This window comes from Ochotona princeps, chromosome 1, assembly GCF_030435755.1.
Source record: "Ochotona princeps isolate mOchPri1 chromosome 1, mOchPri1.hap1, whole genome shotgun sequence".
Lineage (NCBI taxonomy): Eukaryota > Metazoa > Chordata > Mammalia > Lagomorpha > Ochotonidae > Ochotona > Ochotona princeps.
This window is the reverse complement of record NC_080832.1, coordinates 99,122,108-99,266,286: the sequence shown is the minus strand read 5'-3', so window position 1 is coordinate 99,266,286 and position 144,179 is coordinate 99,122,108. Positions and strand designations below refer to the sequence as shown.

The 144,179-nt window shown below is 39.1% G+C and overlaps 1 protein-coding gene across 1 annotated transcript; it reads left to right on the top strand.

The window, feature by feature from the left end:
* The first annotated feature begins 63,786 nt into the window (after positions 1–63,786).
* On the top strand, positions 63,787–123,733 carry TFAP2D (transcription factor AP-2 delta). The gene is made up of 7 exons (XM_036494065.2): positions 63,787–64,335; positions 67,788–67,848; positions 81,789–81,954; positions 82,104–82,222; positions 96,547–96,688; positions 103,093–103,206; positions 123,514–123,733. Exons 1-7 carry the CDS (start codon positions 63,787–63,789, stop codon positions 123,731–123,733), a joined length of 1,371 nt encoding a protein of 456 aa, XP_036349958.1.
* Positions 123,734–144,179: the final 20,446 nt, after the last annotated feature.

Below are 144,179 nucleotides of genomic sequence, written 5' to 3'. Positions count from 1 at the left end.
AATGTAAAATAATTTGATGACTTTTTCCTTTCTCAGAAAATGATCCATTGAGTAGTAACAATTTTATATTAAAAGATATCCATATTTGGGGACTCAGAAAAGTAGCAGAAAATAATGGAGGAAAAAGATCAAAGCAAAGTCACCTGAATAGAGACCAAACGTTTGCCTGTTCATAGACAAAAGGAAACCACAGGTTAAGACGGATGCTGTTAGAGAGAAAAAGGATAATTAAAGGGAAATGTTTTATGCTTTGTTTATGTTTACTGCTCTTCTCCTACTGACTCAAAACTAACCTCACTGTAGAGTTCAGCAGAGAGGGACAAATAACATGTAGAGAAAACTAAACTACTGATAAATGGTGATTCAGTCAAGTTTCCTTCGGGTTTGTAATAAACATTTCAGATCCGCTGTGCATAACATGGAATATTAATTCCTCTCTCTTCTGTAACTTAGTCACGGTTATGTGACATGCTTTAACCAATGAAAGGTGAACAATGTAACAGAAGTGTTAAGAATCTATACATGATTCACCCCATTATCTTCCCCTGCCACAGAAAACTGAGATCCATGTCACAATTCAGGACTTAAATAGACAATTTTAGTTTAGTCTTCTTTCTAAAATATTGAATGATTGGCATAAATAAATAAATCTTCAGTATGTTAAGCCATTGAGTGGGTTTGTTTGTTACTACAACATATCCAAATCTATCCTGATTGACATAATAGCCATTTGATTTCACTTTTTTTATCAGCAAGATGGATAACCTTAGTTTTCTTTTACATTTTAAAGCTAAATGACACATATAAGGAAATATTACTTGATATGAATAGTATATGATTATCATGGGGTTAGCAGGGAAAGGTATTGAAATTTTAGAATCTCAAAATCTACAATAGACACAACTTTAAAGCCACTGGAGTAAATAATCTCTAAACTACCTTCAAAATCTGACAAGGTAATGGAAAAATTATTTAGGCACAGTGTGGATGTTCAAAGATTTAAAAAATGTATGACCTGAAAAAGCAGTATGTAATATCCACAGAGAAATCTATAAGGTAAGGCATAAAAAGTTTTAATACACAAGATTTTTCAAATATGAAGATGGCATCAATGATGCAGAAAGTTCAACTACCACTTCACAGTGCTACATCCCATGTGGACATGCTGGTTCATGTCCCAGCTCCTCTCCTTCTGATCCAGCTGCCTGGCAGCAGATGATAGCATCAGTACCTAGGCACCCACCACTCATGTGTTACACCTGTATGGAACTCTGTCAGGCCCAGTTGTCGCACATACTTGGGGAGGGAGCCCGAGGATATAATCTCCCTCTCCCTCCTTTTCTCCCTGACTCTCTCTCTCTCTCTCTCTCTCTCTTTCAATCTCTCTCTCTCTCTCTCAAAATCTCTCTCTTTTAATCTCTCTCTTTCAATCTCTCCCTTTCAATCTCTCTCTCTCTCAATCTGTCTCTCTCTCTCTCTGTGTATAAATACATATTATCTATAGCCTCCTTTCTCGGTTTTTGAGAAAAAGAAATAATTTAAAAAATTTAACCAAGTATATTTTATCACAAAAAGCATCTTATTGTATTAAGTTGATATGATTTTTAGTAAAGGTCAAAATGGTCTTACAGTCCGATTTATTGCCGCAAGAAAAAAATCACAGTGTGATTTGCTGTTTTTATAGGTCAGAACCACGAAAAATAACTAATAGATTCATTATCTTTGTTATTATGAATTTATTATTAGATACAAACAACATAAATTTCATTAGTAGCATTGAGTATGCTACAATTGTTCAGCATGATATGCAATTCAGAATAGTAATTATCAAATGGACCACATGTGCTAAGCACAGGTTCATTGGGAGTTGTTGTCTGTGCATATCTGTGATGCATTAATAGAATGTCAGTAACCATGGGGAAACTCTCACATATCATGTAATCACTTTGGAAACATTCAGTAAATACTGGATTGGCACAAAATGCCTAAGGGAAAATTGCTGCTCCAAATTACACAGCATTTACACAGTATTCTTTGTTTTGTATCTCTTTTAAAAAAATGTGTGTGTGCCTGTGTGTGTGTGTGTAGTTCAGGAGAGAAAAATGCATCACTAGTAGGCCCAACTCGATGACTCCGTGACTAAATCCTCATTTTTCAAGCTCCAGAATCTCATACGGGTATTGTTCATGTCCCGGCTGCTCCAGTTCCAACCCAGCTCTCTGCTTATGGCCTGGGAAAGCAATAAAAGATGGCCTGAGTCCTATGCCCCTTCATGGGAGACCCAGAACAGGCTCCTGGATTGGGTGCAGCTCAGCTGCAGCCATTGCAGCCATTTGAGAAGTGAACTAGGGGATGGAAGATCTTTCTCTGTTTCTCTCTCTGTAAATCTAATCTGGTTTTATAATAATAAGTCACAGATATGTGTATATATATATATATATCACTAGCACTCAAGTGTTTCTTGTGTTTGTGAAACATTGCCATAGTACATACACACATATGCGTATACAATGCATACATATGTGTGTACATATATGTAGATATGGATTATATGTGGATTAAAAAGAAGAAGAGATAAGGGTGAAAGACTAGCATTAGCAATAATGTTGATATAAACTTAGAACATATAAAATAGAGCAATAAGATTTAAATAGCATAAAGCAATCTGTGCTTTAGCATTGAAAGTTATCAAGGCCCAAATCAAAGGTTGGGATTCATTTCAGATATTTTTTCTTATGTATTTGAACAGAAGAAAAAGAGAGAATAAAGACCAACAGTCATAAGCATTGTGAGACACTGGTTCACTGTAAAATGTTGGCAATAGCCAGAACTGGGCTCTGTTTTAGTTGAAAGCTGGGAAATATGTCTCTCACATGGGTGGCAACTACCCAGCTTCTTCAATCATTGCTGAAGCCTCTCAGGGCCTGAATTTGCAGGAAACTGGAGTCAAGAATCTCTCGCAGTCTCTCCACTGTGGAATGAGGGCTGCTTCACCACTGACACATCCACCCCTTGACCTCTTTCAGAGGCAATGAAAAGACATTAATCGTATGGTTTAACCTGTCCAGGCTCTGCTCACACTTGAAAAACAGAAGGTCTTCAGCAGACAAGAGTGCCTTGATTCTGGTCCCAACTAGAAAACCGGTGAGCAGCAAGTCATACCTGTCAACAGTAAGGTTTGAATTATCAATCTTCCTGACTTGAAAGAAAAGCCTAATTGCTCATTATGAATATATGCTACCCCTCTCTGAGTTGATTTCCAGGCAAAGGCTGCACTTCTTAGCTATTACATCAAATTTGGACACAGCACAGATGTTCACAAATGAGATGTTAGCTAAAATGAGCTTTGTCACTTCTGTCAAGACTGTTGAAACAATAATTTATTAAGTAAAGCTCTTCCACGCTCCACAACTGAAAAATCAAAGGCCTTGTAGAATCTAAAGGAAAACAGAACAAGGTTTAGGAACCTTGGGTTGCCCAAGAACCTGAAACAGAATGTCCTCTGCACACTACTCATCAACACCCACATGGGCCCAGCGCAGTAGCCCAGTGGCTTTAAAGTCATCACCTTGTACACAGATCCCATATGGGTGCCAGTTAAAATCCCAGCAGACCTGCTTTCCATCCAGCGCCTTGTCTGTGGCCTGGAAAACAGTCGAAGATGGCCCAATGCCTTGGGACCGTACACCCAGGTGGGAGACCCAGAAGAGGCTCCAGGCTCCTGGCTTCAGATCGGTTCGTCTTTGCCTTTGTAGCCACTTGGGGAGTGAATCAGCACACAGAAGATCTTCTTCTCTGTCTCTCCTCCTCTCTGTACATCTGTCTTTACAATAAAAATAAATTAATATTTAAAAAAGGAAAGAATGCCCATGAGACATTTACAGAGGAGATAATGCACTTGTACATTGAGTCAGTAAAATGCTTCAAGACTGACTTGAGTTTGCCTTAGTTACTATAGAAATTAGCCCAGGAAGCAAGGCGTGACAAACAAAAGTCTAGTTACATTTTGCAGTGGATTATTAGAAGACCATCCAGTCAGAAAATTAATAGCAGATACTCAGAGGAAAGTATCTGTGTCATGTGGTGGCAGAATACTTCACAAAACTTGCCTGTGATAACAAAGGATACAGCCAAGTCAATTGCAAGAATGTGAAAGCAAGCATTACAAAATGAGAGACATTAAAGTCCTCCATGATTTACTCTTCATCATTTTTTTCCATACAAACCTGTTTTTTATGTGGAGGATACATTCCAAGACCTCCAGTGCACGCCTTCAGCAACCAATAGTGCTGAACACACTGGCACTGACAGATTATTTTCCTAACTTTCATTCCTTAAATAATACCCTTCACTCATTAGGTGTTGTCCTCTTTATCCGTTGTTAGTTCAATTTGCTAAAATGCTGCTTAGAAATCTTGCATTTATGTTCTTGAGAAACATTTGTAAGCCTTTTCTTATTTGCAAGTTCTTCGCCTAGTTTCAAAGGTAGGCAATACCGGCCTATCTCCCTTTTAAATCCATAGAATTGACATAGAATTGGTACTAACAATTGGGTAATATACACCAGAAAGGCCATCTGAGCCTAGAGTGCCCCTGAAGGAAAAGTGTGTTTTTTTGTGGAGGAAATATATTTTATACACATACAAATACACACAAGAAAATACTTCAGAAAGTGTTGGGAAACTACAGAGAATCTACCCAAAGGAAACAAAATCAGTATATGAAAGAGTAATTTGTTCATTGCAATGTTAATTACAGCTCAAGGCACAATATCTAATATATGGAATCCATTTAAATGCCCACCACTGATGATTGGATTCAGAAAATACTATATATATATGTAAATTACACACACACGGGAATATTATTCAGCTGTAAAAAATGAAAACCTGTATTCTGCAACTAAATGGATGTGCAGCTGGAAACTGTTATGCTCAATGAAACAAGCTAGTCTCAAAATGATAAATATATCCCATGCATTTTCTCTGACATGTGGCACTTAGTATTGAATATTTTAAAAGTATATAAATGGATTAGACATTTTAGAATATGACAGTCATTTTTAGCCCTTGATTAAACTCCTATTTAAGAGTGGACTTCCTGCTTTTAGCTTGCTGAATATGATAGCTAGTGGCAAATTAAACCTGTGAATATATAGGAGATTGAAATTTTGTCTTTGCAGAAACTGATGAAGAGGAGGAGGGAGGGGGAGAGAGGAGAGCAAGGGGTAAGGAAAATGTGGTTATCTTCTCAGAACACAAAATTTTTTCTCTTTATATTAATAGAAAGTCTTTCAACATGGAGAAAATAAAATTAAAAGGTATGCTTATTTGGTTGCAAAATACTAAAAGATTCATACATAAAACGAATTTTAAAAAGTTTATGGAAAATACATATTATGGAAAAACTGTGGATGAATTTTAGGCTTTTTTGTACTAAAGTAAACTTATTTTTTTAATTTCACTTTCAGTAACTTTCTGAAGTATGTATCCCCACATATCAAGGGGGAGAGGATGACTTGACCTGTATGTCAAAAATAGTAAATCAGGCTAATTAGCAAAAAAAAAAAAACAAAAAAAAAACTTAAAGCTACAATAAAATCTACTAAAATTGGGGTTGCTGCCTTTTCTTTTTCCTCTTGTGCCAGCAATTCCAAATATCAGTAATAAAATATTCCTGCCCATCAGCATAGGTTCCTACCACACGTCACTTCTCCTTTGTTTTCAACTGGACCATCAGATGAAACAAAATAAAAAATGGAGTTATAGTGAGGAAGTGTGGGATGATTCAGGATGCTGGAAAGACAGCCTTTTCAATTATTCCAAGTCCCCTACAGGGGATATTAACTCATTCCATAAAACTTCAGATATTCACAGAGCTAAGCCTTCTCACAAAATCTTTCTTTAAAAAGCTCCCTATCCACAAACAAAACAAGAGCGAAAATAAATACTAATCATAATAGCAAGCGTCTGTGTAGTTACCGAAGTAAATTGAAACTGGCAATATCAGACTCGCTGTTGTTCTTTTCCGTCACGAACCACACCCAAAGGCAGAAGCAGATCTCACAGACCAGCCTTCCCTGCAGCCTAGAGGATCGCTTGACACCTGGATAAGGAGACAGAAACCATTGAGTCCACGGTGTTTTCAAATTATACAAACTGATGAATAGCAAAATCATTGGCCGGGAATTAAGAAAAAAAAAGTGGAAAGCAGGTGATCTTTATTGATCCAATTTATATTCTGTGATCACTGGGATGATGGTACAGAGACAAAGCCAGCATTGACAAACCATATTTTATAGATTTTGCTAGCTAGTTGCATAGGGATGTGTGTGGGCTTAATTGCTTTTTAATATAGTTTTAATCCACCCCTCTGGAACCATGTGGGTAGACAGGTGTTTGGGTTAAAAATTCATATGGTATGTGATAGGATTTTGGTGAGGAAATGGAGCAGAAGGGATGGACATTTTAACAGCTTGTAGAGTTTCAGAAGTAAAAAAAAGGGAGGGGGAAGAAGTATTTTGCCTATTAAAAATCATTAAAATATATAATTGTGTATAATGAGGAATGAAAATTGTTTAGTTCTAGCTACCTAACAAATGAGAAGTCAGAAATATTTTATAAGAATAAACAACTATGGAAAATGGAGGTGTCTTTTTCTTCATGGAATTTTCGATTAGCCCATGGACACATGAATCCTGCTATTCAGTAAATCAATGTGGGGCAGAGAAGAAAAGAAGGAAATAGGTTCCTGTTGTATTTCCATTTTCTTAAGATACTGTTTGGATCAACAAGCAATTCCTATGCTCTGGATAAGTGCCCAAAATCCTGTTAAGAACTGGTGAGTATGCACAGGTTTTTTTGAGTTAATTATATCCTATTTAATTTATAAGTTGGACACAATGTTTTTGTAATAATGAAATACTTAGAGTTTTCATAGTCTCACTACATGTCAGGAAGTTGGTAACAGTTTTGCCTCAATGACCTGCAATGCAAAAAAAAAATTAGCAAGGTATAATATTTTAAATTTCTGTTATATAGGAAATTGAGGCTGAGAAAGATCACAGAATGTAGAAGTCTTATATACTAAAATCACAATTTGAGTACAAATTTTACACTTTATTGTTTGCAAAATACGCAAAATCACATGTCAGAAGCAATACCTCATGCACAAAACAGTTTGAAAAGCCTTTTAAGTCTAAATTTTATATCTAAAAATGAAAGCCTCTGGAAGAAAACATGAAGATATATTCATAATATTGAGATAGTTGAAGTTCACTTTTACAATAACACAAACGTGAAAGCCACAAAAGATTGATAAATCAGGGCTAGAGTGATGATTCCCTGGCTACCCTCCTCCAACAAATGCTGGCATCCCATGTACGTGCTGGCTCATGTCCCGACCGCTCCACTTTCAATCCAACCCTTTGCTCATTGCCTAGGAAAGTGGTGGGGGGAGATTATTCAAAGCCTTGGAACTCTGTACCCACATGGGAGACCCAGAAGAAGCTCCTTGCGCCTGCGTCGTCAGATCAACTCATCCCTCACCATTGTGGCCATTCGGGGAATGAACCAACAGATGGAAGTTTTTTCTTTCTCTGTTTTTCATTCTCTTTGTAAATCTGCCTTTCCAATAAAATAAGTCTTTAAAAACTGATAAAAATAAATCTTTAAAAGATTTTGTTATAATGAAGAAACTTTTCGAAAAAATACAGCCAAATGGCAAATCCTGGACTGAGAGAAAATATATGAGATTGATAAGGAAAATAAATTGATGTCGTAACTGTGTAGTGAGTGCATTCATTCATTAGTTCATTCATTAGTTATACAATCCCCTACTAATGGGCATTTTTCCCACTGTCTTTCACTATTACAAATCATGCTAACAGCAAATTGTTCATGCACAATTTCTTTCTTTTTTGCTCATTTGCTTGTTTGGCTAGTGTTTCTGTTGGATTCCCTTTTGTAAGTAGTTTGTTCTCCAGAGAGTTATTGCATATGTTCTTTTGTATTCCTTCCAATAATAAATAAAGTATCTGTTTCCCCACTTCTTTCCAACATGGCAAATTCTCAAACATGGATACAACTCATTGTGAATCAACTATTTTTTTTCTTATAATAAAACTAAGTTAATTTTCATATACTTGAGGTCATTTGCACTTTTATGACTTTTCTGTTTAGTCCATTTTTTCTGTGTTGTTATGCTCAATTTTTTTCCTTCTATTTTATTTTTAATTTTAATTTTATGATACTATTCCATACACTCTGAGATTTCTCTTACCCCTTTCCCTATATGCCCTCCCTGAAACTTATTTCTTCCATATTATTACAATATTATAGTCCTTCATAAGCTGTCATGAGTCCATTATTCTGCTATTTAAATATATTCTGACATTGAGAGTACAGACACTGGCAGAGAATCCAGCATTCTATTGTGAAGATATATCCAACACTTTCATTTAGAGTCCATCTTTGGGGCTTCTCAATTTTTATCAGCTTTTTTTTTTTTAGATACATTTTTTTATTTTGAATTTTTGAATTATGTGTTACAATTTAAGATAGACTGGGATTTCCCCCCAAACTCCCATCAGCTTTTTTTAAAAGATTTTTTTTATTGGAAAGGCAAATTTACAGAGAGAAGGGGAGGTAGAAAGATTATCCATCTGCTGGTTTACTATCCAAGTGGTCCCAACAGCCAGAACTGAGTTAATCCAAACCAGGAGCCAGGAACCAGAAATTACTTCCAGTTCTTCCACATGGGTACAGGATTCCAAGGATGTATTACCTCTTCCGCTGCTTTCTCAGGCTATAACCAGAGAGCTCGATCGGAAGTGGAGTATCCAGAACTCAAACCAATGCCCATCTAGGATGCCAGCACTCGCAAGGTGGAGAATTAACCAGTTGAATCATTGTGCCAGCCCCTTTGTAAGCAATTGTTTGCAAATGGGATAATTGTCCTTTGTCTGCAGTATAAGATGTAGGTATTTATGCTTTGATTTTGCTGCGATTTTTAAAAATATTTGCAATGGAAATTATTTTTATATGTATGCACACAACTTTGTGAGGATATTCCTTATTCTGGATTTCGGCTCATCAGTAGAAAAGCTTTGTCTGATCCTCAGCGAATCACCTATTTCCTTTCGCAGCTTGTATGTATTAATTTAGCATCTTTCTGACTATGATACCTTTAGAATTTGTCTTCGTTTGCAGTATGAAGAATTTAACTAATTTCAACTTTTCCCAGATGCTTATCCAGCTGGCCCAGCAAGATTTACCTGAGATCCTACAGATTATCATTCCCTATCCATGTGCACCTGTGTCAACTCTTCTATCCTCTTCTAATTGTTCTATCAAGCACCAAGCATGTCTCCATTACTGGGATTGTTTTTAATGTCTGATTTCTGATAAGTGTGGTGCTGCTCCCAGTTTGGTGCTTTCTCGATTTTTATGAAATAATCTTTTCTGTTTATTCTCCCAAGTAAAACATAATTCATTTGTCTACTAAAACTCATGGTAACAACAACATTGATATCATTTGAGGGTTAGGTGCTCTTTATATTTATAAACTTTAAAAAAAATGATGTCTTAAATTTTCTTATCCAAAAGGAATGCTTACCTTTCCATTCCTCCAAACTTACTGTTTAAGGCTTTATAGGAGTGTCTTATAGTTCCCCATGATAGCTCTTAACAATTATTTGTTCAACTCCTGCGTGTATATTTTCCTTTTGCCACTATAAATGCATCATTTCACCATCTAACAATTCTTCTGATTATTGTTTGTATTTGTAGGAATTACCAATTTCTAATGATATTTTAAATTATGTTATCATTTTTAAAATTTTATATATTCATTCATTTTTTGCTCTTCCAGCTAAGTCATCATATTCATCTATATAGTTTTAGTTTTTCTGTTAACATTTTTATTTCAATTATCTTACCTAACCTTTTCATTGCAATTATTTTATTTTGATAATATTTACATAGTTGATTAGGGCACAAAGGGTCAAGGGCTACAGGAAAGTGGGTAAGACCATTGTTTCCACCTTATTGTTTTTGTTTTTTCCTGTATCTGGAGAAATGGGAGAGATAAAGGAAGAAGCCCCACCCTAATCTTATTGGTATTTTGTGCTCGTTTCGGCAGCACATATACTAATCTTACTGGTATTTTATTAAGTAGAGTGTCATGAAACGACTGGTCTTTTTGCTGGCTTTGTAAACAGAAGGGATCTACTGTTTGCCCATTGTAAATAACCCACTAGCTCTTCTGAGCTGTTGTGTATGTTTATGCCAAGGAATGTAAATTTAGCTGGATGTATAATAAATTGAGGATAATTGTTGTATTGTGTTAAATTTATTTTTGTCAGGCAAAGAACAGTGTTAAGCGGGCAAGAGAAATAGGCAAAATCCTGAAACTCAATGTTAAGAGATCTAGATATGGCAAAACACTGTTTGCTATGCTTATTCCCTCAACTAAAGCAATTGATTCTTTACCCGTTGCCCTATTCTCAACAACCACATCTACTAAGAGTGACAGGCAAAATTGGTGCAGCTTTTACAATAGGAATCTTGTTCCATTCACAGAAATTGAGGTCATGGAAAGTAATTAACAATTTGAGCATCCTGTTGGGATCACCAAGAGATTATTTCCTCTCCCAAGGCAGATTCCTGTTCTCCCTGGCCAAAAGAATGTTAGAAAGAGCATTTCAGATGTAATTTGTTTATTGCCCAACCTTGCGAAGCCAGCTCTGAACACAACCTGAGCAAATACATTGAGGGTAGACAAAGCAACTACAAGGAACTCCCATTGTAATGCATACTTTTGGACATGAAAAGGTGCTTAAAAACATAAACCTCAAAAAATACATAAGCAATTATATGTATGTCCACATATGAAAGTGATTAGGAGATGATCATATCAAATATGGTACACATTATTTTATCCTTTCGGTGAATCTTCTAGCCTACAAACATCCTCTTTTTCCATTGGAGGGTTTATCATATATTGCTCAAACTCAACCCTTTCTTTTCCCTAACCCAGTTCTAGGATGTGGATACACTACAGTAAAGAAAACAATATGCCTGAACCCTCAGCACTCTCATTCTACTTATCAAAAGACATACAAGAGAAAAAAAAAATTAAAATAAGCCCCAACCAATGCATGCTTAAAAACAAAGCATTCCAGGAAATACTATATCATTTTACAAACAAAAACATTTGGAAGACATGAGTTACCCAGTTTCACTCACAATATAATAAAGAAATTGTTTTAAAATGCAGAGAAACACAGAAGCGTACAATCACCCTTGAGTAACTTCAAAATGTGTTACCTCCTTCTTTATCAAGAAAGTTATTAAAGTTTTCCCCTACATATAAGATTTATTTAAACAATTACTAAAAAATACTGAGGCTGATTTAACATAAGGTCCACAACATGCTTTTCATATCGTTCATGAGCTATTGAATGGACTTACAAATATTCCAAAAACTCACTCTTCTTTGTGTGGAGCTGTCAAGCAGAACCCATGGCTTTTTAAGTATCTTAAATTCATCTTTGCAAACTATTTTTACTTTTTCAGAAATATACCATTAATGCACAATCAAGCTTCAAACCATGTGCAAAGGAAACAATGGAATGAAATGACTTTCTTGTAATAATTCTTAAAGAACGTGTTTTAGACCATATTCACAAAAATTCATGAAGTTTTAAAAAGAAAAAAAAATTGTATGTCATCAGCTTAGCCATACCAAATAAGAAAACTCATGCATTAAACATCGCAGGAGGAAGTAATACAGCTTTAGTTCAATCTGTAATTTGTGAGCTATCACAGAGATTCCAGCTTGGCACCACTCAGAAATGTTCGCTGAATGTCATTTTAAAGGTTTGAGAGGACTCTCCAAGGACCAATTAAAGGAATGGAGAACTAGGGAAGATTGCTCACTGCTAAGAAAAAGCAAGAAGAATGGCAAAAGATGGATGTGATTTTTCATTTTTAAAAATTTTAGATGCGGATAGAAAAACACAAGCCAATGATAAATAATAATAGTAATAATAATGATAATAATATAATAATAAACACCACATCCAATTCTTTGTAGTCATTAAAAAGACTTTTGTGATTTTTTTGTACTCCATTCTGATGGTCCCGTTCTCTCTAAATCTCAGTAGTTCTCTACCCTGAAATAGTTAACTAGTCATTGACTATATTTTTCCAGCTCCCTTGTCCTATTTATACACACACACACCCCTTTTTGACGTGCTCATTTCACATCGTTACCAATGTCTGACTGAGAAGATAGAAGTCAGATTCCTGTTCAGCTAAGCAAGCAAAAAATTTTATTTAAGAATTTTTAAACTTAAACTATCACCCCTTAACATTTATGTCTTATGAATTATAAATTATGCATGGGTTATTGATATGTACAGCCTAGCTCTTAACTTCAGAAATATAATAGAAATTTAATTATTGATTCACTAATTAGTTAACTAATCAAGTAATTGGACTGGTTAGACTGTGTTCTTACTGCATCTTTCAGTAAAGAAAGTCTCTCCACATTTCTGTCTGTGCTGTTTACTAAAGCCTAGCTATCAATGATATTTTCAGAGATTGCAGGAGAAAGTTACTGATTAAATTCACTCAATGAGTTTTTGCAAATCTACACTGATGAGAACAGAAAAAGAGAGAGGGAAGGAGTTTTGGTTTCTCTGATTATGCCATGTGTTTTAATATTCCCCAAAGCTAAATTTTCTTTCCAACATCAGTATTCTACACAATGTTGCCAAATAACAAATATCCATTGCTCACTTCTTACGCTAAGAACAAAATGTATAAAAGAATCCTAAAAACACTATAGTGATTTTATTCTTAATCACTTGCTACTTTCATGTTTAGTTTACCTTGTTTTCATTTTTTCATTGATGTTAGCTCTTCTCAGATTTAACCTCTGAAATAAATCAGAGTGATTCCTGTTCTCAAGTCAGGTCTTAAAAAATAAAAAAGTCCAGTCCTGAATCTTTTGAGAATTGGGGAAAAGAACCTCCTTATAGACTTGGAGCTGAGTGAAGTCCTGTCTTCATCCAGAAAATTGGGGAAGTAGACAAGGTCCCAAATTGACTTTAAACCATTTGTTTTTCATTTCTGAAACCCAGCTTCTTCATTTGTAGCATTAAAGGGTTGAATAATATGTTTCATATCAGCCTTGATTTCCTCTAACAATTTCCTTAATGATCATACTTCACAAGCATTTTTTAAATGCCATCCATATGTTTTACACTGATTTGCCAAATACCAAAGTGAATAAACCATTAGCTGATGATCTTTCTATTATATTCTGTTTAGTCACTGATTTGATTTTTTACTTTGCTATGTCCAATTGGTATATAAAAAGACTGAGTTCCATTCAAGGTAGAGTAAATCATAAACAAACCACTCCACTACTATATAAATAATCAAAGTAATGTAATAGTTTTGTGAGTCCTTCAGATTCAGTAGACTATTAGCTTTTCCAGGAAAGTATTATTTTGTCTGTGTGTTTTAGGATTTATTTTGTTTATTTGAACATCAGAGCTACAGAGAGAGATCGAGAGATCTTCTATGCATCGGTTTACTTCCCAATGGCCACAATGGCTAGGATTGAGTTAGGCTAAGCAGTGGTAGCCTCCAGCGTTCTAGTATTGGATTTTTTCTTATGTCTGTCTCCATAGTCTTAGATATGTCCTGGTTTTGAAATATCAACATGCTTTTATTGGTTTCGTGAGCCCTAGAGAAGATGTGGCAATGCCTAGCCTGGGTCCTTGGATGCACCAGCAGGAACATATCCTACTTAATGAAAAAGGTGGAGCAGTAGACACAAGCCCTATTGTAAAAAGATAATATGGCAGCTCATTTGGTGCTGTTGCAGAAGAAGAACAGAACTAAAAGGACAACTACCCCTAACAAACGATGACAGCAAAAAATCTCAGTGAACAGAGCCAATGGACATTGGGAGGGTGACATCATTGGATCCGTGAAACTGGCAGCATTTCAGACCTATCCAAACCACTTGGACAGAACCCTTAGAATATGTACATAGTGTGACTTTGTGTTGAAATGAAGTGGTCGGGCCCGGTGCGTGGCCTAGCAGCTAAAGTCCTCGCTTTGAATGCCCCGGGATCCCATATGGGCGCTGGTTCTAATCCCAACAGCTCCACTTCCCATCCAGCTCCCTGCTTGTGGCCTGGGAAAGCAGTCGAGGATGACCCAAAGCCTTGGGACCCTGCACCCGTGTAGGAGACCTGAAAGAGGTTCCTGGTTCCCGGCTTCAGATTGTTGCAGCACTGGCCGTTGCGCTCACTTGAGAGTGAATCATCAGACAGAAGATCTTCCTCTTTGTCTCTCCTCCTCTCTGTATATCTGACTTTGTAATAAAAGTAAAATAAATCTTTTAAAAAAATAAAAAGAAATGAAGTGGTGGTTCCTGATCCCTGGGTACTGGGATGTATGGAAAGCCATTAGTGGTTTCCACCTTTTCCTCTCCTTTTCCTGTAGAAACAACAAGAAATACCAAATTTGGAGGCAATGAGTACACCCAGTTTTCCTTAAACCTCGATCCTTCCCACCCTGATCCACCATGTAATAACTATAAAAAATAAAATTTACAAAATAAAAAATAATAATTGCCAAATTTATACTAAATGTATACCTTGACATCCAGCCTATATTACAATGTTATTATAACGAAAATTTCCCTGTTCTCCCTATATAAAAGTCACATCTCTGCCATTAATCTCAAACACTCTCTAAATTTTCTTCCACTGTAATCTGGAACCCAGTAAGTTCTTATTAAATGACTGACCTAAAAAGGAGAATATCACTTAGACACTCTGCCAAAATAGTATTTTTAGAAATGAAATTCACTGTCAAATGTCTCAGGCAGATATATGAAGCATTGTCTAAGAGAACCCTCCAAAGACATAAATTATTGCACAAGAGTTATTTGTACTTAGCATGTAAGGCTCTTAGAAAAAAGGCTGGATTCTATTAATGTACTTAAAATAGGTTTTTTATTATTTTTTTAATAATCTTACTTAGTTGATTAGGGTACAAAGGGTCAAGGGCTACAGGGTGAAAGTGGGTAACACCATTGTTTCCACACTAATATTATTTTTTCCCTGTATCTGGGGTTAGGGGAGAAACAAAGGGAAAAGCCCCACCCAGCCTACCATCCACCCCAGATCCCCAGTGTGAGGCGCGCTCTGAGGGTCCTGCTCAAGCAGTTTTGATAGTTCAACAGTTCTGAATTGCTGCCAATCTCGCCGTTCCAATCGCGATGAAACCTACTCAGAATCCACTGGCTGACATAATCTCTTCATGGTTGGGGTTCTGAAATCAGCAGTTCAGTTGGAGGGATCTTCAAAGAAACTTCATCTGAGATGATCCCAGACCTGATTCTTGTGTGAGTTTGCTAGTACAGAGTCCGACACTGTCCGTCACACCAATCAGCTTATGCACATGCTGGTCGTTGCTATTGCTGGGTCAGTTCTGTTTACAGCCCTGTCTTCCTCATGAACCAACGGGTGTTGTAGTCCAGCTAGATCCTGCCTACTTCATACTCAGTCCTCATGCAAACCAGTGGGAGCTGCAGCCTAGTTGGGGCGACTCCCCATAACCCCCACCGGTTCTGACCCCTACCCTGGTTCCCATTCTTGCCAGTATATACCGCAGGCTTGTCCAGTCTGTCCCACATTCCATTTAGCTCTCGTACATGTCAATGGGCATTGAAGCCTAGTTCAACCCAACAAACCTACTATCCAGCCCACACACATATCCAAGGCCTGAACCCCTTCCAAACTAGCCCAGGCACAAGATCTTAGCAGCAGGGCAGCGCTAGGATTTTAATCATGTTCCCAAGTTCCCTCATGGGGTACTTACCCTGAGGGAAGAACTCTCTTGGGTCCTGGGGGAAGCAGAGGACTCATTCACTGCCTTCCGGCAGTGTCTTTGGCTTGAGTCCCCAGCATTGGGTCCGACCCAGCAGGGCACACCCCCCACAGCCGCCACACTGCAGGGAGCTGCAGTTGCCCCCAACCCCAAGGCCTGAACCCCTCCCAAAATCACCCAGCCACAAGATCTTCAATGTACTTAAAATAGTTTTAAAAACTATTATAAGAAATACAGATGAAAATTTCACAAAATCAATCGTTCATCTTCATTACAAACCTAATCTTTAATGTGTTCTTTTCTATCCAAAAAGGCTAGAAATTAAAGTATTTTAAGTTTAATTTTAATCAACTACAAATGAAAACTTAAGTAACACAACCAGATATATAGTCTATGTGTTCCGCATTCACAGTAGGTACATTATAACTATGATTTATTTATAAAATATTATCCTATTTTATTATCTAATCTAGTTGTCATATCACAAGTATTTTCTGAATGGCCAGGCACGATAGCCTAATGGTTAAGGTCTTCGCCTTGAATGCGCCGCAGGATCCCATATGGACATCGGTTCTAATCCCGGCAGCTCCACTTCCCATCCAGCTCCCTGCCTGTGGCCTGGGAAAGCAGTCAAGGATGGCCCAAAGCTTTGGGACCCTTCACCTGCGTGGGAGACCTGGGAGAAGCTACTGGCTTCAGATTAGCTCAGCTCCAGCCCATGGCGCTCGCTTGGGGAGTGAACCATCAATGGAAGATCTTCCCCTCTGTCTCCCCTCTCTGTAGATCCCCTTTGCAATAAAAAATAAATAAATCTTTTTTTAAAAAAGTATTTTCTGAACAATTTAAGTTATTTTTCAATTCCACAATTTTGTTTCAATGAAAATATTTGGTCCCTAAATAGAATAAAACATAAAACTTGCTTTAAACCTAATGTACTATTTCTTAGAGAACAATATTTATCTTCATGAGTTATTTTTAATATTGCGTGGTTAACACTTCAAATATGGAATATCTAGGAAAATCCCAAACTAAATAACAGATGAATTAAAATTTTAAACTACGCCCCAGATACTAAATAGGGAGACATAGTAACTCAGTTATTAACTTATCAGATATTATAAGGAAGCACTAAACAAAAAGAAATACCATCAATATTGTTTGAGGGGAGATGTGTGGCCATTCTCAGTTGATTTCTTAGCCTGGAGGGAAACTTCAGAATATAAACTGCTAGAAAAACAATAGAGAAATCAAGTTCAACTGAGCCTGGAGAGATTCAGGAAAACAAAGAGTGTTTTAAGAGAAGGGAAAAAAAACACATGAAATTAGTTCCTAATCCAGAGAGCCAAACTCTCCTGGTTTCAAATGAACTATTGAACTACAGTTAAGCTGCTCAACATGGAGGCTGCTGATTGAAATTTAGAAGAATCCAAACAACTCGCCCTTCCATCAGACATTACATTATTGTCTTGATGGACTGTGCCGGGCCCTGTGCTTGCTAGAACATGTAAGAATCTAGTCTGGGAATACCTCAAAGTATCTTTGGAGATCTCCCCAGTCGAATTGCTGGACTCAGAACTCTAACCAAGAAAAGACAGAAGACAGAACGGGACAGTCATTCATCTCAGCTATATGTTGGCAGCGAAATTATGGGGCAAACGGAGACTTTATGATGGACCATGTCAATCAGTGGACGACCTCATCGAGCGAAACTGGCAGCGATTCATAACTGGAGAACTATTAGCACCACTTGGGCACATATCTCGGAGCATGCCCCACATCCGGGACTTGGGGTGGGCGGGAAACCGGGTGGGGCTTCTCCCTCAATGTCCCCCTTTACCTCAGATGCATGATGGAAACAATATGGACATAATGGCATTGCCCACTTTCCTATCCCCCTGAACCTTTTTTCTTTTTTTCTTTTTTTTTTTTTTCTTCTTTTCCTTTAACTGTAATTAACTATGTAAAGATTGTCAACAACAATACAATAAAAAAAAAATGCTGCTGGATATGTTGTTTACTTGACTATTTTTCACTTACCCATCAAAGCATCTTCCTTCCTTCCTTCTTTTCATAGTATTATCCAGGTAGATAAAAAAAGAAGAAGAAAATCATTGATTTTCACAAGCAGAAATTAGTTACAGTTAGAAAAGGTAGTAGATATCCAACAATTTTAACTTTCTTCTCTTGGAAAATTTCATTGAAAAGATGGGAAGAGGGAAAATCAGCTCCACTAGTTCCTACAGAGTTTTCTTGTCCAGTTAGCCATAAACCTGAGTAATGGAGAAAATATATTTCAGAGCCTGGCACAATGGCTCAATGGCTAAATCCTGATCTTGCAAGCACCATGATCCCCCCATATGGGTGCTGGTTCATGTCTCTGTTCCTTCATTTTCCAATCCAGCTCCCCACTTGTGGCCTGGGAATGTAGTCAAGCCTGGCTTGTGGGAGACCTGGAGAAGCTCCTGGCTTCTGACTTAGGATCAGCTTAGATTCGGCAGTTGCGGCCATCTGGGCAGTGAGCCAGAGGATGAAAACTCTTTGTCTTTTCTCTCTAAGAATATGAACTGCCTTTTCAATAAAAAATAAATAAAACTTAAAAATGAAGGTAAAGTGAAATATATTCTAAGGCCTGATTCTCCTAGGAAAAAAATAAGAAGTAAGCTATCAAACATTACACAAACCCAATATGTATGTAACTCCCACCCACACCAAGTCCCAACATAGTTGATTACACCATGAAGAGTCATACTGAGGCATTTCTCCCACTTCTGCAGTGTCATCATTTCTGGATGGAAGGACTATAAGTTATACACTCTTTAATTTTTTATTGTTATTTTAATGTTGTTTACATAGTTGAGAGGGATGTTTGCCCATGAGTATCTCCAATTAGGGTGGAGTTAGTGGAGATACGAAAGAAAGTGAGTGGGACAAATATTCAAGTTATTTTTTCCTTCTGTGTCCACCAGGGGTGAGGGAGGGAAAGGGGCTTTCCTTGCTGTCAAACTGCAACACTACCCAGGGATGGAGTATGCCTTAAAATCCCTCTTGTGAGGAAAATGTTCCCAGAGTATTACTTGAGGAGTTTGGATAGTTTTGAGACATTGTCAACTTCATTACACCACAGTATATTGGTTGACCAGGAAGAGGTTGCAAAGCTTGGCCGGGAGAGTGGACCAACCAGTTCTACTTTTCATCCTCTAACAAGCCATTTAACATCCTTTCCTAGGCTAACATGTCCTAGAAGCACATCTGGGTGTGTTCTCCAGTGCACAAGCATTGGCAGCTGAGGAGACTCAGTCCTGATACATGCACTCCAAGGTGGGACCATGTAGCTTGTGATTTACCTGTAGCTGGGATTTGAGCCCAGCCATCTAGTGACAGTGGCTGTCATGTCATGGTATGCTCTCCAGTGCACAAGCATTGTCAGCTCAGTCCTGATACATGCACTCCAAGGTGGGACCATGTAGCTTGTGATTTTGCCTGTAGCTGCGATCTGAGCCCAGCCATCTAGTGACAGAGTCCTCCAAGAAATCTCTCTTGGGATGGCCTCATACTTGACTCATGTGCATCAGCTAGTGCAGTGTCAGGTTTAGTCCATCACCTGCACCAGCCAATACACATACAGGTGGATGTAACTGCCTGGTCAGTTCTGTCCGTTTCTCACACCTATGGTGGCCAACAGGTGGCTTGGCCCAATCAGAATGATCCACACTCCCTCACCAGGTCCACCTCCAGGCCTGGTTTTTGTGAGTGTTAGGAAGCGCTGCAGCCTACTTTGGTCCCACCCATATCCCATCCGACTCTTGTGCATATACATGGGTGCTATAGCTTAGCTCAGCCCAACCAACACCTCAACCTGGCCCACATGCATGTTGGTTGATACCACTACCTTGTCCAACCTGAGATGCCCCCATCTGTGACTTTTGTGGTCACTAGCAGGAGTTGCAGTATAGCAGGGGAGTGCCCTATTTCACCTACTAGGCGCTCACCCAGTCCGGATATTGCACTTGCCAGGGTGTACTGTGGTGCAAGCTAACATGACTCATACCCAATCCCAACACTTACCAGTGGATGCTCTGGCATGCCTTAGCAAACCTGAACCTATGGGGACTAGCCCAGCCCTGCCGTTCCAGATTCAGCCCACATGAAGACCATCAAATGCTGCAGCTATGACCCACCTGAACTGCCTCCATTCCCAGCTCTCACACTCACCAGTGGAAACAGTGGCGTAACAGGGGAGACCCTGAAGTTTACCTACCAGACTCTCAGCTTTTGGTGATGTGCATGTTGGTGTGTTCTGCCTGACATGGTTCACCCTAAGTCTAGGTATCCACTGGCAGGTACTCAACTTAGGCCTGGCCCATCCCCAGCCAAGACCCTCATATGCACTGGTAGGTGTTGCTGCCTAACCCAGGCTTCTACCCTGTCCTGACCCTCACTCTGTGGAATGGCCCAGCATGGCCCACTCCTAGACCTAGCCCAGATGTATGCTAACAGGTATTGAAGTCCATCTTAGACAGGCCTGCCCCAAACCCCAGTTCTCATACTCACAAACAGGATTTAGAGCACAAAAGTGAAGTCCCAAAGGTTCCCCTACCAGGCTCACTCCCAGGCCTGGATCTCAGATATCATATATACTAGCAGATATCATATGTGCTGTGGCCCAACCTGGCATGGCCAGCCTTCAGTCTCAGGACTAACTGGCAGGCACTGCAGCCTAGCCTGGCTAGCTCACACCCATTCCAGATCTCACTGGTGGCTGCTACAGCCTACATCAACATGGCCCACCTCACAGAACCAGGTCTTACACAAACCATTGGGTTCTGTGGCCTAATCCAGACCATCCCACACCCATTTTTTTTCTTAAGAGTGCCAGTAAATGCTGTGACCTAGCCAAGTCTGGTCTGATCTTAGACCCAGCCCACAAGCATGCTGGCAGGTGTTGCAACTTTTCCCAGCCCATTCCATCTCTATCCCCAACTCTTGTGCTCACCAGTGGGAACTGCACCCTAATAGAGGAGTAACATAGTTTCCTACCAGGCCTACCCTCAGCTCTAGATCTTGCATGTGCAAGCCGGTGCTTTGATACAGCCTAGCATGGCCTGACCCTCGTCCTGGCCTTTGCATGTGCCAGCAAATGCTTCAGCCTAGCCCATCCAGCCCCACTCCAAGACAAAGCTCCCATGAGTGTTGATGAGTTCCAGAAAATCTACTTTGGTTTAGCGTGTCACCATCCTCAGCTCTTGTGCAAACTGGCAGGTGCTGCAGTCCCGCAGGGGTCAGCCCAGAAATCCCTTACAGAATCTGCCCTCATATCTGGTCCTCTCACTTTCTGGTGGGGGCTGTGAGCCAGCATAACATGGCCCACCCCTTTCCCAACACTTGTGGGTAGATACTACAGCCTATCCCTGCCAGACTTGCCCCTTAGCCCACCTTTGTATGTGCCAATGGGCAACAGATGATGCTACTTAGCCCAGGCCAGGTCAGATTTCCCCTAAGGGTGGGTGTCTTTGCCTAACCCAGTCATGCCCTCCAGGTTCTCCTTTCTAAACCACCCTATTTTAGCTCCTTGCTTACCTGTGAAAGTAGTGGTCTGGGAAGTGTAGTGCCCTGCAGCAACACTGAGAAGTCATCCCTCACCAGTCAAACATGCCTTTTAATATGATTTCTGAACCCCTTATCGGGACAGTCTTCAGCATCCACCCTGCCCACCATACATTAGCACTTGATACGCCTGACAGCCAGAGTGGCGCACCCCTCATGCAGTGTTCATCACATATCTTTAAAAATAAAAAAAAGAGGGCCCGGCGCCATGGCCTAGCAGCTAAAGTCCTCGTCTTGAATGCCCCAGGATCCCATATGGGTGCCGGTTCTAATCCCAACAGCTCCACTTCCCATCCAGCTCCCTGCTTGTGGCCTGGGAAAGCAGTCGAGGACAGCCCAAAGATTTGGGACCCTGCACCCGCGTGGGAGACCCGGAAGAAGCTCCAGGTTCCCAGCTTCAGATCAGCGCAGCACCGGCCGTTGCGATCACTTGGGGAGTGACTCATCAGATGGAAGATCTTCCTCTCTGTCTCTCCTCCTATCTCTGTATATCTGACTTTGTAATAAAAATAAATAAATCTTTAAAAAAAAAAAGAAAATAAATAAAAAACAGAATAGGCAACTATGCCAGCATACTGGTATAGCTAACACAGAGCTGGCATTAACTAGGTCCAGAATGCCCTCCAGCTATTGGCTGCTTTTCTCCCAGCAGTGTTGCACTTACCAAGTACAAGGCAACCTAAGCAGTTGCCTACAGCTGGAATCCAATCTTTCTTTTGGTTACTTACCTCTATATTTGCATTTATGAATGGAGCAAAGCCTTAAATCAATATACTAACATTGATCCATGACAAAATTATGTATAATGGCTGTTATTTCTTTTCTATTGTCATATATTGCTGTAAGTAGTTGCTAAAGACATAAAATATTAAATGTAAAACTTTTATTTGCTTTTAGCAGAAATTGAAACATATTTCTCTTATTTAATAAATGTATTTAGTTTACATTTATGGCAAACTAGGAAAGGAGATAAAAGCAAATATATACATATATATGTATATACATACATGTATATATATAAAGTATAACTTGGACTGACTGTAAGATTTTAGATTCCAAGTGATCAGCTTGAGAACACTTGTATCAAATGAATAAACATTTGTAGTAATATTCTAGTTAACAGGAAAGAAAAGACAAGTGTAAATATGGGTATTTTTGTGTCCATTCGTGTGTGTGTGTGTGTTATGTATGTGTGTGTGTGTTGCTACTTTCTATTCACAGACTACTATGTAAAGTAATGGAAAGTAGAACAAATTCTAGTTCACTGATCTTGTCCTAAACTCAATTTCATTCCCCAGTTCAATCTATACACAATGTTTCACTGTGCTTTAGACTGTATATAATTACTTTTTTCTTAAGTGAAAGTGAATCCCACCTGATTCATATCATGAAATACCCTTTCTTCTTATGTTTATGTTGTGGATAAAAGCAAAGATGATAGCAAAGCAGAAGCTCAAAACATGTTTACTGCCACTCTGCAATTCAGTACCATCACTATCTACCCAATACCAGCCTATCACCAACAGCATAATCACAATTAGCACCACTAACACTGCCACCACCATCATTACAGCTTCACAATACCACTGCCACCAAGCATACATGCCAGCAGCATCACATTTATAACACTCTTGGTACATGTATTTGTCAATGTAGATGGTCCTTCAATATTTACATCATTAAGCCAATAAATCCTTGTTGCAACATGGATTTGCTTATCAGAAATATAGCCTTAGAAATAATTCAATATAGTTTCATAAGAAACTTAATTAGAAAAATAGACTAACATTGGTGAACTATTAAGTCCTGTTTTCTACTCACTCTATTGATTGCTGTTTTAGAAGACCACCTGTCTCAACAAGGAGGCTGTGGTCAAGACCACTACCATAGATTCTGAAAAATCACTAAAATCTTCCAGAAAGAGAATTTCAAACAAAAGTAAAATGTTCTGTGTTACTCTGGTGTAAACTAAGGACTAGTCTTTGCAGGAAGTGTTTGGAGAAAACTCTAAAGATATTAGTTTTCTCTACCTCCTTGCCAGCAATTACCACTTGCTTTTCTGTTGGTTTTTTTTTTTTTGAGAATACCTATTTTTCTGTAGTCTTGTATTATTTTATTTGTATGCTTTTTCATGTATTAATAAATAGAAAACAGATTTTATAACTTCATAAATACAATTCCAATAATAAAATGATACACTCCTGCCTTTTCCCCTCATTTTTCTTTTTATTTTTTGAGATATCATACTTCTGATTTGCTTTATAATAACAGGTCCAATGCTCCTCCAAACAAATAGCTTTGCAAGTAAGATTAAACGGTAATAAACCACTGTTCCACAGAAGTATAGACCAACAAGAATGAGGTGATATCTCAATGTGGTTCTTTTTTTAATTTCTTTAATGGCTATTGCCCTTCAGCATTTTTTAATGTATTGGTTGATCATTTTTATGTCTCCCGTTGAAAAGCTCCTATCCATGTCCTCTTACCATTTCTGAACAGCATTAGTTGGGTTTTTGTCTTTCAGGTTTTTAAATTTTGACGTATTTCATATATTTGTCCTTTGTCAGATAAGAAGCTAGAAAATATTTCTTCCCTTTCTGTTGGATGTCCATTCAGTCTATTGATTGTTTACTCTTCTTTGTAGAACCGTCTGAGTTTGATATAATATTGTTCGCTTAGTTTTGCTTTTGTGTTGAGAACGTAAATTAGTACAGCCACTATAGAAAGTTTGTTGATTCCTTTAGAGAGTAGAAACAGGGCTGCCATATGATTAAATAATCAAATAATATTATACTAAAAAGATAATACCTTAACTATCTTCATCATGGAGCTGTTTACAAGAGCCAAAAATGAAATCAACCAAGATGTTCATCACCAGGTTAATTAATAAGCAATGGTGCGTATACATGATGAAGTATTATTTACTAATGAAGAATGAGATCCCATCATTTGAAGCAAAATGAATTGAATTTGCAGGACATCATGTTAATTGAGACAAACCAGACACAGAAAAACAAATACTACATATTTTTTCTTATATGCAAAAAAAATCCTCAATCTGAACACTGAATAATCATTACTAGATACCAGTAGAATCAAGGGAGAATAGGGGAAACTGGTATAATGTGTGTCAAATCAGACTTAATTCAAAAGAATGAGACTGTAGTGTGATAGTGTCATAAAAGAATGTAGTTGACAATAACCAGTTATATATCTTATGAGTGTCTGAAAGAGGGGAGATCCATGGAAATAACCACAATGCCCAGCAAGAGGAAATGTTAACCACACTGATTTGATCAGTACACATTGTATGTATGTATTTAAATGTCTCACCATAGAATATAAATACAAGCAGCTATTCTTTTTAAATGCTTGAATTTTTACAGGGCAAATATTTGAAAGAGTACTGAAGTGTGCTCTGGACACCTGCATCTAGCAGCAGAGTGCTGGAGTCCCAGCTGTTCCATGCACAAGCAGCTTCCAGATGATGACCCAAGTACCTGGATCCCTGCTACCGCCTGAGAGACCTAGATAGAATCCTAGGACCCCTAATCCATATGGCTCAACCTTAGGCAACTGCTCTGCACGTTTAAGAAATGGAAGATTCTCTCTCTCATTCGCTCTCTCTCTCTCTCTCCTCTCCTCTCCTCAACTTTCAGAAGTAACAAGAAAATAATTATGCCAAAATTTAAAACACTTTACATAAACACAGGAGTACAATTTCTGAATGACTGAAATGAAGTGCATCAGAGATGGTTAAAAAGAGCTAAATGTTCAAAAGGGTGGGTAGTATTTCTCATACCAACAGATTGATAGTCTTTGTTTTGAGAATTTACTACAGGTAGGTTCAGAAACAATCACAACTGAAGTAACAATGAAGTTGAAGGAACCCAGAATAAGAAAATCTGAGAAAATATCAAGACAGTTTCTGTGCATTTGTTCCTTTATTCTAAAGTAGTAATAACTCACCCTACCTCTGAGAGATATTGTGAAGGTTAAATGAGACATTCTATGTGAAACTTTTACAGAGTACAGGATACATAGTCATTGCCCAAGCTGTTGTATAAAGATGAAGTAATATAGGACCCAGCACGGTGGCATAGAGGCTAAAGTCCTTGCCTTGAACACGCCAAGATCCCATATGGGTGCTGGGTCTAATCCCAGTGGCCCTGCTTCCCATCCAGCTCCCTGCTTGTGGCCTGGGAAAGCAGTTGAGGACAGCCCAAAGCCTTGGGACCCTGCACCCACATGGGAGACCTGAAAGAGGTTCCTGGCTCCTGACTTCAGATCAGCACAGCACTGGCCGTTGAGGTCACTTGGGGAGTGAATCATTGAACAGAAGATCTTCCTCTCTGTCTCTCATCCTCCTCTCTGTATATCTGACTTTGTAATAAAAATAAATAAATCTTTAAAAAAAGAGGAAGCAATATAAGCAACTTATCTAAATTGAATTAATTAATAGGTCAAACATCTTCATAACACCCAATTAGACTAGAAAATTCTTTTTCTTTGTCTTGATGTATATAGAATGCTAGGCCAATTATTTCACTAATTTATATATCCAACTATTGTCAAAATAATTCTGTATAACAAATATCCTCATTATTGTGGTGGCTTAGGTCAACAAATGCCTATTTTTCTCACTTTAGACTTCTGAGATTTTGGTTTGCTTTGGTTCTATGGCAATGGCTGTGTTAGTCCTGCTCCATACTCTCCCCCTTAGATTAAGCTGAAGAAACAGCAGCCATCAAGGGCAAAGTCTCATGGGGATGACAGAAGTTCAAAAACAAATCAAATCTATAAAAACATAGATTAGGTCTCTATCCATGAGCCAAAACAAATCATACCATTGCGGCCCATGTTAAATAAAGTGGTAAAGTATACTCTACCCTTGGAGGAGGGAAAGGGAAGTGAGTATATGCTGAGCAATAATCCTATTTTATCAGCTGATTTCAAAGGTGAGCAGAATCTTCTTTCAGAAGAGGCATTATGTAAAAGACTTTCAATGAAAAGAAGATAGCTATAAATTATACACAAAAATCAATTTTTCACTTTAAAAGAAACAGTCAAATTTGACATATATAGGCGAAATATATAATAGGAAACTACGCAATGCTTTTTAAAAATATTTATTTCTTTTTATTTGAAAGGTGTACTTAAAGAGAGAAGGAAAGACAGAGAGAGATTTTCCATCCTTTGGTTCCCTCCTCAAATGGTCACAACAGCTGGAACTTAGTTGATCTGAAGACAAAAGCCAGGAGCTTCTTCCTGGTGTCTCACAAGTGTACAGGTAGACATCCTCTGATGCTTTCCCGGGCTTCAAGTAGGGAGCTAAATCAGAAGTGGAGCAACCAGGACTTGAACCAGGACCCATAAGGGATGTAGTCACTGAAAGTGGAGGCTTTACCATGCTAAGCCACAGTGCCAGCCCCATATCACACCATTTTTAAAAACATTCAATGGCAACCTTTTTACAGAAGATCATATGCACAGAGCAGTGGGGGACCCCAGAGCGGAGCAGGTGGACAGGAACAGGTTTGTATCCCAACCCTGAAGACTCCCGAATCCTCACCAAGAGCTATATCCCAACTGCCAAGGAGACCAAGGGGAATTGGACTGCCCTTGTAGGCCGAGAACTCTGAGGTCATCCACCCCCTTTCAGATCTCTCACATGGAATGGAAGATGCACAGATCCTTCCTCACAGGATCTAATATCATCAGAACAATAGCCGGGAGCCTTGAGAGGACCTCAGAACCAGAAGAACAGTAAACTCCCTTCAGGACTCAGGAGGGGAGCTTTCTCTGGTTCTTACTTAGTTCCAGCTTTAGATCCCCACCCTTTTTTGCAATGACCATCAGGGTCATGCCGGAGCACTCCCCCCCCCAAAAAAATTAGATTAGATAAACAGAGACCAATAAGGAAAGCTTAGAACCAGACAGGAAACGGTCAGCTTGGACTCACATAGGTGAGACGCAAAGATTAGTTACTCCTCACTAAGATATTGAAGATTTCTCTACACACCCCTTCTAAAACTGTTCTGCACCTCAACTGTTGACATATGCCTTGCTAGAGTTATAAGCCAGTTTGGACTACCCTAAAATTCGCCAAGTTCAGTAAAAATCATGCTTCAATACTATAAACTGCTAAATATAAAAATGAAAATAGACATGAGATAGCTGAATAGCAATCTATAGCCATTTTAAGGTGTATAGCAGCCGGTTCTGTGTATAAACTAAAATTGAAATGTCAATGAATTAGTCACAGGATGTGGTTAAGAACTTGCATTTTTTGACATATTGGCCACTCAATACCATGTCAATTAACTCCACATGTTGTAAATTGTTGTTGATGATATGTTGTGACTTTTCATTCAATGGGATGATATTCTGCCGCTCTCCTTTCAGACCAGAGATGGTCTCCCCAAGAAACTGCTGAATTTATCTGGACTATAAAATGCAAGACTCTATGCGTGGTACATGCTTGTAATGAAAGAATCATGACTGGATTTGAACTGTAATACTGCAACAAGGTGGAGGAATCTACCATGGGGAGGGTATGGGGAGGGGTTGGGGGAATCCCAGAACCTATGAAACTATGTCATAAAAATGAAGTGAAATTTTAAAAAAAGAAGTAACCCTAGAGCTATAAAACAAACAAAACATTCAGTGGAGCTGTAATTTGAGCTCCACCCCATCCCAAAAAATATTTGATCAGAAGTTCATTTTATACTGGCAACACAAAATGGTCACATCATTCATCTAGAAACTTGTTGTACTCACCAGTGCACTTATTTCCTTTATTTCCTTAAATTAATAAGAGTGTATGCTGTCCAGTGTAATAGTGTATGTGAAACCATGGCAATGATCCAATTTGTAAAGTATAAAATGTCATTCTAGAGCTTGTATGTCAACAATAATACAAAACAGCAATAAACTTTAGACCCGTCTCAGTGAAAAGTATTGGCAAAAAGCAAAATCCTGAAGGAAATAAAAAGATACAAGGATCATATGTCCAGAATCAAATAAATTGTGAGGGCTCAGAGCAATGACATCAGTTACTTTGTAAATGAATTGGAAGTCCTAATTCTGCTTTAGCTTGAAAACCTGATTATCCTACAGCTTGTAAGAAATCAGCTTTAATCCTCTTTTAAATGTCATCCAACAGGTCCTCTGCTGTACATGGGATGCAAATGAATTTTGCTTATCAAATCCTTTCTAATTCATTTTCCTTCCACAGGACATTCTCAGAAATAATTGAACACTGGACTCTGAAAATTGTTCCAATCTTGAATAACATATGTTTGAAGCATATTGTCTCCAACCAGCAAATCACTTTCGAATCACTATTCAAAAGCAGTGATCCTTGTTATACTGCATGAAAATTAAACACAAAATTTTTCTGACATGGTATGTCTACTTCTAAGCTGTTCTGTATGTTTCTCAATGTCAGCTTAAAATGAAATTTAAAAAAGTTCTGCCTGTCTATCCAATTCAAAAGAAACCTGACATACTAAGCCAATTTTTCAAGGCATTGGAAGAACAAGCTAAAATTTCACTTTATGAAGTTGCAAAATAATAATAATAATAATAACACCAGTACTTATTTCTCAAGCAGGACAAGAGGAACATAAATACTAAGATGGAGCCCAAGTTCTAACATTATAAGTTAATATGGGAAAAACACAACCTCATAAGTTATTTTCAGTGAAAAATAAATGAAGTTTTTCTTGTATTATTGTAATTTGGCTCTCTGAGTCATAGCAACTGAAGGTCACCTTTAAAAAGTATGAAATATATAATGTTAATGATCTAAAACTAAAAATATACAGTTGGATAAATCCATGAAATTAAGATTTAAACTAAAATTTAGAATACTTTATAAATCAAATATTCTAAGGCAGTCTTGTGAGACCTAGTAACTAGTTTTTCCTTTCCTTAGGTATAAACAGATACATGAGTGATAGATTATTCTGTTTATTTGACAAAAGGACAAACGATAATCCAGGCAAATGGGAAGGTCTCTTCAATAAATGCTGTTGGGACAACTGGTTAATAGCCTGTAGAAACAAAAAGATAGACCCACATCTCTCACCATACACCAAGATCAAATCTAAATGGATAAAAGATCTAAATCTGCATCCAAAAACCTTCAAACTTTTGGAAGAAAGTGTTGGAAATACTCTGCAAGATCTAGGGGTAGGTCATACTTCCTAAGAAGGACACCAAAAGCAGTAGAAATCGAGACCAAAATAAACAAATGGGACCTCATCAAACTAAGAAGCTTCTACACAGCAAAGGAAACAATCAACAAAGTAAAAAAGCAGCCCACAGAATGGGAGATCTTTGCGCACTACATAGGTGATAGAGGGCTAATCTCCAGAGTATACAAAGAATTACAAAACAGCCAAAACACCAAAATAAACAAGCCACTCAAGATTATTCTGCTTATTCTTCACCAGTATTTCTGATTTTTTTGAAAAATTTACCTTACTATTGGCAGATCAGTATTACATGAACATTGAAGTTAGTTAGAAGACTATCAGTGGCATTCATTGTTTTTCCCCTAAGATGCAGGCTTTCTCTCTCTCTCTCTTGCTCTCTCGCTCTCTCGCTCTCTCTCTCTCTCTCTCTCACACACACACACACACACACACACACTCTAAGGATGTAAATGCAAAACGAGGTACCCAACTGGCATTTACATGCGTGACTTTCACCAGTTTAGTCCTACACCTGCAATTTAGGAATTTCTGACAATGCAATCTTGATAACAATAAAAACCTGAAAGCTAGCAGGCTTTTCACTTACAACTAAACATGGAACATGAAATAATCTTTGCCAATCTCACCTAATCACCTGAGTTTTATTTCAACAGATAGTAGAATGGAAAGCAGAGATATTTGTATACCCGTGTTATGTGGAGCAATAATGACTCAGGACAATATCCAGTGTTCAACAAACAAAGATAGAATTGTTCTCACCAGAACAAAGCTAGGTCATGATTCACACATCAGGTTTACACATTTGGTCCTTTCACCCCGTTTTCCAAAACAGTTTTTCCGATATTCTGCCCATTTGATAAATTACTCAAAATACTTTCAATTCTTTTGTTTATAGATAGCTAAAATCAGTTTGAGTTTCTTATACCAAGCAATCTTGACCATGCAACTGCTGTACAAATGATGGAAACCTAGAGCTTCCCAAGAATACTATAGACACATGGAATGTTATCCATGGTGTCTGGAAAACTTCAGTGAACACACAACTTTCCACGAAGAATTATTTCAATGAAATAGTAAATAACTTGCCACATTCAGAGTATAATATATAGCTTATTGCTAATATTCCTACACTTCTACCATGGTGGGCATACAGCTCAAGTGGAAAGTGACGGCCTATCTGTACCTTTTAGTTAATAAGTGTACACTTTAGACAAAACTGACAGACCTAAAACTCATTCTTTTTTTTTTATTATTATTTAACTTCATTAATTACATTGTATTATGTGACACAGTTACATAAATACTTGGGTTCTCCCACCCCCTAAAACTCATTCTTAACACTGGACTGACTCTGCCTATTTTCATTGTCATGACATTCACACGTCTCAAAACACTGTAAAGATTTTATGATAATAATGTGTATTAGATTCCTCTGGAAATACAAATAATTATCATATTAAGGCCTTTCCTGATCTCTAGTAAGCTTACATTAAAAGAGCATAATTGTGGTACACTCTTCATTTTCTTTTTCATTTGGATTTGTCAATAGCTAAGAAAATTTGACACAATGTCTTTGGTAGAATTTGTGTATTGTCTTGATCAAAGGTCATGTTGAATTATGTAGCTCCTACACAGTATGATAGAGCTACAAGATGGCCAGGAACCAAGTTACTGAATACTGTCTTGATGTGCTCTTCCATTTGATTGTAACGGGTACTGACTAGCATTGGAATAAGAAAAAAAAATATGCAAATTTCAGGAGGGAAGGAAGGGAAATCCCAGAGCCTAGGGAACAGCATCATAAAATACTAAAATAAATAAACCTTAAATAGAAAAATGTATGCATAATGTGCCTATTGCCTATTAAGAACATTGAAGTGGCATTGACCAAGTCTATTTACAATAAATCTGGAAGAATGAATCATAAGAATAATATGACTTTGTGACTATGCTAGAAGGATTCAGCTGGTTAGTCAAATACAAAATCAATGTAGCTACAAAAGGACGGAGGAGTAAATGAAGGAGCATATACTTGTCTGATACAAATACTGGAAAAAGGATTTTTTAAAATTTATTTATTATTTTTAATTCATTTATTACATTGTATTATGTAACACAGTTTCATAGGTACTTGGATTCTCCCCACCCCTCCCCAAACCCTCCCACCATGGTGGATTCCTCCACCTTGTTGCATAACCACAGTTCAAGTTCAGTTGAGGTTCCCCCATTGCAAGCATATACCAAACATAGAGTCCAGCATCTTGTTGTCCAGTCAAGTTCAACGACTTCTTAGGTATACCCTCTCTGGTCTGAATACAGAGCCAGCAGAGTATCATCCCGATCAATTAAAAGCTCCAACATACCTTCAGCAAAAATTTACATCATTATGGAATTAATTGACAGAGTAATGAGTAACCAATATGGTAAAAGTAAATACAAGTTCTTAACCACCTTCTGTGACCACCTCATTGACATTTCAATTTAGTTTATACACAACGTATAACAAACCTAACATAACATGTTATACATAACATCGTGTCATCTTAAATTAAGGCAAACATGTGGTATTTAACCTTTTGGGATTGGCTCATTTCCCTTAGCATTATGGTTTCCAGTTTGGCCCATTTGGCCAAAAGAACTGCATTTTGGTTTTTTTTAATAGCTGAGTAGTATTCCGTGGAGTAGATAAACCATAGCTTTCTTATCCAATCCTCTGCTGATGGGCATTTTGGCTGCTTCCATGTTTTTGCAATTACTGATTGTGCTGCTATGAACATAGGAGTGCATGTTGGTTTCTCATAAAACAAGTGAACTGGATATATTCCTAGGAGTGCTATAGCTGGATCATACGGTATGCTGAATTTGAGTTGTTTGAATGTTCTCCATATTGATTTCCATAGAGGCTGTACCAGCCTGCAGCCCCACCAGCAGTGGAGTAGGGATCCCTTTTCCCCGCAACCTCGCCAACAAGTGTTGTTGGTGCTTTTATTCATGTGGGCCAGTCTTACTGGCGTGTCTCCTCTTTTTTCCTTTTTATGGTTGTCTCTCCATGCTGTATAGATCTTCTTACTTCAGCGAACTCCAGTGACCTTCCTACACCTTTCCCCACAATTCTGTGTCTCCTGGTTTGTTTCTCTGCTGGATCGGTTCCCCTCTGTCCCCACACTGCCCTACACGAGCTCTCTATGGTCGGCCATCTTCTGAGTTCTCCTGGAAAAAAGATTTTAAAAGATAATACAGGAGAGTCCAGTGTGGTGGCTCAGTAGCTAAATCTTCACCTTGCACATGACCGGATCCCATATGGGTGCCAATTTATATTCCGGATGTTCCACTTCCATCCAGCTCCCTGCCTGTGGCCTAGGAAGACAGTGGAAATAGGTCCAAAGCATTGGGACCCTGCGCCCACTTGGGATATCCGGAGAAAGCTCAACTTCAGATCAGCTCAACTGTGAGTCAACTGACAGATCTTTCTCTGACTCTGTTTCTCTCTGTATATCTAGCTTTCCAATAAAAACAAAATAACTCCTTTTTTATTTTTTTAAAGATTTATTTTTATTACAAAGTCAGATATACAGAGAGGAGGAGAGACAGAGAGGAAGATCTTCCCTCTGATGAGTCACTCCCCAAGTGAGCCGCAACAGGCCGGTGCATGCCGATCCGATGCCGGGAACCAGGAACCTCTTCCAGGTCTCCCACACGGGTGCAGTGTCCCAATGCATTGGGCCGTCCCCAACTGCTTTCCCAGGCCACAAGCAGGGAGCTGGATGGGAAGTGGAGCTGCCAGGATTAGAACTGGCACCCATATGGGATCCTGGCGCGTTCAAGGCGAGGACTTTAACCGCTACGCCATGGCGCCGGGCCCTAAATCTTTTTTTTAAAAAAAGGCCTATATGGTGGGCATTTGGCACCAGTTAGGATCTCACATTTCATTATTAAGGTCCCTGATTCAAGCCATAAGTCTGCTACCAATTTTAGCTTCCTGCTAATGTGGATCCGGAGAGGCAGCCAGTGATAGCTTAAGCGGTCGGCTCCCTGCTATGCAAGTAGGTGATCTGGTTTGTGTTCTCAGCTCTAAATTTCACCCAAGCTGAGTCAAAAAAGAGTAATGCAAAACAACCCACAATACCAGGGCTCGATGACTTCACTCTTCAATTGTACCAACCTCTGAAAAATGTATCATTCATTCTCAATCTAATGCGAAAAATTGATAGATAAAACAAACTTCCAACCTCATTCTATAAATCCAGTAATAAAGAAGCACACACAAAAGAAAACCAGGAAGCAATCACTCTGTTAAACAGAGATGCAAAAATTCTCACCAAATATTAGAAAACAACAGCAGGAGGATCATGCAGTACGATCATGTGGGTTTTATCCCAAAGACAAGAGTGCTGTAAGATAGGAAAATCAATAAATGTAATACATATCAATCACATGATCATCTCATTAGGTGAAAAGAAGGCATCCGATATAAATTCAATATCCTTTCATAATTATATTCTCAATTAATTCATTATAGAAAAAGCATATCTTAACATAATTAGAGTTATCAGACGTGGAGCTTTCAGATCTGGAACAGTGCAATAATGCCTACTTTGAACATTTATGGCAGTGGAATTCTTAGCTAGAGCAATTAGGTAACAGAAGGAACGCAAAGGCATACAAACATGAAGAGAGAAAAATGAATTAATCCTAATTACAGATGGTATGATTCTATAGAAAGACAAGGATGTTTAAAAAAAATACCAAAAGACCATTAGAACCATTAAACAGATTCTGTAAAACTTTAGGATAAGGAAATTAGATGCAAAGTTCAATAGTTTTATTATGTACAATTATAAATTTGTTGAGAAAAATAAAGAAAAACCATAGCAGGCTAATCTTCCTATGGTGCGGCATTCCAGATGGACACCTATTCATGCCCCATAGACTCTACATCTGCTCCAGCTCCTTGCTAATGGTCCATGAAAGCAGCACAAAAGTGGCCCAAAGCCTCAGGCCCATGTACCCATGTGGGGGACTCTAAAGAAGCTGCTCTTTGCTTTGGAATGGCCCAGCTCTAGCCATTGCAGCCATTTGGGGAGTGAACCAGCAGATGAAAGCTCTCTCTCTCTTTCTAATTTTCAAGTAAAAATAATTAATTTTTAAAAACTGCCAAATGAATCAGAAACAAAGGACTTCTCTGATGAAAATTAACACAGTACTGATGAAATAAATTTAAAAGGACACACTCCCCCCAAAATGAAGAGATTTCATTTGCTTATAGCTTGAAGTAGCAATATCACGTACATGTCCTTACCATCTAAAGTGATTTATAGATTTAATTAACCTCAATCAAAACATCAAAATTGAGCCTGGCACGACAGCATAGTGGTTAAAGTCCTCACCTTGCATGCGCCAGGATCCCATATGGGCGCTGGTTCTAATCCCAGTGGCCCTGCTTCCCATCCAGCTCCCTGCTTGTGGCCTGGGAAAGCAGTCGAGGACAGCCCAAAGCCTTGGGACCCTGCACCCACGTGGGAGACCCAGAAGGACTCCTGGCTCCTGACTTCGGATTAACTCAGCTCCAGCCATTGCAGTCACTTGGGAAGTGAATCATCAGACGCAAGATCTTCCTTTCTGTCTCTCCTTCTCTCTGTATATCTGCCTTTCCAGTAAAAATAAATAAATCTTTAAAAAAAATCAATATTCTTCACACTTCTGGGTATGTCCAAAGGAAAAAAATTTCAGCATATCAAAGAAATACTTACATTTCCATGTTTACTAGTGTACATCTTGCCATAATTAAGAATTGGAATAAATCAAGATATTTATCAATTAATGAATGTATAAAGAAAGTGTGGCCAAACATACATAATTCAATATTATTCAGTTATACACAAAGTAATATGTTTTTGATTGCAGAAAATGTGTGGAGCTGCAAGATACCGTATTAAGTGAAACAAGTTAGACAAACACTGCTTATTATATATCATATGTAAAAAGTAAAAAAGGCAGTCTATTTGTAGAAGTATGATTACTAGAGTGTCTATAGGCTGAAATGGAAGGATATGAGGAAGATGAATAATGGACATCAAAGCACAAGAAAATAAAACAATTACTTGATGTGCTTGTATATCATATTCAAGTAATTTATTTTATTCTATTCTTTTTTTAAAAGATTTATTCATTTTATTACAGCCAGATATACATAGAGGAGGAGAGACAGAGAGGAAGATCCTCCGTCGGATGATTCACTCCCCAAGTGAGCCGCAACGGGCCAGTGCATGCCGATCCGAAGCCAGGAACCAGGAACCTCTTCTGGGTCTCCCACACGGGTGCAGTGTCCCAATGCATTGGGCCATCCTCAACTGCTTTCCCAGGCCACAAGCAGGGAGCTGGATGGGAAGTGGAGCTGCCAGGATTAGAACTGGTGCCCATATGGAATCCTGGGGCTTTCAAGGCGAGGACTTTAGCCACTAGGCCATGCCGCCGGGCCCTATTTTATTATATTCTTACATACAATGAGTGATCAAAAGAAAGGAGTTAAAGGCTCCAATTATAAATCAATAAAAACATATGGAAATATTAACTACCAGAATTAAGTTACATCATAAATATGTATCAAGATATATTGCAGTGTGCTTCAAAAATATGTACCATTAAGTTTTTGAAGAGTGAATTGTCCTTTATAAAAAGCGCAAAATCAAAATTATAATATATAATCTCTTAATTTGTTTCTAGGTTGAGATTTTTGGTGAAACTTTGCCCTTAAAATTTTTTGACATTCTAAGATATTCTTTAGAAGTACAGGCAGTCAAAGCCAAAATAAACAAACATTAAATTAAGAAATTTCTATACTGCAAAGGAAACAAGCAATAAAGTGAAGAGGCGACAAACAGAATGGGAGAAAATCTTTGCAAACTCCACCACCAATAGGGGACTATAATCCATGATTTACAAAGCATTTCAGAAACTCAACTACAGAAAAACAAACAGCCCAGTGGAAAAAAATTGAGTGAAGAAAATGAACAAGCATTTTTCAAAAGAATAAATTTGAATAGTTAATGGACATATGAAAAATGATCAGGTTCCATAGCTACCAGGATAATACAAATAAAAACCAAATGGAAGTCCCACCTAACCCCAGTGAGATTGGTCTACATTCAGAACTGCATTAACAACACCCCCTGGCATGGATGTGGGGAGAGAGACACCCTCCTTCAATGTTGGTGGGAGTGCAGACTAGTGTATCCACTGTGGAAGTCAGTAGGAAGAGTGCTAAAACAACCAAAAACTGATCTACCATATGACTCAACTATCCCATTTCAGGGAGCATATCAAAAGAAAGTGAAATCAGCATACAGAATGCAACGTAGAGTCTTATATTTATGGCAGCACCAACTACAATAGTGAAGACATGGGGACAACCCAGATGCCTATTGAAAAACGAATAGATAGAGAAACTATAGTATATCTACTCAATGGAATATTATGCAGTGATTAAAAAGAATGAAATTCTACCATTTGCAAATAAATGGTCCCAACTAGAAATCATTATACTCAGTGAAATAAGCCAATCCCAAAAGGACAAATATTAGACATTCTCTCTTATATAAGCCAACTCTCATGCAAAATACGAAATCAATAGGTTTATAGGCAAACATGCATGCGCATACAGTCACCTAGTGGAACTGCATAATAGGGATTACCATATTGAGCAGTGAAGATACAATGCAATATACATCTCTACTCCAGAATAAAAGGTGGACTCACAATGAAAATGTTAAGTAAATAGAATGCTGGACTTTTTGCCATTGTCTGTGCCTGCAATGTCAGGATAAATGCAAATAGCAGAATGACGGACTTATGACTATTTATGAGGATTGTATTATTGTAATAATATTGGGTAAATCAGTGGGGGGGGGCAGAAATCTCAGAGCCTATAAAATGTATAATAAAAAATTTTAAAGAGTTAAAACAGCTTTGATATTCTAGAACAGCTTTAGGTTTATAGAGAATTTGGCTAGAAACTCAGAGTTGTGATTTAAACTTTCGGTCAGCCCACCACTCCAATTTCTCCTGTTACATCTCGTGTTAGTGTGGTGCGTGTGTTGTATTAATAAGCCAATATTGACACACTATTATTGCCTAATTTCATCCTTTACACTAGGACTTACTCTGTGTTTTACAGTTGCATAAACGATGACAAATATGAAACATCACATATCTACCACGTCAATATCACTCAAAATAGCTTTTCAATCTCAAAAATTCCCTTTCTATCTACTTATTCTTTCTGCTTCCTTCTAAAACCCTGGGAACCCCCTTTTTTACATTCCTGAAAACTTATCTTACCACAAAAATGTCATGTTCTATAGTTTGCTTTTTGGAGTTATTTTGTTGGACTCAAAGTATATAGTCTCTTTGTTGACTTGTTTCACTTAGAAATGTGCATTTTAGTAATAAATATCTAGTTTTATTATGTATCCACTTTCACGGACAAACAGGAATGTATTCGTAGTATAATGTTCACGCTTTTAGATATGCATGCATGATGTAATGACTAAATCAAGCTATACATATTCATCATTTATTAGGGGTGATAAAGCCAAATCTACTTTATTAGTAACTTTCAAATATGTACTGTATATGTATTGCCAATCACCTCCACTTTACTTGAACAAAAAAAGAAAATCTCTCTACAAGAGCACTGATAAACTTTTTATGACAAATATTCTGCTTGTTGTATATTTCCTAAGATTTTCTCATGTTGTTATTACAAATAAGCTTCAAATGTAATAAAATTTATTAGCAAAATATGCCATAACAGGAAATTGACTAAAATAATTGTTAGACAATACAAATAAAATGTGAATGCTATGTACTTTTGTAGAAAACAGATGATATTAATCAGTCCTGTAGATATGTTTCCAAAAATTCCCTCCATGAAATTATCAATGCATTGAAATTATGCTCTTTTTTATTAATTATTATGCATTATGTGACAGTTTCATAGGCTCTGGGAATCCCCCCGCCCCTCCCCACGCCCCTCCCCCCTGGTGGATTCCTCCACCTTGATGCAGTATTACAGTTCAAATTCAATCAAGATTCTTTCCTTGCAAACATATACCAAACATAGAGTCCAGCTACTTATTGTCCAGATGGGTTGAACAGTTTCTTGGGGAGACCATTTCTGGTCCAAAGTTAGAGCTGGTAGAATATCATCCCAGTCAATTAAGAGTCCCAATATAACATTAAACAGCAATTTGTAACATTATGGAATTGACATGGTTTTGCATAACCAGTATGTTAAAAACAAACAAACAAACAAACAAACAAAAAACAAGTTCTTAACCACAACCTATGATTTGCTCATTGACATTTCAATTTTAGTTTATATACAGGACCGGCTGCTATATACCTTAAAATGGCTATAAGGTACCATTCAGCTGTCTCGTGTCTATTTCATTTTAGTATTTAGCCATTTGTTGTGTTGAAGTATAATTTTACTGATCTTGGCAGATTTTAGGATAATCTAGACTGGCTTATAACTCTAACAAGACATTTGTCAACAATTAAGGTTCAGAACATTTTTTTTGGGGGGGGGGGGTGTGCAGGAAAGTCCCCAACACCACGGTGAAGAGTGAAAAGCAGTATCCTTAGATGAAAACCTAAGAGTCAGTTTTATAGCTCATATATTTTAATTGTGACTTTAATACATTCAGAATCAGGCTACTTTCAAATTTTACAATACTATTTTTACTATATAGAGTAAGTACTATATTTACTTTGAAGGAAAATCAACTCACTGTTCAATGGTAAGGCTGTTATTTTTATGTACAGAAGACTTTATATTTTTACATTTTGGAGATGGTCTGAAAATGATCAGATACAAACAAAATCCACCAAAATTGACTCTAGCCTCATGCCTTTGGTGTGATATCTATGACCTGCACTGTTGCCCTAATGTAACTCTCTTATCCGGTTATCATCCAAGCAGTCCCGTGGGAGACAGGTTTATGCTTTGAATGCAAGCATCACTTCTTTCCTTAGAGCAAAGAAAACACGAAGAGTTACCCAGGAAGAAAAAGGATTTATATAAAAGACAAAATGACAGGCACGTTCTAATATAGAACAGGAGAAAAATATGTAGAAGAATAGGTGAGGTTGTGATGTGAATAAATTATTACTGTGTACCTTTGCTTATTAATGCTGTATCTCGGAATATAAGCGATGCCCATACTGTTTTGAATGTTCTTTCCTTTCCAGAAAGCTCTGCTCACCAAATCATCTTATTTTGCCACAATTTTCTTCTCATTACTAATTGTTGTATGTTTATAACTTTTTATTATATGTGAATCTTGTTCCCATGTTTAGAGTATAGATTCTCCAAACACCAGAATAAGTGTTTTATACAAAATGCCTTCCTCACTCTATAATATAGTATTAAATTTAAACATACTAGATGTTCAATAAATACTAAAGTGGTTTAAGTTATTAAACTGTTGAGAATTCGCATGTGTTTTAAATGATTTATTTATTTATTGCTTGAAAAGTAGATTTACAGAGAGAGAGAGAGAGAAAGAAACAGAGATCTTCCATCCACTGGTTCACTCCCCAAATGGCCATAATAGCCAGGACTGAAAGCCCTGAAAACAGAAGCCTGGAGTTTTTTCTTTGTTTTCCTGTGGGTTTAGTGACCCAAAACTTGGCCCATTTTTTGCTAATTTCCCAGGCATAATAGCAGGGGGCTGGATTGGAATTGAAGCAGTTGGGACTTGAACAGGTGACCACGTTGGGTGTTGGCAGCACAATGACTGCTGCTCTAATCACAAGAAATTGTATGTTAAACATCAATCCTAAAAGGATTTTAAAAATCTGACAATAAGTATCAGATTCCATTTTTGTAAAGATGTTTTCTTCAAACTAAAACAAGCATTCTTCATGTAATTTATTTAAGAGGTAAAAAGAAAAAAATGGAGGGAGGGAGGGAGGAACAGAGGAAAGCAGGCAGGGAGAGAGACATTGAGAGATAGAAAGAATTCACTCATCTGCTGATTCCCTCCACAAATGGCGAAAACAAGCAGATCTGAAATGCTGGGAACCTGAAAATCAATCCAGTTCTCCTTGATGGATGGGAAGGACCTAACTATTTGGACCACTGCCTGCTGCCTTTTCAGGATGCCTATCAGCAGGAAGCTGGGAACAGGAGAACTGAAATTTGAATCCAAGAAGTTAGTATGACAGACCTTGATTCACTTTAGGAAAGTAATAACATATCACTCACAATAGTTGCAAGTAATTTAATGCCTTGGAATAAATTTAACCAAAACTGTGAGCAATCTCTATGATGAAAAACTGCAAAAATTGAGTAAATATATGAATGTACCAAAGAAAGGAGGAATCTTCCATTGTCACAGACTGGTAGAATTGATATCATCAAAATATCCATACTACTGAAAGAAGTTTACAAATTCAAAGCAAAATCAACCAAAATAATTAATATTCTTCTCATATCTAGCAAAAAGAATCTATCTGGAAACACAAGAGAACCCAAACAGCTAAAGCAATCTTAAGCAGCAAAAGCAAAGCTGGAGGCAATGCAATACCAGACTTCAGGATATTCTGCAGGATCTCTGTAATCAAAATAGCCTGATACTGGCACAAAAAGTAGACACGCAGATCAACTGAACAGAATACAAATCCCAGAAATGAGCTCAAACATCTACGGCCAAGTAATTTTTGACAAGCAAAATGAATTCAGTGTGGGGAGAAAAGACAGTCTCTTCAACAAATGGTACTAGAAAATTGCACCTACATATGTAGAAATACAAAACAAGATCTCTACCGTAGACTCTATGTAAAAATCAACTCCAAGTGGATCAAGAGTCTAAAACCCGACGCCATTAAGTTACTGGAAGAAAACGGGCAAAACTCAGCAAGAAATAGGAACAGGCAAAGACTTCTTGGAAAAGAACCAGAAGCACAGGCAATTAAAGAAAAAGTAAACAAATGAAATTACACCAACATTTTTTTCAATTTTAGCTTATACACAGAACCGGCTTTTATACACCTTAAAATGGCTGTAGGGTACTATTCAGCTGTCTCATGTCTTTTCATTTTAGTATTTAGCAGTTTATGGCATTGAAGCACAATTATGCTGAACTTGGCGAATTTTAAGACAGTCTAAACTGGCTTATAACTCTAACAAGGCATATGTCAACAGTTGAGGTGCAGAACAGTTTTAGAAGGGGTGTGCAGAGAAATCTTACCCTAGTGAGGAGTAACTAATCTTTATGTCCCACCTAGTAAGGCATACGTGGATCCAAGCTGACCATTTCCTGTTTGGTTCTAAGCTTTCCTTGTTGTTCTCTGTTGATCTATTCTAATGTTTTGTTGTTTTGGGGGCGGCGGGGGCCTCTGGCGTGACCCTGATGGTCATTGCAAGAGAGGGTGGGGATCCAAAGTTGGAACTAAGTAAGAACCAGAGAAAGCTCCCCTCCTGAGTCCCGAAAGAAGTTTTGTTCTGTTTCTGCGGACCGCTCAGGGCTCCCGGCTGTTGTTCCGTTGACCTTGGATCCTGTGAGGAAGGATTTGGTCTTCTTCTATCCCATGTGGTAGATACAAACGGGGGGGTGGATGACCTCAGAGTTCTCGGCCTCCAAAGACACTCCAATTCCCCGTGGTCTCCTTGGTAGTTGGGATGTATTCCTAGGTGCCTGTACTGATAGTCCTTGGTGAGGATTCGGGAGTCTTCAGGGTTGGGATACAAGCCTCCTCCTGTCCACCTGCTCCTCTCTGGGCCCCTCCTCCCGTGCATATGACCTCCTATTAAGAGGTTGTCAGTATCGCTCTTGATTCCCCCTGTATGTCTTTGTAGTGTTACTATTGTGTAATGCTGATTCGAGTCTGTTGTCTGTAAGTTACCTGTTATGTTCCTGATAGGTTGTACTTCACATCTTTCTCACACATTCTAAGGAGATGGAAGATTTCCCTGCTCTCCTGCCCCATTTCCGAGTTGCATAGGGTCTTAAAAGTATGTGAGGTTTTATAATTCTTTGATGTAGATCATATGCAGTCTGACCCACATCGATTGTTGATTCATTGGTAACATCACAATATCTTATTGTATGAGATACAGGCTGTTGGGGTTGAAATAATAATAATAATAATTGAAATCTCAATGAAGTAGTCACAGGATGTGGTTAAGAACTTTCATTTTTTGACATATTGGTTACTCAATACCATGTCAAATAATTGCATAATGTTGTAAATTGTTATTGATTATATGTTGTGGCTTTTAATTGATCAGGATGATATTCTGACAGCTCTGCCTTCAGACCAGAGATGGTCTCCCCAAGAAATCGTTGAATTTATCTGGACAATAAGATGCTGGACTCTGCGCATGGTACATGCTTGCAATGAAAGAATCATGACTGGATTTGAACTGTAATGCTGCAACAAGGTGGAGGAATCCACCACGGGGAGGGGGAGGGTATGGGGAGGAGATGAGTCTATAAAACTGTGTCACATAATGCAATGTAAGTAATTTAAAAAAAAGAAATTGCACCAACCTAAGAAGCTTCTGAGCTGCCAGAAAACTACCAGTGAAGTGAAGATGCAACCAAATGAATGGGAGAAAATATTTATGCAACCGATGGAGTATCAATACCAGGACATATAAACAGCTTAAGAAGCTCAACTACAGCAAAACAAACAATCCTCTTAAGAAATTGGCAAAGAACATGAATGGGCATTTTTTAAATATTGCATTTCAAATGGCCAATAAAACCATGTAAAAATGCTCAGTTTTGTTAGCCTCCAGGGGAATGCAAATGAAAACTGCTATGAGGGTTCACCTTACTCAACTTAGAATTTCTACTGTCCAAAAATCGAAAACCAATAAATCCTGGTAAGGATGTGGGGGAAAAGGTACCCTAATTCACTTCAGGTGGGAGTGTAAATTAGTACAACTCATGTGGAAGACAGTATGGAGACCCCTCAGAAGTCTGAAAATGGATCTACTATATCACCCAGCGATCCCATTCCTGTGAATTTATGGAATTAGCACACAAGAGAGTTATTTATGTACCATGTTTATTGCACTTCAATTCACAATAGCTAAGACACAGAATCAACTTGAGTGCTGTCAGTGGATGACTGGATAAAGAAAATGTGCTACCAATACATCATAAAATACTATTCAGCCATAAGAATTCTGTTTTTTTCCATAAAAATTGATGCAACTGGAAAGCATTATGCTGAATGAAATAAGCCCGTCTCAAAAAGACGAAATGTTTTCTCTGGCATGTGATAGCTAATATACAACACACAAGGGCCCGGCAGCGTAGCCTAGCAGCTAAAGTCCTAGCCTTGCATGCGCCAGGATCCCATATGGGCTCCAGTTCTAATCCTGGCTGCTCCACTTCCCATCCAGCTCCCTGCTTGTGGCCTGGGAAAGCAGTCGAGGACAGTCCAAAGCTTTGGGACCCTGCACCCACGTGGGAGACCTGGAGGAGGTTCCAGGTTCCCTGCTTCGGATCGGCGCAGCACCGGCCCGTTGCGGCTCACTTGGGGAGTGAAACATCGGATGAAAGATCTTCCTCTCTGTCTCTCCTCTCTGTATATCTGACTTTGTAATAAAAATAAATTTAAATATGTATATATATATATATATATATATATATACAACACATGAAAAAGTATGGAAATTAAATGGTCACTGTAGTATATGATTTATCATTTTTAGTCCATGTTTATCCAGTGGAAATATGGTCTTGTGTTCTTTTTACTTTTCATTTGTTGGATATTATGATTAATGGAAAATTAAATTATAAATATATTGAAGGTTAAAATTGCATCCGTGCAAATACTAGTGAAAAGAGAGGACAGTAAGGAGTGTTGTTGGGAAGTAGAGGAGCAAGTGAAATGAGATTGTCTTAGAACTGTACGTATGGAATGCATACATATTTTCTCTCTCTCTATATATATATATATAAATAAGAATAAAAATGATAATTTTAAAGAAAGAAAGCAATAATAATCGTGCATGTCTTTTAAAATAATTATTGTGAAACCATTTGAGATACAGAAAGGATTGTTGGGAGTAAAAACACTTGTGGTTCACAAATCAATGACAAACCCAGAAATAGAAAATAAAAAAATCTAATTCTCTCCGAGACCATAAACGATACGCAATCAACTATCCTGAAATACATTGTACATTGGTTCATTTATAAATTTTGTCATTTTATTTTTAAAAGCCTTTTGTGAGGAATGCTTCCAATTGCTCACTTATTGTCATTGCACAGCCTGTCTAGTATGTCAATGAGTGTTAATGGTTGACCCTCCTGGTCGACAGAGGAAACGTAATTATTGATCCCATACCATACAGCAAGGGCAAGTGACAAGCCTGGATTGACATGGACTGCTTACCAACCAGACTACTTTTTAACAAGAGCAATTAAGTGTTTCAGTTTAGGCAATCAAGTGTTATATCACATTCAAATATTCCATTGCACTCTTAAAAACTAACCCACTAAAATTAATGTAGACTTTGCATTTTAAAGAGTGCCTTTTTAGTAGATTCACTGACTTACTCTCCATTATAATCTGACCAAAGGGATAAACATTAATAATAGATTGTTTTATTAATTTTGGAAGTGTTCAAAATATGTAGTTAGTAGATAATTTCAGGAAATGCAAATGAAAGTAGCAGACTCTTTGCATACAGTAGGCAATCAATAGCTACATACCTAATAAGTAAAACATTTTTTGAAGTAATGATGGGCCTTTGAGCCCTTTTTGCCTTGTAACTGGCTGTCCAGGGTTTGTACAAATAGGTGAAGCCAAAAATAAATTATCAGGGACAGATTCAGATGCTTAATACAGACAATACACGTCTCAATAGTTCACTGGGAAGAAACATGATTAGGAAGGAGGGGGTGTTCCTTCTATAACTGCATTGCATGTTGCTTCTACAAAGGAACTTCCTCAGAAAAAAATAAAATGATTCTGCAATTAAATCCTTTGAAAGGCCGTTTCACTGTTACCATATACACGGCTTTTGAATGTGAGATGTAGGACAGCATATCCCACTGAAGTGTAAAATTCTTTTTCAAAAAAAAGCATTTTTCTTATTACCTTAGGATCAAATAATAAATAATAATAATAAATGCAGCTTGAGGAGGAAAAGCCTCACTCCCATTTATTCTTTTTTCGTGTTTCACCTTAAAAGAAGCTTTGATAGTTAAATACATCAGTCAGCATCCAGCTCATTTCCGTGCTGGTGTGTTAACCTTCTCCCTCTGGACACTTGGGATATTAATATTATCCTCTGTAACAATCTGCAGAAGAAATAAAGCATTTACACAAATACTGCAAATTAGATTAAACTGTAATTTTGATGTAACCCTGTGACATACAGTTTCTCGTGAATTAAGGCAAATAAATGTACAAGTATTTAATGACTAATCCTTTTAGGTATTTTAATGCCCACACGAAGATTTATTGAGGAGAAAAGGAAAGCATATGCGGTTTTCCGTTAGAGCCTGCCTGCAGGCGGAGGATTGAGCAGATTGGCTTTTTTAATTAATATTTCAGTTCTTTGTGTTTTGGCGGGCAGGTTGCACGTGGTCCTGGTACTGAACGGACAGCTCCTTTCGCTTAGAGGCTGTGCACTAGGGGGCTGGCAGTCTAATAGGGGAGGGCAGTGGCAGACCCTGGAGACAGGAGAAGCAGAAACAGATGAGGAGGGGGAGTGAGATCAAGTACTGAATTTCTCCTTCTTTCTTCTACCCCACACAGCCATAGGCTTACCTCCTCCAGAAGTTAACCTACTGATCTATATTGGTAGAATTAGTGATACCAGAGGCCTTGTCAGTTCAGCCATAAGAGGGGAGGAGAAAGCTTGTCAGACCCCCATCCTTCCCCTGGGCTTACTACAAACAACTTTTCTGATCCTAGAAGGAGACTTTTGAAGATGAGAAAGGCAAGTTCACCTACATTTTAGGAATCTTCCTACAGATGGGAAGGTTCTAACTAATGAAATCTCAGGGATCGCACTGCTTTTAGTATTATGAAACCTTGTTAAATAAAGCTCTCTCTCTCTCTCTTTCTCTCTTTCTGTGTGTGTGTGTGTGTGTGTAGAAAGAAAGTTACAGAGCCTGATCAATCAACTTAAAAATATCAATTGGTCCTGAAAAGCTTCTTTTCTACTTAACCTGATCACATACTGCTTTCTCATGAAGTTTCAACTTTAAAGTACATTGCAGGACAAGAAAAATATGTAAGGAACTGTGACCTATAGGCAATCAGACAGTGCAACTAAGTAACTAGCAACACTGAAATATTATTAAAATATAATCTAGAAAAGTTTAGGATTTTTTTCTCTGTGTCTTTCATGTCAATGCTAATTCCTTCAAGTCCAATTCTCCTTCGTCACACATGAATTATGTCACACAGTGTATTTAACTAGAGAGTTAAAGCATGCATTTCTGTTTTCATTTCTCTACTGTAAATACTTACTCATTTTCACTTCTGATCTTCATCTGAATATAGGAAAAGATGGAACTCTCCTAATATCTTATGATAATCAGGCACGTGATTAGAGCTAGGCAATGTGCTTCGAGGAAAAGAGCTTGTTTATTTATGACAGATCCCCCAGCACCTTTTTCTAATTCTCTTTTAAGGTAATGCAGAGATCAAGATTCCATTGAATCCCTGAACTTCAGGGTGGAAGACAGTTTTCTGGTGTAAAATCCATACCAAACATACACTTGAGAGAAACGCACTTTTGTGTACTTGTATTAAGCCACAGAGGTTTTGGGAGTTCTTTATAATCCAAAGTATAGGATTTCCCAACAGGGCTAATACATTTCTTTAAAATGAAACTAAAGACTGAGCTCTGTGTGATTGAATTGTCATTAACTCATTTTTCTTGAGATACAATCTAATGCTGTTGAACAGATATCATATGAAAGTCATGGGAGAAGCTTTTGGTTCTTTGGTTAATATGCTGATTGGGATACTCACACTGCATATCAAAATGACTAGATTCAACTCCTGGCTCAGTTTCTGATCTGGCTTCCTAGTAGTGCACTCTGGAAGACAATAGACACAGACTTCAGAGGATGAATCCCTGCTGGCCAAATAGGAGTCCCTTGCTGAGTTGCAGGCTTCTGACTTCACCCTGGCCCATTCCCAGGTATTTTAGGTACTTGCAGAATAAACTAGAGTTTCAAAGTCCTGTTTTTTCCTCTCCTTTTAATAGTAAATGAAATTAAATACAAATGTAAAATTTTAAATTTTATGATTTTTTTGTTTCTTTTGAAGATATTTTATTTTTATTTGAAAAGCAGAATTACAGAGAGAGAAGGAGAGCCAGGGCAAGAAAGGGACAGAGAGATAGATCCGTCCACTGGTTCACTCCCATAAGGGCCACAATGGCCAGAGCTGGACCAGTCTAAAGCCAGGAGCCTGGAACTTCTTCCAGTTTTACCACATGAGTACAAGGGCCCGGTATACTTGGGCCACTCTCCATTTACTTCCCAGGCCACAAGCAGGGATCTGGATTGAGAAGTGGTGCAACCAGGAATCAAATTGACACCCACATGGCATTCCAGTACTACCAAAGGAGATTTAACCTATTACACTACCCTGAAAGCTATGCTTTAAAAGGGAACATAAGAAGCTGGCAGCACAGCCTAGTCAGTGCACCCATATGCATCTCCAGAATCCCATATGGGATCATGCCCCATCTGCTTAACTTCTGATCCCGCTTCCTGGTTATGACCGAGGTAAGCAGCACAGGATGACTCAGGTTCATGGACCAAAGCACCCCTGCAGGTAGCTCCTGGCCCCTAGCTAACATCTCAGCTCAGACCTTTCAGATCATCTGAGGAGTGGACTAGCAATGGAAGATATCTCTCTCTACCTCCCCTTTCTGTGAATCTGCCTTTCAAATACAAATAAACCTTTTTTTAAAAAAAGTTTAAAATAAAGAGGAAAATAAGCAGGTAAACTGATATCATATTATATTTATTTAATATGAAAAATATCATTTTAATCAACATAAAATTTAAATATATTTTATTTTGTATTTCCCATGCTAAGTGCTTGGAAAACAAATGTGTATTTTATACTTACCACACATTTCTATTTAGACTAGCTTCATTTCACATTGCCAACACCTTTTAACCTGAAGCCAAAAAACACACATTTCTAGCTATTGAAGATTGGGTATATATCTTGTTACAGCCTAAGGGAAGAAACATCATGGACAACCCTGGAACATTTCAGCAAGAGGGTCTTTCTTTTTTTTTTTTTTTTTAGAAAGAAGTGTTTATTTGTTTGAAAGACAGTTTCAGAGAGAGGGTACAGGAGAGACAAAATCTTCTATCCTCTGGTTCACTCTACAAATGGCTGCAATGACCTAGATTGGTCCAGGAAGAAGTTAAGAGCCAAAAATTTAATCATGTCTCCCACATGGGTGAAAGAATATATCACCTGTTGCCTTCCTAAGTGCATTCACATGCAGTTAGATTAAAAGCAGAGCAGCCACGAGCTGAACTGATGCTCTGATATCAGATTCTGGGATTCTAAACTGTGACTTCACAAGTTGCTGAGAAGCACTCCCTCCAGTTTGAGAATAAAAAAGAGAATGCAGAATTTGATCTTTAGTTGGGAGCTTATAGGGATGGCCCAAGAAAGTAATGTTTCAACCTCTACCAAACATTCTCAGAAAGCAGGGAAACTCTATGATGGAGTATAGCAACAGACATGTTCCAGAAAACAAAGACTGGGGGCCAAGGTAATGCCTCAATTTGTTAATCCTCCTCCTGCAAGGAGCATCTCACATAGACAATAGTTCAATCCTCTTCCCTTCTCTTTCTGTAAATCTATATCTTAAAAAAATGAAAGAAAACTGGGCCTTGCGGCGTGGCCTAGCGGCTAAAGTCCTCGCCTTGAACGCTCCTGGATCCCAAATGGGCTCCAGTTCTAATCCCGGCAGCTCCACTTCCCATCCAGCTCCCTGCTTGTGGCCTGGGAAAGCAGTTAGGACAGCCCAAAGCTTTGGGACCCTGCACCCACGTGGGAGACCTGGAAGAGGTTCCCAGCTTCGGATCGGCGCAGCACCTGCCGTTGCGGCTCACTTGGGGAGTGAATCATCGGACGGAAGATCTTCCCCTCTGTCTCTCCTCCTCTGTGTATATCTGACTTTGTAATAAAAAATAAATAAATCTTTTTAAAAAAATGAAAGAAAACCAAGACAAACATGAAACTATCGTTATGTATGAGAAAGAGGCATCAATTATCTGTGAAATAGGTGAGTAACGTGCTTGATATTTTGTATCCTAGACAAATCTCATGGCTTGTGTATGTTCAGACATCCTTAGAAGAGTCTTGTTTTTATCTTGATTTATAATGATCATCAAGTGTTCTTCCCTGATATGCATGCTATATGAGATTATTACATTCAGCAGAGCAGCAAGATCTAACTGTTGAGTGCCAGATCAGTTTGCAATCACAACAAAGTCTAGTTTATAGGACTGTGCTAACTCATGGATGTGTAGAAATACTATTAATGTTGTTTGCTCAGAATACTTGTATTAATCAGATAGGGTTTCCATATCAAAATACTACAGAGTAGGTGACAAATAAAAAAACTATTTAAAATAATTATTTCTGTTACAAATCAGATACACAAAGAGGAAGAGAGACAGAGAAGATCTTCCATCCAATGACTCACTCCCCAGATGACCACAAGGGCCAGCGCTGAGCCAATCAGAAACCAGGAGCCAGGAGCTCCTTCTGGGTCTTCCAAATGGATGCAAGGTCCCAAGGCTTTGGTCTGTCTTCCACTACTTTCCCAGGCTGCAACAGGGAGCTGGATTGGAAACAGGGCCGCCAGGACAAGAATCAGCACCCAAATGGGATCCTGGTGCTTTCAATGTGAATACTTTAGCACTAGCCACACTGGGACCAAAAAAGCTAATTTTTTTTAATAGTACAGAGATTTAAAGTTCAAGATACAAGCACAAGAGTCGGTGTGGTGACATAGCAAGCTAAACCTCTGTCTAGGGATGCCAGTATCTCATATAGACAATAGTTCAAGTCCCAGCTGCTTCATTTTCAATCCAGCTCCCTACTAATGGCCTGACAAAGCAGCAAATGGGCGCCTGTAACCATGTAAGCGAACCAGAAGAAGCTTCTGGCTCCTGGCTTCAGTTTAGCTCAGCCTTCAGCCATGAAGGTTATTTTGGGAGTGAACAAACAGGTAGAAATCTCTCTCTCTTTCACCCACTCTCACTCTTTCTCCTGTGGCTAGCTTCTCTATATCTCACAGAAGCCATCTTCTCGCTATGCTGCCACAAGATCTTTCTTTGGTGATTTTCCATCTTCTATTATGGCACGAATCCTATTGCATCAGGACCTTGGCAAACCTGAATCATCTTCTTCAAGACCCAAGCTCCCATCACAGCCCCATTGGAACTGAATAATTCAACTTTTGGATTTTGCAGGAATACATTTTGGTACATAATAATGCTCAAGGGCAACATGTAGCTAATCATCACTGCAGAAGATACACAATTATAGAAATATACGACACTGATTTGTCAATTACTGTTAAAATTTATATAAAGTGAATGGTGCCATGTATTTCATAAAACAGACTTAGTGAAATAGCAATACTCCCCACCCCACACTCCCTCCTGTCCACATTCCCCACCCATCTTCCTCCTTCCTTACTTCACTTTTTCCCTTCATATTTTTAATGGTATGTTCTCATTACACTTCACAATCACAAACTAAATTCCATAGCTAAAACTATAAATATATAAGCTCCCATTGTAGTTAGAAGGAAAAAGAAAAACAGAAACAACCTACTGTTCCTCGGAAATATAGATAACGGCTATGAACAATAATTAAATCTTAGGATGTCAGTCTATTATATAGATTCCATTTTTGTACTCTGTGTATTAATGTATCCAAATGAAATAAAATGAGAATATGAGATTTCTATAACCCTATCTTTAAAGCAGCTCAATTCACAAAAGCTAAGTTATGGAATAAACTCAAATGCCTATCAATAGATGACTGGATAAAGAAGATATAATGTGTGTGTGTATATATTACTACTCAGCAATAGAAAATAATGAAATTTTATCTTTTACAGCAAAATGAATCTAACTGGAAAACATTATTTTTATTGAATAAACCAGTCCTCCAAAGACAGTACCATATGTTTTCCCTGCTTCGCATCAATTTCTTAAAGACCCACACAGATTGGAAAGTTCCTCAGTAGAGTCATTGAGATTTTTAAGTCTAGCTGTTGATAAAGGAACTTTGCACTGTCTTTGATTTCTCTTTTTGTTACTTGCTTTCTCCATAATATAAGGTATTTGTGCCACAGTGAGGAGTTCTGTCATTAGATGTCAAAATAACAGTACAGGAGTAATGTCATTTCATGAGCAACCAAATAAAGCTGGTGAGATGTCTTCAAAATCACTTCATAAGAGTACACTTTACAGGGCCAAGCACAATAGCTTAGTGGCTAAAGTCCTCGCCTTGCATGCACCGGGATCCCATATGGGCGTTAGTTCGAATCCCAGCAGTCCCACTTCCCATCTAGCACCCTGATTGTGGCCTGGGAAAGCAGTCGAGGAAGACCCAAAGCATTGGGATCTTATACCCATGTGGGAGACCTGGAAGAAGCTCCTGGCTCCTGGCTTCAGGTCAGTTCAGCTCTGGTCATTGTTGCTACTCGGGGAGTGAATCAACACACAGAAGATCTTCCTCTTTGTGTCTCTTCCTCTCTGTATATCTGAATATCCAATAAGAATAAATAAAATATTAAAAAAATAAGAGTATACTTTACAGTACCATTAGATCACTAACTATATCATTTGAGGCTCCCTACTGTGCTTTCTTCTCAACCCAGTAATACCATTAAATAGCTCCTGCTTCCATGTTTCAAGTTCCCTTTTCAGGAGAAAGAAGATGAGATTTCTCTATTGACTTGCTAATAGGTCAGTAGTCTTATTTGTAGAAGTATGAATAGCATCCACATTCTTGAAGAAACATAGTTATTTAAGCACTGACTTGCTAATTTTAGGGCACAAAAAATTCTAATATAGAAGCCTGGACAGTTTTGTCCACCACCATGATGGTTAACAAGCACATTGTCAAAATGCACAATTTCTACATTTCAAAAATTTTGAATTTTACTGTCAGCTTCATCTGAGACTCATATGACCTTGTCAATGAAAAACACATTAAAATAATACTCTTCCAATATTCTGTGCTCCTTCCTTCTTCAACCCCTGGAATCCAGACAACTAATGGGAAAATTTTGTCCTGTAATTCAAAATTAAATTTTGCCAAAGCAGAGCACCTATGTGGGCTGTGTTTTTCACCATCTGGATCTTAGCTTTCAGGTTGGACACACTTCTAAAAAACTAATTCTGTTTCAGTGTGTTTAACTGGGGAAAGAAATCTGTTCCTTTTAACTGCTGGCACATAAATACATGAAGAGTAGATAGTGTTCAACCATACAAAGAATCTTACACTGTATTATTTATTAGAATGTCTACATTCATTTTAGATTTTCCTAATATATGGTACATATTTAATACATCAGAGTCTATATGTTTTTCCAGTTCCTTACAGTAGAGAAATCCCAATACCAGACTTAGTTCCTAATATCTTCAAAATGGAGATTCTGAGAGGTGAGATTTTTCACATTTGAACAAAGCAAAGCACAAACCTACACAGAACTTCTTAAATTTGACTTTCCACAACTCAATCAACTCTGAGAAAAACTGCCAGGATATCCTTAAAGGAAAGAGCTTGTAAGGATAGAAGCACACCTTGGGCAAATAAAAAATAAAAATTCACCAAATGTGTTTTATTTTGTTTGTTTATTTTTTTTAAGATTCATTTTATTTATTTTTATTGGAAAGTCAGATATACGGAGAGGAGAGAGATAAAGAAAGATCTTCTGTCCAATGATTCACTCCCCAAGTGGCCACAACAGCCTAAGCTGCGCCAATCCAAGGCCAGGAGCCAGGAGCCTCCTCCGGGTCTCCCACACAGGTGCAGAGACCCAAGGCTTTGGGTCTTTCTCAACTGCTTTCCCAGGCCACAAGCAGGGAGCTGGATGGGAAGCGGGGCTGCTAGAATTAGAACTGGCGCCCATAGGGGATCCTGGCGTGTATAAGGCGAGGACTTTGACCATTAGGCTACCACACCGGGCCCTAGAATGTTTCTTTGCAGTGGTTTTCTTCAATAGGGGCTCCATGTATGAAAACAAAAAGAAAATGGGTAAAGTGAATGAGAATGAGAGAAGAAATTGATCAAGAAATATCACTAAAGGTTAGGCAGAGCGATAGACTATTTCAGAAATTACAACCTTCGTCATTTGCGAAGAACATTAAGAGACTGAAGAATCGGGAGGATAACAATTGGTTCCCCAAGGCTTTTCATAACGCCAAATTAGAGAAGAGGTTCGAGAAGAAAAAAGTGTCATCACCTAAATCAGGCCTTTTGGACAGAGTTCTAGGATATGAATGTTGGTGGAGATGCCTGTGATGAAAATATACATCCAACAATTGTTATTGGGAAAAGACAGCCAGTCAGTGAATGTGTCATAGGGAAATGAGAGGTGGGAAATTCATCCCATCAATTAGCTAATGATTGATGATGCCAACGATAAGAATGGGCTTACAACAAAGGGACACTAACACTGGACATCAATAAAGGCAGGGCCAAAGTAGAAAAATATTTTAAATGGAATGTCCTGTTGAATGTGATGTATAATGAAGCAGAAGTGCTGCCAATTTCTGAACAACATTCATAGGCCCTATGGGCAGCGAACAATACTAGCAAACAAAGGAATACGGTAAATATGGATGGGTCAGGAGTTTCAAAACAAAACTATTCAAGGGTAAGTAAAAGACAGACGTGAGGTCTAAACAGCATGCACAGAGTGTGGAGATTCGGCAAGATTACATAATGAAGTCAAGAAAGTGTAAAGGCAAACACTAGCACAGCCAAGTTGAAGAATAAAAGCGCCATTGCACCAGAGATTAAGATAAATAAAATAATAAGGCATTGTTCCAGTACATAAGGAAGAAAAGGTCAATGGAAAAATAAACGGGACCTCTGAGAGGCTACTGGGGTAATTGACAGAAGAAGCAGACAAAGCTCTTTTAGGAGAAAATAAAAAGTACCTGGAGGCCTTGGTTGCCTCAAAGCTCCCCAAGGCTACTAGGAGGGAGAAGAGGCAGGGGCTTGGGGTCAGCAACCAGACAGATCCACAGGGATTGATTAGAAGCTAGGAGAGGAACAATATACTAGGGTGGCCCGAACATGAAGTGTAACAGAGGGAGAAGCACCGCTATATCCCCACTGCAGTGAGTTGATGCCCAGGCTATGGAGGTGAAAGTGAAACAAAAGTGTTTAGAATTCAAAAAGAGAGGGTTAAGCCAGAGCAGAATCCAAGAAAGGCAGAGAGGCACTCTGAAACACAATAAATGAAGATGGGATTGAAGGAGATGCTAAGGGCAAATGTGGAGAGAAGGAAGGAGATGAAGAGACATAGAGAAGTAGAAAGTGAGGAAGGAAATTATGGAAGCACTGGGGAAAAGGAAAGAAGGCAGAGAGAAATTTAAAAGATGCTAATGAACCAGCAGGAAATGCCTGTTAGACACAAAAGGGAGAGGAATGGGAGTGAAGTGGGAGGCATGGTAGTTGCTGGGAGCTGTCTGGTGATTTATTCGTCCATTTGCTAGATAGGGAATGAGCAGCTGAGCAGCTCTGTCCATTTCCTAGATTGGGAATGAGCAGCTGAGCAGCTCTCGGCTTGATGGATGCAAGTATGTGTGTCCTAGCTCCAGCCCTGGCTCTGAGACTTGACTGAATGTGTGACCTGTATCACAGGACAGTATAGGATCCCACAACCTCTACAGTCCCCTCCAGCCAGCTTTGGTGCCAACTTTCCATGATCTCCAAAGTGGAAAGCAAAGGCCCGAATGCTAAGTTCTCTCTTGAGGTATTTTCTTAAAACCCTTCTGCTTCCAAATAGTGGGCAACATGTCAACATGTATTGCTTGCCACTATTCATTCTCTTTCCTCCTTCCCTCATTTTTTTCCTCCCTCCCTACCGCTTTCTGTGTGTGTGTGTGTGTGTGTGTGTGTGTGTTTCAGGTAACTCTCACAGCAGCTGAAAGACCACAATTTAGTATTATTTTTCCCATTTTTCGGGTGAGAAATTTAAGTCACAGGCACAGTGAAAGAATTGATGTCCAGGCTCCTGACTTTAAAATCTGTACTCCTATTTCAGCTCAGTTGGCAACCTCGGTGACACACGTGTCCCAAAGGTCAGAACTGGTTGCACAGAGCCTCAGCCTACACTGTGGAATTGAGCAGTGAGTACTAGAGAAGACGCACCTGTCACAGGTCGCCCCTCTGTCCGGCTTGACCCACCGACTCCAGAGACTGTAACAGATGCAAACTTAAAAAAGAAGCTCAGCTCTTCTTTTTAACAACGTCCCCACCCCACCCCACCCCCAACCCTGCAGGTGACCAGTCCCCAAGAAAGCTGGAGACAAGAGCCAGGGAGCTGGATTTGAAGCCGCCGCTGGAGTGCTCACGAATTTCCCTGGAAGGGGTCTGGACGACACACCCCTTTTATAAAAGAAGGCTAGACCCGGTTTCCCTGCCCGCATTCTCTTTTAAGCTTTTGGGAGAGTGTGGAAACAAAATCAAAGACGGAAAAAAGAGGTGCAGAAAGTTTGAATGTAAAGGGATCCTTTACAGTTACATTGTAAAGGGTAGTTAAGACGTGCGCGGGTGCGCGCGCACACACACACACACACACACACACACACACACACACACACCGGATTTGGGGTCAAGACAGCTACATTCAAAGCCCCACGGGAGCTGAGTGGTCACTCACTTGTTCAGGTCACTGGCTTGTGGGGGTGGATGAGCGGGGATGTGAGGTGGTGATTGAGGTGGTGCCTGTCCTGACTTTTGAGGAAGCAACATCTCTTCGCCCCCCCCACACACACCTATCTCCTAGCATTGTGTGGGGATCAAATTATAATGGTGTCTTGTGGAGGACTGGGCACAGGATCTGGCACTTGTTAAGTGCCCAAGAAATGTTAATTGCCCTGATTCTTGGTCGTTTCTCCCTCCCCTATAAAAAGAGAGCACCTCCTAGTTGAGTGGCGGGAAAGGGGAGTGCTTTCTGGATCAAGGAGGCCACTGTTTTCAAAGCCGTAGATAGACTAAAGCCAAAGTAGTAAGGCAGACAGGTAAACGTCCAACACCCCTTTCGAGCGCGGCAACATGGGACAATTGAAAAAAGATGATACAATACAGCTTTCCCGAACGCAGTCATTTCTTGGTGGACAGGGACAAGTGTCCCTTCGGAGAATAAGATCTTAGCCGGGAAAGTTGGCTACGTGCCTAACTTTACTAACCCCACGGCCCGGGATTGAAAGACTCTGATGCCTGCAGGCTGGCGAGGTGAACTCTGCGCGCTCCAGCGGCGTTCCGGAGGCAAGCCGAGTCCGTGCCGTTTGGGAGCCCAGCTTGGCAGCAGTTGTGCAAGGGCCAGCAGCCTGCAGTCTCACATGATGTCTTCAGCTTAAAGTTTCGCTGCTACCAAAAACAAAACTTCAGAGGAGAAGGTTCTCCCACTTAATTTTTGACTAATGCGTTCGCAAGGCTTTTTAATTGCTTGCAAATGCATTTTCTCTGTACGATTATGGAATCTGTGTTGCCTGTGGGTTGCAAGGCTAAGGCAGAATAAAGATCCACTTTAGGCTTTTGACCAACAGCGGGGGAGGAGAGGGACAGGGGGGGGGAGTGATGAGGGGGAAGTAGGAGTTGTGTTTTCCTTTTTTTTTTTAAGGAATAAATAAAAAGGAGTTTTGCTTAATTTTTTTTAATCAATGACAATTCTTAAACTGAAATGACCTGGAGAGTCCATCAGAAATGATAATTTCCCCCCAAACATCCTAAGGCTCATTTTTAAAGAGGACTGCCTGTTTTCAATGTCAATTAGGTCTGTAATGTGACCCTTTCATGGTAAATGGCAGAAGGTACTGTGGTGGTGGTGGGGTGGGGAGAAGTGGAATAATGAGAGAAGCAGGAGACTGGAGAGGGACGGGAGGAAGCTTTTGGAAGAGGAATGGAGTGAGCATAGACACAGGCCACTGGGAAAAGCAAGCCTTGCTTTGAGAGGGGCTTTTGGGATGAGACATTCCAACATTGCAGTGCCCTGTCTCTCCAAATGTGCTACTCCATGTAACTGGGTCAAGTATTAGCTCACTGGTTCCTGCCAGAAATTCCCTGCTTCTTTGTAGCACTTTTCTGTTGTTCTCCGCCTTCCCTGATGGGCAAGAATGTCTTCCAACCACTCCAAGGATTTCTCCCCACCCCTCACCAACCACAGCGGTTAATTAGTAGGTTAGAATGTTAGAAAAGTCACAGTACAGTAGATCGTCAAACAGCAATACTTCTTATGGTCATTAATGTCTTCAGTGATTGTATATAAGTCAAGCCCCCTGGGATAGATAGCTGTTGGAGACCTCAGGTTGAAAATCTCTTGTCTCAGGGAATCTATCCAGGGCTCAGAAATCTCAAAGGGATAGAGAAATGCGTGCTGCCAGAACTACGACAGCTCCAGATCAGACAGAGATTCTTAGTTGTTTGGGGCTCACTACCAGCTTTTATATTCACCACCCAAAAGAAGACTGAATAGAGGGATACATGATTCGTTTTCCTGCCTAGACTTGTCCCACCACACTACTTATGTAATACCCAGGGAAATGGCATAATGATTGCAGTTATCTGGACATTTTGGACCAAGCTTTTTCCATAGATGTATTTATACACATGGATAAACCAGGGTATCTCTCCCTCCTTCCTTTTTCTCCCCTTCCTTCCTCCTTCCTTCACTTTTCAAGGAATGGAGAGCTGAAATTGAATCTATTACACTTGAGTTCTGAAGCAGGTGTGTATACAATGCCTAAAATAAATTTAGTGTGTTCTGCTCTAGCAGGGCATGAAGCTCCATAACCCAGACATGAGTCTGCACAAAAGGAGACAATTTCTATAGTCACAAAGAGCCTAGCTTTGAAAGGGAACGTGTCTAGGAGCAGTGGAGCACCAAGAACTCCAACGTGGTAGGCTGTATTCTTTCCACAAAACAGAGCAAGAGATACTGTTCAGAGAACCAACACCTCTTCTTATCATTTGCTCTCCAGGGGAATCACGAGTAGCCAAAAATAAATAACACCAGTAGAAATCCATGTTTATTAAAACTAGGGATGAAAATCACCCACATAGAAGTTCAACAGGGACATTCCACTCCCTAAAACTCAATCTGTCTCCTCATGCTAGTTAGGACAATAATGACAAACATGAAGGCTTCTTTACAGATCCCTAGCTGACTGCAATAGAACAGCTCCCTTCCTTATTCCCTTTCCTCAGTTCCCACACACCTTTGTCCCCCTGCAGCATGAGATTCCTGGAAACAGAAGAATGGATGAAAATTGCTAGGTACTAAGGGATACTTTCCAACCCCTTAGATGCCAGAATGTCCAAATTTGCTCCCATGCTTTTGTGTACTGTTTTAAGTGAGTAGATGCTGACGTGTTCTCTGGCAGAGGATGGAACCATCAGTACCCATTCCCCGAAGGAGAAGCCCCAGGCCATAGGTATCCTGTCTGCCACAAGCTGTGGCCAGTTAATTCAATTACGCCACCCGCTGGAGAATGTGTGGCCAATCGCTTTCCAGGAAAGGGATAAAACAGAAAAAGAGGAATTAACTTTGCTGAAAAGCCTAGTCTTTGGGTCAAGCAGGATGCATTTATTAATTGCTCAAGACTATTAATTGGGCGGGAAGGGGGAGGGATCTGTCTGACAGAAACAAATCCTGCGCTCATCACACACAGCTTCCAAACACAGCACACACCTGCCTCTAGGAGTTTCTTTAGAGAAGGGGCATGCTGAGCAACCCCAGAGCAGATGGAAGGGAGTGCTGACCAGTTTGTGCATATGGCACGAATGATCTCCCCAATTTTTCTTTCAGGGAGAAACAGCTTTTTTTCTTTTCATTTCTTTTCTTGAAGTTAAGATGAGGAGGTAGCAGTTGGGCAACTGAAGTTTTCCTACAGTTCAGATGCTAGTGGGGGGGTGGGGAGCAGCAGAGACATTGGGAGATGGGAGGAAGGAGCATAGCTTTCCAAAGAGAGGAAGGCCCTGACAAAGTAAATCCCAAGACCAACAAGATAAGTATTTCACACTTCTTGCTTTATCTACTGCAAGTACAAATAAGTTTACTTCCCCCCCTTTCCCTATAATCCTTACTTTTCTACAAGTCTAAGAAGGTTTAAGAAGCACAGTGAATGCAACCGACGGTGTAATTCCACAGTCTGGGTACCCACATGTCATACAGGAAGATAGGATAGTAATAAAAGAGAGAACCAGAAGGCGCAATTGTCAATTACTCCACGTTGTCCTGCAGCATTCATTCAGACAAGAAACAAGTACAGGTCGTTCTACAGGCGGACTTAATCTTAGAGAAGGTTCCATGTTTTCAAGATGGAGCTGTGTGTGTTCCCTTTATGCAGAAGAAGCAAATGTGTAGCAAAAGAGCTAGGGTAGCAGAGAAGGCTGTCATATTGTTGTGCTGAGCCTCTTGGTTGTTCCCATGGGACAGAATATTGTAGCTGCTGCCTGGAACAGGAACTCTTCGAACTCTTCACCTTCAACCGAGAAGTGGGGAGAAGGTTGCAGCCTGTTTGAGAAGAGCAAACCTTTTCCCTATGAGGTAAGATGAACTGGGTAGCCAATACTGCCTATCAACAGAAGTGCATATGACCATTCCCAAGATAACCTGCAGTACTATGTATTCTTCTTGGCGGAGATCTGTACCTCCACATAGTGATGGTTCCTGGAATTAGCAGGGCAAGTCCCAGCTTCCATGTATGGTTGGATTATTTATTTCCTCTGTAGGTAAACTGTGGAGGCCTGGCACAGATTTGCCATGCAAAGATTCCCCTGCACGCATTCTTGAATTGAGCCTCTCAAATTCCAAAGGTCGCTCTTCTCACACTCCTCTTCCTAAAAGATTAAGTTGGATACTCTTCCATTTCATTATCATTGAGCTCTCCTGACGTCACTAGACCAAAATGCTTCAAGAACTGGAGGGGACACTGGTACACCTTAAAACAGGAAGCAGGTGTGGGATGCTGAACCCTGTGTGGGGCCAAATTATTTCAGATCTCCGTTTTAGACAAAGCATTTCCATTCTTGTGTGTGCCTTTGTCCATTTGCATAAAGCCAAGGCTGATGAATGACAGTCCTAGTTAGCCTGCATGAGCAGATCCTAATAAACCCTCCGAAATCCCGACCTAAAAAAATAAATATATAAAAAGCAACATGCCTATCTGCCTGCGACTTAATATTAAGACACCTTCTCAGCTTAAATACTTAAAAGTCAATCAAATGAAATGGCAATTAAGGCTGAATTATCACTTCCTTCAACCTTTGAAATGAGTCTGTGGAGCCAGCTAGTTCTTTCTTATGAGACAGACCTAGGGTTGGCAATACTCGCTTTCAAAGCCTCAGTATTTCCGGCTTGTAGCCACCGCTACCCCCTCCAGACACTCTACACGTCTTAGAATGAGGGAAGATGAATTTTGAATGAAGTAAAGCTAAAAACCTGTTTGAAAGTCAGTCATCTACCAAAGAGGTGGAGATAAACGAGTGCAGCCTCTTTCCTGTCCTCAATTTGTAAAAATACAACGTCTAAGCATCGAAGGGTTATTTGGGGGTAAAGATGATTAAGTATCTGGTGCCACTACTAAGTGGTCTACACCTCCACCATTCCTTACGCTAGTACTGTGTTCAAAAGGGAGAAGAAAACCAGGAAACAGGAGGGAAATGGGTTGGTTTGGGGAGTGCAAATCAACATTTTACCTAAAATCTTGTCACATATCTTTATAGTCTTGCATTTTTCCTAAATACATGACCAATTGCATCATCCTTGATGAAAGAAACTTGGGACTGTCCATCAAAATTATGTATTTTAAAAGCTACTAAGAAGTGTAACCACTGCCTCCTGTTAGCTTTCTAAAGTGGAGGGAGGGGGTACCCAAATTCGATGTAAATACAGAAAGAACAGTATTGTTTCCACTTGGACGAAGGCAGACATCCTCATCTGGGCAAAATTGATTTGGGTGATTGTTGGAAAAAATCAGCTTTCAGCATCCAAGGAGTGCAACCAGTAAGAATAAACACTTAACCCTTGTAAAAGGAACCTTTAATTAATTTATATATATTTTTTTTTCTCTCTCTCTCTAATATACAGCAACGGGGCTGGATCTAAATCATCGCAATAAAATGTGTGCAAATGCTCTCTGCAGAGATGAGTCCCCACCTCAGTCGGTATAGAAAAGCATGATAAAGGTTGGAAAAAATGGAGAAAAATGTTGAAAGAACCTCCAGTTCCTTATTAGGCGAAGATACAATATTTATTCCTTGTCTCCTGGGATAAATCTCTTCTGCCTATTGTCCTCCCAGTTCTCAGTGCTGATGCTTAATTTTCAAAACTTCTATATTACCAAGGGACCTACGACATCAGCCAAAGAAATACTCAGCAAGTACAAAATCTGTTCCAGGGAGCTGCTTTTGTGCAGAGGGAAAAATTTGTTCCTACAGGTTTTTAAGTGGGTACGAGGCAAGGAGCTATCTGATCCGGGCAAAACCGTTACAATTTAGATCTCTATCTATAGAACTTTTTTTTCTCCTTAAAAAAATTGGAAAATACAAGAAGTTTGAATTTTTTTCCTGATTCTTTTTTTGGAGGGGGAAATTGCACCGTAAGCTTTTGGAGAAACCCAACATGTCAACTACCTTTCCGGGACTAGTCCACGATGCCGAGGTATTACTACTTTTTTTTTTTTTTTTTTTTGGAGTGCGCGCGCTTGTGAGTGTGTATGTGTGTGTGTGTGTGTGTGTGTGTGTGTGTGGCAGCGGTGCGGTGGCGGCGGTGGTGGCAGCTTCCCCTGTCTCTAATCTATATTGGACCGTTACGTTTAATTATAATCTGGCTTTCGGGGGAAGTTAAGGAAGGAAAGGGGAGAAAGTTCGTTATGACATCTGTCGCCAGGAAGGGCAACGCTCTTCGCCACGTTAGGAAACATTTGCTATAATGAAAAGAAAAACATAGTCCTAATACTGAAGAGGAGCGAGGGGTTGAAGCGAAAGAGATAGAGACTGAAAGAAGGTTTAAAGAAAGGGAAAGAAACCTTTAAAGAAAAGACTGCTGGGGGAGGGCGGTAGGTGGACAAGGGGGTGGGGAACGGGTTTATTCAAGGCAAGGAAAGAAGCAGAGAAGGGGGCATCGGGAGTCTTAACCCTAGGTGTCTAAAGAAGGGAGCAGGTTGAACAATTTGCACAAGCTACACAGGCTTTTTTTTCCCTGTTCTTTTCTTTCTTTCTTTCTTTCTGTCTGTCTGTCTTTCTTTCTTTCTTTCTTTTTTAAGTATATGGGCGCGATTTTGAGCTGCCCGGTGCCGAACAATTCGGCTTGAACCGGCGCGGCACGTCGGCACTGGGATCGCTGTGGCGGCGGCCAGGCGCGGACCGGCGTCCCTACCGGCAGACTCCCGCGCTCCCCGCAGTCCCGGAGTCACTTGCTAACCCGTCCTCCGAAACCCAGTTCCCCGCATAAATTGGGCAGGGGCTGCGTGTGTGTGTGTGTGTGTGCGCGCGCGCGCGTGTGTATCTGTGTGTGCGTACGCGCGCGCGTGAGTGTGTGTGTGTGTGTGTGTGTGTGTTGTGTCACCCGCACCTATATAGGGTGGGGGAATTTTTCCCCCCCGCTGTCTCGCCTGTGAGGACGAGGCCGCCCACCCCCAGATCCCCGGTTCGCAACGGTTCTCTTCTGGCAAAGGCGCTGAGCCCAGGAGGCGGCTCTACCCGAACCCTGCGCTCTCGCTCTGCTGGCTCTGGGAGAGCGGTGCCTCGGTTGCAAAATGACAAACCTCAAGTTTTTCTGCTCTCCCTTTTCCCCCTCTTCTTTCCAGATACGTCACGACGGATCAAACAGCTACCGTTTGATGCAACTTGGCTGTCTGGAGTCCGTAGCCAATTCCACTGTCGCCTATTCCTCCTCCTCTCCTTTAACTTACTCTACCACCGGCACAGAGTTTGCGTCCCCTTACTTCTCCACTAACCACCAGTACACCCCGCTCCACCATCAGTCCTTCCATTACGAGTTTCAGCACAGCCATCCGGCCGTCACACCCGACGCCTACTCTCTGAACTCGCTCCATCACTCGCAACAGTACTACCAACAGATCCACCACGGGGAGCCCACCGACTTTATTAACCTGCACAATGCGCGGGCGCTTAAGTCCTCCTGCCTGGACGAGCAGAGGCGGGAGCTGGGTTGCCTCGATGCCTACCGCCGCCACGACCTGTCCCTCATGAGCCATGGCTCTCAGTATGGAATGCACCCAGATCAAAGACTCCTGCCAGGGCCCAGCCTGGGGCTGGCCGCCGCGGGAGCAGACGACTTGCAGGTAAATAAGCATGCAGCGAAATTGTCTGCGCCCTCCCCTCGTCGCCCTCCCCCTCCCTCTCCATTAACGCGCTCACTGTAAGCTCGGTCGCGCGCGCGCTCTCACCAACCCCCCCCCCCCCAACCTATGGAAAGTTATCAAAACAATTAGAGGAGGAGTATGCCCACTCTGTCCCTCTCATTGGACCCAGACAATTCACCTGGAAGCACAGGATTCGAGCTAGCTGGGGCATCCTGTCTTGGGCCAGTCTTCACTGGCTGTCTTTATGCATCTACATTTCTGAATTTAAGGCGAACGGTGAGAGAAGATCAAGCAGGCCGGGGTAGAATCAACAGGACTCAGAGTAAGACCCGATAAACTGATGGCCAGCCATACCCTTAGTCGTAGACCTTACAGGGTCTCCTTATATCTTTTAGGTGTTTGGCCCAGATTGAGCCTGTGAGCATCTTACTACCAATGGGTTAATTCTCCAGAAATTGTTGGTAATTTGAGGTTGAGAAAAAGTTTCACCAGATTTCTGTGAAAAAGTAAGGAATCACGAATAAGAGCCTCAGAATCAAACCCAATGAAAGAATCCGCACAGCACACTTGACCAGGGAGTAAGATCGAGTTCACTTTTCACCTGTGTCTGCCGAAACCTGACACTGCATTGGATGACTCAAAAGTTTGCTGTTGCTCTTCAGGACATTTTCTTTTATGTAAGATGGAAATTCTTTAAAGGACCAAAATAAATAAAGCAAATAAAAACAGAAAGAGACCAAGAGAAATGAAACAGGAGGCAAGAGAGAAAGTAAAATAGGAAGGAGGGAGAGAAAGGAAAAAGAGAGGGAAGAAGCATTTGAAAGGAGAAAGAGAAGGGAAAGTGTGGAAAGCATGAGGACACTATGAAGACCACACACTCCTAGTTTCTTTCTTAACACATTTGGCACATTCATTGCTAATAATAGAACTGATCATTAGGAAATTATATTATCATAGGTTCATTTGTAACAAATAATCTCACAAATGTCCAGCATAGTCCAGAAGACCCAAACAGGCAGCTTCTTTGAGCTAATAGTGCAGCTCTAGCTCAGAGGATCCATTTTTCAGTATCTCAAAGCTGGCCACCTTCTCTGCACTTTTCATGACAAATGGGGAGATGCGCCAAAGTCACAAGTTGGAGACGCAAGAGATCCCTTGTTGCGCACAGAAAATCTTTTGACTTCCTCTACCCCTGAGTAAGAGATTATCTTTATATTAAAGTGAAAGTCCTTACAGTTCCAACAAAGACACATAAGCTCAAGATGGGTGCACAAGAAAAAACATTGAGCTCCATAAACTTTGACTTTCTGCATTTACATTCACGAAATAATTTTATACGCTTAGGACATTTTTACATTTTTCACAAGGATCTCTTTATGTCTGAGGGGTGAAAAATCTGCCATTCAATGCTTAGTTCAACTAAAACCTATTTACTCCTTTTAATAGCCACGTCTGCTGCTGATTTTTTTGTATCTGTACAAATTTTTTTTCTGTGCTAGGCACAAAGCTGGGCATTTTTCAAAAGAGGGGATTAGAACATTTGCAAGCACTAAACAAAGAGCGAATCCTGCGCAAAAGGACACCGTAGTTTATCCAATTTTCGACTTAGTGCCATTCAACTGGTCATTTATGCAATGTCATCCGACCAAACAACATGTTTTACTTATGAGGGGGGAAAAGTTTGTTAAGTGAAGAGACAGAGATTCGTTTCTTCTAAGAAAATAAACATTTTAACCATGCGTCTGAGAGTGGATTAGAAAGTTGCTCACTGCTTAGAAAGCTCCGTGGACATTTTTCATATATATTTCAAATATTTTGAAGCCCTTTCTTCAGTTTGTTTCCTTGTTATATACCTAATTTCCTGTTGAATATTTGTTACTTATACTGAAATGATATTTCTCACTGTGAAGGATATACCCCCAAGGATATACAGCACAGTACATGGTTTGTCTACATGGAATTGTATAGATAAGTACATGTCCTTATAGTCATTACATTTATATGTATGTGTATATTTCTCCATATGTATCTGAATATATATACACATATATGTATATATATGGATGTTATAAGCAAGTTTGTAAATCTGGCAAGTTATATTCTTCTACTTTTCTTGTACCTAGTAAGCAGAAAGCAACAGAAAGTCATGGCTACTTTTAAAAAGAAAAATGAGGAGGGGGTGTGCGGGAGAAACCCGTCTCTCTCCTTTTATTTCTTCCTTTTTAAAACATTCATCAGCATATGCCTCATTTCAAATGCAACAAATGTAAATATACTTTTCCCTGCACAGAATTTTAAATGGAAGTCCAATGGTTTGGAGGGCAGTCTAAGTCTGCCTGACAGATGCAAACCGTCTTGTGGTTTCAGTTCCATCTTTGAGTCCCCTAAAAAGATTTGCTATGGCCAACAAAGGAAACTGTCACACCTTTTCCCATCACCGCTTTAATTTATGCTCAGACTCCAAGGTTTTTTTTTTTCATATTGATTTGATAATCACTTTAAGGCAGAACATTTAAAATAAGAAAGAGCTTGTGAGTAGGTTGAAAAGGGGGGTCTTACAGGCCTGCCTCAATATGGTGAAAATGGGGAGGCAAAAGCGAGCCAGGGCTGTAAAGGTTGTTTTGTAAAGTGGGTTTTTATTATGCACCGACTCTCTCCGCATTTACTTAACTCTTCACGGGCTGTTGGGTAGGTTAACACCCTTCAAGGCCTCTTTCATGTCCAATACCTCGTTTGTTTGTAAAGGAAAATGAGCCTTTAACACATTTCGTTTCAGAGTGAAAAAGACAGACACTGAGAGAAATAAAAAAATTGTTTTTATTTTTCTTAATCAAAAAATCAGCAAATTTTTCCTACCTTACCAACCTACATGACTCTTCAATCCATAGGAGCCTGAAGATTGGTAGTAAGTGAACCTAAGGTATTTCCTCTGTAAGACACATTTTGGGTAGCACTATAACATGTCCCTAGAGTTGGAATAATAAGAATCCTCATCAGATATCTTGAATGGTGCAGATGAAATGGCTTCTGCGGAATCTCCATGAAACCCATAGCCCTATGTTTGATACTTCAGGTATAATTTACTTCACCCGGAGAGTGCTGGATATACACTGCCTGTATAGATGGTGTGCCTTGATGGGGATTCAAAGAGCTTTTCATTCTCGTATGCCAAGATGAAAGACTCTCAAGAACTTTGAAGTTAAATCATGGTTGGGGGTGGAAAATATGTACCTTGACAGTTATACAGTTTTTGGATTGTTTTCCTCCAAATCCTATTTGCTTGCAAGCATGTGTCAACTCAATGGATGCTTTTAAATGTCTACTGAAATAGGATTTAAGAATAGGTCAACCTGAAAGACTTTACCCATGGTAAAGTAACAGTCATGCCTACTACTATCTATTTGAGTTATTTTGTTTCCTTTTGTCTTAAGGGCTCTGTGGAAGCCCAGTGTGGACTTGTTCTCAATGGCCAAGGTGGAGTGATACGTAGAGGTAAGTAGAACCGGAAAAATTCTATTATCTGCTACTTCGTTTTTTTTGAAGACCTATTGGTGGTGGCTGTAAATATCAGATTCCCTGTATGATGATTAAGAAAGCAAATAATTTAGTCTTACATGGCATTTCCACATTAAAGTCCTTTTTATCGCTGAAGCTTAAACCCAGGCTGTGCCTAAAAGACCTGTGATAGGAGATACTTGCTGTTCCTCACAGAACAGTGACAGAATCAAAGAGGCAGAAGAAAGAAAAAAAAAAGAGAGAGAGAGAGAAAAAAAACCACTTTTCACACCCCTTCCTCCCATCATCAATACCACATCCTGGAGCAGAATTTCTGGTTTCTTTTAGTCCTAAATGTGCCAGCCACAGCCTGGGTGTCTGGGGTGATGGTGTTAGCTTCAGGCTTTGAGTGATTCTGTGAAAGGCTAGATCACTTATGAGGCCTTATGAGTGCCTAATGAAACACCAATATTCCAGTCACCCTTATTTTTTTTCTAAGTGTCCAGAACATTTCTTTAAAGGAAGGTGGGAGGAGGCGGTGGTGTTAACTATACTGGATAAAGCTTTCTTCTTCCCATCTGTTGAGGAAAACATCTGAATCCAGAGTTACTCATGGAGTTGGGAGGTGGGGGAAGGCATTAAGAGAGAACAGAGCTGTTGCTTTCAGCTCAGGCACTGAAGGAGCTGCAACCCAAATGTTCCATTTTGACAAAAGATTTTGAATGATGACATTCTCGGGCCTTCAGACAGTTCAGATTTTGCTAGCTTCCCCCCATTCACTGTACTCAGAGCCTCGAAAGATTATTTTCCTAGCAAGCTGAGCAACCCGAGGAGCAGGCAAGGCAAGAGGGACCAGCTGTTATCCCAGTTTCATAGGAATTAATAAGGTGTGGCCTATTCACCAAGACTAATTCCTGCTCCAGGGTCACAGTTGTCTGGTAACCAAAGTGCCTTCTGATGGTCCCAAATACATAGTCCTTCTACTTCTTCTTCAAAGCTTCTTGAAATGTTTGTTTTTTTTATTAAAAGAGAACTGTATTTGGTAGAAAGCAGTACATTTTTACTATTAAAACTCTAAGTCTTACAACTTGATCTACAGTGTGAAAGTCTATTTAAATTCAGGAGCAAAGAAAACAAAGGACTCTTTTGGAATTTGGCATATTGTTGGTGGATAGTTGAAGTTTTCACCCTATTTTAAAGCATTTTTCAACTCTCTTTTACCTTATAGAGATTTGGAAATTATTTTTTTAAGTTAATAGTATTGCTCCACAAACGTTTTTAAAAATAAACAATATCACATTTGCCAGCTAGGCGAGTAATGAGCTATATTAAAATGATATGAAATCAGTCTAAAATTGGTTACTACCAATTTTAAATAAGGAAACACAGTGATGGGGATAAATATATACAGTGAAAGAGGACTAGGTAAGGGGTCTGAAGGGTGTGTTAGGGCCGGTAAAACTAACGATGAAGGCGAGTCCTTGGGGCGCACGGAGATGGTGGTGCTGAAGAACAGCTCCGCTAATTAGGGACGGTGGTCGGCTCCTCCCACAGACTGGCTGGCGCTCGGCTGCGATTCTTGCAATCAATTTCTGCTTCCTATGATAAATGTCTTTTCGCTCACTTGAAGATTGCAAACAATTGTATGATGGGTCACAGGAGGTGGGAGTTATTTGAGGCCAAGGACAGGAGTTGTGAAAGAGAAAGCCATGCAGTCAGTGGAATATTGGAGCACAATGAGCAACACCCTTCACCCATTACCATTCTTTCAATGAAGGCGAACGCTGTGAGGATGTTACAAGCTGTGTTGAGATCTTATCAGAGATACGGATATTGTCTGACTTAGATGATGTTTTGTTGCTTTTGTTTAAATTGGAGCCTCTGAATCTATTATTATAAACCTGATGATTTAACAACAGTGCTTTAAAGAGAAAAGATGCAATTTGAGGCGTAGGTCCATGTTGTTTGATTAAACCCCCTGAAACTAAATTCAGAATTTAGCTTTTGAGTTTGTTCTATTTCCACCTGTCTCAGAGAAAGGCCAGTTAACCTGTTTGTGCTTTGAGGAGGAGAGTGTGTGTCTGTATGTGTCTGTTTACTCTGAAACAATGTTTACGCCAATGTTCAAGAGGATAACAAGGAGAAGTTCCCTTAATGTGTGGGTAGGGGGTGCATATTTTTTTTCCAGAGCTGGTCCAGTTCCTCATCTTTAGACTCCCCTTTTTAGAAAAAAAAAATGTTTAAAAAGCTGCATCTCTTTATTGTCAGGGTTATGTGCAGGACTCCTAATATCAATAGTTCAGGTCACATCTGTTCCTCAAAAATCAACAGTATATTCACTCAGGTGTTCTACCCTAATGTCATCTACCACAGAGCTCAACATCATCTAACATTGTCTAACAGCTTGCGTGAGACCATGTGTGTTTTTTCCCCACTTCATGACTTACAGATGGTTTTACACATGAAATATAATTGCCTGCAAAGTGTAATTTTCACCAATTTTTCTCTCTCCTGCTACATTCCTGAGTAAGTTTCTAATGATTTCCAGAATTTCCAACTGGAAGGAAAATTTAGAGTTCACTTCTAAACACTCTCAAACATCCTTGAAGAAAGATACATGCTTCTGCAGCCCCAAAACTTCATCAGGGAGAGGTTGCCTTGGCTTGCAGAAGTGTAGAGGGGTTGGTGCATCGGTTATTCTTTAAATTTGGCCATTTCTACCTGCAAAGAACAAAATACCATTTCCCTGAGTCACTTTGTTAAGTGGCAATTACATCGGTTTTGCCTGTAATGAAGGGCTGGTAGCCAAAGAAAGCGTAAAAGAAAAGGCAGAAGCGAGGTAATTACCACCTACATAAAATATTTGCCACTGACTCGGAGGCTCAGCTCCCAGCGCGCTCACTCTCCGTTAATGGTGTGCGCGATTTTGCCCGCAGCTCCACCACTCCAACCATCAGAACCAATAATCTTTACTTTACCCTGTGCTTGCGTATCGATAGCTTCTTTCGCCTGGGGCGTCGGCTTTGATATGTTAATATTTCTGAGTAGCAAATTCTGCAGAGATCATATTAATGTTGTACGTACAGAGTGGAGTTTTTCCTTCGTTGAATATTCAGATATTGTGTTTCAAAAGGCATCTCTTGAAGAAATGAGGCTTCTAGTTACAGGAGTAGGAGTTGTCTGTGTCTTTGAAAGAAAGAAAGAAAGAAAGAAAGAAAGAAAGAAAGAAAGAAAGAAAGAAAGAAAGAAAGAAAAGAAAGAAAGAGGAAAGAGGAAAGAAAGGGAGAAAGAAAGAGAAAGAATGAAAGAAAGAGAGAGGGGGATGGGGGAAGGAAGGAGAGAGAAAAAAAGTCCACTGCCCTTTTCTTGGTGCATCTCATGAGAATCACAACCCCCTTGCCTTTGTAAAGCCTGGGTCCCTTTCATTTCCTGTGTATTTAATAATAAGTGAACAATGGTGATGATGAGGAAGAGGAAAGGGTGGAGGAAGCTAAGTGGGTCTGGACTGGAATCTCAGGTAGGTTCAGCTGGGCCAGGAGCTGTAGAGTAGGAAGGTGAGAAAAGAAGAGCCCTTGTTTCTATATGTGAATGGAAAGTGACATTTTGGCCCTAGTCTCTTTTATGAAATCTGGAAGGCAAGCTAAAAAAAGAGGGGGGGGGGATGAAAAAACAGTGAAGAGGGAAGCGCCCTTGTTTCGCTTTGTGATCATTCTGCCTCGCCGCCCCAGGCTAATTTCAGAAGCTTAAATACCGCCATAGCCTCTGGGCCACGCAGAGAGGGAGAGGACTCGGCCACTGGCAGGCTGAAGCGTTTTCTTCATTGCCGGTGGCTACATAAAATACAAACTACTTTGAATCAAAACATTTTTTGGAGAATTAATATGATCTGAACTCCGCACGTTTTAAGGGAGCCTGAGTTTGTCAGATCGCTTAGAGTGACCAGCACGTCAAGGTGGAAGCGTTTATGTGGCCGTACAAACACTGTCAGATCTGATTTAACTTTTCTAATGTTTCCTAAAAGCACAACTCGGGCTTCAGCAGCACAGTCTGCCAGAACAGGAAGAATGAATTTGACCTCCCCTTCCTCTTTTGCCACACTCGTGGCAGCCTGCAAGTCGCACCTGCAGGCGATTACCCTGCCTCTGTCTTCCAGCTTTAGGGAGAGCCCTGAGCCTTGGAATGGGAGTTAGCGAAAGCTATAGGTTCTTTCAGTAACTCTTTGCAAGGAGTAAGATGGGACGAAGGAGGTGAGAAGTTTGTTCCTCCTCAAATTCCGCCCTCCCACCCGCCCTTCACCCCAACCCCACCCCCAACCCCCACCCCGGACTCTGAGGCTCACGCCTTGTGGGTGAAAATAAAAACAGAGATCGACCTGGAGGGTGATCTGCTCCTGGGTCCCTAAATGCAGATGCAGCAGATTTGCAACACAATCTTCTTTATATGGAGTCGTGTATTCAGGTACCAAGGTATTAAGAGGCACAGTTGGTTGCAAGTTTGGGATGGGGTAAGATCAATTCTCATTTTCTCGAGTTTCTTTACTGCTTTAAAAAACACCCAAAGTTAAAAACAAACTCTGCACCGGAGAATGGGAATAAATCGCCCTCAACCCCAACACATTACATACCCACCATTACGTTAAACCAGCCGCTATCTCCCTGTAGATCTCCTTTTGTTTTGTTCTGCCAGGAATCTGCACGGGGGAAGCCCCAGTAATCCAGTTACACCTGAAGCGGTATAATACCCTTCCCAATAGCACAATTCGCTACTGACACATCCTCAGAGACCTACTTGATTGCAATTCGGCCTCCACCCCTTTGCTATTATAAGTACAATTACTATCTGCTGCCATGGGGGCGGGGGGGGGTTAGATATCACAGTGAAGAGAATTGAGGAAGGCGAGGAGCTACAGCGGAAGCCGCCGACAAAGATCCGACACATGCAGCTCCCACGCGTACCGCCGCGCAGAAAAGCAATAGAACACACAGGGACAGGAAACTCCTGTAATCGCTTAAACATTTTTAATGTGTCATGAAAAAGCGGGCGATCACTGGAGATGAAGAAGGGGAGAAAAAAATCCTGCCGTTTGTATTTCTTTCATTTGAATTGTAAACAGCTGTTTGGCTGTAAGGCGAACAGAACATTTATTTTGCTCCCAAGATTTGGTCTAATTATGTCAACACCGGCTCGGCCGTGAAAGGGGCGGTGCTGCGGCTTTGGAGAGGCGGCGCGCATCTGTACCGCGCGCGCGGAAGCCCGCCGGGAAGTATGATCGCACCCAGGGAGTGAGCTAAGGCCTCTTGCCACAATCCGGCGTGTTTTGAGAGTGAGAACATGTAGATTCGTGGGGCCTGTGGCTCAGAGGCAGCTTTAGGGGCCCCATGGGGAACCGCAGCTGCTCAGAGACAGCGGCCGTGGTGGTTTTCCCAGTTCTTTCCACCCTACCTGGGATGCCTAGACGAAAACAGAGCCCAGGCGCCGCCCGCACTTGGCTTTCCAATCCAGTTGTGCAGCACTGGGAGGTTTAGCTAGTTGCGCACCACAGCGCGCACGCAGAGACGCGAAGTTGCTCAACACAATGTGACCCTTAGGTTGCTGAACATAGGTGAGTCCATTCCCCGTCCAGAAACTGGCCTGGTATGTGGGACAGATGTGAACATTCTCATTTTTCACATAGAATAAGACCCAGAAAGTTACTTTTTTCAGTTGCCGTCGGTGCGTAGTTGGGCAAGTTCTTCCTTGTGCCCAGTGCTTTCCCATTATCCTAAACTGGGCCTGCAGAGCTTGCCTCAGATTTCCCAGCCATGTGGAAAAGAGCACAGTCCCAGCCCTGGCTTACTCATGTAGAATGGGGTCTAGTAATGAATGGCAACTGGGAGATCTACTCTGTGTATAACCTTTGATTAGAGAGAGAGAGAGAGAGAGAGAGAGAGATATTCCAATCCATTGGTATGATTCTCAAATGCTCACATCCTGCTAGCTAAGAGCTGGGAACTCAATCTGTCTCCCAAGTGTATCAGGAACCTAATTAGCTTGAGCCATCACTGGTACTTTTTAAGGTCTGCGTTAACAGGAGACTGCACTGAGAATGCCATCATTCTGATACGGCGCTCAGATATCTTAATGTGTATTTTAACTGCTAGACCAAAAGCCTGCCCCACACATCATGCATTTTCTACCTAATTTTGTCACATACATAGTTAGTCTTTGACTTCTTCCTGTGGCTATGGGAAAGTTAGCACTTTTACCAAAGCTAGCTCCTTGACAAGTGACTTTGAGATAATTCCCAAGTTTTTACATGGTTAGCATATCTACACATCACAGTTTGTAGCATTCCTGGTTGTAAAAAGCCCTATTTCTGAATTTTCCACCTCCATGGAAGCATTGCTTCTGCGCATTACACATGAAAAAGACATGAACTCTGGAGAAATTATGCATGAACTCCCAGTAGTGACACCAAAGTCACCCCTAACTGGGGTGCTGCATCAGTAGTGAATACCAAATAATGTCGACAAGAGTTAACACACAACACAGTCGTTATGAGGAACTTTGACTAGTAACACTTAAGATGCCCACTGAATGTTGGCTTCCTGTGGCCCACTGTTTCATGGTTTTCCTTCTTTCAGACCATGGCATTGCCATAGATAATCTGAATCCCTCTGAAAAGCCTCACCCTTCCATACCCTTATTCCAAGACCAAACCTCTGGTTACATTGACCTGCTACTTTTTTTTTTAACTTCTCTAAAAATAAACCACTAAGAAGAAAGATATCTGGTTCCCCATGTTGCTGTAAACTCTACAAGTTGCCAAATCTTTAGCCAGAATGAGAGAGTTCCCCAAGGCTGCAGCAATGCCAAGTATCAAAGCAACAGAAATTCCCTTTAAAGATACTGTGACATAAAAAATAAAAGACTCTAGAGTTGATGGCTAATCCTGAATACAAAATAAATCCTTCAGGCAATTTATGTGTGCATAAAACACACTCTTAATATGCAGCCTGTGTTACTTACCTAATAAATGCCTATCTGAGCATAAGCCAGAAGCCCAACCTGGCTCCAGGAAAGAAAACTCAGGGTGCAGTGAGTTAGCACATGGCTAAATAACAGACTCAGTAGCTCTTCTGGAGGCAGCTGATTTTCAGTACATGGGCTTGTTTTGCCAGAAAAGGTCCCTTTTTCAATTGAAAATAGAGTCTGATTTAATTCCTTATTTTACAGAAGTACAGTCTTCTGCATCTACATTTATTAGATTTCTAACTCACTGAAAGTTAGTAAGGATATGAATCGAGTAAAGCTATGTCTATCCCATTTCCCTTAGCAGTAGGGAAAGCAAGACTCACAGGTATTTATACTGAGTCTCTATATTGCATTAGTCATAATAAATTTCAGACTAATTGAATGACAAGGTCTTCAGTTTGGTACTGGCAGATGTGTAAGAGAGAAGTGTTTGTGGAGGGATATAAATTAGCCTATGATTCTTGAGAGACCTGTTTTCAACACAGAGGTATGTGAATTTGGATATAGACTTTTATTTTTTGTTGTTATTTAATAATTTTTTGCTCAGGTTGATGTAAATCCTGAAGTACTGGGAACAGTAATTCTCACATGACTGAATGTGAAACTTAACTTTCTGTTCGTCTTGTGAGATTAACAATTGTGAGAATTCATGTAATGTTTCCTTTTTATGCTGTTTAACCTATGTGCAAAGCAAAGAATTAATGAAAGTGAAATGGTAGCCGTAAGCTCAGGAATCTGGAAAAAATATTTTTAAAAGGATTCATTTATTCATTCATTTTTGAAAGAGAGAGAGGTGGCAGGGGGAAAATAAACCATTACTGGTTCACTCACCAAGTGATAACAATGGTCAGTGTTGGGCCAAGCCAAAACCAGGTGCCAGGAACACCATCCTTGTATCCTTTGTGGATGGCAAGGATTCAAGTGCTTCAACCGTTATCTGCTTCCTTCAAGTATGCATTTGTAGGAAGTGGTGGAGTCTCCTACTGCCATTTCAATATGAGATGAAGCAAGTGGTAACCTAACTCACGGTACCACAATACCCATCCCTAGGAACATTTTTTGATGCTATTAGTTTTGTTTGCTTCAAACTCTCTGTTTCCCATAGTGTTGACTACAAAGTCTGACTATAAGAAAATGACTTTCGAGGCCAGTGCTGTGGTATGGTGAACTAAGCTTTTGTCTTATGGGGCTGGCATTGCATATGGGTGCCATTCATGTCTCGACTGCTCTCCTTCTGATCCAACTCCCTGCTTACGTCTCAGGAAAGCAGGAATCTGGCCCAAGTAATTGGGCTCTTGCACACATGTGGGATAACTGGAAGAAGCCCCTGCCTCCTGGCTTCAGCATGGCTCATCTCTGGCCATTGCAATCATGTGAGGAGTAAATCAGTGGGTAGAAGATTTCTGTCTCTCTCTCCTCTCTGCAATTCTGCCTTAAAAAAAAAAAAAAAAAAAAAAAAAAAACCTTAGGATGAAAGTGTACTGAATTGAAATCCTTTTAAAAATAAGTAAAGGAAAAAAATTATTTCAGTGTGACAAATGAGACTGTGGCTGCTTGGAGACTTTAGTTGAGATCAAGTTTCCAAGCACTGGCGTGGGAAATTTGGCTACACGTGCAGGATCTGACTTGCAGCTTGCAGAGGGCTAGTTGCTGTGGTTCTTTTTTTTTTTTTTTTTTAATTATTTATTATTTAACTTCAGTAATTACATTGTATTATGTGACACAGTTACATAGATACTTGGGTTCTCCCCACCCCTCCCCAAACCCTCCCACCATGGTGGATTCCTCCACCTTGTTGCATAATCACAGCTCAAGTTCAGTTGAGATTCCCCCATTGCAAGTGTATACCAAACATAGAGTCCAGCATCTTATTGTCCCGTCAAGTTCAACGGCTTCTTAGGTATACCCTCTCTGGTCTGAAGACAGAGCCAGCAGAGTATCATCCCAGTCAATTGAAAGCTCCAACATACCATCAGCAAAAATTTACATCATTATGGAATTAATTGACATAGTAATGAGTAACCAATATGTTAAAGATAAATGCGAGTTCCCAGCCACCTTCTGTGACCACCTCACCTATACTTCAATTTTAGTTTATACACAACATATAACATTCAAAACATAACATGTTATACATAACATCATATCATCTTAAATTAAGGCAAACATGTGGTATTTAACCTTTTGGGATGGGCTCATTTCCCTTAGCATTATGGTTTCCAGTTTGGCCCATTTGGCCACAAAGAACTGCATTTTGTTTTTTTTTAATAGCTGAGTAGTATTCCATGGAGTAGATGAACCATAGCTTTCTTATCCAATCCTCTGTTGATGGGCATTTTGGTTGTTTCCATGTTTTTGCAATTACTGATTGTGCTGCTATGAACATAGGAGTGCAGAAACCTTCAAACTTTTGGAAGAAAAAGTTGGAAACACACTGGAACACTTAGGGGTAGGCCCTCACTTCCTAAAAAAGACTCCAGATGCAGTAGAAATCAAGACCAAAATAAACAATTGGGACCTCATCAAACTAAGAAGCTTCTGTACAGCAAAGGAAACAATCAACAAAGTAAAAAGGCAACCCACAGAATGGGAGAAGATCTTCGCACACGACATAGGTGATAGAGGGCTGATCTCCAGAATATACAAAGAGCTACAAAACAACCAAAATGTCAAAACAAACAAGCCACTCAAGAAATGGGCACGGGAAATGGGCAAACACTTCACAAAGGAACAAACCCAAATGGCAAATAAACATATGAAAAAATGCTCAAGTTCCCTGGCAATAAGGGAAATCCAAATTAAAACATCAATGAGGTACCACCTAACGCCAGTAAGACTGGCCCACATGAATAAAAGCACCAACGACACTTGTTGGTGAGGTTGCGGGGAAAAGGGAACCCTACTCCACTGCTGGTGGGGCTGCAGGCTGGTACAGCCTCTATGGAAATCAGTATGGAGAATATTCAAACAACTCAAATTCAACATACCGTATGATCCAGCAATAGCACTCCTAGGAATATATCCAGAACACTTGTTCTATGAGAAACCAACATGCTGTGGTTCTTACTATCCTCTCTCCTATTTGGTGGGGTTGAGTACTGAAGGGTGCATTCAGAGTGAATTTCAGACTCAGATTGTTGAGGGAGAATGTTAAGACTTAAGTGCTTCTCAGAATAAGCTTGCCCATAAGAACAGGAGAATTTCTAGTGAATAAAGGGTAGATGATTAGAGATGGTTAGATGAGTAAATTATTGGTGATTTTTCTCTAATAACATTTTGGATAATTTTTTATCAATAAAAAGAAAACATTCCATAGACATAGTGATAAATCTGGGGCTGGTTGGGGGTCAAACCAGGAGTCCAAAAATCCTTCTTCATTTGCCACATGGGTTTCCAGGGATCAAAGCACCTGTGCCATCTGCTACTATTTCCCCAAGTGCACTAGTAGACACTTGAGTTGGCACTTTCATTTTCTTTTTTTTTAATTAATTATTATGCATTATGTGACAGTTTCATAGGCTCTGGGAATCTCCCCACCCCTCCCCACGCCCCTCCCCCCTGGTGGATTCCTCCACCTTGGTGCAGTATTACAGTTCAAATTCAATCAAGATTCTTTCCTTGCAAACATATACCAAACATAGAGTCCAGCTACTTATTGTCCAGATGGGTTGAACAGTTTCTTGGGGAGACCATTTCTGGTCCAAAGTTAGAGCTGGTAGAATATCATCCCAGTCAATTAAGAGTCCCAATATAACATTAACAGCAATTTGCAACATTATGGAATTGACATGGTTTTGCGTAACCAGTATGTTAAAAAAAAAAAAACAAAAAACAAGTTCTTAACCACAACCTATGATTTGCTCATTGACATTTCAATTTTAGTTTGTATACAGGACCGACTGCTATATACCTTAAAACGGCTATAAGGTACCATTCAGCTGTCTCGTGTCTATTTCATTTTAGTATTTAGCCATTTGTTGTGTTGAAGTATAATTTTGCTGATCTTGGCAGATTTTAGGATAATCTAGACTGGCTTGTAACTCTAACAAGACATTTGTCAACAATTAAGGTGCAGAACTTTTTTTTTGGGGGGGGGGTGGGGTGTGCAGGAAAGTCCCCAACACCATGGTGAAGAGTGACTAATCTTCGTGTCCCACCCAGCGAGGCATGAGCAAATCCATGCCAGCTCTTTCCTGTCAGATTCCAAGCTCTACTTTTTGTTATTTGTCTATTTATTTTAGGTTTTTTTAGTTTGTATGATTGTTTGTTTGCTATGAGGAGTTTTCGGAGCAATCCTGATGGTCATTGCGAGGGAGGGTGGGGGTCCAGAGGTGGAGCCAGGCTCGGACCAGAGAAAGCTCTCCTCCCTGGTCCCAAAGGACGTTTATTGTTCTTCTGTTTCTGCGGACCGCTCAGGGCTTCTGGTTGTCCTTCCAATGACGTTGGTTTCTGTACGATAGTGTTTGGACTTCTTCCATCCCCAGCGGAAGCTCCGGTTGGGGGTGGGTGACCTCAGAGTACTCGGCCTCCGAGGGCATCCAATTCCCTGTGGCACTTTCATTTTCAACACTTCCACTATAGACAGTGACTAACTCACTAAACTGTAATGCCAGCCCTTCCCTCCGGTTGATTAGCCTCAAACCTGAGGAACAAACTCAAGTCCAAACACCAGAGACTTTACCAACATGGCAAACTCTACATGGTGCTTAATAAAAGAGAGTAAGCTTTACTTGAGGGGCACATTTAAGTACTCATCCAGCGCATCTCAAACGTCAATTAGTTAAGTACATGCACCATCAGGGTACTTTTTAAAAAAGGAGATTCTTTAGACAGGAAATGGTCAGCGTGGATTCACTCATACCTCACTAGGTGGGACACAAAGATTAGTTACTCCTCACTGGGGTATTGAGGATTTCTCTGCACACCCCTCCTAAAAATGTTCTGCACCTAAACTGTTGACACATGTCTTGTTAGAGTTATAAACCAGTTCAGACCACCCGAAAAACAACCAGGTTCAGCAAAATCATGCTTCAACACTATAAACTGCTAAATAGTAAAACTAAAATAGACATGAGACAGCTGAATAGTAATCTATAGCCATTTTAAGGTGTATAGAACCCGGTAGTATATAAACCAAAATTGAAATGTCAATGAAGAAGTCACAGGATGTGGTTAAAAATCTGCATTTTCCTTTTAACATATTGGCTAATCAATACCATATCAATTAATACCATAACGTTGTAAATTGTTGCTGATGTTATGTTGGGGCTTTTAATTGATTGGGACGATACTCTGCTGGCTCTACCTTCAGACCAGAGATGGTCTCTCCAAGAAACCGTTGAACTTATCTGGACAATAAGATGCTGGACTTTATGCTTGGTAAATACTTACAATGAAAGAATCTCAACTGAATTTGAACTGTGGTAATACAACAAGGTGGAGGAATCCACCATGGAGGAAGGATTTGGGGAAGGGTGGGGGGAATCCCAGTGCCTATAACACTGTGTCACATAATGCAATGTAATTAATAAAATAAAGGAAAATTTTTTTAAAAAAGGAGATTCTTACTCAGAGCATCTGGAGACAGGTTTGAGATTCCACGCTCTTAAGGAAGTCCTAGAAAATGGAAATCTGCTCTTTGAGGATCACACTTTAAGCAAAAATATTTTGGATAATTTGGTTCTCCAATCTACTCTTTTTTCCTGTTTTCCTCATAGAGCTTGACCCTTTTCTGGAGATGAAACTTAATATTGCCTGTAACTGAATAGATCAAACACATGCTCATAAAAGCAAACTTTGAATTTGCATTTCCACTGAACCTTAAGAACTGTATCTTCAGTCTCCTCAGTACTTAAAAAGACAGCCTTGGTCTTCGGGGTCAGAACAATTAAATGACACTTTGATACCATGTTAGGGGGAGGAATTGGACAGCAGGAAACCCTCAATGATGATCACCTTCTGTTACCTTGTCTGTTTCTGTGCCTGAGAGTAAAGAATGTCCTCTGCTATTCCTGGAGATTAAAACCCAAAAGGCTCTCTGGACCCTGGAGACAGAAAGTTTCTATTCCAGTAATCCAAGCATGGCAACATTTCTTTGACAATTTTGTTATTAAAAATTATCCTTGTTTTGCTTTCCAGTAGTAATAATAATAATAGTATGATCAGTAACTCACATTTAGTAAGTGTTCCTATCAGTATGTTCTATGTCTTGTGCTTAGCTTATGCTAAGGAGATCTGGCTGATAATCACCTGTAGGGTTTGGGATTTTAATTACTTATAGAGTTTCTTTTCTAAGATTTACTTTTATTTACTCAGAGTTACAAGGAGAGAGAAATGAAAATGCAGAAAAAGATAAAGAAAAAAAATCCATCTTCAACCCAATAGTTCACCCTCCAAATACCCGCAACATCCAGGGCTAGGACAGTCCCATTAACCAAGAGCAAAGAATTCCATACAGGTCTCTCAGATGGGTGCCTATGCCCTTGTCCTGTGTTTCCAGGCACAGACTGATCAAAAGCAAAGCATCTGGGATTGGAACCAACACTCATATGGATGCCAGCATCACAGGTGGTAGTTCAACCAGGGTTGCGGCAACAGTAGTGCAATAGGAGAATTTTTTGGTGTGGATGGTGTTAGATGTAGGCTGTGAGCCAGCTTATGTTGCATAAAATGTCAATTATCTTAAAAACTACATTTTTTGAGATTGTACCCTAACAAACATCTGTTTGATACTGTCAAGGATAATGTTTTTAAATAGCATTAAAAAAAAACTCATCAGAGTAGTTCACTGTGATGATTTGGGTGAAGCATAAATAATATAGTTGCTACTAATCAATCTGGACACATTCCTTGATTTTAACTCCTTCTCATACTGTTACCTTCTCTCATGTTCACTAACATGTTATATACTTTTTCCTCCCAAGGTGGCACTTGTGTGGTCAACCCCACAGACTTGTTTTGCTCTGTCCCTGGCCGTTTGTCCCTTCTCAGTTCTACTTCCAAATACAAAGTGACCATTGCTGAGGTAAAGAGGCGCCTCTCACCACCGGAGTGCCTCAACGCTTCACTCTTGGGAGGAATTCTGAGAAGGTAAGACAAAGCGGATTTCTGGTGTTGTGTGTCTCAAATTTCACTCCATGTCTTCTAAATAGTGTTATAATCTCCATGTGATTAAATCTTCTCATAGCTTTCTTTAGAGTATGAATTTTGAAAACTTGGCTTTTGTTTGGTTTTGATAGAGCAAAATCCAAGAATGGAGGCCGCTGCCTGAGAGAGAAGCTGGATAGGCTTGGCTTAAACTTGCCAGCAGGAAGACGGAAAGCAGCTAATGTTACCCTCCTCACTTCCTTAGTTGAAGGTATGACTTTTCACTTCTGCAAAATAATGATGCGAGATGGGCAAATCATTCAAGCCGGTTTGTTAGACTGTGTTGTTAATTTTTGTGCTATTGAGCAAAATAGTTAAATAAATTTCCTGATTATTCTTTTTTAAAAAAGATATATTTGTTCAAATTAGGCTTAATCAAAGAAAAATAATTTGTAAACTACCCTTTAATTTACTAACCTTAACAGCAATACGAAAAAAGACAATTGAAGACTTAGCTACTTTCCTAAGTAGTCTCTAAATGACAACAACAATTAATTTGCATTGATCTCTGCATTTCTACTTCAGTTTGCTGCAGAGTATGGATAAGTTTGGCTTAATTTATAATTAAATTAATCTACAGGATAAATACTCATTATGGAAAACTCACCAAAAAATTTAGACATGATATTGTGCCTGTAAGTGCGTTGCATTAATCCTGGTAGATATCTCTAAAATCATGATGAAGTTCTGTGATTTTATTAGTTGACAAATTGAGTCAGAGATTAAGATTATTTGGCAACATAAAGGGGAAAAGTAAAAACATATTCTCAGAGGTTATTTTGTTTTGCAATTTACCTTTTCCTTTTTATTTCTTCTGTAATATCTAGATTGTATATTCTCATTCAATAGTTCAAAGAGACATTATTACAGATTTATTTTTCACTTTTGGACATGTATCTCCATGTCAAAGGAAAATTCTTCTATAATTCAGAATGCTATTGGTTCAAATATGAAAAGTAGGTATCTTTTTGCCAAAAAAATCACCAAAATGCCCTGAAGGTTCTTAGGTTACATCAGTTGTGTGTGTGGCAATGTAGGAAGTAGTCAGTGAGCAAAGTACAAAAATATACATGTTTCCTTTTTTCAGATTATCAATAGATAGTATTTACTATACAACATTAGAAATTAGTGTGCTCTTGGCAACTGTCTTGACAAAATTATTTTGTGTTTTTTCTGATTATGAGTAATCTGCCTCCCTTAGTAATAATAATGATAGCTACTATGATAATATTACAATTTTTAACTAAAAATCAGCAGGTATTATTTTAATTATTCACTAGATTTTTATGTGATTACCTATGTGTGCTGACACCAAAGGCTGACATATGATAGAAGAACTGTTATCTAACCACATATACAGGATGGGGAAGTTAGAGAAAGGGCAAACTTACAAAATGATTAGTGGGTTGACTCCAAAGGGAAGCAGATTCCTGCCTGTACTAAATAAAAGTTTTAAGATATAGTTGCTTAAAAGCAGAGTTAGACGTGTCAGGATATAATAGAGACAATTAAATGATGCGGATGGTATGTCTTGAGAGGTTCTCAAACCCAACTCCACCATAAAATCAATTGAGAAACTTCCAAAGGTACTTGAGTCCATCCCTAAATAAATTAAAATTCAGTCTAGTTATGTGTCCTAGGTATCTGTATTATTTTAAAATTGCTCCGATAATTTTAATATTTAATGATGTGCAAAATCATTCATTTAAGTGATTTTTGGAATCTTTTCCACCTCATAGGATGGACTGACTGTGTAAAATTTGTGACTAGTATGAAAATACAAAACCTTGAAAGATCTTTCTCCACAAAACTGGGAGACCCTACATCACAAACATTAATTTGTGTAATATCAAGTCAAATATAGCAAATCCTTGGGTGATCTCTGAGGTCTTGCCCCCAACTCTTAAAGAAAAACCCTCTGTTACTTAAAAACATCTACTCAGTTGATTTCTATTCATTCATGCCTATCAGGCTTAGGTAGGGAAACAAGACTTTATTCTTCTCAGACATACTGTGCTTTGATTGGATATAGACAATGAAATCTCTTTGTTAGAAGTGTGGAAAGGAGCTTCAGGGACAAAGAGATCTTCCTTATCCTTCAAGAAACATCATGACCTTAAAAACCCTGAATAACATGCATAGTCATGCACAGACACACAATTTTTAAAGATTTTATTCCTATATATAGTACTCTTCGATATTTTTATTCAATTCTACTGGGCAATGGTTTAAGCCCTGGGTGCTCCACTTTCTGTGTAGCTCTCTGCTGATGTGCCTGGGGAAACAGTGCAAGATGATCCAACCTCCTGGATTCCCACCTACATGAGACCAGGGTGAAGCTAGGCTCCTGGCTTTGGCTTTACTCAGCCATGGTCAGTGTGGCAGCTTGGGTTGAAACAGCGGATGGAAGATTATCTCTCTTTCTCTTTGTCTCTTTGTGTGTGTGTGTGTTTCCTTTTCGCCATGTAACAGTGCCATTCAACAAATAAATGAGTTTTTAAAAACATGAATTATATTAGGACATGTAAAGAACCTTATATTTGATAAATAAAAATATTCCATTTATATTAACGTAGGTTCATTTATAAGCAGGAGCTGACAAGAAATGCAGACACATTGCTGAAAACAGTCCTAAATATAATCAACCAACACTGTTCACATTTGTTCTACCTCTGAGAATTTAACCAATCATGCAGTAAAAGTATTCAGGAAAAAAAAACTTGTCAGTCCTGAACATTTAGACTATTTTGTTTTGTTGCTATTCACCGGTCAAGGCATTACAACAACTACTTCCATAGCACTTACATTGCATTAGGTATAAGAATTCTGCAGCTGATCTAACGTATAGGAGAACAGATGCTTTAGGATATGTGCGTTTACTGTAAGGGACTTGAGCTCCCATAGATTTTGGTATCCCCAGGGGTTCTGGAACCCAACTGTGTTTCTCATTTCCATATTTCAGTTGGGTTGGTGATAAAAACTGATGACTCGCCTTGCCAGCCAGTTAGGTGCCATGTTCTGCATGAAGCTCCTGACCCTTGAATTCCTGCAGATGATAATGGGTGCACAGAATAGTAACCCAACTGATTTATCAGTGTCCCAAGAGATTGAAATAATTCATACACCCCTTTCATATTTTTGTGACCTTGGCCCTTTTTGATCCAACAAAGATCTGTCTGAAATCTGTTTCTTGTACTTATCTGTGTTATGCAGACTGCACCATACTTAGCATTTGGTGTTTGGAAACCCATCAACTGACTGCATCTTTGGGAAGTATTTACCCTATTCAGTTATTTTGGGAAAAGCCAGCACCTTTTTAGAAATTTAACCTGGAATGAAATAAGAAAATTTCAATCCAAAATTCCATGAGCACAACATTGGATCTTTTCCTCTTTTTATTCATGTATCTTCATTTTTAGGGGGTTTAAATTTATACCTAGAAATCAGACACAGATTTTTGTGCTTTATGTTCTTCACTTCATTATGTTCCAATTTCGTTTTCTTGTCTCCTTGTTAGTCACATTTCTCTGATTTCTCTTTTATCCAGTAGCATACTTATGATGTCAGAGAGATGTCAGTCTGGGGAAAATGCAGTGACTAAGAGTTAGGGAGTCCAATGTACTGAACCTCCTGAAAAAACATTGAGATAATCCCAGACCCTTCTACAGTGGAAATAATATTATCTCTAGAAAGCATCCTAAGAACTTGTCCAACATTATTATTCTACTCATAACATTCTTGCTACATAATTAGATATGAACTATACACTTGTGTAGCTAGCTACACTGTGTTTTACTCCAGAACAACTTTTACAGAGTCGGTGATTGCTAAAGCAAATACAAGGAACTGGCGATGCAGTCTTCCTGATCATGACGTCTCTTCCCAGCTGTAGATTCTAAACTGTCTGACTTTGTGGTGTTAAAAACACAAAATTCTGTTTACTGGAATAAGATGCTTTTGGGGTTGATTTTGCTGCATTTGCAACAGCTCATGTAACTCTATCAGGCACTGTCTGGGATTCTGAAGACACAGCTCTGAATACTTACACATCAATAGTTACAGATGGTTACGATTGTAAGTCAAGCTTGTGTGTGTGTGTGTGTGTGTGTGTATACATGTGTATAACTTTTCAATTAATTAAGAGGCAAAGAGAACATGCCAAAGCATTTTGGTCACACACCCAAGTGCTGTCAGTTGCTCTCAACACACACGAACTCAGTCCAAACCTCCCTGCCTGGGGAGCAGGCACTCAACTATTTGATTCATCATCTCTGACTACCAGGATTTGCACTGACAGGAAGTGGAGATGGGAGCAAGAGTCAGGAATTGAATCCAGGCACCCCAGGCAGACATCTTAACTGCTAAGTGTTTATACTGCCTCTGTAGTGGTACTTTTAAATTATGTGAGACAATAGAGGGTGCAAACATTTATCAGCAAAACAAGGGATATCATTTACAAATGTTCTGCAGAGTCTGCACTGACCATGTAAATCTTTAGTCATTGTTGCTCTCTTCTTAGTTTCAAACAAACATAAGATCCTTGCCTTGCACTTCTTACCTCCTGTGACTCATTGTGCCAACTGCAAAATGCATTAACTTTTGACATAGTACACTTTTGACACTCCATCATAATATTTTTTAAACAGTGTCTGATTTTGAGCTAGTTAGTTATTCTGGCTGAGCTTATTTTTAAAATTTGTGTATAAAGACCTCAGTATCTAATATAATTATGAAAATGTTAGAAGTTATAATCCCCGAATATTGGTGGCTTAACACAATACAAGCCTTTAACTCATCGCTTCTTTTTCTCACCTTTTCAATAATTTATTTATGAATTTTATTTTTAGTATAATTTTATGCTTTGTTATTTTAACAAGTCTTATATAGTCCATAGACACAGTTCTGAGAATATAATGATGTTCTTTTTCTTCCTCACCTCATCCCCTTCTCTCTCTCTCCCTTCTTCCTTTCACTGTCACTTGTCAGATTTTGATATAGATATTCTTCATTGGTTCATTCCTTCAGATTCTATTTGATTTATTGTTTTCTTCTTCCTAAATGATATTATCTCTTTGTCTTGAAATTTATTTAGAATTATAAATTGTTAACCCTGGAGGGGATTTAAGATTGAGTACTGTAATGCATTAGAGCATGGTAGTTGGGAGTGTAGCTTCTGGAATCAAATCAGCTTATTTATACTCACTTCTCCAACTTGCTCTAGGAAAAAAAACTCATGGCTTCTTTGAGCACAGAACTCACATCTACAAATTACCTCCTTCTAAATTTGCTGTGTGGGTTAAATCAGAATGTTTGCAGAACTCTCAGCGTGATTCCCAACCCAGAATCAATGTTCGATGTATTTAAGTTGTCTTTATTGTCTACTGAAAAGAATTAAGAGCAGTGAGATTAAGTGTTCTGCTCAGGGTTAAACATCTGGTGTGCAAGAGTTTTTTGGACCTGGGGAATAAAAAGGCTAGCCCGGAGGGAGTCCCAGTGTTCTTGTATGTCTGAAACAATTGTCATCCCAAAAAGGCTTTTTGACTGAGAAATAACTTTCACCTTGTATTTGATTCCCACATTAGTTTACTTTAGTATAAAGATTTGCAGTTTTCTTCTAAAATTGTGACATGAGAAGAGCAGTGAATTCATCCTCTCAGTCTCATGGCCACCCGAACAAACCCAATCACTGGAGCACTCGTGTATTCCCTTTGGATACACCCTGGTACTGAGCAATAGTTTCTTGGAAAAGGCTCTGGGCCAGTAGAATCGAACCCAGTGGACTAACTGCCAGTGTAGTCCCTGTTATCTGTTAGTCATTCACCTTAAATTCTCTTCTAGAAAAGGTTCCTGCCCTCCTGTCACCATCCTTCCCACATCTAATGCCAATGTGTATTTTAATGATTATTCTTTGTTATGTGCTTCCAAGCTTTGCTTTTGTTATAAGTTTGTTTTATGTAAAAGATTTTACAGAGAGAAAGAAGAGACACAGAAAGAGAAATCTTCCAGTTGCTGATTCACTCCCCAAAGGACTGCAACAGCTAAGCTGATCTAATACAAAGCCAGGGGTCAGGAGCTGCAGGACCCCAAGGACCTGAGTCATCCTCTATTGCTTTCACCAGCCATAAGCAGGGTGCAGGAATAGAAGTAGAGCAGCAGGAAGTCAAACCAGCATCCACTTAAGATGCTGGCACTTGCAGCTCTAGGATTAGCACACTAATCCCCTTCCAAGTTACTGTTTAGAAAAATCATTCATTTTGGGCCCAGCACAGTAGCCTAGTGGCTAAAGTACTTGTTTTGCATGGACCTGGTTCCCATATGGGCCCCGGTTCTAATCCCAGCTATTCCAGTTCCCATCTAGCTCCCTGCCTGTGACCTGGGAAAGCAATGGAGGACGTCCCAAAGCCTAAGGACCCTGCACCCACATGGGAGTCCCAGAAGAAATTCCTGGATCCTGGTTTCAGGTCAGTGCAGCTCTGGCCATTGCAGCTGCTTGGGGAGTGAGTAAATCAGCGAACGGAAGACCTTTCCTCTTTCTCTCCTTCTCTCTGTATTTCTAACTTTCCAATGAAAATGAAATAAGTCTTTTTAAAAAGACCACTCATTTTATTTCTTTTTTTAGAGAGTGAGAAAGAGAGAGAAAGAAAGAGACAGAGAGAGAAAAAGAAAGAATTAGGAAGAACCTAATCATTATTCCTTTCCACAAACGCCCTAGTGAGGTCCATGTAAGGGGTAAAATCTCAGAGTCGAGAACAAGTCCAACTCTCTCAAGCAGATGACAGGAACCCACTGCATGAGCCACCGCTGCTGCTTCCAAGGATGTGTATTACCAGCAATCAAAAGTCAGGAGACAGAGACAGCTACTGGCATTGGATGTAGACATCTTAACTTGTAGGCTAAGTGCCTGCTCCACCCTTCATTAACTCTTTGAAATACTCATGATTCTCTATTGAATGAGTGAGTCATAATTTTAGCCACTTTCAATTGAATATTTAGATACCTTCAATTGTTGCCTATTAGAAATAATTGCTGCAATACATAATCTCACACAGAAATACTTCTGCAGACATTTAGGCACATCTGTTTATACTTCATAGAAACAGTATTTCAAGATACAAAGATTTGCAAAGTTGATTGATTATTGGTAGGTTTTTCTCCATAATAGTTGTAACTTTATAATCAGACCAGCAATATACTAAGAAAGTTTAAATTGATAGAATTTCCTTGAAATGCTGACCTGAATAAGGTGCTGCATTTTTTTTTAATCACTGAAAATTCAATTGATTTAAAAATTTTCCTGGAACTATCTCTGCAGCATTGCAGGGTAAGCTGCCTGGTGTGCCTGCATTGCATATTCACGCCAGTTCGAGACCTAAATGTTTTACTTTCAATCTAGCACCCACCCTGCTAGTTTGCCTGAGAAAGTATATGTGCTTGGGCCACGGCACCCACATGGGAGACATGGAAAAAGCTCTGGGCTCCTGGCCTTGGCCTGGTCCTGGCCAACTCTGGCCATTGTGGCCATTTGTGGGGTGAACTAGTGAATCAAAGAACATTCTTTCCATCTCCCCCTCCTCTCTCTCTGTCTCTCTCTCACTCTACCTTTCAAATAAATAAAAAGAAATTTTACTTTATTATGAAGGAAGCTGAATTAACTCTTAGATGTTTATGACATTATCAGACTTTATGAAAGTACTCCAAATGTTCATGGAAAAAAAGAAGTAAAGTATAAATTTACTTTGATGCAAAAAAATTAATGTGCATAGATTTTTTTTCATAATATGTATTTTCTTGAAAATCACTCATGTGTTCTGTTTTCTATTTATAAGATTATTTGGGGGTTTTATTCTCATTAATTTAAATAGTTCATCTCTACATAGTGCTTTATGTTCACCTAGGAAATCGTTTCTCAAACCTGATTTGAGAGAAGTGCTTCAGCATCTTTTTTTTTTTCAAAAATGCAGATATCCTGGTTTTCCTGGCACCAAAGTTGAATTATAAGCAAAGGCACTCAGCATTTTTTACAAAGCAAATTTCTAAGTTATGGGAATAGTAATGGTTGAGAAACCTTGCTTACATGTATGGTCTGTGATATTCTTCCACTTACATGGTGATAATATTCTCTTTTCATACAGTATTTCATTCTTATTGCATTTCTTTTGCTTTAGTATTTCACTGTGTTCTTTATACAAGATGCCACAGCAGGTCATCATGAAAATTAGCCAAAAGTATAGCTGAAAGATTTTTCTTTTAAAAGCTATTTTCTGGTATCTATTCTGAAGTAGGTGCTGTAGTAAGCTCAGGATTTTGAATGGAGAACATAACTATCACTTCGAGAGCCATATCAGTGTTTAAACAAAATTATCAGTAAGCTAGGGAATGCCACATTGTAAGTGAATTATATATATCATAAGTCATAAGATACATAGTATAATAAGTGCATTCCTCCCAGAATCATCTGGAAAGCTTATGACACATGTATTAAATTTGTTCTTCAGGTGTAGGATTTAATGTAATTTGATGTTATAATACAACTTAGTATAACATATCCACATTTTAAACTATTTTCATATTTACTTTCTAGTAGATATATGTTGGAATAATTCTGTAGGTTTATGTGTGTTATTTCCTTAAAAGGAAAAATAAGATGGACATCATAGATACTTGACTGGAGTTTAACACACATAAACTGTTGTTTTTAAGGACGTGGTATATTGCAATACTAAGTTAATTCTATAGTTATATTTGGTAACACTTATCTATCAAATAACAACTTAGAAGTGCTGTTTAATACATATTAACACTCTGGTTTCTCTTCCGAATACATAAGTGATTCACCTTTAAAAAAACACAAATTAGTGTTGAATGCTTATATTTAGTTAACTAAAATACATTTTTCCTATAATGCAATAATGTTAAAGGTAGCAAAATCTCCTTTTTAATATTTATCTTATTTATTTGAAAGTCAGAAGTACAGAGAGAGAGAGAGAGGAACAGAGAGATCTTGCATCTTCCGGTTCTCACCCCAAACAGTCACAGAAGTCAGCGTTGAGCCAAGCCAAAACCAGGATCCAGAAGTTTGGTCCAGGTCTCCCACCTGGGGTGCACGGACCCAAGCACTGGAGAAATTTTCTGCTGCTTTCCCAGGTACTGAAACAGGAGTGAAGACCCTCAGACTCAAATCTCCAGGACTCAAATCAGCACCCACAGGGGATGCCAGTGTGGCAGTTGGCACCTTAACTCACAACACCACAACACGAGCTCCAAGACAATCTCTTTTATGGGGTTATAAGGGTTTAAAAATGAAGTATATGTATTCTCTCTTTTAAAAGTGCATGTAGTGGTGCTTCTTTTGAGCAATGCAGGAACTCAATGTGAGCACAACGTGCAATCAATTTTTTTTCAGAAAACATTTTCCACTAAATTTTTACTTCAGGGCAACATCAGTGATTTTTAGTTAAGCAGGGTTTTAAATAAAAAATTCCCTTAATTGTTTATTATTTGCCATGAAATGCAGACTGTTAATTTCCAACAACCATGAAGCAAATTATCTCTTGTTCAGAAATTAACTTCTGCCTGCTTATTAAGGCAGTCCTTTAATGTAAGTCATCACTTACTGCTAATATTACTGAAAAATTAAATACCCCTCAATGATTTCTACTTTTTTGAAAGCTGCATGATTAATACATGCACTTAGGATATACATTCTTAAAGTACTAATTTAAAGTCTTGCATGTAAAATATTCATTCTTAAGTACTAACTTTCCTCTCTCAATACATCTTCCTTCTAATGTATATAATTCCTGAAATGTCATGAGATAAAATTTATGTATTTATTAATGTTCTGCTTCAGTAGTGCTAAAAAAAAGTCATTGTTGTAGGAGGTAAATGGCTGAGTGACAAAATACATTGAAATATAGGAAGAGCTCAAGGCTGCTCCGCAAATGTGAATGAGAGAGAAAACGAACGAGTCTTGGACGTTAGGCTTCCAACATCATCTTTCACCAAACATTGAGGCAAAAACAACTGAATTTGCTATTATGGGAGTTGAAGATGAAATATTTTGGATCATCACTGCTTTGCTTTTGTCAACATGGGCCCTGAACTTGCTTTGCATTCATGTTGAGATATTATGCCACCGTGCAGACAGAGGTCATCAGTACTTATTTTTCATAAATCAGCTAAATCTTCTAGAGTCTTATTTCTATGCCTTTCTGATCTTAAAACTTTCATTTCTTTAAATCTGTTGTTATATGCTATACAGCAGCTATACAGCATTTAACTAAGGATGTGTCAGTGTTTCTGTTTATTTTAATTCACAGATCCATTTGTTCAGCCATTCTTTCGTCCTGACACACAAACCTCTGGAGGCATGATGTACACATTTTCTCTGTATATGAGAGTCTCTTCCCTTGCCACCTCTTTTGATGTAGCATTGCTATACATCCTGTAACAATGTTACATGGCAAGCAGTGGAAAGCAGTAAACAGCATACAGGAAGGAAGGTTCTGACTGTCAGTGTAAATGTAAATAGCAGCTGTTCCACTCAAACTGTTTCAAAACCACCAAACGGTGAAAGCTTTGCATAAAATGGGCCGAACCTTGAGAATCAGGTTTTCACAAAATTTTAGAGTCATGTTGCCACCTTCACGTATGTAGTCGTCACTTACCCTACTGTTGCACAAATGGTTGAAGAAATATATACTAGAATATGCAGTATTTTTATATGCAACACTTTAATACACAGCTATATTAATAGACATAAGTCAGCTTGTTATACAAAGACAACACTACAAATATTATGTTGGTTGCAAGATACTGTTTGATTCTTTAAAAAAAAATACTGTTTGAAAGGAATAGAAAGACAAACACACAGTGAGAGAGATCAAGATTGTTCCTGCTGTGTTACTATCCTAATAGCTGTAACAGCCAGGGCTGTGCTAGGCTGAAATCAGGAGGCTAGAATTCCACTGTACATGAGCCATTGCATCCTGCCTGCACAGGAAGTAGAGAATAGCTAGCCCTCAAATAGGCACTCTGATAAGGGATAAGGCAGCCTAAGCTATAATTTAACTCACTTTGCAATATACCTGCCCTATAAGATAATGTTGACTGCTAAACCTGCAAAAAGCTTATCCTCTGGTAACATGTATTATTCTATAGGTCAAGCTTTAAAATATTTTTAATCTCCAAGTTTGAAATGTCTTGAATAATCTCCCTTTTCTCACTTTTCTGGAAGTGACTATGCTGTATGGCATTTCAATGTCTTTAATGCTGTTTTTGTTTACCTTATATACACAGATTTTCTTTCCTTATTGTTTACCGGGATAAATTGATGATAATAAACGCTTTAAAAATATTATTTCGTGGACTTTTGGCCTAGCAGTATGATAGTAGTTGCCACATCCACATTCATATAGTAGTGGTTAGTTTCAATATTTAACCATATTCCCAAATCCAATTTCCTGCTGATGTGAGAGGCAACAGGCAATAGGTGATGCCTGAAATGTCTGGGTTCCTGCAACACCATCGGATCGGAGGCCTGGCTTGCGCTCTGGGCTCTGGACTTCTGCCTGTCCCTTCTGCAGCCTGCTATTGTGAGAATTTGAGTAGATTGATGGTTGGGAGAGCTTTTATGCTTTCTGAGATCTATCTATCTATCTATCTATATATATATATATATATATATGTGTGTGTGTGTACATGTATATATACACACATATATGTGTATACATGTATGTATACAGATGTGTATATGCATATGTGTATGTGTGTTCTGGTGTTAGCCAAAGCTATGGTCCTTCATTAAACTAGGAGTATTTTAACTAATTTGATAGAAACCCTTTCTATTTAGCTATTTCAACTCCTTATTCAAAGTCAAGAGCGGGGAACGTTATGTACTTCATGAACACAAAAATCTTAAAAATCTCAGAGGAAGACCTGCGGCAACTGCTCATTTTAAATATGAAGAGGGTACATAGGGTTCATCAACTGATTTCTAAAACATTCTCTGTCCCACATGCTCACATGCTCACTTCATTGTAATCTCTATATATTAAATTAGACTCTTCTTCCAAAGCCCGAAATAGGAATTGAGTGTGAGATAAATGGTTATGGCATAAAACAAATAGATTTTTAAAAAGGCAAATGGCAATGCTAATGTCTCTTAACATAGTAAAATTAAATATTCGTGCATAACTGCAAGTCTAAATTTTATGCTGTCTAATGTTCATAGCTATTGAAACTTCAAATGAAGATGTTCACTAATAATGCTTATTAATCACAATAAAACTTTCTATTATCTGAATTTGCTTTTGTAAACATCCCATCAGTTTGTTATTTCACTATTAGCTATATATTATATGCATAAACTATCAATATAGAATTGTTAGATTTGTTCCCTCTTTTTTCTTAATATGAGTTAGGGCAAATCTTTGAGATAGAAGTTCTTTGAGAAAAGCAACTCCAAGAAAATATTGAACCCCTGTTAACAATATGCTTACTATAGGATTTAGGGACGTGCATGCTAAGATCTATAATGTACTCTGAGATACATCAAATGTATTATAGATAAATGATGAGTGGAGGCTTAGAGATCTAGAAAAATTAATAACAAGTGTAGTATAATATGATGGTAATTCAAATTATTTGTAAAAAGGGGAATTAAAAGAAAATGTGAATTTTACATGAATGTTTTGATGCTCCCTTGTATTAAGAATGTGGGTTTGTGCTAAATATAATTTGTTCACATTTGCTAAATGTTTGAAATTTCTCATTTGATTATTTAAGAAGTCACCAAAATTGATTTGCCACTTTTGGGGGGAAATTTTTGTTGTAAGAAAGGCAAAAAATTCTTAAAAATTACTCTTGGGGTTATCTTCTATCAGCTTTATGGTATCCTAAATTATCTTCCTATTTTCCAAGGTTATTGCTTTCTTTATCATTATTTACAAGTATGAATTTCCAATGTGAAACAATTATATTTACTTTTTCTAGAAAACAGTATCTTTTATGAAAAATTTTCATTGATACAAACTTGTCTATTTTATGTATTATTTTCACATTTATAAACATGCATTTCTTTTTCTCTATACTATTAAGTACACTATTTCTCCCCAGTATTAACTTATGAAATAGTCTGTGAAATTAATGCAGGATCAAATCTACCGCATCTTAATCTTTTACTAACTTCATATGATTTGGTCATCAAGATTGTTTTTAAATGTTATTGTATATGTGGTTATCATGTTATTCCTTCATGATTAGCATACTTTCCTCTTTGAAACTCTAGAAAATACCTGATCTCTATTCCTCACTTGACATTTACAGTACAATAACTGATGGCATCACTACTGCATCAGTACAAAGCAGGTGCTTCTTTATTTAAATCATTTGAAAGGCAGAGAGACAAGGCGAGAGAGAAAGGGATGGAGAAGGATATTAGGGAGAGAGAGAAAACTTGATTATTTAAACAGTAGTTTAATAGTCAGGTAAGATTTAGTTTGATTAAACTTCAAGAACATTAACTTCTGTTTTCCAGATTGATTTCCACCACTGAATTTCAATTCCAGTGATAAGCTGTTTTTATTCCATTTCTTGAAAATTGATTTGTTTTAGGTTTTCTGACAGGCTACAGTTATTTTGGATTGTATTATAGCTGACCAAGTAATCACTTCTCAGCCTTTTGGCTAAGATCAAGTATAGTATACTTTAGCAGGTACACAATGTTGTAACAGACTTTTACACAAATTATATCACTGTGGTGTTCAGAAGCCTTCCATAAGCCTGAAAATGTTGGTTCTATAATCACACAACACACTCTCAACAACATAGCATTGTGATATTGATACAGGTAACTTGATTGCCTACCCAAGTGCTCCAACTTCTTTGAAAAGTTACTTGGTTCCACTCTACTCCCTGATGAAAGAACTCCCAGTGAAACCGTTAAATGTGTCTTGATTATACAATGCTGGATTTTCTGTCATTGTCTCTACCTACAACATCAGGAGAATTGGGAGCGTGGAAGGGGAAATCCCTAAGCCGCTGAAACTGTACCATGAGAAAGAAAAATTAAAAAAAAAAACAGTTATTTGGTTCTGTTATCAGATGCTTCCACAGATCTCATGGAAACGATACCTGACTACTTCAGATCCATTGAGAATAGGTGCTAGATTGAGTGGTAGCAAAATGACACAAGGAGCTTTCTCCCCACTGAATTAATGTGTAGGATTTTGGAAGTCTGTTTCAGGGTCAGAATACAATCATAATCAAAACTCCTGGACTGTAATTCTGGTTTTTTTTTTCTTTTGCCTTCAGTTGTTCCCTCTCCTGCCTGCTAAGCTGCTCCTCTGTTCCTTGGTTCTCCTCTCCCAGCTTCAGCACACCCTCTCCAAAAGTCCTTTCTCTCCTACTGACACAGTGAATTGGAAGCATGGTCCATCTGAGCAGGAGCAGGAGTAGGGTTGAGGAAAGTGTGAGAGACTGCTGTCATGAGGGTTTGATATTGTTCAGAAACTTACTTGTGTTGTCTGCCAACAGGGGAAGCTTTGCACTTGGCTCGGGATTTTGGCTACACTTGTGAAACAGAGTTTCCAGCCAAAGCAGTAGGAGAACATCTTGCCAGACAGCATATGGAACAGAAAGAACAGACAGCAAGAAAAAAGATGATCCTAGCCACCAAGTAAGCAAAAGAGGGAGGCACTGTGTGTCTCACCCTCAGTTTTCCCGTTTTCTTTGAGTGAGGGGAGCAGGTATGGAAATCACCAGCTTTCCAGCAGAACCGGGATTCCAATATGTTGAACAAGGATTTCCACCCCTCTGTACCCATGGTAAGACATACAGATAGCTCTTGATCACTTTCGGAGAGACATCGTGGAAACTGATTAAAGTTTTTCGGAAAACATTCCCTGAGCTCACAGAAATCACAAAAGAAACACATATGTAGGAAATGTTGACTAGGCCAATATGCCCTTGGCTATTCTGTAGTATATACTAAGGGAATCACTGTGCCTTAACAAATGAGGATAAAAATTTCAAGGCACTATGAATGACGGAGGAATGTGATGACAGGTGAGGAGGACACAAATGTGTAGAGAAGATTCTGGAAATAAAGGTCACCATCAACGCGTCATCTTCTCCTGTGTGTAACTAAACTAATCAGCTCTGCACACCTCAGCCTATCAAATTGATATTGAATTTTTTAAAAGGCACAACCAATGTGAAGACTCCTGAAAATCACACTAAGTTTAAGTAAAATAGTGAGGAAAATAATGTTAAGGCAAATGTATCTGTATAGTGAGGGGAAACATACATTAGATGACTTAAAAAATTCCCTCAATCTAGATGCTTTTTGAGAATTTAAGGAAGAACTACCTCTTAACTATGTAAAATGTCAGTAACGCTATAAGCACAGCATCCATGAAAATTACTTTCTTGTTTTAAGATTTATTTATTTTTATTGGAAAGTCAGCTTTACTGTGAGGAGAGACAGAGAAAGATCTCCCATCTGCTGGTTCACTCCCCAAGTGGCCGCAACTGCTGGAGCTAAGCTCTGAGCCAGGAACCAGGCACTGCTCCTGGGTCTCCATTACGGGTGCAGAGTCCTAAGGGTCCACCACTTTCCAAGGCCACAAGCAGGGAACTGGATGGAAAGTGGAGCTGCCAGGACACAAACCAGCACCCACATGGGATTCTGGAGCATGCAAGGAAAGGATTCCAACCACTAGGTTACCATGCCAGGCTCAGCATGAAAGTTATTTTCCTAAGTTATAGAGAAAGGCCTCTCAGAGGAAGCTAGTTATTATCATAATCTCCACACTGAAATAAGCTATTATTGCATAAAAGCTATTAATAATCTTAAATGCTTTGCTACTTCTATATTCAAATTTTAGTACTCATGGAGGTTTTTAAAATGATCATTTATTACTCTATTTTTAAATTAAGCAGTAAATTTATTTTTATTGATTTGAAAGAGAGATTGACAGCAGAGATCTCCCAACCATTGGGTTACTGGCTCAAATGACTATAGCAGCAGGGGCTGCACAAGACTAAAAGCAAGGATCATGGCTCAGTCTGGGTCACCCACTGGTCTCAGGCTTTCAGGTATTGCTACCTGCCAGGATACACATTAGCTGGAAACTGGAAGTGGAAATAGAAACAAAGCTTGAACCAAGACACTCTGACATGCAATGTGTCCCAGTGCTACCGCACCAAATGCCTGTCTCCTCATTTCTTGTGGAGGGGACATGTTTTAGGAGAAAGCATAAAGTAAATAGTAGTATAAATGTGACTTTTGAGAAACTGATTAAAAATAATTATTTAATGATGCTGGCTAACTTTCAAAGTGGTTTCTAGTGCATAAAACCTGAATGCTTCTCTGTTCTAATTTTGGAAGCTAAATGTCCTTCTTTTTTTTCCTTCAGAATTAGAGCTATATTGAATACCTATGACTCAACAAGCTTCTTCAACACATTTGGTGTCTGTGTAGTGTTTGTGGCTGTGTCTGTTTGGGTTTTGAATTACATTTAGGTACCAATCTAAGAACACTAGTAGACTATCTCACTCCCCCCCCCCCAAAAAAAAGAGAAAATTATGATTAATGGCATGGGGGAAATAGGAAAAATGAGATAAAGGGAAGAAAAGTAGAGAGTGAAGAATTAGACAGGAAATGAAAGTGATTATGGCAGGTGACTTAAATTTTGGAGATTAAGGTTTGTGCTGTGGAAGCTCCTGGAAACTGGCTTGCGAAAAGGCTTAAATATGAATCTCTTCTGTAGGTTATCTGCTGGGAGTCTTTGTTTCTATTTTGTGTGCAGTCTTTCTGTCAGTACCCAGAGGGATCTTCATCAGACATGTTTCAGTTTCTGTAGAAGGAACTAAAAACGCATCAAGTTAGTTAGTTTGAAACTTTAACCTCAGGAGAAAGATAAAGATTCATTACAGATCAAGAGAATTATACAGTACTGAAAGGTAACACACCCAAAGCTTTCCCAAAGTACAGTAACATTGTGGCTGGTAGGTTCACTCAGTTTTCCCAGTATCTGTGTCCAGGTGGTACACTTGGATGATTCTGTTATCCCACAATAAGGGGTCTTTGTATTTTCAACCTTTAAGTTACCTGGTTGTGATTTCATTATACATAGTCTAAGACTTTAATCCCCTAGTCCAATGAAGTTCCCGTTACTGTTTAAGAGTTTAAGAGTCTCTGAGTAAACTCAAGTTGATTCTGAAATTTTTGTTTTCACAGAGTAAGAGAAATAGTTCTATCTTTGTCAAAGTTAGCCTCAGACGTATGTTTTAGAGTACTGGATTCAACCAGGTGGAAGTATTTTGTTTTCTCCTGGGATCCAAGACATGTGCAATATTCTGGGTACAATTTTTAACTCTGATTTCATAAAATATGCAAGAACGTATCATTTAATTTGAATTCATTTGTGTATGGCTTGCATTTGCAGGCCATTAATCCTTAAAAAAGAAAAGAGCTTAGCCTTCCAATGAGCTTATTTTACAAAACAGTAAACAGCCTATAAACACCTAGACATTAGACTACAACCTGTATAAGTTTTTTTTTGTTTTTATGACATATGCGTGTTCCATCATAATGACACAACATGAAAAAAATTAAGGAATCTGAGGTCATGCAGCTATAGTAAGCAAACAGCATAATCAAAATAAGGAGTCAATTAATGGGTGTGTAGGAATAACCTGCCCAATGTGCAGGAGGCACAGTTTCTAATTTTCCATCAGTGGAAAAACATTGAAATATTTTCATTAGTTAAAATGCTGAAAGTTCATATTAATTAGCCTGCATGGCTATTCAACACATTATATTCAGCTCATTTTTCTCATAAATCTTTGAACAAAAATATTGCTTATCTACACTGTCGGATTGGCCTTCATAGTCCTTTTTTACCTCACTGGATAAAAGATTCTTTTGTTTTTGAATATATTATCAAACATGCAATTATATGAAGCACTCATTAGGTCTGGTAGTTTCCTAATTTCTCTTTATTACCAATATTTTGTTGATTACCCAGATGTTTCAGTGTAATTTCAATCATTGCTTAGAATAAAGAATAAAACCAGAAAAAATTCTGAATTCTAAAAATATACAAGCCATTTGTTTATTTGGTTAATATAAAATACATGTTAGCCTCTTTGTTCAATGTAGAACTAAATATATTTAATATTTGATGTTCATTAAGGTAAAGCAAAATAATTAAAATGTAAATGAATCATCAAAGGAGAAACAGAAATGTAGACACCATCCAAAAAGTTACATCTTCAGGACACTGACATAGGTGATGAAGTTAGCGTGTATGTTTCATCTGAGATTTATGTTACATAATTCACAATTAGATTTTATTTTGAAATCTAAGTGTTTCTTATTACAGCTTTGCAAATGAAAATTTAAATAAGACTAAAACTAGTCATAAAATAACAATTGCATTCCATAAACAATTGTGATGGAGTGTTGATAATTGACTAAAGGGAATGAACATGATTGTCATGTGTTTCTAAGTCTGGAAGCTATCCTAAGTCAATGAGCTAAGCAGCAGAATTAAATATCAAAGGTTGAAAATTCTAAAACTACTGATATGGCTTCATATAAGGCAGAATTAAATTGTTCAGCCTTTGTTAATTTTTCCCCAATACGCTTTTTTCTCACTTCCTCACCAATTTTCAGTTTCATTTGCCCAGGAACAAAATTGATTTAGCAACTTATAAACTAGTTTATTCAATTCCCCAACAATTCCAGTATCATCCCAAGAACTACATTATTTTAAGTTTTATTTTAATAGAAAGTTTGGTCATAAAACAATTTAAATCTTTCTTTGTGAGAACAAATTATACAGTATACCACACAGTAGTACACATTAGTGATTTTATAAATAACATGAGATCACATTAAAATTTTAGCTAGAGGGTTGTGTTTGGTGACACACTAAGTTGAGCTACAGTTTGGGACACGCTTGTCTCATACCATAATGTCTTAGAGTTAATCCCACCTCTGCTTTCAATTCATCTTCCAGATATAGCACATCCTAAGAGATAGTAGAATATATCTCAAATACTTGGGTCCCTGCCATCTATATGGGATACCCAGATGAAGCTCCTGGCTCCTAGCTTTGGCTCCATCTTTTGTGGACATGTAAGGAGTGAACCAGTGCATGGAAGCATTCCCTCTTTCCTTACTTTTTCAATACACAGAAATAAAACAACATTTCATTAGAAATTTCCCAAAATAAAAATAAATGATAGTGCATCTAATTATTGAATAATACAAAGTACAACAGATGATAATGTCCTCACTAAATGGTATCAAATACTTAGTTGAAGTTGAACTCATTAAAATATAGGACAATGAGAGCCAGCCAAGTCTCCTTGAAGACAGAAACAGTGACAGATTCAGCACAACAATTTTCAGAGAAGGTAAAAGACATTGTTGTAAAAAGTGTGGCATTTAAGACTATACTTCAGAAACTCAGTCAAAACATAAAGAGATTTGGAGGAAACTGTTTTGTTTAGGTGATTAGGACTCAGTTTTGTTTTTCCCTTTGCTTCCTTCCATGTTTGCTATGTAAAAATGTATAAAGCAAATTCTATGAAATGACACAATATTTGAACACTGGAAATAAACCAGAGGTTTATTCTCAAGAAAAAGTTATATCTTTGACATTTTAGACAACTGATTAATTTTACTTGTATGTAAATCTCCAATGATTTAATTGATTTGAGAAGCAGAAATATAACGAGAGAAAGAAAGAGCAGGAACTATCATACTCTGGTTCACAACATATGGGACTGGGTTGGGCGAGAAGCCAGAAGCTGAGAGCTCAGTCTCAATCTCCATGTGGATGACAGGGACCCAGCCACTTGAGCCCTCACTGCTGCTTCCCAGGGTCCTCATTGGCAGGAAGCTGGAGTCGGGAGATAAAGGTCAGTATTGAACCCAGGCAGTTTGATGTGGGTCATGGGTGTCTTAACCAGTGTCTTCACTGCTATGCTAACTGTTCACCCCTCCAATGACTTCTGCTCAGCGATACATTATTTGTAGTTCAATATATTTTGTAACGTTTTAGTATTCGGTTGTTAATGGCACGAGTGCCTCAATAGAAATCATTGTTGGGCCTGTACTTGAGATAATTTCACACTTTTGTGCTTGTCTTTGGCTCCATTTATAATAATTTTCAGTTATATTGTGACCTGCTTTAATTGCCTGGTGTAAAATCAGACAGAAAATAGTCATGGGTATGGAGCAACTTTACTTCAGACAATGATGCATTGGGTCAGTTCTTGGCACTCTGTTCTATACTACAAACTAGTGCATTCATTTAATGGGTTTTGCTGCTTAAAATAAAAGTTTCCCTGTGCTGCTTGTATAGACTTCTGTCATTTTGACTTCATCACAGGACTTCCTGTTACTCAACACGCATGGCAATGCTGTAATTAAACTGAAAACAATGGCTCAAAATCATAATTGCTTAGCTGCAATGAAGGCAGCAGAAAACTACCCTAGGGGAAACTTTTCTCAAGAAATCAGTTTACATGAAACGTAACATTCTTTGTGAAGCTAGTGTACTAAAATTATAAGTAACTGATTTTATGTTCTAAATATTAAATATAAAATTAGTCCAAAAGATTCTGAATTATAATACAGTTTCGGGGAAAAAAGGACTCCTGGCTCTGAAGCTATAATTAATCTGATTTACAGAGATGCCCTGCAAAATCACACTTAATTTTTAAAGAAGAAATTGTTGCTTGTCATTATTTCATCTGGATTTTCCATTGTTCTGAAATTAATCTATGACTGTTTCTCTTCAGAAAAAAAATGAACATTGGTTTTGTCAGGACCCATTGACTTTTATTTAGTTGGAATGTCTTATGATTCTTCTATGAACCTTGACATTAAAATCATTGTTTGCATCCTGAGTAAATACAGTGAATGAAACTTCACAAGTCGCTTTACAAAACTGTATCTAGCCTTCTTGTGAAACAGAGGCCAAACATTTGGTATAATATCGTGGGAGGAAATGAAAGCCCTATTTCAAGAATTCAGTTCAAATTTTGGATCTTTTATTTTAGGCAAATTTGTAAAGAATTCCAAGACCTCTTGAGTCAAGACAGATCTCCACTGGGATCCTCCAGACCCACTCCGATTCTGGACCTTGATATCCAGAGACATTTAACACACTTCAGGTAAGACTCCTGTACCTCTTTGCTCAGCCTCTCTTTTAATCAGCACAGAACTTTCTATATCTTATCACTGTTTCATTTAAAGAATACATTTGCATAGCCAGAAGTAGCTATGCTTTATTTCTGACTTCTATAAGAAAATTCTTGATATTGCATGTTTAATAAGCAACAGAAATGTATTGCTCCAAGTCCTGGAAGCCAGGAGATTCCAGACCACGACACCAGCAGGTTAGGCATCTGGTGAGGCATGCTTCCTGCTACAGAGGTGACACCTGCTTTTTCCTCGTGTGAGAGAAAGAACACACAGGCTCCTTCACAGCTCTTTTTGCTTTACATGGGTTAATGTAAAGAAAGCAGATTTCATGTATTTCACAGGTGCAATTCTTTTTTTTTAGTTATTGTTATTATTTTTATTTTTTTGACACGGTTTTATGGCAATAGGGATCCCCCTGTGCGCTCCCACTCTCCCTTCTCCTTTTCCCATCCCTTCATTCTCCCACATATTGTTGTAGTAGTATAGTCCTTCAGTAATATGTACAAGTTTAACATTCTGCTGTTTCTCAAAAGAGAGCTATACTTTCCTCCCTTCTTTTTTACTTCCCTCAATCTTCCTGCTTCCTTGCTTTTTGTTTTCTTAATTCTTTTTTTTTTCAGTGTATAAAACAGAGCAGTTTTTACTGATAATTACAGAACAAATCATTGCACATTGGTATTCTCTAATACCACAGGTGACGATAAGGATAATAAAGGTGTATTTGGCATTTCTTTTTTTTTAATTATTTATTATTTAACTTCATTAATTACATTGTATTATGTGACACAGTTACATAGATACTTGGGTTCTCCCCACCCCTCCCCAAACCCTCCCACCATGGTGGATTCCTCCACCTTGTTGCATAACCACAAGCGTATATGTTTTCTTAATTCTTACAAATACATAAATTCAGTCTACTCTATAGTCACAGGGTTAATGCACCACTAGCCATTGTAAGGACCTATTCTTCATAAGCTAATCAGTTCTTAACATTCCTACAACCTCTTATTGTGTCATCTTGGGGATTAGATATTAACATATAAATGTATAAACCGTAGCAATGACCAACAGAATTCTTTGAAATCCCAAGAATGTAATATCAAGTGCACAATAACAATACATGATGCCCCTTAAATCTTTTTATTTGTTTATTTATTTATTTAGTTATTTGACAGAGCTTATTAGCCACAATAATCAGGACTGGGACAGGCCAAAACTGGTAGCCTAGAACTCTACATGGGTCTCCCAAGTGTATGGAAGAGACCCAGCCAACTTTTGCTGCTTCACTTGGCACAATTGCAGGGAGCTGGGTGATAAATGAAACAGTCAGGACTGGAAACAGCACTCCCATCAGATGCTGGCATCAGCTTAATTGCACCACAATAGCCCCTGTCAAAGATAGTTAAATAGAAGATTTTATTTTCCAATATATCACAACTCTCCATCTGAAAGTATACCAAGTGGAGGATTTATTTCACAGAACTTTTCTGCCATTCAATTAATTTAGTGAAGACAGGTGTAATCCAATTGATGATATAATGCCAAGAAGTGAAAAAGCAAAATAGTTTGGATTCAATAAACTATTTTTTTAAATTCGAGTCCTCAAACATGTGAAACAGGACAACATTTCCAAACCTTTATTTTTCTAGTTTTAAGTGGTATAAGAAATCCTCTGTTGTGTTGTAGTCATGAGCTAATATGTGATAAGGAAATTGAAAGAGAAATTCAATAAATATATCCGTTTCCTCTACTACCATTATGAGCTTAAAAGATAAAGATTGGTTCCTCTTTTGTGTCTTCACAAATATTTCCAATTATTTTGTTTGAAATATTTGTTATTTTTAAGCAGTTCAATTAAGAACTTGGTATTTTATTCAAATTGTAAATCTAAATTTAAAGAAGTCTGTTAAGTTACAAAAATTCTCTAAGAGTTTGTTCAGGCAGATGTTTGGTGAAGCATTTAGAACAGCAACATTCCACATCTAATTGCCCTGTGCTCAAGAACACTCTATTTCTGCCTATGCCTTTTTGTCGATGTGCAAAGCAACAGCTGACAACTGAAGTACTTTGCATCTCTGCACTCCATGTGCAGTCCTGTCTCCTGCATCAGCCTGACCCAGACCCAGGTGCTGTACACAGTAGGAGAGTGAACCAGCATGTGGAAGATCTCTCTCTCTCTCTCTCTCTCTCTCTCTCTCTCTCTTTTTCTCTTTCTCTCTTTCTCTCTTACACACACACACATACACACAGAGTCACTGTATCTCTTTCTCTTTCTAAGACTCTCTGCCCTTCAAAGAAATATTTTAAAGAATGGTCTTAGTTCATTAAAGTAAAAAAAATCACAACTCTGTCTAATGTTATTAATTTTGTCGTGGATGCCACATCCTTCAAAAGTGAAATGGGCTATTTTTTGTTGTTAAACTCGGAGTAAAACAGAGCTTTGAACATAAATTGAATAACAGCTGCTGTGTGGAATAAATAGACAACATTTGCAGTTCATGAGACAATTGCTCAATTACTACCACAGAACACTTTATGGAAAATTTCCACTTGTAAGCTTGAGCTGAACATTTCGTTTGCTGGATTTATGTGCCCTTATTTATCAATCCATGCACAATGTGGCAGTAAACTAGCATCAGTCAGAAAAGAGCTAAATTTGCAATAAGCAGCTATTCCTACTCCCAGTGGAAATGTAAAATGATATTACCAAACTGTCAAAAGTATTTAGATCGTAAGATTGTCTATTACAATTTGCAACATGTAACCATAAAGCGTTTAACACAAAAGAATATACTTAGGCACAATAACACCATCTACAAAATTCTCTATTATTATTTATACATTAAGTGAAAATCATGACTTCTCATTTAAATGTATTGTCAAAATTTTCACTTATTTATTTTTTGTAACTGTGTTACAGATTGTATATTTAGGTGAATCTTCTGATTTGATAATGGAACTTATGATAGAAATCACTGAATCAAAATTCACTTTACCATTTTCCTAAATTCCATCTTTTATTTTATTGTGATTTTTAAAACAAACAAAATTCACCATCTTAACCATTTCTAGCTATTCAACTCTATAGTTCCAAGTATGCTCACATTGTTTTACAACTAACTCTGGCCTTTTCATTATGCAGAACTGAAACTCTGTACCTGTTTGACCACTACCCAATTCTCTTTTCCTCCAAGCAACTGCTGTCCTACTTTCTGTTTCTGTGAATGTCACTACTCTAGATATCTTATTTGAGACCACAAAATATTTGTCTTTTTTTAGAACTGGATGGCTTCATGAAGCATAATGTCCTCAAGTTTCATCCATGTTGCAATGCTATCACAATATCCTTCATTTTTTTAAAGATTTTATTATTATTGGAAAGCTGGATATACAGAGGAGGAGAGACAGAGAGGAAGATCTTCCGTCTGATGTTTCACTCCCCAAGTGAGCCGCAACGGGTCAGTGCGCGCTGATCCGAAGCCGGGAACCAGGAACCTCTTCGAGGTCTCCCACGAGGGTGCAGGGTCCCAAAGCTTTGGGCCGTCCTCAACTGCTTTCCCAGGCCACAAGCAGAGAGCTGGATGGGAAGTGGAGCTTCCGGGATTAGAACTGGTGCCCATATGGGATCCCGGGGCTTTCAAGGCAAGGACTTTAGCCACTAGGCCATGGCGCTGGGCCCAATTTCCTTCATTTTTAATGCTACGTAATATTTTGCTGAATGTATAAATATCACCTTTTGTTTGTTCATTCATCCATTAGTGGTCAGTTGAATTGTCTTCACCTCTTGGCAATTATGAATGGCACTGTCATTAATATAACAGTGCCAGTGTCTCATTGGTTAACTTTGTGTGTGTGTGTATGTGTGTGTGTGTATATATATCTACAAATGGAATTGCTGAGCTACATAGCACCAGTTAGTTCACTAGTTTTGATTCCTACATCTCATATGGGCATGCCCAGTTAAAGTCTTGGCTCCTACACTTTTGATCCAGTTTCCTGCTAATAAAATCCTGAAAAAGAACAAGTGATAGTTCAAGCAATTGAGTTCTTGGCATTCCCACTGGATACTCATTTGGAGTTACAAGTTTCAGCCTGAGCCAGCCCTGTCCTGGCATTTGGGAGTGAACCAACAGATGGAAGATCTGTTTCTCAGCATTTAAATAAAAATAAATTTTAAAAAATTTAGTAGAAAGAAAGGAAAGACACCTATCATACCTCAATTTGTTTTTTAGAGATTTTTTTAATTGGAAAGGCAGATTGACAGAGAAAGAGAGGGAGAGAGAGAGAAAGGGAGAGGGAGAGAGAGAGAGATCTTTGATCCACTGATTCACTCCCGAAGTGGACACAAGGCCCGAAGCTAAGCCAATCTGAAGCCAGGAGTCAGAAGCCAGGAATTTCGTCCAGCTCTCTTGCATCAGCACAAGTTCCCAAAACTTTGTGCCATCCTCCCCTGCTTTCCAAGGCCACAAACAAGAAGCTGGATGGGAAGTAGAATAACAAATCAAAATTCCAATTCTCCTTGTAAAAAACATGGAGCAAATGTCGAAAATATTGTTATGTGCAAATGTTGACTTGATTTGATTGATTTTGCATATTTTGCTGATGAAACAGTTTGAAATAAATTGAGATCGGTAGAACTCGTTGCCCACTAAGTCTCAGAGTAAGTGGCTGAGTAGAGAAGGAGGAATGACATTTTAGGATGGTAAGGAGGCATACTTCTCCCAATCTGATGGAGATTAAGAGAATTCACAAGCAAACATCCCCAAGATCGGTTTAGTAGAACACTAGTGCTTTAAATTGTTTCACACTCGAGTGCTTTTGGATTCAGGGAATTCGGCTATACCCATCTTGAAGTGTGACAGTGCACATAACCTAACAAAGATTCCTGTGACCATTTTTGACTAGAGAGTGTGATTAGACCCGCATTTAAAAACTTGATCACAAACGCTCTTCTTAAATCTCATAATACCTATTACCATTCCATGGGATTGAGATTCCTCAAACGTTTTTGAGGGAATCCTGAGGAGTATTCAGGTAGATATGATGTTTAGATGTTATTTCTTATGACCAAAAGAACATGTACAACCCCCTGAATACATGCGAACTGAATTGAGACTATTTAAAAACCAATGATGGGCTCATCCAAACTAATTAAATCAGTATCTTGGGAGTCTTTAAATATGCTTCATGGGTGATTGCTTAAATGTATCTAGAATTGAGCAACAATAATGTAAAAAAAAATATTCTTAGCATGTTAAGGGTACATGTCAAGGATTCTTTACCACTAGATACCTTAATTATGAACCTAAACTAAACTCTTAAAAGCACTTGGGGGCCCAGCGCCATGGCCTAGCGGCTAAAGTCCTCTCCTTGAAAGCCCCGGGATCCCATATGGGCACCAGTTCTAATCCCGGAAGCTCCACTTCCCATCCAGCTCCCTGCTTGTGGCCTGGGAAAGCAGAAGAGGACGGCCCAATGCATTGGGACCCTGCACCCGCGTGGGAGATCCGGAAGAGGTTCCTGGTTCCCGGCTTCGGATCGGCGCGCACCGGCCCGTCGCGGCTCACTTGGGGAGTGAAACATCAGACGGAAGATCTTCCTCTCTGTCTCTCCTCCTCTGTGTATATCTGGCTGTAATAAAAATCAATAAATCTAAAAAAAAAAAAAAGCACTTGGGACTATGAGCTAAGGTAAACTTGGTAGAAAATAAGCCCATCATCTCCTTTCACTTTTCCTCTGTTCCTCAGTAATTTGGGCTGTAAAGAATCAGTGCGATCACCTTAATCACCTTCTAGGATGCTTTCCCCAGGGAAAAATTCCTTACTCTGGCCCATGTTGAAAGGCAGTGCTGCTTCAGGGTGATGAAATTCCTCATCCCAAGAGCTGTGAAAGGAATTAAGGCTGAAGACTCGTAGCCCTTTTCTGGTGGTCACCCTGAAGCAGCACTGCCTTCCAACATGGAAAGTGATGCTGAGTAGAACCTGCTTTGCACGCTCCTTCCCTCCTGGCTTTACTCAAGATCACTTCCCAATGTGATTGCCTGATACTGCAATAGGGCAGTCTATTCCTCCAGCTACGTTAGCTCCTGCAGACTTGTAGGAGCCAAATAATAATTAGCTCCTGCAGACTTGTAGGAAATGGAGCCCTGTTTTCTCTTTAGCTTTTGCTACTTTCAAAATTTCTGGAGGACAAAATCATAAAGCTGAAGTGGGTAATAATGATATATTTATGAAATTCTAAAATAAGATTCATGAAAGGGAATAGTCATTGAAATGATGCAAAGTAACAAAATCCTAGGAATAATAGTCCAAACTTGAGTTCAACCTTAACATGCACACACACAGAGTAGAATAATCAGAAGAGTTTGTTTACCAAACATTAACCAGGTGGAAAGTTGAAATTTTATAAAATGAAGATGAAAGACCATTTTTGTATTCTAAAACAAACCAGGAAAAAAATGTTTGGCAGACACAATTCAGGCACCAAGTCTTCAATTGCAAATACTAAAGATATTTTCACTTACTTTCCAGTATATACTATATACCAAATTAGTGTTTGCTTAGTGCTGGATTCCATAGCCAACATCTGCTAATAGTGGAAGAATTCAAAGAAGATTACATAGGAACTTGCTTTAAGCTATGCTTTAGAAAAGTGCTTTAATAGTATAATTTCAATTAGTTTAGTCACATCAATTAAAGTGAAGATAAAACATTTCTGAAGGACAATTAGAGCAGTGTGAAACTGCTTTTTAACATTTCTCTAGCATACAACAAAGCTAATGAAATACACACCATATTTACTTTGATTAAGGACTGCAAAATAGCTCTTGTTCTGATCGATGTCCATTTAGAATTTATGTCAACTTCATTTCATGTAAGCACTGAAACCCTGGGGATTTTAAGGATGTGCTTGGATGAAACCTTGACCATAGCAACAAATGCACTTAACTGGGGATTACAAAGAGAAAAAAGATTTTGAGCATTCTATTACATGGAAGTTTCCTGATAGTTGCTTACCACTAATTTTAAGTAATTTACAAGAATGAACATTGAGTAAAAGCTTACCTGTAACAAGCACTTTGTTAGCAAAGCCTTAAGAGGGAAAAAGAATTATAACTTATTCTTTTTTTTGAACTTTTTTTATTAATTATTTTTCATTATGTGACAGTTTCATAGGCTCTGGGAATCCCCCCACCCCTCCCACGCCCCTCCTCCCTGGTGGATTCCTCCACCTTGATGCAGTATTACAGTTCAAATTCAATCAAGATTCTTTCCTTGCAAACGTATACCAAGCATAGAGTCCAGCTACTTATTGTCCAGATGAGTTGAACAGTTTCTTGGGGAGACCATTTCTGGTCCGAAGTTAGAGCTGGTAGAATGTCATCCCAGTCAATTAAGAGTCCCAATATAACATCAACAGCAATTTGCAACATTATGGAATTGACATGGTTTTGAGTAACCAGTATGTTAAAAAAAAAAAAAAGCAAGTTCTTAACCACAACCTATGATTAGCTCATTGACATTTCAATTTTAGTTTAAATACAGGACCAGCTGCTATATACCTTAAAATGGCTATAAGGTACCATTCAGCTGTCTCGTGTCTATTTCATTTTAGTATTTAGCCATTTGTTGTGTTGAAGTATAATTTTGCTGATCTTGGCAGATTTTAGGATAATCTAGACTGGCTTGTAACTCTAACAAGACATTTGTCAACAATTAAGGTGCAGAATATTTTTTTTTGGAGACGGGTGCAGGAAAATCCTCAACACCATGGTGAAGAGTGACTAATCTTTGTGTCCCACCCAGCGAGGCATGAGCCAATCCATGCCAGCTCTTTCCTGTTAGATTCCAAGCTCTACCTTTTTGTTGTTTGTCTATTTATTTCAGGTTTTTTTTAGTTTGTATGATTGTTTGTTTGCTATGAGGGGTTTTCGGAGCGATCCCAATGGTCATTGCGAGGGAGGGTAGGGGTCCAGAGGTGGAGCCAGGCTCGGACCAGAGAAAGCTCTCCTCCCTGGTCCCGAAGGATGTTAATTGTTCTTCTGTTTCTGCGGACCACTCAGGGCTTCTGGTTGTCTTTCCAATGACGTTGGTTTCTGCACGGTAGTGTTTGGACTTCTTCCATCCCCTGTGGAAGCTCCGGTTGGGGGTGGGTGACCTCAGAGTACTCGGCCTCCGAGGGCATCCAATTCCCTGTGGTCTCCTTGGCAGTTGGGATATAGTCCTTGTTGCTCGTATTAATAGTTTGTGGTGAAGGTCTGGGAGTCTTCATGGTTGGGATCCAAGCTTCTTCCTTACCACCTGCTCCACTCTGGAGTGCCCCCCTGCTCCACGCACATGACCTCCTATTTCTCTGGGGAGTGGGCTTTTAACCTAGCAGTCAAGAGGCTCACATTCCACATCAAAGCACTCAGCTTTGATGCTCAGATCCACATCCTGATAGCAGCTCTTGTCCAATGCAAACTCTGGAGGCAACATATGGCAAGTGATTCCTCAGATAGCTGGGTCTCTGCCACCCATAAGGGCAATGCAGACTGAGTTCAGGGCTTCTGACTTTGGCATGACCCAGTGCCAGGCATTGTAAACATCTGAAGAATGGAGCAGTGAATGGGAGTTCTCCTTGTCCCTTTGTCAAAAACATATGATTTTTTTAAACTTGATATCTGATGTGAGCATAAGACAAGACATGACTTGGGACAGTGACAACCTGTATTGGAGTACCTGGTAAAAGTTCCAATGATTCTGGTTACAGGTCAGCTTCTGGTTAATAGCATTTTAAGGGGCAGCAGATGATGCATGGAACATTGGGATCCTTTCCAGCTACATGGAAGACTTGCACTGAGTTCTAAGTTCCAAGTTTTGACTTGGCTGAGACTTGGCTGTGTTGAAAGCATTTGAAGAGTGTACAAGGAGATAAATGATCTTTCTCCAAGTCTCTCTCTCCATCTGTCTCTCTTCCTCTTCTTCTCCTTCTTTTTCCACTTCAGATAAAAAAATAAATGTTACTTGTGAAAGTTAAAGGTTGTATCAATAGAACTTACTCATATCAAGATCACTGAACAAAAAGAGGAGAGCAATTTATTAAATAATAAAAGCAAGGCATGTCAGCATGCATGAACTAATATATTCTCTCTCTCTCTCTATCTCCATGTCTCTCTCTCTCTCTCTCTCTCGCTCTCTCTCTCTCTCTCTCTCTCTCTGGTACTTGGGGATGAAATATGAAGCCAAAACTTGGAGGTGAAGCAAAAAATGAAGTGCCCCCTCTGAGTTCCTCATTATAGTCACTACTTTCCTGAATCAAGCCAATTTGGAGAGATGGCCTATGTACCACATAATGTTAGTGGGGAGGAATAGCAAGACAGGAATTTTTAAAAATAATAGAATTAAGAAAATGACTGTTAAATGTAAGTTATATTTTCCCTAACATCAGGTAACATAAACTATAGCAGTCTACATTTTCTAAGCAGGTGATTATATTATCTACAGTTGGTCAGTGCCTTTCTGCTCCTCAGTGTGAAACTAGTAACAGGAAAATGAAATCAATGAGCTGGAATCTAGTTAGAGAGGAAATGAATGAGAATATAGTCTAACACATGTAGCTTGTAAGCCTTACTTGCTATGATTCAACCCTTATATTTGACCTTTGCTGTTTTTTCATAGCCCTTTATCCTAAGAAGTGGTATTGAGTCAGCTCCCTCTGTTAGTACATTGCAACATTGATTTGCTTTCCAACCAGGTTAAATTTTTCCTTTAACCTTCCCCAAAATTTCATATTACTAATTTTGGTTCTTGAATTGAGTTCAATTCCTTATGTCGAGGTATTTGAGAATTTTGATTCTATTATACAGTGCAGGAATTCTTTCCATTTTAAAACCAGTTAATAAGTTAAAAAATCTATAATGTCTTCTAATTAAATCCTTTTGATAAATATTTAGAGTAATAAAAAATCTATTGATAAATTCAACCACGTGGGTGGATTACAAATGTATTATGTTAAGTGAAAGAAATCAACCACGAAGTCTACGGACTTTAAGACTCAGTTTATATAACAATTTGGGAGAGAGAGAAAGACTGTAGAATGAAAATTAAAGTAGTGGTTTCTGGGAAATCGAATGCTAAAAGTAAAGTAAAATTTGGCATGACAAAACTTTTTGAGTAATGGTGAGCTGCATTACTGCATACATTTGTAAAAATTCAACTAACTTGTGGAGGGGGCAAGGGAAATACCAGAGCCTATAGAATTGTATCATAAAATTTTAAATTAAATTAAAAAACTCAACCAACTTATCCAAAGTTGGGAGGTTTCTAGACTTGAAATAGTCTTAGCTCCATTAATTGTATCAGTTGTACAACAGCCTGTTTTAAAGACAAAGTCTGAAAATAATTAAAGTACTTTAATTATGATCTAATCTTTCATATGCTTAAATAGTACTGTGTTCTTCAGTCATTGGGCCTCTCTGCATTGTTCCATGTCCTCATTTTTAGAGCATAATGCTTTAATGAACATGCAGCTGCAAATTTTTTTTTTAGATCCTGAGTTCATCTCCTTTGAATATATATCCAAAAGTGGATTTATTGAATAATATTTCAGTCTCAGTGTTACACTTGTGAGCACCATCCATTGGGTTACATCAGTTCATTTTTCATCAATGGCATACAATAATTTTTTCTCTCCATACTGTCACCATCACTTGCAATTTCTTATTTCTTTAATGAAAGTCTAGAATCCTAATATGTGTAAGGTGATATCTCATTATGGTTTTTAATTGCATATCCCTTTTCATTAATATGTTGGGAATTTTATGTTGTCTTTGGGAAAATGCTTAGGGTATCTGCCCATTTTTAGATCAGGGTATTGTTGCTGCTTTGGGTTATATGATTTCCTTATGTATTTTGAGTATTAATTTCATACCATGTATGTGATTTGCTCATTTTTTCTCTTCCATTCTGTAGGATACTTTTCATTTTGTTGACTGTTTACCTTGATACACCTTGATATACATCAAGCATTCACATTTGATGCAGTCTCTTTCCCCCCCCTTTTGTTGCCTTTCCTTCCGGTGTGATTCCCCAAAAAAATTCATTACCAGGACCAATGTCAATGAAATTTTTCCTTGTGTTTTGTTGTAGGAAATCAGGTCACATTTAAGTTTCTAACCTATTTTGAGCCAATTGCTGTGAAAAGTATGAGTCCATTCTTTTGTATGTGAAAATTTACTTTTCCCAACATTGTTGAAAGGGCTATCCTCTCTCCAAAGTGTATCCTTAGTTCTCTTATTCGTCAAATATTGCTTAACCATGTATGTCTGAGTTAATCTATGACCATATTCTGTTCTGTTGGTTAGTGTGTCTGTTTTTGTACCACTACCATAGTATTTTGATTACTATGTATTTGTAATATAATTAAGTCAGTAATTATGATGTTTTTACCTTTTTTCTTTATTTTTTATTATTTTATTTTATTTTTAATATTGTTTATGTGGTTGAGAGAGGTGCACCCCCATGTGGGTCTCCAATTAGGGTGGTGAGCATCAAGGCATGGAGGATGGTGAATGGGACAAATGTTTCCATTTTTTAACTCCTTTGTCCGGAGAGAAGGATGGAGTTTGTGGCCACTCCTTGCTATTAAACTACATCAGCACTCAGGGATGGGAGACTGGTTTTTGATGATGCCTTAAAGACCCTGATATGGGGAAGAGTATTTCAAGGATGCTATTGAGTGTTTTTGACAGTTCTGAGACATCATCATTTTTGCTGCATGAGGATTGAAAAAATCTTTCCAAGATCTATTGGCTGACCAAGTTCGCCTTAGTGTACTCCTCATCCTCTGTTGACTTAAGTGAGCTGTCACATCTGCTGTGTGCATATGGGCATGCTGTACACTGCACAGGCATCAGCAACCAGGAGGCCAGTCCTAGGAAATCACCTCCAAGGTTGGACCACATATATTGTTATTTTCCTTGTGACTGGGATTTGAGTCCAACCATCTAGTTGGGAATTCCCCCAAGAAACCCTACCTAGGATGACCTCAGACTTGATTCTTGTGTGTGTATCAGCCAGTATAGGGTCAGGTTTGGTCTGTTACCTACACCAACCAGCTCACACACTGGTGGTTACAGCTGCCTGGTCAATTCTGCATCCAGCCCATCTGTCAACTGACAGGGGCTGTGGCCTAGCCCAGCCCAACCCTCCGCAGACCTGGTCTTCACACACACCAGTATGTGCCACAGCCTAGTCTGGGTGACCTCCAACAACCCTCACCAGACCCACCTCCAGCCCCAGTTATCATGTGTGTTAACATGTGCCATGGTCTAAACCAGCATTCATCCAGCATTCCATTGTACGCATCTGTGGGTGCTGTAGCTTGCCTCAACCCAACCTACCCCCAGACCGGGCCCACACATATGCTTATTGGCACTGCCTCCTAGACCAGCCTGGCCCACCACGAGCCCTGGCTCTCATACTCAGAGCAGCAAAAGCTATAGTTCAGAAGGGGAGTGCCAAAAATTCACTCCTAGCCTGCTCATAGCCTCATATTGTGTGTCTTCCAGAGGTTACTGCCGTCAAATCTGATATGACTTGCACCCAGTCCCAGCACTTGCCAACAGGTGCTGCAACCCAGCCCAGCTGGCCCATACCCATCCTGGCTCTTGTGTGCACAGCTGATGTGGCAACCTAGCCCAGCGTGGCCCACCCCCAGTCCTGGCTCCCATGCTCACCAGTGGAAGCAGCAGCCCAGCAAGGGAGTCCCTGAAGTTCCCCTATCAGGCCAACTCTCAGCCCTGAGTCTTATATGTGTCAGCAGATGCTACAGCCCAGCCTGATATGGATGACTTACAGTCCTAACACTCATTGGTGGGTACTGCCCCATAGCGCAAATGGCCTGCACCCATTTTGTTTCTCATCAATGAGTGTACAGCCAAGATCAGCCTGGCCCATCCCCAGACCTGGCTCTCGTGACGCAGTGGTGCTGTGACCCAGCCTGGCCTGTCCCACACTCATTTCAGCTCTCACAAGCACCAGTGGGTGCTGCAGCCTCACCCAGTATGGTCTTCCCCCATCCCCAGTTCTTGTACTCCCCAGTAGGAGCTGCAGTCTTGCAGGGAAGTCATCAAAGTTCCCCTATCAGACCCATTCCCAGCCCTGGGTCTTGCACGTGTTAGCAAGTGTCACTGCCCTACTGGCATCCTCTGCCTTCCGTCCCAGGTTTTGGATGTGACAGTGGGTCCAGTCCAGTGCCCTCTCAGTCCTCACTCCCACAAGTGTTAGTTGAGTTTCATGGTCCAGCCCGGCTCAGTCTGTCACCTCCCACAGATCTCTGTACAAACCCAGTGGATACTGCAGTCTCGCAGAGGTGAGCCCATAGGCTGGCTACAGAATCTGCCCCCAGATCCTGTTCTATCGCATTCTTGTTGGTGCTATACTACTACTCTGACACTTATGGGTTAGTACTATGGCCTGTATCAGCTTCCCCAGTCCCAGCTTTAGCAGGCACCAACAGGTGACAGCCCAGCCCAAGTTTCCCATGCCTGACCCAGACATGTCCTCAGGTTCTCCTCCTGCCCCAAACCACTGTATCTCAGCTTCCTTGCCTACCTGCAAATGCAGTGGCCCAGTCTGCAAAAGATCTCTAAAGTCATTCCTCCCCTATCAAACATGCCTTCAGCCCCCCCATTCCAATATGTCCCCAGACCCCCCTTCCGTAGCCAATCTGCAGTCCCCACCCCCACTTGGATGGCTGGGGTGGTTTGTCCCTGTCCCGATGTTCGCCGACTTCCCCACAAATCTTAAATGAGAAAGAGAGAGAGAGAGAGAGAGGAAGGAAGGAAGAAAGGAAGGAAGGAAGAAAGGAAGGAAGGAAGGAAAGAAGGAAGGAAGGGAGGGAGGGAGGAAGGAAGGGAGGAAGGAAGGGGCAACTATGCTGGTACACTGGTATAGTTACCACAAATTTGGCATTAGCCAGGCCCAGAATGCCCACCAGCTCCTGGCTGCTTCTTTCCCAGCAGTATAACACTTGCCTAAGTTCAAGGCAACCTAGGCCCTTGGCTATAGCTGAGAATTCTTGCTTTCAAGACTGCTTTTGTTTGGGGGAAGGGATTTTTTTTTTTGTATTTTCAAAAGATGTCATTATATTTCTCAATGTATTTATTAATTTATTTAAGAGCTGTTGGGAGGAAAGACAGGGAAGAAAGGGGGGAGGTGAAAGAGACCATCCACCAGCTCGCTTCTTACACTAACTCACTTCTCGACTGCCCACAATGACCAGGGCCTGTCTCCCATGTATGCGCTCATTGGCAGATGCTAGAATTTGGAGTTGAGTAGGAATCGAACTTAGGCACTTCAGTATGAGATGCAGATGCCCTGATTGGTGTCCTTCACCTCCTTGGTTAAATTTATTCCTAAATATATATTCTGTTTGATGATATTGTAAATGGAATTGCTTTTTATTTCTTTTTTGGATAGCTAAATTTTTATGTCCTGCACCATGATAAATTCATTTATTAGTTCTAACAGTGTTTTAATGGAGTACTTACATGTTCTATGTGAAAGATCATGTTGTGCTCAGAGATAACTGAACATGTTTCTTTTTCACTTGCATGCCTTATATTGCTTTCTGTAACCTATTTTCTCTAGTTGAAATTTCTAGTACTATGCTATATAGACATGGGAACAGTGGATATAACAACTTGTTCTTGCTCTTATTAGGAAAGTTTCCAGCTTTTCACCATTGAACACGATAATTTCCTGTAAGCATGTCATATATGGTCTTGCTTATGTTTAATTCATTTCCTCTATATCTAAACCACTGAAAGTTTCTATCATTAAAGGATATTAGATATTAGCAAACCATTTTCCTTATCTCTGCAAATACTGTTGTTGTACTATTTTGTTATTGCTACTGTTGCCTTGTGATTTGGTTGGATTGTGTCTTAACAGTTTCTATAGTATTTTAACATTAGATTATGCCCTTTGCTTACCAATTGATAGTAGGAAACCCAAATCTCAATTTTTTTCCCTGTATGTGTCTTTGAAGATTTCATTCATCCAAACTACAGATTTCTGCAGAAGCATATAATATCTTATTTCCCCATTTATGGTAGGTAGTTGATATTCTTTGATGGTCACTTGCAGTCTTTCCAATGCTACCCACATTGTTCTTGCTTATTGTTCTCCTATTGCTGACCCTATTGTCACCTTTACCTCTCTTCCACTCTACTCTAGTTTTATATCTTTGGGGGAGTGATGTTATTCCTTTCTCCCTAGAACTCTTTTAAGTCCTTTCACCATGTGGGCAAGTAGCTAACACTTGGCAGGAGGACATCTTTTTAAAATAGTTTAAGCAAGGGACTAGAAAACCAACACTTCCAAGACAGTGTCATAAAAGGAGCTTTACAGGGAGAATGGAGTTTAGATTGATTGAAAAGAGGGAGGATAGAGAGGTATACAAATAAAAATGACTGTCATATATTCTGGGGTTAAAAGGAGGTAAACCTGAGAAAACATGATTGCATATGGTAAAGGAATGAGTATCAGGAAATAACTTTGTATATTCAGCATATATGATTTATTCATCTGAAAAGCAAATGACAGAAATATAGGGAGAGGATAAAGGGCTCTTTTATCCTCTGACTGACTCCACAGATTGTCCCAGTAGCTGGGATTGGGGAACTGTTTGTGTCCCGTCTGAGTGGGATGGAGTCAAGAATGCTAGTCATCACTATCTACTGTTTCCCACGTACATTGTCAGAGAGCTGAATTGGTCACTAGGGATCTGGAACTCACACTGGCACTCTGAAATGGCATATGGACACTCCAAGTGATGACTCAATCGGCCACCCCACATGCCAACTCAACAAAAACTTTTAAAATGTGTCATGAAAACAGATGACATTCACTCCTCACCATGGTGTTGAAGATTTTCCTGCACACCCCCCCCCTCCAAAAAAAATGTTCTGCACATTAAATGTCGACAAATATCTTGCTAGAGTTACAAGCCAGTCTAGATTATCCCAAAATCTGCCAAGATCAACAAAATTATACTTCAACACAACAAATGGCTAAATACTAAAATGAAATAGACATGAGACAGCTGAATGGTACCCTATAGCCTTTTCAAGGTATATAGCAGCCGGTCCGGTCCTGTATATAAACTAAAATTGAGATGTCAATGAGCTAATCATAGGTTGTGGTTAGGACTTGTTTTTTGTTATTTTGTTCTTTTTTTTTTTTTTTAACATACTGGTTACTCAAAACCATGTCAATTCCATAATATTGCAAATTGCTGTTGATGTTATATTGGGACTCTTAATTGACTGGGATGATATTATACCAGCTCTGACTTCGGACCAGAAATGGTCTCCCCAAGAAACTGTTCAACCCATCTGGACAATAAGTAGCTGGACTCCATGCTTAATATATGTTTGCAAGGAAAGAATCTTGATTGAATTTGAACTGTAATGCTGCATCAAGGTGGAGGAATCCACCAGGGGGGAGGGGAGGGGGAGGGGGAGTCCCAAAGCCTATGAAACTGTCACATAATGCTAAATATTAATTAAAAATAAATTAAAAAAAGAAAATAGATGACATTTAACACAATGCTACCTGTCTCTTCCTTTTCGTTAAGAGATGGGTTTTTACTCTTTTTATGTTACAGAATTTATTTGAGGGATGGCATCATGGCATAGTAGGTTAAGCCTCTGACTGCAGTGCTGACCCCATATGGTCACTGGTTCAAATCCCACCTGCTGCAATCACAGTCCAGCTCCCTATAAATGTCCAGGAAAAACAGCGAAAGATGATTCAAGTCATTGGGTCCCTTCAGACACACGAGAGATTGGAAGAAGCTCCTGACTCCTTGCTTTGGACCTTCTGCAGTAGAAGGAAAATCTGCTTCTCTTTATATCTCTCCTGATCTCTATAAATCTGCCTTTCAAATAAAAATAAATGTTTTTAGAAATCATTTGAAAGACAGAGCTCATCCATACATTGGTTCATACCCCCAAATGCCTGCAAAAGCCAGGGTGGGTCCAGGCCAAAGCCAGAAGCCGAAAACTCATTCTTGGTTTCCCATTTGGATCCAGGGAACTAAGTACTTGAGTTATAATGTGTTGATTTCCATTTTAGCAAGAAGCTGGAGTCACTAAAAGTAGAGCCAGGACTCAAATCAAGCACTCTGATATGGCATTGGGGTATCCCAAGCAATCTCTTAGCTGTTGCATCAAATGCCTACCCCTTGTTTGATCTGTTTTTGGCTTTCATTTGCCTCATTAAGAATAAGATTTTAGGTTATTTCAATTTAGAAGAATTTCTTCTTGTATATTTTGACTGCATACTTCCAACATCACAGGTAATATTTAACCCAGGTGATAAGTGTCTGGCTTAAAATCACTTCCCAAAAGCAAAATTGATCTCTATTTTCAAAGATTTTAAAGATGTAACTATGGGGTTATCTTATAGATGACTTTAATCTATTTAATGTAAGACTGAAAGTCCTTCCAGTTTTACTTTATCTGTGTTTTTAGTGTTCTAGACCATTAACTCTCTTTCTTTGAACTCAATAAATGGCATGGAAAACTTCTAAAATGAAAGACTATGCCCTATAACTTAATATCACGTTTTCTAATGTGCAAGTAGTGGTAAGGTAATTTTAATTATTCATGTAGCGTTTTTCTTGATTAAAGAGGACATTGTTAGTACTTAGTTTTATTACATTCAATATTTAACAATTGATTTTAGACTTTGCTTTCTAAGCGCGTTTTCAACTTCTCTAGGCTTCTGTGATATCCTTGGCTTTAAGAGTGGTATTAGCATCAATGCCTATAAATTAAAACCCTGAGTGGGCAAAGGACTTACAGTTGTTCCAGTTAAAAAATTGTTACCTTACAAGGCTAAAAAACTTTCTCTCACCTATTTGGTTAGATTTATTCCAAGGCACTTAAGTTTCTTTTCTGCTATTTTGAATGGGACTGTTCTTACAAGTTTTTTTCTCAGCCATATCAAAAGTCCTAGAGAGAGCTAATAGGTAAATAATTTTCTCTAAATCGCAAAGTGCCTCAGGTCAAAGCCAGCCACTCCTGACAGCCTACAAAGCTGACTGTAGAACAGATATGCCAGAGAAACAGCACTGCCAATAGAAATGTGATTTCTCAAAGACAATACAGCATTCCCCTTGCTTAAAATGCTGGGATGAAAGCTATACAGCACATCCATTTTCTCAGAAAAACTCTCTGTGTGTAAGCCTATCATATATAAAATTGAAGTAATAATATATACTTCTTAGTCTTGTAGAAAAGAATATGTGAGGTGACACAGATAAATAACTTAGAATAGGGCTTGATGTGTTTCCAGAAATCGTTGATTTTAATAGTGATCCCACTGAAACTGAATACTGCCCAACACTAGTGAAAAGGGGACCCACCACTAATAGGAGACATCAATAAATAAAAACAAATAAGATCCATATGATAGTGCAAGGTGCACTAAACCGAAATAAATCACAAGAAAACTCGGCAGTTTGTGCCTGGAGCCAAGCTCTTCAGCATCAGTGATCAACTCTTCTCAAGACGTGCTGTTTTGGAGATGAGTGGGGGGAGTTACACCTCAATTAATTCTTTACTCCAAACAGTTTCATTTGTTTACCAGTCATCCTGACAGATTCCAAGTTATTTTAATTCCCTTCTAGTTGTCTCATTGTAGAACCGGAGCTAAAATTAATTTTTCTGCTCAGCAATGCACTGCAGAAAAAACATGTTTGAACAATGATGTGTTATACTATAAATTTTGTGTGATTTCCCAAACACTCATCATTCTTATTTTCTAAATAATATGCAACAGAACTCCTATTTCTTTTTTTTTTTTTAATTTATAAGCTCTGTTAAGTATCCAGAGTGGAGATATTGGCCACCTGTGGAATCTAATGATGTTAAACATAAAATTCTACTCTTACCATGATTATACCACAGCCAGCAAGAACTTACGGTAGTTCTGGTGTCAACTGTGCCTGTTTGCATGGATTGATGTAGACAGTAACCCGCATGCTCTATCAAACCATCAACTCCATTAAGGTGTATTATTAAGCTACCTTAGACCTCACATCTCACATTTGTCTTGTTTTTAAATATTTTTTTTCTGTCAAGAATCATATACCTTAAGAGATGTAGTTTGTTAACTCACTATAAAGGATTGTACTGATTTCAAAAATGTTGATATCATCATAACTGTAACAATCTAAGAGTTGTAAACAATTAATGCCTTCATTTATTGAATTATAGTATATGTATCTATAATGCTGTATTATTTAGAGAAGGTGCATGATATGTGGTAGTATGTTTTTCTGTATTATTGTATGATATATCATAAGCAAAAAACCAGTAGTGTCAATGTAGAACAATTGATCCAAACAAATAGTCTTCTAGGTTCTGTTCACAAAAAAAGTGGGTCTATAGTTACATATTCTTCCTGAGAATATCATTTTCATGATTTGAAGGGCTTCCTATAGTGAGGTTACTACAAGGCTAACTACATTCCAATATAGTTACAATTATCAGTTAGAGTCATGACCCAAACTTAGAGTGACCAATGTAAGACAAATGTCTGTTTCTCCCCTTTTAGGAGTCTGGATGTAAATAGGTTCCTTCCATCTCGCCTGACCTCTGCCACCAGGGTGGTTTTTGTCATCTCTATAATGCATAACTATTTTCAGAGGAACTGAATGACATTTCATTGCCTTTTAAGCACGTGAAAGTTGAACATATCATTTCTCCTCGTGTTTCACTCCCGATCCTAGTTGCAAAAGAGGCTCAGAAACATAGTCTCCAGATGATTGGTAACATGCCAAAGGGAAAATACATTAGTAAGCAATAGAAAAAATGTAATCAGAAGAACCCTAGTCATCATGCACAATCAGTTACAATTTACCTTTGTGTAATCCATGCCCGTATAGGCATGCATACCATTTTTGAAAGCAACATGATTCTCACACATAAAAAATTATGCTTTCTAATAGGGTGGAAAATCAAGCCATTTGTTTACACAGACCTGCTAATAACTACATAACAAATGTATGAATGACCAATCTTCTTTCAAATAAATTCTAAATTTCTTATGATCATAGACAAAATGTTGAATTGTGTACTGTATCTCCTGCAAAGTTCAAAACCACTGAAACACAATAAATGCTTCTAAAAATTGAATACACTGGTTTAAAAGAGGGGTTTGCTATTCTGTATCATGCTATGGGTTACTCATCTCTCTCTTACTACCGTTTTTTATTTCCAGTTTGATCACTCATGGCTTTGGGACTCCAGCAATATGTGCAGCTCTAAGCACTTTCCAAACAGTCCTCAGTGAAATGCTGAACTACTTGGAAAAACACACTACCCACAAAAATGGTGGAGCATCAGATTCTGGCCAAGGACATGCCAACTCCGAGAAGGCCCCTCTGCGGAAAACTTCAGAGGCTGCTGTGAAAGAGGGCAAAACAGAAAAGACAGACTAACTACATCAAACAGAATCTATTTCCAGAGTCTTGCTGCTGATATTTTTTCTAATATATATATATATTTATCATTGAGGGTGGCTAATCTTCCGTGGACCACATCTCTACCCTCCCCCAACCTTCTATAAGAAACAACAATGGAAATGAAAAATGAAACAAAAAGGACAAAAAGAGAATGATCAAAAGGATAACAGCAGTGTAATTGTGTAATGAAATTGTCACTTTTTAATTTTATGTTATGACAAGCTTCTTTTGTGCACGTGACTTGCTGTTCTGAATTGTATACATCACCGTTTTTAAGCACTTCTGGACTTTGAAGAGGCAACACAGACTTTTTCACATCTAACTGATGCACTTTCTTGTCCAACTGTGTAGAAAGCATGAACAAACTGGAACCTACCACTAATACTTACAGCTCCAGTTTTTCTTAGCTCCCTGTAACTGAAGAGTGCCTCTTTCCATTAAGTAGACCAATCTGGAGATGAACCTATTAATGGATATTTAGGGAACTTCAAAGGGCAGTAATGAACATTTGTCCTGGAATTGATGGCAGTTCTAAAAATTTGGTCACCCCTAGCCCAGTGAACTACCAGTGCCTTGGTGGTATCTAAAAATTCCAGAAAGCACTTTTCCTGCTGTGATGTCACTATCTCCTTCCAAGCTCATTTCGCACCCCCCCATCCTTACTTCTCTTTTCTAAAAGATGCTCAGAAAAAAATAATCTGAAAGGATAAGAGAGGAACCCTTCTATCTCACTACACCAACCTAACTGCTTGAGGATGCCAATTACATTTAGTGGTCAGGACAGGGCTGATAGAGGAGAGGTCATTTCACCACTCTTGGGTTCTTCATGGAAAACAATTGAATTGCTTTGCTTAGGAAAGTGTGGTAACAGGACCAGTAATCTTTCTGGGACATTCAGCCCCTCAGATTAGGGAATGAGGTCAACCAACTAGTACACATCCTTTGAGCGCTGGTGGCCAATGATTGTATGGTTAGAGCAAGAGCTGTTCTCTTTTCTACTTCTGTGTTTCTTCTACTCACCTGAAAGCTGTTTCTAATCCTTTAGAGGCACAAAAGCATTCAGGTCTGTGTTCAATAAATTAAGCAAAACTATATTGATCAGAGAAGATTTCTGCTTTTACGATGCTTCCTTTTTCATATCTTTTCTTATAACTTCATTGTACTTTAGTTAAGGCAGTGGAAACAAGAGACTCCAGGTTATAGCCCAGGGGCTAATTGATGAAAGTTTGGTTCATATAAACCTGTATGTATCAAGAAACCTGATTGGTTCCATGTTGTACCATCTTTTCCACAGTTAACAATTATCGAATTTCTAGGCAGTTATAAATATAGGTTATCAACCATGTCAAAGAAAGCATCATTTAAGCCATGTGTGAGCTCCTAACATTTAATTTTAGCATGAAATAGTTTCCTCTCATTAACATATTTCAATTGCCATCAAAGGTTTCCTCCATATTATAAACATTATGGAGAATATTATTATTATATTAATTGAGAGGACAAAACAAGACTTCACATAGAGATCACAAAAACTATTTTTATCTAATGATACTTTTTAAGGTCATTTGAAGATTCTCATCAATCTTGTACATAAAAGAAGAACCACAACATATGAAAATATAAATTTTCTAGCCTAAATTTAGCTAACAAAATTCCATTAAGAATTTTGAATTAAGAAATTCCATATTTCTTAACTCAAAACCATTAAGAAATTCCATATAAAGCAATCTTATAGTTATACAGTAGAACTGCTAAAAATAAAAAACTGTAAAAATAATGATTTGTAATTTAATGTATTTAGTTTCATTCAAAAATGTTTTCCATTGTTGATGACTTTAACATTTTCTTGAAATAAAATAGGATAAACCCAACATTTTGCTGCAGTTCCAAATTTCATCATAAAATGAGAAATTCAATTTTATGTGCAACTTCCCATATTGTAACATACACACACAGAACAAAATGACAAATATTTCAATTTAATAAGTAGTACATTATATACAGATAATGTGGAATACTATTTCCTTACTGAAATGTCTACATTAACTTTCTTTTATTCTGTTTATTATTAACAAAACATACATAATAAAATGAAATTTTACTATCCATACTGGCTAGGTACTTAATGTAGTTCATACCATGTCAGATATTCACCAATAATGAGACAACAAATTAGATCTGGCTTATATTATCAGCTTATGTTTTCACCCTTAGTAGTAACTAGTTGGGGTTTTAACAGCTCAATGGGGTATTATTATTTATTAGGGTTGGAACAGAAGTATAACAATAACTACAGTGCATACTATTTACTAAGATTTGGGGTGTCTACCCAGCCTTAACTGGATAGCACCCTTTATGTAACTTAACGAGTACTAAGACATAAATTAACTGATGGACTGGTCCTGATTAGAATCATTATTTATTATCATATTCTAATATACATTGTTAACATATCAGCCTTTGCCTTGTATATAATAGGAATCCAACACTTTTTAAATAAATGATTAAATGAGTGTGTGTGTGTTCTTTGTCCAAAATGGGCCAAAGGACATTTATTCATTTTCAAGTCTCAAGTGCTTCAATCTGACTTGGTTCCTTCATGGTGATTTGTGAATTATTATTTTTATTTAAATAAGAATTATTTACATGATAGCACATTAGTTGCAAGTAGATACATTTATTGCTGAACAATAAAGAATTCAGTTATCAGAATTTAAACAGTGAAGTTATAATCATTACATTTTATAGCAAAATTTGTGTGATTTTCAGTGTTATAATCAAAAAGCAAAGACATGGCTTTTAAATTTAACTATTACTTGCCCTGAAAATATGTTCAAATCTCTCATTTTTACTCCAAATTAATCATGAAAATTAATGTAAATTTTTTTGAGTTATACTTCATGAAGGAATAAGCTAAATTTCTGCATGAAGACGTGTTTAAGATTTTTCAGTAATCAGTTTTAATCCTGTGGCTATTTCTTCAGTTACCAATTAACTTCAGTTTGGTAGTACCAAAAAATAAACAAATGATAACTGAATTACTCTATATTCCTCTTTTCTGGATAAGCAGTGCTTTTTTTATTAATTATTTCGCATTATGTGACAGTTTCATAGGCTCTGGGAATCCCCCCACCCCTCCCACGCCCCTCCTCCCTGGTGGATTCCTCCACCTTGATGCAGTATTACAGTTCAAATTCAATCAAGATTCTTTCCTTGCAAACGTATACCAAGCATAGAGTCCAGCTACTTATTGTCCAGATGAGTTGAACAGTTTCTTGGGGAGACCATTTCTGGTCCGAAGTTAGAGCTGGTAGAATATCATCCCAGTCAATTAACAGCAATTTGCAACATTATGGAATTGACAAGGTTTTGAGTAACCAGTATGTTAAAAAAAAAAAAAAGCAAGTTCTTAACCACAACCTATGATTAGCTCATTGACATTTCAGTTTTAGTTTATATACAGGACCGGCTGCTATATACCTTAAAATGGCTATAAGGTACCATTCAGCTGTCTCGTGTCTATTTCATTTTAGTATTTAGCCATTTGTTGTGTTGAAGTATAATTTTACTGATCTTGGCAGATTTTAGGATAATCTAGACTGGCTTGTAACTCTAACAAGACATTTGTCAACAATTAAGGTGCAGAACATTTTTTTTTTGGAGAGGGGTGCAGGAAAATCCTCAACACCATGGTGAGGAGTTACTAATCTTCGTGTCCCACCCAGCGAGGCATGAGCCAATCCACGCCAGCTCTTTCCTGTTAGATTCCAAGCTCTACCTTTTGTTGTTTGTCTATTTATTTCAGGTTTTTTTAGTTTGTATGATTGTTTGTTTGCTATGAGGGGTTTTCGGAGCGATCCTGATGGTCATTGCGAGGGAGGGTGGGGGTCCAGAGGTGGAGCCAGGCTCGGACCAGAGAAAGCTCTCCTCCCTGGTCCCGAAGGACGTTTATTGTTCTTCTGTTTCTGCGGACCGCTCAGGGCTTCTGGTTGTCTTTCCGATGACGTTAGTTTCTGCACGGTAGTGTTTGGACTTCTTCCATCCCCTGTGGAAGCTCCGGTTGGGGGTGGGTGACCTCAGAGTACTCGGCCTCCGAGGGCATCCAATTCCCTGTGGTCTCCTTGGCAGTTGGGATATAGTCCTTGTTGCTCGTATTAATAGTTTGTGGTGAAGGTCTGGGAGTCTTCATGGTTGGGATCCAAGCTTCCTCCTTACCACCTAAGCAGTGCTGTTTAAAGAGCACTGGTAAGATGCCTAGCATATAATTCTTTTGCTTTTTCAAAAAAGACTCCTTGAAAAATGGGATAACTCTTCTCAGTTGTAGAGTTCCTTTTCCCTTACCTGCCTTGTGGAGTATGTGCTATTCAATGTTTAGGACAGAACACAATCCATTAGCACTGAAGAGCTTAGTGATCCAAATGTGACAGTGATCAGACCTACAGAGAGTTTGGCAGATCTTTTGGGTCTTATGGTGTAAATATCAGTAGCTCAAAGCACCTCCCACCACATTGTGATAACCCAGATTGTCCCAAGGCATTGTTGTCTAATGCCTTTTGGTTGAGAAACACTGTCTTGAAGATGGCACAGAAAGCACCTAAATCCCACGATGAATCCATTGAGGAATACAATCACGTGTGCTTCTGACCTATATTTCCACTATATTAAAGCAGAAGCCAGGAGGCTTTCTTTATCGCCATAACCTAGCTTCATTATGGAATTAATCCTGATGAATTTTCAATCCGTATTTTTCTCCTACCCTCTAGATTCACATAGTCAACTTATAATTATTATCTCCCTGTGAACACACTATATTCAAAATCAATAACAAAATACATATTCATAATCATCTGCCACCTCAACCAATTTTTTCCCCTTACATTTTGCATTTTCTGCTAAAAATATCTCTTATGAAGTTGCCCTAAGCAGACACCAATGAGTTGCCTTAAATATTTCTACCTCTACCCTCTCCTATAGTTAACCACCATATCCTATAGTTAACCACCATATCCTAATTTCCTCCATTTCCAAAACTGCAGAGAATAAATCTGAAATGTGAATATAATTTGAATGTCTTAAATTATATTCTTCATCACTCACTACTACTCTCATGGATAAAATCACAATTAGCAACATGCTTGTAACCTGACCTTTTTTTCTCCTTTAGCATCTTCCAGGTTTTTCATAGTCCCTATTTCTTCTCAACTACCATCCCCCTCCTTGACACAGACACGACCACATTAGGCTGCTTTAAATTCTTAAAACTTTCCACAATCGGGGCTCGGCAGCGTGGCCTAGTGGCTAAGGTCCTCGCCTTGATCCCATATGGCCGCTGGTTCTAATCCCAGCAGCTCCACTTCTTCTCTATCTCTCCTCCTCTCAGTATATCTGACTTTGTAATAAAAATAAAATAAATAAATAAATAAAACTTTCCACAATCAAAGCCTTTGTCTGTATAGTTCTATTAGCTTAAAACATTCCTTCCTAACTTCATCATATTTGGTTCTTATTCATTTGGTTTAGAATTTACTGATACAGGGCCTGGCGCCGTGGCCTAGCAGCTAAAGTCCTCGCCTTGAACGCGCCTGGATCCCAAATGGGATCCAGTTCTAATCCTGGCAGCTCCACTTCCCATCCAGCTCCCTGCTTGTGGCCTGGGCAGGCGGTCGAGGACAGCCCAGGGCCTTGGAACCCTGCACCCGCGTGGGAGACCCAGGGAAGCTCCTGGCTTCTGGCTTTGGATCGGCTCACCACTGGCTGTTGCAGTCACTTGGGGAGTGAATCATCACATGGAGGATGTTTCTCTTTGTCTCTTATTCTCTCTCTCTCTCTCTCTCTCTCTCTCTCTCTCTCTCTCTCCCTATATATATATATATATATATATATATATATATATATATATATATACATGTCTGACTTTGCAATAACAATAAATCTTTGAAAAAAGGAGAATTTACCGATACAGTCATCGATATGAGTTTTCTATCACTGCATAGCATACTATCACAAACAGAATGGTACAATTCAATATCCATTTACTATTGCACATTTCTGTAGGCCACAGTCTAGCCCAGCTCATAAAAACTAACTCCACCATTGTGGCTAGCCAGCTAATCCTCCACGAGTGGTGCCAGCATCTCATATGAGCACCAATGGGTCCTAGCTGTTCCACTTTAGGTACAACACCCTGTTAATGTTCTGGAAAAGCAGCAAAGGATAGCCCAGGCCTTGAGCCCTGCACACAACAGGCCTGAAGAAGCTCTTGGCTTTCAGTTTCAGACTAGTCCAACTCTGGCCTTTGTGGCTCTTTGGGGAGTGAACTGGCAGATGGAGGATCTCTCTCTCTCTCTCTCTCTCTCTCTCTCTCTCTCTCTCTCTCTCTCTCTTCTGTCTCTCTTATTTTCGAGTAAAAAAATAATAAAAATAAGTAAATCTTTAAAAACTAATTCCACTGTTAGGCTATTTTCTGAAGGCTCAAGGGGAAAAGCTTTCTCCAAGCTCATTCATATGACCACCAAAATCATTGCTTGTGGTTGGGGATTAAGATCCCCATTTCCTGACTGGCTGTCGGTAGAGAACATTAGTGGCTCCCAGAGGCTCTTTTTGTCTTTGTTAAATGGTCAACTCCTCATTCAAAGTTAACATTAATGAACTGAAACAACACGGTTTCCCCAAATTCTCCATTTCATTGTCAGCTAGAGAAGCTATCTCCTCTTACTCCAATACTATTCAGAAGACTTTTAATTTAATCAGAATTCAGCTAAGTAGACACATGAGAAGTTCTTTTAACCATCTGAATGTGTATAATTGTGAATTTGGTATCACATTATGCGCAGACTTCTAAGAATTAGCATGGGAAGTCTTCCAAGTTTGTTATTAGAATACTGTCTATTGAGGACACTTTTTCTGATTTCATAAATGAGATTGATTTTATGTCTTTGGGAGTCCTACACCAGCATTTATCCCTGTCATTTGCCACTACTCTTTTTAAGATTTATTTATTTATTTATTTATTTATTATGTATTTATTTATTTTAAAGGGAGAGTTGCAAGGAGAGAACCAAGAGAGCGAAGTCTTTCGTCCACTGTTTCACTCTTCTGAAGACCTTAGTAGCCAACGTTGAGTAGGTTGAAACCAGGAGCTTGTAGCTTCTCTGTATCTCCTATGTGAGACCCAAGCACTTGAGCCATTTTCAGCTGCTTTGCAGGCTCATTAGAAAGACGCTGGATGGAAAGCAAAGCATCCAGGTCTCAAAGCTATACCCATGTGCGATGCTGGCATCACAGGCAGTTGCTTTACTCAACACCAGCCCCTAAAACATTTTTATAATCATTTGCTTGCTTCTTTCTCCTATTAGACAGATGATTATCAGTTTTTACAGTTGTAAAAGGAGAAAAATATAGAATTCATGCCATTAAGTTGGTGTAAGTATTACATGAACTATTCCATATAAGACACTATTAGTACCTGAGATATAGTAAGGTTCTAATCAATGTTGTTAATATTATTATAAATTTTAGAATTGTTCATAGTATATACAATTGGATTTTTAAAAGAAAATCCCTGAATCTTGTCTACCTATGTCCCCTCAGCCACTAGCGCAGTGCTTACCTGGCACAAGGATAGTCCAAACACAGATGATGAATAGGGAGTGAATTTGTAATTCAAGGGCTATTCTAACATATATGGAGAAGCTGTGTCAGACCACATAGGAGACAGGGTGACAACAGTAAATTATTGGAGTCCCTATACGTATTTTCATATGCATAGTGCCACAGTGGGAAGGGATAGATTGAAAATATCTTATGAATGATCACAGAAAGCCATCAATAACAAGCTCCATTTCCACAGTATAAGTTCTGCAAAAAAGTTGCTGAAACAAAGATTTAAATTAAAAAGTAACGGGAAATAAAGCCACCATTTTATTGTCTCATCTCCAACAAAGCATCCTTTGTGTAAATTATAGTAGCCTCAAACAGCACTGAAATGGGTATAAACAGGATGATTGTTTCTATTATCTAATTGAAGCCTGTTTACTTGCACAAACAAGATGTTTTTCTAGGGCATACATTGAGGGGATGTGGGAAAACAGTATTTCCTTTCTGGCTTCATAGATGTTTTCCCTAATTAAGTAACTTCTATTTTATACTTGGGTAGGTTTTTCTTTTCTTAATGAATGACAGAGTTCCTCTGGAAAATCATAGTCTTTTATCCTAGAGTTATAACCCTGTTATAATGACTTTAAGACAGAAGACTATTGTAAAGGTTTTATTGAAAGAGTTTTGGAAAAGATTGCCTCTGACTTCCTCAAAACACAAAGAAAAAAAAAGTGGTACTGTGCTAAGAACAACCCACATGTAAGTATTTTTCCCCTGCTGCCCTGCTGGACATATTCAGTATGAAAGCAGAAATTTAATTTGACATAGGCAGACAAATCTAGAACACATAATAATAACTTTGAAATTTCCAAAGTTTTTTTTTTCTTTTTTTAACCCACTGGTCAAGCCCAAATCCTAACCACCATGAACATACAGGTGTTGTCTGAGAAGAGTTTCTTTAACCTATACATTTTTGCTTGGGAGATAAAGATACAAATAGATGGAGAGGTAAGGTAGAAAGAGAGGACTCCCAACTAATGATTCACTTCCCAACGACCCAGAATGACTAGGGCTATGCCGGGCCTGTGATTGAGAACTCTATCCAGAGCCCCCACCTAGGAGGCAGAGAACAAACCACTTGAGCAGGAGTTAAACAGCAAGACCGTAACCAAGACTTCAATCTGTGAACTCTAATATGAATATGGGCATCCCTGGTAGCATCTTAACTGTGCCAAATGCCATATCACTATCAGAATGGAAATAATATATTCATGTATTCACTCACAGAGTAGTTATTGAACACTTCACACATGGCAGCCACTGTACTAGATACATAATAGAAGTTCTGAATAGGCTCAGCAGAACTTCAAATTTTACTGAATCTTTAGTATTCACTTTTATTTTTTCCTTTAATATCCAAATTAATCCCAAGTGGAAGATCTTAGAGCTTATGCTCTTTCAGTGGTTACAAATACCATACCTCATTATATCGTTATTATTAAGCTAGCCTTTGATCACAGACAAGAAATGCTTTGTTTTATTTTATGAATTTATTGGTTTATAGCTGACTTCTCCAAAACTAAGACATAAGACACCTCCTGGTAAATAAAATAAGAAAAATAACAAATTAGTAATATCTGAGAAAGGAAAAATTTAATGGTGGAACTCAAATGAAATTAGACAGATGGCTAATATAAAATTGAGATTTAGGTATTTGCTACAGGCAGGTAACAAATTAGACTCAGGGCATCCAACAGCCATTGGAAAAAAATCATCATTCACTTCAGTATTTGGATCTAAGACTAATTCAGGGGCTGGTATGATGACTCAATTGGCTAATCCTCCCCCTGCAAGCACCAGCATCCCGAGTGAATGCCAGTACAGGTCACAGCTACTCCACTACCCATCCAGCTCCCCGTTTATGGCCTGAGAAAGCAGCAGATGATGACTTAAAGCCTTGGAACCCTAAACCCATGTGTGTCACCCAGAAGAAACGCCTGACTCCTAGCTCCTGGCTTAGAATCAGCTCACCTCTGGCTTGTGACCACTTGGGGAGTGAATCAGCAGGTGGAAGATTTTTCTCCCTATCTCTCCTTCTCTTTGTAAAACAGCCTTTCAAATAAGAATAAACAAATCTTAGGGGGAAAAAAAAGACTGAGCCAAAATAACTGCTCAGCAAAAGGGCAAGTATTTCTGATACGTAATTAGGAAAAAAAGTTTTGCAAAAGAATTCTTGACAGACACCTGCTAGCTTAAGCTGATAGCTTAAGCTGACCCCTGTGGGGGCAAGAGGGGGGGTTTATCTCAAATCAATGTGCCTGAGATGAGTGCCATCTCTGCTTGAAAGTCAGCGCTCTGTTAATTCACATCACGTGATTGGCCTGGGTTAAGTTCCCAGCTAATAACTCTTTTGGCCAAGTCTTCTTCCCCATTTTGGATATTTGAAAACCAGTATCAAACACTGACTGTAACCTCTCTCTCTCTCTCTCTCTCTCTCTCTCTCTCTCTCTCTCTCTCTCTCTCTCTCAGTGTATGTCTTTCAAATTAATTACTGTTTTAAACAATACTTGGAAAAAATATCAATTACATCCTTGGGGCATGTTGGAGTTTCTCAACTTCAGCCTCACTGACCTTCTCATGGGACAATTCTTTGCTATGTGGGGCTGTCCTATAAAAATTCCGTAGGATGTTTAGCAGCATCCCCGGTCTCTACCCACTAGACAACAGTAGCGCTTTCATTCACCTGTCATAGCCATCAACATTTCACAATATTGCCAAACATCCTTTGAGTGTCAAAGTTCTGTGCCCCATTCCCATGCTTTGTCTATTAAGGATCACTGCAGTAAATCCAACAAAGAGGAAGACTGTTTATGGGGCAAATAATGTTTGTCAAAACACAATTCAGTGAAAACAAATCCCCCTTAAAGTAATAGGAACAATAGCCCATTTACAACAGTCCATTATGTAGCCACCCATTGATTTCTTCCATAACTATATTTAAAGCAAATAATGTCACCCATTCTAGACTTAAAGGATACTGTTCCTTTCAATTGCAAACCTGGGAGATATTATGCTGCAATAATTTCAATATTGCCCATTGTAAATATTATTACATCTTCTAGTCCTTATTGCTCTAATGGCCCAAATTTTCCCAACTGAATGCATACCATCTGGGAATATTTTTTACTCCAATCATGGACTTAAGTTTGTGACCTCTGCTAGCCAATAAGCAAGTGTTTGAATTGACATGAGCATAAACTGGGAAACTCTCCCTGTCATCTGTGTATTTACCTATCCATCTCTATTATCTCTTTCTCTCTGACGTTTGTTACTACAACCAGTTGGAGCATAAATCCATTCCAGTCAGCTGGAAGAGATAGACTTTGTAGAAATAGATGAACCTTCCACCAATCTGTGAAGTAACCATATGTGCATGAGCAAGACCAGTTAATTATTGCAGAGTTCAACCCAGATCAATCAACTTGGCCCACACTAACTTTAGACTCACAGGAAATAATGAATGGTTGATATTTATTTCCACTAAGTTTTGGGGAATTTGTTATTCAGAAGTATGTAAATGATGTTTTGCCAATTAAAACTGGATGAACCAAAAACAGATGGACATTCCTTTTGAAAAATGTAAGGGCCAGTGAAGAACTTCTCCCTTTCACTCTGAGTGAGCTGATGTGTCTGTTGAAAATATTCAATATAGTAGTCAAAGGCACTGGATTGGTGATTACAGAGGGGGGAATGAAGCCTGATTAATAACACATACATATGTGTGAATTTTGAGGGAATACTTTATAAATTTTTAATTTGTATTATTGTATTTCTTTGAGATGAAGAAGAAAGAAACAGAATCAGATGGAGATCAGAGTTTCTATCAACTGGTTCATTCCCCAGTTGCTCACAGAAGTTCAGGAGCCCAACAGCCAGAGTTGAGGTAGGCTAAAGTCAGGAGCCAAATCCAGGGCTCTCAGCTGAGTAGCAAAGTCACACCCACTTGAGTCTCACCTACCACCCCGCAGGATGCACATAAGGAGACAGGTGGAATTGGAAGCAAAGCTTGGACCCGAACCTATTCACTCTGAAGTAGAATGTAGGTGTTTTAATCTTAGTCTCAACTACTATAGCAAATGCATGACCCAAAGAAAATTCCTGGTGATACATTATATTAATTTAATCCAACAAAATTATTTTTTCATAATGGAGATATTATTGATAGTGAGAATCAGTACATAGACATTTTAAATTATACATAAGTCTTTATACATACTAAAAATAAAAGATGAATTGTGTTTTCTTTTTAGTTATTTAATGACTCTTCAGATTTGGAGAACACTCTGAAGAGGTCACAAATAGCTATATTTTAAATGTTGTCATTACAGAAATCCTACCAATTCATAATTTTTTATAACTTATTTATTTTTACTTGAGATTTACAGAGAGGTGATGTAGAGAGAAAGGGAGATCTTCCACCTTTTGGTTCACTCCCCAAACGGCTGCAATAAGAAGTTGTGCCAATCCAAAGCCAGGAGTCAAGAACTTCTTCCATGTCTCCAGCGTGAGTGTAGGGGTTCAAGAACTTGAGCCATCCTCTACTGCTATCCCAGACCATATACACAGAACCAGGACAGAAATGGAGTAGCTGGGGTACAAATCAGTGCATCCAATATTTTTGTGTTTTTTATAAATACAGCATCTCTCATCTTAATAACTGTTACATATGAAAATCAAGAATATAATCATGCTTACAAGACTACAAAAAAATTAAAATACTAGGGAATAAATTGAACAAAAATGGCAAAAGATCTACACAATAAAAAGTATGGATCATTGAGTCCAGCATAGTAGCCTAGCGGCTAAAGTCCTTGCCTCCAACGCGCCAGAATCCCGTATTGGTGCCCGTTTTAATCCCAGCTGCCCCACTTCCCATCCAGCTCCCTGCTTGTGACCTGGAAAAGCAGTCAAGGATGACCTGCACCCATATGGGAGATCCGGAAGAAGCTCTTGGCTCCTGACTTCAGGTCAGCTCAGCTCTGGCCATTGCGGCCACTTAGGGAGTGAATCAGTGTACAGAAGATCTTCCTCTGTGTCTTTCTTCCTTTCTGTGTATCTGACTTTCTAATAAAAGTAAATAAATATTTTAAAAAATACATATGCATCATTGGTAAAAGAAGACAGAAAAGAATGCAAAGATATCCATGAATCCTGATTTGGATTGCAAGAATTAGCATGATTAAAATATGTATATTACTGGGGCCCAGCGGCGTGGCCTAGCAGCTTAAGTCCTCGCCTTGAAAGCCCCGGGATCCCATATGGGCACCGGTTCTAATCCCAGCAGCTCTACTTCCCATCCAGCTCCCTGCTTGTGGCCTGGGAAAGCAGGAGAGGATGGCCCAATGCATTGGGACCCTGCACCCGCGTGGGAGACCTGGAGGAGGTTCCAGGTTCCTGGCTTCGGATCGGCGCGCACCGGCCGTTGCGGCTCACTTGGGGAGTGAATCATCGGATGGAAGATCTTCCTCTCTGTCTCTCCTCCTCTCTATTTATCTGACTTTGTAATAAACTGAATAAATCTTAAAAATGTATATATGTATATTACCCAAATTTACAGATTTAATGCCATCTCTATTAAAATTCATTTTTCAGAAGACTAGAAAGAACACTACTAAAATGTGTATGAAGTCACACACACACAAAAAATGAAGCCAAAGCAATAAGCAGTCTTTTCTTTTCAGATGTATTTATTTTATCGGCAAGGCAGATTTACAGAGCAAAGGAGAAACAGAGAGAAAAATATTCCATCCACTGGTCGCCTCCACAAGTGGCCACAATGACTGGAGCTGAGCTGATCAGCAGGCAGGAGCCGGAAGCTTCCTCTGGGTTTCCCCACCGAGTTCAGTGACCCAAGGCTTTGAGCCATCTTTTACTGCTTTCCCAGGTGACAGCAGGGAGCTGGATGGGAAGTGCAGCAGCTGGAACAAGAATCGGCTGTCATATGGGATCCTGGCCATTGCAAGGTGAGGATTTAGCCACTAGACTATAGCGCCAGGCCCACTAAAGCAATGTTAGGCAAAAAGAACAAAGCAGAAGCATTATTCTACTCAACTTCAAAATATAATACAAAGCTGCAATAATGGAAACAGCAGGATATTGGCAGAAAAAATAGAGCCATGGAGTAATAGAGTAGAACTGAGACCCTAGAAGTAAACCCAAGCATTTACAGTCTACTGATCTTTGGCAACGGACATTCACTAAGAAAAGAGATAATCTGGGGGTGGGGGCGGATGGTACTGAGAAAATTAGATATTCATATTGCAAAAGAAACAACTAGACTCCTGTCACCACGAATAAAATTCAAGTGCAAATAGATTCAAACGTAAATATGAGCTGTTGGCCATTGAGACTACTAAAATAAACATAGGAAAAAACATTTCACAACATTGGCGTGGGAAGAATTTTTCAAGTAAAACCCAAAAGCAGTTATAAAATCAAAAGCAGTTAGAGGATTAACGTTGTGGAACAGTGGCTTAAGCTGCCTCCCGAGATGAAAGCAACAAAGGTTGGCATTTAGGTCATTTCTCTTGCTTTCTCAGGCACTCAGTCGTGAAGCTGGCTCAGAAGTGGAGCATCCAGAGCAGAAACAGCGCTCACCTGAGATGTTGCCTTACAGGTAGCAGCTTAACTTGCTGCAATACGAATCCTGGCCCCTACGTAGCAATTTTTTTAAACATTTGCTTATTTTCACTTACGCAAAATTACACAGAGAGGAGACAGAAAGGTCTTCCCTCTGTCGATTCATGTCCCAAGTGGAGACAACCGCTTGAGCTGAGCTGGTCTGAAGCCAGCAGCCGGGAACTTTCTCCAGGTCTCCCACATGCATGCAAGGTCCCAAGGACGCTGGCCATCCTCTGCTGCTTTCCCAGGGAGGGCTATTTTTTGTTTGTTTGTTTATTTGTTTGTTAATTACATAGCATCATGTGACACAGTTTTATAGGCACTGGGATTCCCCCCACCCTTCCCCAAATCCTCCCTCCATGGTGGATTCCTCCACCTTGTTGCATTACCATAGTTCAAATTCAGTTGAGATTCTTTCATTGCAAGCATCTACCAGGCATAAAGTCCAGCATCTTATTGTCCAGATAAGTTCAACGGTTTCTTGGGGAGACCTTCTCTGGTCTGAAGGTAGAGCCAGCAGAGTACCGTCCCAATCAGTTAAAAGCCCCGACATTACATCAGTAACAATTTATAACGTTATGGAATTAGTTGACATGGTATTGAGTAACCAATATGTTAAAAGAGAAAAAAAAAAAAGAAAGAATGCAAGTTCTGAACCATATCCTGTGACTTCTACATTGACATTTCAATTATTAGTTTATATACAACCGGGTTCTATACACCTTAAAATGGCTATAGATCACTATTCAGCTGCCTCATGTCTATTTTAATTTTAGTATTTATCAGTTTATAGCGTTGAAGCATGATTTTGCTGAACCTGGCTGTTTTTCGGGTAGTCTAACTCTATAACTAACAAGACATGTGTCAACAGTTTAGGTGAACATTTTTAGGAGGGGAGTGCAGAGAAATCTTCAATACCCCAGTGAGGAGTAACTAATCTTTATGTCCCACCCAGTGAGTTATAAGTGCATCCCCGCTAACCATTTCCTGTCTGTTTCTAAGCTTTCCTTGTTGTTCTCTAGCTATGCCAGTTTTTGTTTGTTTGTTTGTTTTGAGGGGTTTCTGGAGCGATCCTGATGGTCATTGCCAGAGAAGGTGGGCACCCAAAGTCAGAACCAGGCAAGGACCAGAGAAAGCTCCTCTACCTAGTCCTGAAGAAGTTTACCGTTCTGTTTCTGCAGACCGCTCAGTGCTCTGTTTCTGCAGACCGCTCAGTGCTCCTGGTTGTTGTTCCGATGACCCTGGATCCTTCAAGGCAGGATTTGGGCTTCTTCCATCCCATGTGGTAGATCCAAATGGGGGTGGGTGACCTCAGAGTTCTCGGCCTCTGAAGGCACTCCAATTCCCCATGGTCTCCTTGGCAGTAGGGATGTAGTCCTCGGTGCTCGTACTGATAGTCCTTGGTGAGCATCTGGGAGTCTTTAGAGTTGGGATACAAGCCTCCAGGGAGGGCTACTTTATTGACTATTTTACACATGCAAAAAAAAATTTTCACATAAAAATTCATTTCCAAGTACACGTTGCCATACCTAACCTATGCTTACATACAGATGTATGCACTCAGCATAGATAGAAAAAGCAGGCCTGAGGAAGCTAAATGGTATGATCAAACTTCAAGAACTCATTAAAATGAGTATACAAGGTTATTTCAAAGAAGTTCATGGTAAATTGAATTATAGGATAATCTCTCTTTTTCTCTCTTTCTCCCTCTCCCTATGCTTGTCCTCCTTCTTCCCCTCCTTTCCCTCATCCTTTTTCTTGCCCTATCATTCCCCATTCAAATAAATAAATCTCAAATCTTTATTTAAAAATACAGGGGACAGCTATTTACAAAATTTTGCATCTGTAGACCGACTATAGGATACAACCACACATGTTGCTTTCACTAAGAGAAGCAGATTAATTTACAGACTTGTTTTGGTCACGTAACAGGTTTATTGCCTATATGTTAAGTGTACAAAAACAAAGCCAGTGTTCTCTGGGTCTTAGATTTCCACACATAGTTTGTTGTATTTTGTTCTGAACTGTCTCTTCAAGGATGCTTCTGTTACGAAAAGCCCAGGAAAAACTCTGCCTAGAATTTTCCCTCTGGAGCAAAAGAAAGGCTTGCTTAAAGACCCTGTGGGTAGAGATGCTATTTCCATGCAGAGCAGACAATGATTACGCTTTTGTTTACTGCCTTTTATTAAAAGCTTGTGTGCTGTAAGCCTAGATTTCACCTCTTTTTGCATGTCCAGAAGCTTAGACTTCGTCTCTGTTAAGTCTAAATGCTCTGCTGTGGCTGGTGTTGTGGCATAAAGCTGCTGCCTACAATGCCTGCATCTCACGTGGCTGCCAGTTTAAGTCCCAGCTGCTCCATGCCCGGGAAAGCAGTGGAAAATGGTCTAAGATTTGGATCCCTGCCGCATACCTGGAAGACCTGGAAGAAGCTTCTGGCTCCTGTCTTCAGACCTGCCCGGTTCCAGCTATTGAGGCCATGTGCTTTGCACAACCAACAGATGGAAGATTTCTCTTTCTGTAACTTGGCCTTTCAAAAAATGAATTGTGAAAAAGAGAGAGAGAAGTCCTCTGGTTATTCATGCAGTCAAATGAACCTCAGGTGGGAAATTTAACTTGTTTTGTTTAGCGGTTTAATCCTACCAATCGAAACATGACGTGTTCACCTTAATATTGATGAATATATGCATATAATTGAAAGTATTCTTTGGCAAAAAAAATACTTAGCTAAGGATTATTTATTTCTGCCATCCCAAAAGGAAGAGTTCACAAAATAGAAAGCAGCACATGTACCAAAACATATTTACAAAATATTTCTCAAGATTTTAAGCAATTCCATGTAAATGAATATTGATTTTACATGTTCTTGCAAATAAGTCTGAATTTTTTTAACAAGTGATTAGGGACAGTCCCTTTTTTGTCCTGATGACATCTCCAACCCTTACAGACACTACACACAGACCTTCTCAGAACATTTAAAAATTAAAATACCCTGAGAGGGTAAGTCACACCATCTAGATCTTGTGCACCCAGATTAATTTTTTTTTTTGCCTAGAATGGTGTTGGCAGAGCACCTGCTGTTTTATCTCCCAAACTTACCAATGTTACATGTTGTTTCAGAGATGATTTGGGCTTCAGTCGTCTAGGACAGCTCTTCCTCTGCGTCTGCTTTCACTCAGCGTATCATTTGTGTCTCTTTCTTCATGGGAGACTGCACTTCCCTGGTCACCGTTTCTCCAACTTGCAGTTTTGCCATCATCACGGCTAAGAAATAATGAAGTCACCAAAAGCTGATGTTGTTTGTCAGTCTCCTATCATACGATGTCTTTAGGACTTTGTCATCTGGGGGAACATTTACATTTTCTTATCTTCTCTTTTTTCTACAGGCCGCAGACTCATGTGTGACTACAAATTTTAGTAACTGTAAGGCACACTTTACCTTGCTGAATAAACTAAGAACCTTGTGACAAATTTATATTCCCTAAATTTTATTACACAAGGAAACACATTATATATGTATATATGTGTGTACATATATTTAATGTAAAAGGTAATTAATAATAGTAATTAAAACATATAGGATTATGTGATATGAACACTTCTGAGTCTCATGTCAATTGCCAACTCTATGAAAAAGAAAAAACTCATGAGAAATAATTTCTTACTGTTACTTATGACAACAGTAAATGAAAACATCCTTTTCTCCCTAAGCTCTTTTATCACCTGGAACTCTCAAATCACTCTGCCTTTAAACATTTCTGAATGTAGTACTTCCTTTCAAAATATTGAAAGCAGCTCCTAAAACTACTGCTAACTACTGAGCGTATTCTACTGCCCTCTACTGGAAGACAGAGTAAGTAATTGCTTGCGAACCTGATTTTTGGAACAAGTGAAGGAAATTGTTGTAGTCTTTGTAATTCTACAAGTTATTTGTCACCTGCAATCAAATTTACCACCAAATATAGAAAAAAATAGTTGCGTGTAAATGGATAGAAACAGATAGAATAGTATTCAGAGGCAAAATCAGTATTCAGGCAAAATCCATTCTCCACAACCATATTAGATATGCTTTCAAAACTTGTATGAATTCCTGTAAATTTGCAAAATAAAATTAGGGTAACACTTTCAAAATGAGAAGTAGGTGCTGGCATTGTGGCAGAGTTGGCTAAGCCTCTCCCTACGGAGCCGGTGTTCTATACAGTTGCCGGTTTGAGTGAAAGTTGCTTCACTTCTGCCCCACCCCCTCTTTCTGGCCTGGGAAAGGAGCAGGTCCTCAGGTGCTCAAGCCCCTGCAGCCATGTGAAGGACCCATAAAAAAACCACTGGCTCCTGACTTATTAGTTCAACTACGGCTGTTGCAGCTCTTTGGGGAGTGAGCCTAGGACGAAAGATTTCTCTCTCCATTCTTCCTTCTCTCTCTGTAACTCTGCCTCTTGAATAAAAAATGAATGAATCTTTTTTGTAAAAAAATGAGAAGTATTTGGATTTGAATAAGTGGGTCCCTAGCACACATGTGGGAGACCTGGATCATTCTGTCAGTTTCTGGCTCTGGTCAGGTCCAGCCCTATGCATTGCAGACATGTCAGAATAGAACTGATGGAGAGGTGTGCTCTCTCACTTCTCAACTAAATATTTTTTAAAAAGCATTTAGTAAGTACAAAATTTTGAAGGGTACAATCCTAAGTGCACATCCTTGAAGCTGCTCAACAAAAGAATCTTGGTCAAAGCATAAGAAAAAAATCATGTCAAACAGGAAGAGCATATTGTAACATAAGAATTATTTTTTAATGATTTATTTATTTTTATTGCTAAGTCAGATATACAGAGAGGAGGAGAGACAGAGAGGAAGATCTTCTGTCTGATAATTCACTTTCCAAGTGGCCGCAACGGCCAGAGCTGAGCCAATCCAAAGCCAGGAACTTCTTCCAGGTCTCCCATGCGGGTGCAGGGTTATAATAATTATGCTATTATGTGCCTTACTTCACCAGACTTAAAGTTTTTGTACTGACTTTACAAGCATACGAAAAGAGCCAACTGTATGTGCCAGGATGTTCGGTGTATCAAGATAAGCTGCTGCACCAATATCCCATATGAACACTGGTCTGAGTCCTGGCTGCTCTGCTAGCATTCAGCTTGCTCCTAATAGCCTAGGAAAGCAGCAGAAAACAGCCTGAGTGCTTGTCCACTGTAATTTATGGAGGAGACTGGGATGGGGCTACTGCCTCCTGGTTTTGGTTTACCCTAGCCAAATCCATTGTGGTTTTTGGGTAGTGTGAATGAGTGGATACGTGGATACAAGATTCTTTCTCTCTCTCTCTCTCTCTCTAATGCTGCCTTTCAAATAAATAAATCAATAACTTTTTCAATGTCCTATATATGTTCAGTTTAATCCTAAAACTTTATTTAAATTAAATTAAATTCAAAGTTTACAGTTTATGTGAAATACAATCACTTTCAAATTTAATTGGTCCTCACATTTCTATCCATGCAGAGGGCCAGAGGACAGCTCCCCATTTGTGCCTGGGGGTGTGGACTTGCTGGTGGCCTGGGGGATGGAGCCTGCAAGGGCATGCATGTACCTGGGTGCTCAGGCTCAAGCAGGCAGAGCAAGCCTGGGAATTTCCCCATGTCCTTGATCCCAGCAAGGGTGGGGGACGGGAGAGACCTAGGTTAGCATGCTGGTCTGGTGTGCTGGTGTGCTAATGGACAGGGCCTGGGTCTTGGGTGTGTGGAGGTGTAAGGTCCCAGGCCAGCACACATGCAAGAAGCTAGAGACCCTGGTGGGCAGGCAGAGCTTCGGGCCATCACGCCACATCACCAGAAGATTAGGCTTAGGAAGGATGGGCTGCAGAACCCATGCACTCCCAGGCGCAGGGACTGTGGATTGATCAGAGAAGGGAGAAGGGACTGTGGGAGGGAGGACCACTGACGGAGTGTGTTGCAGGTGAGGAATGACTTCTGAGGGACTTCCACAGAAAATGCTACTGTACATGAAGGTAAGCCAGTGGTGGAAGGGGAGGTGCTGAGACCCAGTGGTTTTGTGGGGGAAAGCTGGAAGATCATTAAAGGTCAGACCAATGCACCAGCCCACTTAGAAGACTTGGGCTGGGCTAGTTAGCATGGATCACCACTAACCACCACTCACCAG

What these genes read in the sequence shown, in the direction of transcription:
- TFAP2D (XM_036494065.2), top strand. Translation starts at nt 63,787, where the DNA reads ATGACAAACCTCAAGTTTTTCTGCTCTCCCTTTTCCCCCTCTTCTTTC. An exon ending in CGGGAGCAGACGACTTGCAG is followed by an intron (nt 64,336 to 67,787) that starts GTAAATAAGCAT and finishes TTTTGTCTTAAG; the next exon opens with GGCTCTGTGGAAGCCCAGTG. An exon ending in CCTCACTTCCTTAGTTGAAG is followed by an intron (nt 82,223 to 96,546) that starts GTATGACTTTTC and finishes GTCTGCCAACAG; the next exon opens with GGGAAGCTTTGCACTTGGCT.